General features: G+C 34.4%; 1 protein-coding gene across 3 annotated transcripts; it reads left to right on the forward strand.

Moving 5' to 3' along the window:
* Window positions 1-15,077: 15,077 nt before the first annotated feature.
* SLC25A12 (solute carrier family 25 member 12) lies at window positions 15,078-120,012 on the forward strand. 3 transcript variants are annotated; one of them, XM_074303129.1, is made up of 19 exons: window positions 15,340-15,369; window positions 16,388-16,441; window positions 31,302-31,444; window positions 41,635-41,750; window positions 47,193-47,296; window positions 50,913-51,052; window positions 56,894-57,040; window positions 60,099-60,237; window positions 61,525-61,618; window positions 63,403-63,487; window positions 88,890-88,971; window positions 90,310-90,468; window positions 95,047-95,099; window positions 95,386-95,466; window positions 110,749-110,889; window positions 113,916-114,054; window positions 117,007-117,165; window positions 117,264-117,354; window positions 118,897-120,012. In XM_074303129.1, the coding sequence occupies exons 5-19, from the start codon at window positions 47,245-47,247 to the stop codon at window positions 119,093-119,095; spliced, it is 1,761 nt and encodes a 586-aa protein (XP_074159230.1). In that variant the 5' UTR covers window positions 15,340-15,369; window positions 16,388-16,441; window positions 31,302-31,444; window positions 41,635-41,750; window positions 47,193-47,244; the 3' UTR covers window positions 119,096-120,012. The 3 variants fall into 3 exon arrangements, with proteins under 3 accessions (XP_074159228.1, XP_074159230.1, XP_074159229.1); XM_074303127.1 differs by lacking the exon at window positions 47,193-47,296 and having other exon boundaries at window positions 15,078-15,369; XM_074303128.1 differs by lacking the exon at window positions 47,193-47,296 and having other exon boundaries at window positions 15,369-15,418.
* The last annotated feature ends 10,982 nt before the right edge of the window (window positions 120,013-130,994 follow it).

Consider the following 130,994-nt stretch of genomic DNA (forward strand, 5'->3'; position numbering starts at 1 on the left):
AGTAAAATGTTGAAAAAAAAATATAAAAATAGGTAGTCATTTAGTATATACTTTACAAAATGTATACATTAAATATTGAATATATATCATTTCTTAACATCACACAGTTGTTCATTATCTTCTTATGCCACAGCAGGACATTATTTTGCAATTAGGTAAAATCCTTGCTATATAACCAAATATAGAGAAGTTTATGGATTTCTTGTCTTTCTTATGAGTCCTGGAAATCTTCTCTTTTTCCATCTCTTTTCCCTTGGTTTTCACTGAGGGGCAGGAGGATTTAGTAAATTATAAGCCTATTTCAAATTCTATGAATGAAAAAAAAAACTATAGAAAATAAAGATAAGGAACAGGTGAAAAGTAGATGATTACATATTAAGTAGACTTAAAGGAATCCATAGTAGAATATTCACTGAACGAACTCCTGTACTCTTAGCATGATTAATAATGTTTATATTATAAATAAAGCCACTAGTAAAAGACAAACTTAATTCTAAACCCTCCTGCCACCATGGAATAAAGGAAAAACCTCAGAAATAGTCATTAGTCTTTCTTACCTTCTTTGAAATACTAGAAGATAAAGGCTTTATTTTTGTTTTTGTTTTTTTGCAGATACATTAAGTATGATTTGTCCTATAACTAGCAGGATTCTTAAGATTAAGTATATTATGTACTAATGCAACCACTTAATTAGACTGTTTTATGTAATTGTTTTCAGCATATATACATAGTGCAAATGGGAATTATTTGAATGAGTAAATTAAAAATATTTTTGAGTGCTTATTGTCTGCTAAGTCTGCTTGGATATTTGTCACAAAATAATTTCCTTCTAAACAAAATATATCAATAAAAATAAAAATAATTCAGCAAAATAAACCTACTGAATTAGCTTTAAACTACACTGAGATTTTTGAAACACCCTATATATTTCATTAGAACTTTAACTTCTTGTCATTCAGGGGTTTCAGACTCTTTGCAACCCCATATAAGATTTTCTTGTCAATGATATTGGAGTGGTTTACAATTTCCTTTTCTAGCTCATTATACAGATGAAGAAACAAAGAAAACAGGGTTAGGGTTAAGTCTAGGGTCACACAGCTAATAAGTTTCTGAGGCCAGATCTGAATTCCCATCTTCCTGGCTCCAGACTCAGTACTCTATCCACTTCTTCATATAGTTACCCCTAGAATCATAACTAGATTTGACACTATTCAAAATTGTGAAATACAGAGTTTATCTCTGTTATCCCAAACTTGTTCTCTTCTACATTTTATTCTGACATTTTTACTGCCTACTCCACCCACATAGAAAGCTGGTATTGGCTATGATACAAATTTCTTACACTTGGTGCACAAATAACAAATAGAGCCACCAGAGCCCTCTTCTGGGTCTACTATTTAATGTTTTCTTTAACAATAGAAAATGGAGTTAGAGAGTGGTGTGTGATAAGTGAAAAGAGTCCTGCATTTGGAGTCAGAAGATCTGGATTCAAAGCCTGGCTCAGTCACAAAGTGTCTTGTGAACTTGGATTCATCATAGTCCTCTGGTCCTCACCTAGATAATGAGGGACTTGAAGTATATGACATCAGAGGTACCTTCTATCTCTAAAACAATGTTCTTATGATACACATGTCAGAATTTACACACATTGTAATCCTTTAATAAATGATTGTTGACTGATAAAATTGTAAGTTTACATAAAAAAAGAAATCACTGACACAATCTTACAAAAGATTAACAAGCATCTTTAAGGCAGTTTTCCTTGCCTATGCTCAGAGAACACATATCTGTAAGTTGTAACTGGGGGGGGGGGGGCAACACACAAACTCTATTTTTTTTTTAATTTTTTATTTTATTTTATAATTATAACATTTTTTGACAGTACATATGCATGGGTAATTTTTTACAACATTATCCCTTGCACTTACTTCTATTCAGATTTTTTCCCTTCCTCCCCCAACCCCCTCCCCCAGATGGCAAGCAGTCTTATATATGTTAAATATATTACAGTATAATTTAGATACAATGTATGTGTGTAGAACCGAATTTTTTGTTGCACAGGAAGAATTGGATTCAGAAGGTAAAAATAACAGTTTACATTCATTTCCCAGTGTTCCTTTTCTGGATGTAGCTGGTTCTGTCCATCATTAATCAATTGGAATTGGATTAGATCTTCTCTATGTTGAAGAAATCCACTTCCATCAGCATACATCCTCGTACAGTATCATTGTTGAAGTGTATAATGATCTTCTGGTTCTGCTCGTTTCACTCAGCATCAGTTGATGTAAGTCTCTCCAAGCCTCTCTGTATTTCTCCTGTTGGTCATTTCTTATAGAACAATAATATTCCATAACATTCATATACCATAGTTTACCCAACCATTCTCCAATTGATGGACAACCATTCATCTTCCAGCTTCTAGCCACTATGAAAAGGGCTGCCACAAACATTTTGGCACATACAGGACCCTTTCCCTTCTCTAATAGTTCCTTGGGGTATAAGCCCAGTAGTAGTATGGCTGGGTCAAAGGGTATGCACATTTTGATAACTTTTTGGGCATAATTCCAGATTGCTCTCCAGAATGGTTGGATTCTTTCACAACTCCACCAACAATGCATCAGTGTCCCAGTTTTCCCACAGCCCCTCCAACATTCATCGTTATTTGTTCCTGTCATCTTAGCCAATCTGACAGGTGTGTAATGATACCTCAGAGATGTCTTAATTTGCATTTCTCTGATCAATAGTGATTTGGAACACTCTTTCATATGAGTGGAAATAGTTTTAATTTCATCATCTGAAAATTGTCTGTTCATATCCTTTGACCATTTATCAATTGGAGAATGGCTTGATTTCTTATAAATTAAAGTCAATTCTCTGTATATTTTGGAGATGAGGCCTTTATCAGAACCTTTAACTGTAAAAATTTTTTCCCAATTTGTTACTTCCCTTCTAATCTTGTTTGCATTAGTTTTGTTTGTGCAGAAACTTTTTAATTTGAACACACAAACTCTAAAGGCAAGGACACAGTCTTTGTGCCTGAGGAGCTCATATTAAGGGAGAAAACATATAAATGACTATGCATATACAAAATATACAGTATCCATATACTGTATCCCAGAGGGAAGAAATTAGAATAGACTGAGAAAGGTGAAGAATGCTGTTGAACAGAACATATTTTACAATTTAATCTGTGTTATTAATGTTTTCTCCATCATTTTCTTAAGTTTGGATAATTTAAAAAGCACAAATAAATGAAACCCTGAGTGTAGCATTTGTGAATTTCCAAAGTATAAATTCTCACCCAGAAAATTTAACAATTGGATCTGAAGAACTAGGTCAAACTGATTCCAACATACCTCCGAAGGTATACACTGTAGTAAAGATTTGAACTGGAACTTAAATAAAGTGAGGGAAATTAGGAGGAAAATCATTTCAGACACAGGAGCCAGCTAGTGAAAAATCACTTGAGTCAGGAGATGGGATTTTGTGTAAAGAAAAGAATGTTGGCCAATGTAGCTAGATTGAAGAGTGCTCAAAGGGGATTTTTAAGTTTAAGAAAGGGGCAGCCAGGTGCTGAAGTGAATAGGGCACGGGTCCTGGAATCAGGAAGACCTGAGTTCATCCAGCTTTAGGCACTTACTAGCTATGTGACCTTGAGTAAAAGGCATTTAAACCAATTGCCTCCCCAAAAATGAATAAAATAATATTTAAGAAGGCTGGAAAGATGGAAAAGGGAAAGACTATAAAGAGCTTAAAAAGACAAATCGAAGATTTTAGCTATGATTTTGGAAATAATAGGGAGCCATTAGAACTTATTGAGCTAGGGTGTGGAGGAGGTGATAGACATGATCAGATCTATGCTTTAGGAAAATTACTTTCAGTAATTGAATGGATGATAGACAAAAGATTGAAGGCAGGGAAACCAATTAGGAGGCTATTGCAATAATCCAGAGGAGAAATAAGTAGAGTTAGTACTAGAATGGTGACTGAGTGAGGGTGGGAACATGTATCAAAGTTGCCATGAAGGTTAAAACAATAAGATTTCAAAAGTTTAAAAATGTGAGATAATAGTAAGTGAGGCATTACAAAAGACAGAGCTTGGGAGCCTGAACAACTGAAAAGATGGTGCACCTTTTGGTTGTCATAGGCATATTGTTGTGAGGCCAACACCAGTTGTCCTGATATGTATCTTGCTACTGGATCCAGATGGCTCCAGAGGAGAAAGTGAGGTTTGGTGACTTTGCACAGCCCACTCTCACTTAACTTCAGTTCACTTGCAAGTCAGGGAATCACCTCCCTAATGTCACAATCCTTTTTGAGAAGGAAGGCAAACAACAACAATAAGACAAGTTGATCAGAGAAAAGAATTTTGGGAGAATGATAATGAGTTTTGTTTTGACTATAGCTTGAGAGAGATTGTGGCTAGATATACAAATTTGAGAATCATTTGCATAGAAATGATAGTTGAACACATGGGAGTTGGATCATCAAGTAAGATTATTGTTATTGGGGTTCTGTCATGTCCAACTCTTCATGACCCCATTTATGGTTTTGTTGGCAGAGATACTGGAATGGTTTTCTTCCCATTTTATAAATGAATACACTAAGGTAAACAGGGTTAAGTGACCTAGGTCATAGAAAGAAAAAGAGAAAAAGCCCAGGGACAGAGACTTTAAGGAAGACTTGGATGAAGATTATGCCAGAACAACAAAGAAGGACTGATTAGACATGTGGGAAGAGAAATACGAGAAAACAGTTTTATAAAAACCTAGAAAGGACATAATATCAGAGAGGAGAAGGTATTCAACAATGACAAAGTTTGCAAAGAGATCAAGAAGCTTTTTGAGGAGCCAGAAAAGGCTGTGAGATTTGGTGGGGGGGAAATATTTTCTATTCATCCTCTTCTCTCTTCTGACATTTGTACCACCTTCTTGTGGTTCTCATCACTCACACCTGTACTATTGTAATTACCCACTAGTTGGTCTCTCTGTCTCAAGTCCCTCTCCATTCTAGCTCATCCTCCATTCAGAAGATCAAATTTATCTTCTAAAGCCCAGCTCTGATTATGTCACCCAAATTCTTTTATTGATAATATTTAAATTTTTTCCAATTATGTGTGAAAATAATTTTAACATTTATTTTTAAAATTTTTGAGTTCTCCCTCACCCTTTCTCTCTCCCTGAACTAGTAAACAATTTCATAGAAGTTATACATGTGTAGTCATGTAAAACATTTCCATATTAGTCATAGTGAAAGAAAACACTGACCCAAAAAACAAAAAACAAAAACAAAAATCCAACCACAAAAGGAACAAAAAATAGAATGATTTAGTCTGCATTCAGACTTCATCAGTTCTTTCTCTAGAAGTGGATAGCATTTTTCAGCAAGTTCTCTAGAACTGTCTTGGATCATTGAGTTTGATCAGAGAAACCAAATCTTTCACATGGATCCTCATTACAACCTTGCTGCTTCTGTGCTCAATGACCTCCCAGTTCTTCTCTTTCCATCTGTTATCATGTTATCTTGGGATTCCCCCCCCAAAAAAAACTTCCCTTGTCACATCTTATAGCTCATGGTATTCTATCACAATCATATGCCATAACTTGTTCAGCTTTTCCTCCATTGATGAGTATCTCCTCAATTTCTAATTCTTTACCATAAAAAGAGTTAATAAAATAGTTTTTCTGCCATTACCTCTGCCCCCTTTAAAAAATATCGTTGGGATATAGAATCAGTAGTCATATTGCTAAATCAAAGGGTATGCACAGTTTGGTTGTCCTTTGGGCATCTCCAGAGGGGATGAGTCACTTTTCCTTTATCAATAACATATCATTTGAATACCTACTGTATGTTCCAGGTAAGTACCAACTGTTCCAGATGTGATTATGTCTATACAAAAGCAAGCAAACTTGATCCTAGATTTAGAATAATAGGTAATATAGTTATCATGTATTTTACTGTGGCTGCTGCTTATTCTAATCACCTTCCAAATAGATTCAAGCCCAAAATTTAGACGTCTTAGAAAATCTTTTTTATTTCTCATATAGTCTCTTTTAACTAGATTTATAACTCTGTTAAATAATAGCTAGGAACTTTGAACCAAATACTAAATGAGCAAATCCTGTGTACATCTATGTACTTATGTCTGTGAGTATATAGCTCCAGAATTTATGAAGTATTTATCACGCTAAAATCTATAAAATATACAAGAAGAGTAAGACATGATTCTTGTTGAAAAGGTAATTATAATCTAGCTGGAAAGAAGATACATATGTGAAAACATTGGTGAATGAGATATACGTAATTAATTACTAAATAAAATGTTGGTAAAGAAAGAAAAATGTGAAATACTATTTGACACAATTAATTTCCTTCAAATATTCTTTCTGTGCCAAGGTCAGATGGCATTATTGAAATCATGATAAATGATTTTGACAGCTTGGATTGGGAATATGGGGGCATGGAATCTGGTTAGTTCTTTTGTATAGTGCTGTATATGCTTTTGAAATGACTACTCAGATCTATTTTAAATCATATACTTTTTATGGGACTGCCCAAAAATACAGCATGTTTTGTAAACTAATTTGAATTGAAAAAACATATAAAGCACAGCAAAAAGTTGTTTACTCCAAATTAGTAAGAATAATGTATGTTGGGAATTTTTGCTAATATGGCAGGTGTCTAAATGAGTGAATTAAAACCAAAAGGTCATTTAAAAAATGAAATAAAATAAAATTTCCACCCTGCACCAAACCCAAGAATAGCTCCTCTTCAAATTAGATAATTAGTACTCAAACAGGCTATTATTATTTAGGTCTGTATGCTCATTGGATTTACTTCTTACAAGATGAGATGCAGAATAGTTTTCTAAACTAGTAAAACCAAAAAGAAAAAAAGCATTTTTTTAAAATAACCAAAGTAACTGTGTAAGACTAGAAGATAAAGGGGAAACAAGCTTGTTAAGAAAAGGAGCTAGGGATAAGAAGAAACACCATTTTGGAATTATCTATTTTATGACTATATTTTTTTTGTTTTGTTTTTTAAAACAGTATTTTATTTTTCCAAATATATGTAAGAATAGTTTTAAACATTCATCTTTGCAAAACCTTGTGTTCCAAAATTTTCTTCCTCTCTCCTCCCCACCTCCCTCCCCAGAAAGCAGTCAATATAGATTAACTTTTCTAAGCATATTTTCATATAACTGATTATAATTTTACATTAGTATAATAATAATATCATGTCTGGCTCTTACTGCCTGAAAGCCAGATACTTTAGATTTCTCCTATTGACAAGAATTCTCTATACCTTTAGGGAACAGATGAGTGGTGGATCTCTGCCATTGGCTCAATCCCTCATAGATTGTGTTCTTCAAGAATTCCAATTCCATTTAACCAGTTAATAATCAGGTTAACTTTTACAGAGGAATGTTCATTTCAAAGATAAAAGAAAAGCAATCATACAAACATTCCAGTGAAAATCTAAGCACAAAACCCTCTGTACATCCTTAGTCTTTGGGGAGGGAAAAGGAATTAGAATACTAGCTTAATTTAGCTCTTACATAACATGAGTTCCATCAAGTTTCAATCCAAAATTCCTTGTGTACCCAGATCTTGCTTTCTCAGGGCTTATTTATTGGATTCTGGCAGCAACTTCTGGGCTTGGAATTCTGCCTCCAAAATCGCTATGGTTTGATCTTCAGGGTCATAGATTCCTCTTCATACACCTAGAACAAAAAGACAAATGAAGATAAAACCCCCAAGCCAGTTTCTTCAGACTATAGGACTTAAAGGAAAGAGAGAAAGAAAAAGGAAGGGAAGGATTCATACATGGTACCTAAGCTTTGGGAGACGACCTTCATCTCTGGAAAGAGTAAGATTGTCTTACTCAGGTAGTTCAAAGATGTAATCAGTTCTGGTTAAACACTTAGAAGAGGCTGCTTCCACTCAGATGGTAGGAAAATCCAAAATGTCTTCTTCTAGAAGTAGGTTCTTGGAATCTCCCCCACATGGATACTTCCATTTTAAGTGATCTAAACTAGTAAAAATCAAGAAGGAAAAAAAGCATTAAAAAAAATCAACAAAGTAACTGTGTGAGGCTAGAAGATATAGGGGAAACAAGCTTGTTAAGAAAAGGAGCTAGGGATAAGAAGAAACACCATTTTGGAATTATCTATTTTATGACTATATTTTTTTTGTTTTGTTTTTTAAAACAGTATTTTATTTTTCCAAATATATGTAAGAATAGTTTTAAACATTCATCTTTGCAAAACCTTGTGTTCCAAAATTTTCTTCCTCTCTCCTCCCCACCTCCCTCCCCAGAAAGCAGTCAATATAGATTAACTTTTCTAAGCATATTTTCATATAACTGATTATAATTTTACATTAGTATAATAATAATATCATGTCTGGCTCTTACTGCCTGAAAGCCAGATACTTTAGATTTCTCCTATTGACAAGAATTCTCTATACCTTTAGGGAACAGATGAGTGGTGGATCTCTGCCATTGGCTCAATCCCTCATAGATTGTGTTCTTCAAGAATTCCAATTCCATTTAACCAGTTAATAATCAGGTTAACTTTTACAGAGGAATGTTCATTTCAAAGATAAAAGAAAAGCAATCATACAAACATTCCAGTGAAAATCTAAGCACAAAACCCTCTGTACATCCTTAGTCTTTGGGGAGGGAAAAGGAATTAGAATACTAGCTTAATTTAGCTCTTACATAACATGAGTTCCATCAAGTTTCAATCCAAAATTCCTTGTGTACCCAGATCTTGCTTTCTCAGGGCTTATTTATTGGATTCTGGCAGCAACTTCTGGGCTTGGAATTCTGCCTCCAAAATCGCTATGGTTTGATCTTCAGGGTCATAGATTCCTCTTCATACACCTAGAACAAAAAGACAAATGAAGATAAAACCCCCAAGCCAGTTTCTTCAGACTATAGGACTTAAAGGAAAGAGAGAAAGAAAAAGGAAGGGAAGGATTCATACATGGTACCTAAGCTTTGGGAGACGACCTTCATCTCTGGAAAGAGTAAGATTGTCTTACTCAGGTAGTTCAAAGATGTAATCAGTTCTGGTTAAACACTTAGAAGAGGCTGCTTCCACTCAGATGGTAGGAAAATCCAAAATGTCTTCTTCTAGAAGTAGGTTCTTGGAATCTCCCCCACATGGATACTTCCATTTTAAGTGATCTAAACTAGTAAAAATCAAGAAGGAAAAAAAGCATTAAAAAAAATCAACAAAGTAACTGTGTGAGGCTAGAAGATATAGGGGAAACAAGCTTGTTAAGAAAAGGAGTTAGGGGTAAGAGAAAACAATATTTTGAAATTGTCTATTTTCTGACCATATTTTTTTTGTTTTGTTTTTAGAAATAGTATTTTATTGGTTAATGCATCAAAGGCCAGTTACATTTGTTTATGGGGAAACCATTTTTTTTTTTAGTCTAAAAGTCTTTGGGCAGCTGGGGGAAAGTTATGTTTTCAATATGAAATTATATAAATACTTTGATGATCTAGGCTAGAGTAGTTACTTGCAGGGAGATTATCAGGGATAGATTGAGTTTTCTTGCCATAGAACAGAAATTTCTATTTTTGCTTCTAATTTTATGAATTTATAGAATATCTGTTTTGGAGTGGAAAGAGGGGATAAAGTACTGATGCAATCAAATGAATTTGATTTTGGAATAGTGGACTTTGATGATTTCAGAGAAAGAAGAGGCAGGTTTCCATTATCTAAACTTTAAAAGAGGAAATTGAGCCAAATATGATAAAAGATTTTCAAGAATATTTAATTGCATTGGGAAATGAAATTCTGAAAACAAATAAAAATAGTTTTGATGAGGTGAAAAAGTTTGAGCTGCTTAAACAGATTGTATGGATGTGTAAGGATTTGATTAGATAAGATTTTTAAAATAACATTTATACTTGGTAGAAAAAATGAAAACTAAGGATGATTACAAAAGAATAGCATGGCCCAATAGTGATGATTTAAGAAACTTTAGAGCTCACAATAGATCACAATTGGTGGTGAATGCTAAGGCTAATAAAAAGGGCTGTTTAGTTCTGTTGGGGAGTAAAATGGAATTAAAAGAAGGAAAATGTCTATGTCTCAGAATAGATGAGTCAATGACAATGGGGAACAAGAACTTTTCAGCTGTCTAATTTTGTGTTTTCTGTAGAAAAGAGCAATATCTTCAGATTGGGGAGAAGAGAACAAAAAAAATGGCTAACAGGAAATTGAAACTCAGGATAAGTGAGGAGATGGTAGAAGAGAACTTAACTGATTTCTGTGAGTTAAGGTCACTACATCCTAGGGTTCTGAAAGAACTGGGGGAATGTGATTGCTGAATCGTTTTCTATGGTCTTTGAAAAATCTTAGATAGGAAGAATGGTGCTGTAACACTAGATATGGGCAACTATTCCAATTTTTAGAAAAAGAGTTTTTAGACCACATTCTATAGAAATCAGTGACCTTGAATTTGATTACAAAAAAAAAATAACATTATTTTAAAATGTTTTATTGACATATTATTTTTATATTGCCTTCATTTCCAAATATATCCAAAATTGAAAGACCCAGTCCTTATAACAAATAATTTAAAAGGAGGGGAGGGCAAATAGTTCAGCACAACTAGCTAACACAATGGAATCTGACAGTACATAAAGCAATACATAATCATATCCATCTCTGCAAAAAAAGGGACAATTGTACATATTCAAAATATATTCTTAAAGACTTGGCTTAAAAGAAATTGTGATTTAGAAAAAAGAAATGGTAATCATTCCATTTTTTGGCAGGTATTCTAGATCCTCTCATCTAGTTTAATCTAGATTATAAGAAAGCATTTTACAAAGTCTCTCCATATTGGATCCATATCCTTATGGGATCCAATGGATCAATGTGGGCTAGATTGAATGACAAGACTCTAAGAATAGTCTTATATCAACCTGAAAGGAAACCTATAGTAAAAATAATCCAGGGATTGTGTCCTTGAATTTGTATTTAGCATATTTTCATCAGTGATTTAGATGAAGGTATAGATGATTATCAGATTTTTAGGTGCTATTAGTAGAGCTATGACTGTTGCAGTTATTCTGTAAAGCATTTTGGAACTATACCCCAGATAGCTAGATGGTTTGCTGGACAGAGCATCAGCCTTGGACTTAGGAGGACCTGAATTCAAATTCTACCTTAGATATTTAATACTTAATAGCTGGGTAATCCAGAGCATTAAACAAGCAGCTGGCAGAATGGGGAGGGGCCTTCTGCCATTCTTACTTGGAACTACCCTTCTTTCTCTCTTGTGTCTATTCTTTCTTGCTCTTAAGATCAGGCTCACAATCTAGGATTCATCCTGAGATCCTCACTATCTCTCACCTCTCGTATTCATTTTGTTGCCATGGCCTGTCGATTTCACCTTAAACATCTTTCATATATGTTCCTTCCTTTCCTCTGACACTGCTACCACTCTGGTACAGGCCTGGACTATTACAGAAATTGTTGTTGTTGTTGTTTGTCCTTCTTTCTCCAAGAGAACCATGACATCAGGGAGATGATGCCTTGTCATGCAAGTGAATTTATATTTAAGTGATGGAGTGCAAGGTCACCTTCCTCATTTCCCCTCCAGAATCTTCTTGGTCCAGTGGCATGATATAGATCAAGATGACAGAAGATGGCCAGGATGAAATGTAAGGCTTTGGCCTTTTTAAGCTAAGGTCTGCAATGAGTCTCAGTTTGACTGAGGCTGCATCTATTCAGTGATTAAGGCTAAGAAGCAATTGACATAAAGAATCTCCTCTTTCACCAAATTAAAAAATCTAAATAAATGAACAAACAAATGAATGAATGAATGAGTCTGGGAGAGGAAGACCCTCTGGTTTTTTTGCCAAAACAGAAATGACTGCTATTTGTTTTCAATCTGAATCAATCAGGACTTCCAAAGACTGTATGCAGGCTTAGCCTAGAACCTATTGGTGGCCAATTATAATCAGATTGGTTTTGGTATAAATCCTGGTCCTTATTAAAGAAATCTAGCCAGTAAACCCCAAGATATCTTGACAGGTGAAAAAGAGGGAGGAAAATGCTTTTAAGAGCATTTGTAGGTAAGAGTATAATACCCTATGTGGACAGAGGAGGAAGGAGAGAAGGAAGGAAGGAAGAAAGGAAAGAAGAAAGAAAAGAAAGGAAGGAAAGAAGGAAGAAAGGAATCTTCCAACTGATCAATTCCAGGCTATCTTTCCCTTCAGAGGTTGTTTGTTCTTCTTTCTTGAAGAGGACCATGGTGGGTCAGCCTGCCACAAGTCTCCCCATTGCAATCCATCATCCATTCAACTTAATAGTATTTTTTCCCCAAATCACATGTAAAGATAATTTTCAACATTCATTTTTGTAATATTTTGAATTAAAAAAATTTCTGCCTTCTTCACTACTCACCAATAATTCTCTATTCATTTTCTAAAAGCACTGGTTTGATTCACCCTACCCCCAACCTCCATATGCTCCTCACTCAGTAAATTCCAATCACTCCCCTTTGCTTCTAGGATCAAATACAAATTGTGTTTGACCTTTTCATAGTCCTTTACAACTCAGCCCTCTTATTACTTTATAGTTTTCTTATACTTGAATCCCTAATAGGGATTCTTCAATCTAAAGACACTTCTATCCTGGCTATTCCAAGACCAAAATATTCTAATCTCTAAACTCCAGGAATTAACTCTGTCTTTCATGTCTGGAATGCTCTCCCTTCTCCACCGTGACTACTGATCTCCCTGGCTTCCTTTAAATCCCAACTAAAATCCCACCTTCTATAAGAATCTTTTTCAATCTTCCTTAATTCCCATGCCTTCCCTCTGTTAATTATTTCTAATTTACCTTCTATATAATTTGCTTCATATATATTTGTTTGCATGTTGTCACAGTGCCTGACACTTAGTTTAATAAATATTTATTGATTCTTTGATTGATAGTAATTATGAGAGGCAGAATTTGAACTCCAGTCTTTGGGTTCCATATTCTCTACCTTGAATTATCTTAATAGAGGCATAGTGTCAAGTTTAAGGGAGTTGACTGTTCCATTGTCCCTGGTCAGATCACATCTATAATACAGACTTCAGTTACTGACACAGATCATGAATATTTTAACAATATCACTAATATTGTTGAGTTAGACAATTTCCAGAGAAGGAGGTCCAATATAGTGAGAGCACTGGAGGCCATGATATATGAAAATTAGTTGAAAAAACTTAGCAATCTTTGGTCTAGAGAATTATAGCAAAATAACTAACATATATGCAGTGCTTTAAAGTTTACAGAAATACACATTCTCTCACTTGGACCTCACAACAACTCCATTAGTTTTATTGTATTCATTTTACAAATGAAGAAAATGAAGAGCAGAGAGATAAAATCATTTGCCCACAGTTCCACAGCTGGCAAGAATCTGAGGCCTGAGAAATGAAGTTTGAAGACAGATACTTGGTCCCAGAAGACAGAACTGGGAGTAATGAATACAAGTTACAGAGAGGCAGATTTTAATTCAAGATAAAGAAAACTTTCTAATAGTTTGAGCTTTCCAAAAGTAGGATAACTTCAGAAGGCAAGAGAGTTCCTTTTCATTAGAGATTTTCTAGTAGAGTCTGGATGGCTGTCAGGCATCTTGTAGATAATATAGAGTATATTTCTATTTATGAGTAGTTGGACCACATGACCTGTGATTTTTCTTTCCACTTTGTACTTTTTTGATTTCATAAAGTTTCAGTAACCTTTATTTATTTATTTAAAACTAAATACAAAATAAGAAAAAAAAAACCAAAAGCAAAAGAGAAAGAAAAAGAAAAAAAACTAAACTAAAATCTAAAGATTTTCATGTGCCCAGCAGAATACTCAAGAAGATTCTAAATATGTAACAATAAATTTCCATTTCAAGAAAGCATATATTGAGGACTGTCCATCCTTTCTTTGCTTTCTTGTAGATTATTTTTTGCTATTCACTTTTTACTTTATTCTTTCCCCTGCCTTTCATCTTCCCCATCTCCCCCAATGAGGCTATAGTTAAGCATGACTGTATTTATATATAACACACATACACATGCATACATATATATTCACACATATGCACATCTATGTGCACATACATACAACTACATGCAAACATACCCACATATAGACACACATATATACATACTCATTTATGCATACAAAGACATGCATCTAAAACAATATTAATATAATTGAGATATAATGTATTTTTTCTATTGATTCAGTTTTTTGTTTGACTTTGAGATCAATGATTACTAGCCTACTTTTTTCTCTTTCTTTTTTTCCCCCTGAGTCTGGGGTTAAGTGACTTGCTCAGGGTCACACAGCTAGGAAGGGTTAAGTGTCTGAGGTCAGATTTGAACTCGGGGCCTCCGGAATTCAGGGCTGGTGCTCTATCCACTGCTCCTATTTTTTTTTTTTTCTAAAAAGTTCTACTCCTGCTCCTTGTTTGTATTGCAGTAACCATTAGACAATTAAAGGCATATATCAACTATCATACAGTCAGAGTGTGGTAGAAGTAGTCAAGGAGGGAGGAATTAAAGTCTTTCCAAACTACAAAAAGACAACGAAAAGTTTAATTTAATAAAAATCGGGGAGCTGAAATTGAAGGGGAATATACATTTCTCTTTACTAAGTTGTATGGGAAATGGAGTTTGAAGTTACTTCGGTCCTGGACACAGTCTGAGTCCTGGACAGGTGGGAAGGAGGAGGAATATTATAATAACAACAGGTTCAAAAGTTTACTGGATTTTCACAGCCCTACTTCAGTCAGAAAAAATATTCATCAAATCTTTTTATCTTGCTTTCAAATCCTTCCTAATGTAAACAATGTGGAATATTTATCATCAGTATAATTTGTCATTTTTATTTATTGTGTTATTGTTGGCAATAATAAGAGATGATTATTTGTAACAACCTTTGGAGATCTGTCCCAAAGTCGGGAAAAAACGAATTCAGAAGTTGGAGCCCAAGAGTAGTCGGAGACAGTGTGCAAAACCACACCCACTAAGAGGCCCAAGGAGAACCGAGGTTTTCTCCTCGGTGGTGGAGGCGGCCTCTGGGCCTTTAAGCAGCAAACTCAGTTCAGCCATAGCACGCGACCCTCTGGCTCCGGCTTCTCTGATTTAAGCACTCCTCTCTTAACCTAGAGACCCCACACCTGGACAGTCCCCATTCCAGGGGCATTCAAGCCCTAGTCCTCCCAGGGCTCATTTGCATAGGGGCGCGCGCGCCTAGGGCCAGGGAGGCGACGCGCGCGCACCCTGACAGCTCTACTCGCTGGCTCGTTCACTCGCTCGCTCCCGGCTTCCGAGCACAGCATGGCGGTCAAGGTGACTCCAACTATCTGCTGCTGCTTATGGCATAGGAAACATTACCGGGGTTTTTTATTTTTTTAATTTCTTCTCTTTTCGCATCTCCCTTTTTGCTTTGCTCTCCGATAAACGCATTTCGGGTCTCCAGCTCCGGCGTCAGAGGGGGAAGCTGTGCATGGGCTGGGAAGAGAAGATGCCTGCTTGGGGGAGGGGAAGGAAGAGGAACAGGGAGTTTGAGGGTCTTGTGTGGACCGTGAATCCGGTTCGACCACCTTGTCAAGGAGGTGGATTCGGGGGTATACACCCATGATCCAGGGGTTGTATTGTGGCGGAAAGAGGGTGGGAGGAAGTTGCATGTCAGGCCAAGGTGGTGGTGGAGGGGAGAGACTAGCAGTGGGGGAAGGGAAGGCAAGGAATATTTTGTGATTAGGGGCCTCGGTGCAGTAATCTGGGACTTTTAGTGCAGTGCTCTGGGGTCAACGTAGGCATTACCCAGGCTTTTGAGAATATTGCAATAGTCTTAATTGGAGTAGAAAGAAGACTTCATTTTTTATTTCATTTCACCGGCATCATGTTTTAAGCAGGATCGTTCTCCACTAGAAAGGTTGCTAGGCCATGAGTTTAACTTGGACATTTTGACTTTCTTGTTACTGATCCCTTCCTATCCTCTTGGTGTGGAGGTGGGCATTTGCTACTGGTTTGCTAGCAAAATAGAAAAAAAAAAAACAAACCTACTTAATATTTAGTGCCTTCTTTCTCTGTTACAGAAACACTATGTATATGTTCAGTTTGCAGCTTCCTTCAGCTTTTCACGCTACTGCCTCTTTCTGCCCTTCAGGTCACTGTCTTCCCTTGTGACAGCTGTAATCTACAGCTGGTATCTTTTTATTTTGTTTCAAATTTAAACTAAATACACTTATTTAGGAGATAAGCCATTGATTGTCTGAAGTGAACTCTTATCTGTTTAGATTGTAGTAAAATTCTCTAGTGAAGCATTAACCAGTCTTTTTTTTTTTTTTTTCTTTTGGCCTTACAGGTGCAGACAACCAAGCGAGGGGATCCTCATGAGTTAAGAAACATATTCCTACAGGTAAACTTGTTTATGCATCATCATTTTAATTAGAATTCACATGGTTAGACCTTAACTTTCAAAAATGGCTTATTATTTTTCAAAACAGAGCTGAATAATACATCCCATGGTTCTTTTTCTCAGACATACTAGAGAAATTTCATTAAACATGTTCTACAATTTGTTTTCAGATGTATTGCCTATGGGAAGGAAAGTAAAAGAATTTCTAATTCTCCCCCTCCCCAGAAAAAAGTTACCACTTCATGTAGTTATAGAATTTGCTTGTTTTCATTCTGTTAAAAGAATAATTAATAAATTGCAGTACCTGAAATTCTTTCTCCCTTAAAAATTGTAGTCTTCTTGAGGATAAATTATCCTTGCTAAATATATAAATGAGAAATGCAGCTTGTTACTAAAATGATAACTTGTAATTCTTTTTTGTTTACTCTGATTCATTGCTATTTGATTGTCCTTTTAAAAACATTTTGTTATTGTTATCTTTGTATCAAAATGTACCTTTGTAGAATTCTTTGCAGGACCTCCCACAATATCTTAACAAAACTTGAAGTCTATTCAGACTTCAGGTCTAATGACCTTGGCTCTGACCTTTTTTTCCACTTAGGAGGTGTACATGTGATATGTGGCATGTATGTGTGTGTTACTTTCCTTTCTTATGTTTTTGAAGTTTGATGTACAAAAAGGTGTTCTTTAAAGTGAGATAAGCTCGTTTTCATTTTTGTTTCTTCAGCATTTAGCATGTCTGCTTCTGGCACATAGTAGGTATTTGTGTAGCGCTTGGTAAATGAATGTTGAATGATGGTAAGAGCTTTCTCTAAGTTGTGATCCTTAGAGGTTGCAATGGGAGTTAAGAAATCAGAGTTCTTGTCCAGCTTTCGCCAACTCTATGACCTTAGGCAAGACATTTAACTTTCTGTTTGTCAGTAAAATGAAGTGGTTTCTTTCAATTCTGTAGATATGTGATAATTTAACAGCAATAATAAGTTCAGCAATATCTTACACTTAGAAAATGTGACTAAAAATTGGAAACATAGATTGCTCATGATGTGTAAGCATATACTGTAGGCTAATTTAAATACATTTATGTATTAAAATTGAGATTTGATAAACTGAGGTTAAATAAACAAGACAATTCTGCCTACATTTTAGAAACATCTGATAATATATGTAACTTCCAACTAAACAACAGTAATGTCAATGATTGCAACAGCAGTGTTATTAAGACTTTATTTCTGGTTTTAAAATCTTAGTTCATAATAAATATTCTTAGAACTAATAAACATTTTTCAACCATCCACAGTTGGTCACATCATTATATTTGTTTGAAAGATGAAATTATCAGATATTTTATAGACCTTTGTATATTTGAGAAATCAACTGAATCCTTTCTCATTAATAGGGACTTTTCTCTCCCTTTTTATGTTACTTTTATCAACATTAAATTGAATATTTTAGATACAGTATTCTAGCACCTTAATATGCTTTAGGTCACAACTAGCCTGGGTTCAGGAAGACTATTATTCCTGAGTTCAGATCTGGCCACTTATTGGCTATGTGACTCTGAGCAAGTCACTTAACCTGTTTCCCTCAGTTTCCCCATTTATAAAATGAGCTGAAGAAAGCAATAGCAAGATATTTCCAGTATCTTTGCCAAGAAAACACCAAATGGGATGAGAGTCAGACCCAATTGAACAGCATGATCATAATTAAAGATATCTTTTCAGATTAAAACTTTTTAGTAGACAATTGCTGGTTTGTGCCTGTGAAGAACATTTTCCACAATGACAAAATTTCAGATCTGGACGTTCTTTCTTTCTCATCTCACCAAAAAATAGTAAAGTCAGGTAGAATTCATTTAGTTACTATTTGGCTGAAACATTCTTAGAAGCCAGATTCTCTGACTAAAAGATCATAGCATAGGAAATTTTAGAATATTTATTAGAAATGCCTTGAGGACAGTTACAAAGTAACTTGTCAATAAGTGAAAAAATAAAAAATACTTGCTCAGTGTGTTATTTTGTACCCTTTTTGCACCTAAAGATGAATCAGTGTGGTAGGACAGGATGTGGTTAGAATCAAATCATGGAATCACATATTTTGAGCTGGAAAGAACATTCAAGGTCATCTAGACCAACTCTTTATTTTATTGTACCCCAAACCAAGGTCTAGAGAGGCTAAATAATTTGCTTGGTGACAGGAAGTAAGTTGCAGAAACAGAAACAGAAGTGTCCTAAAACTCTAAATCTAGAAGTCTTTCTATTATAGGATGTGAGTTTTTAACTAATTCTTGAGGAATTGTAGTTGTGTGTAAGCCAAGTGGAAGGCACAGAATTGATTGGAGAGGACAACAAACAGATTGATTTGAGTAGGGAATAACTGTATTGTTCTGAGATAACCTAGATCAGATTATGAAGGTGTGGGATCGGGGGTTTGTTGGGAAAATGCAAAGGTGATTCTTCTTACAAAAGCTATCATAAAACCCCAGATATCAAAAGATTTAACATAAATAGTGTTGCATTGTATAGTAGCCTTGAATACTTGGCTAAGTGCTTAATTTATAGGAAAACAAAGAGCAATTGTAGATTCTTAAACAGGAGGTAAAGAAAACAGAATTTATGGAAAGCTGTTCCTAACAACTGTTGTGTATATGCTAGATCAAAATGGGAAGAACTTGGAGGAAAGAATGACCAACTACCAGACTCTCCTTTAGAATTATGCAGATAAGAGGCAACACAAATCTGGAAAAGGTCTGTCTTTGGAGATGGAAAGAGAGTGATAAACCCTGAGGAATTAAAAAGTTTCCTGCTAAAACTACTTCACGAATTCTTAAAGGCCATAGATTCCCTTTTTCTATAGTGAAAAGTGCACTGACCTAGCAAGCTGGAGACTTGGGCTCCACTTAGGACTTTATAATTGACTGATTTGCTGTATGAACTTGAGCAAATAACTTGAACTTCAAGACTCAGTTTTCTCATCTGTAAGAGGAGAAATGTGGATTAGATAATATGTAAGGTACATTCCTAGTTTAACATTCTTTGGTTCTTAAAATTTTATGGAACTCAGTATCTGGATTGATAGTGAGAAGGCATAAGATGAAAAAGAAATAAATGAAAAGTGACAATAAAGCTTTAAATGCAGGACTTTCAAGAAGATGAGAGAACAAGGAGTATTTCTGAAGCAGTGGAAAGAACATTAGTTCTAAAGTTAGAAGACCTGGGTTGAGTACCCAGTTGCTACTAATGAAGAATTTGATTTTGGACAAATCAAGTCAAATGTATTATCTTCATTTTCTTCATTTTTAAAATGTGTTGCCTGCTTCTTGGGATTTTTATTAGAAGATCACTTTTTAAACCTCAAAGTATCACACAAATGTGAACTGTTATCATTAGTTTCTTTTTAACATTTAAGTTGCAATTGTCAGATGTATTCCTCAGATCATGGAAATATGAAACTGAGGGAGTAAAATTGGAGGTATAGGTTTGTTGTAGGTGACAGTTGAACCTGTAAAATCTAAAGGAGAGAGTACAGAATGAGAAGAATTGAAGATCAAGATCTAGGCTTCAGGTGATTACTAGAGTTAAAGAAGTAAGACAGAATTGATGACATGAAGAATAGGATTTTCAGGACAGAGGGGAATATAGAAAGTATCAAATAGATTTTTCCTGTTATATACTGTCTTGATTTTTGAGAGTATTCTTGGTAAAGGAGTAGGTTTAGAATTACATGGTTAATTTTATGCAGAATAAAATCTTAATTTAAAATTTTAAACAATTTTACTGAAAGCTCTTATTTGAACTATTTTACTTAATTTTGTATCACATCTGCCTAAATTCTTGCAAAAATAAGATGTCATATTTTATTTGGATAGGTAAGCATTAGTTTTTCAAGATTATCAATGCATGTTGTCAGTGAAATTGTATAAAATGTTCTTAAAAGGCAGCTGTGGGAGAGTAGTAAGTATGCTGATGGGAAATCATGAGATCGGAGTTCTATTCCTGTTTCTGTCACTAAACAGCAAGCTGTGTGACTTCAGGTAAATCATTTGATCTCTCTTGAGTTTTGCTTTTCTTGTCTGTGAGACTTGATAACATCTGGGTTCCCTTTCATTTTGATTGTGAATTGTTAATTAAAATACCATACCAATATGAAATAGTATACAATAATACTTATTCATATTATTACAGTGCTTGTCACAAAAATCCCACAATATTGGGAAAATATTATTTTCCCCATTTTATAGTTTTTTAAAAAGCTCTATAATATTTTTAGAATTTGTGTATTATGTATGCCAGTAGCTAATTTCATTGATTAACAAGTTTGTTTTTTTTTTTTTTTTGAGGACAAAGAAAATTATTAGCAACTCTTCCCCACTTTTTCCTTTTTTGTGAAAGCAGTATATAGTAATTTAACAGTATGTGCCATAAAGTGGACAATACAAAATGAATGAATAAATTAATGAAAGTGTTGTTGTGGTTTGTCCTTTGATCTGGAAGAAGACCATGACATCAGGGAGGTGATACCATGACATGCAAGTGAATTGTATTTAAGTGAGGGAGGACTGTGCAAGGTCACACTTTCCCCTCTAGAATTATCTGGGTGCAGTGGCCAGATATGGATCCTGGTGACTGAATGAAATGGGAGACCTTGGTCTTTTTAAGGTAAATCTTCAACAAGTCTCAGTTTGAGTGAAGCCACACCCATCCAGTGATTAAGGTTAGGTAGTAATTGAGGCAAAGAATCTCCTCTTTTACCTTGTCAAAAAAAAAAAAAAAAAAATCTAAATAAATTAATAAATCTGGGAGGAGAAGACCTTCAGGGTTTATGGCCAAAGTAGAAATAATTGCTATTTACATTCAATCTGAGTCTATCAGGATCAAAACTATGACCAAATAAGACAAGCAGCATTTATTAAGTGCCTGCTATGTTCTGGGCACTCAGCTTGGTGCTGGGAATTGAAATGCAAGCATAAAATAGTCCCTGTCCATAAGGAGGATACGATCTATTTAGGGACATAGTAAGTACACATAAAACTAAATGTAGAATACATACTGAATTTAATATTAGATATGAAATAGAAGCTGGAGCAAAGATCAGGAAAAGCCTCATGTAGGAAGTAGCTTTTGAGTAGAGCTTTAAAGATAAAGATTCTAAGAAGCAAAGGTAAGGAGGGAGTGCATTCTAGGCCTGGAGAAAGACTGGGCAAAAATAGAGATGAAAGATGAAATGAATGAATCTTTAGAATAGCAAATAGATAAGGTTGTTTAGAGATATAAGTTTCCTTCTGGATTTTATTTGTATGGAACAAGGTTTTTATATAATAGTCCTGGTTTATTGTGTATGTCTGTACATGTATCCATGTATGTGTGTGTATGTGTGTATGTGTGTGTGTGTTTGCATAGATACATATGATTTATGTGTGAAACTAGTAATATTAGTACATGTGAGGATCTTTTTATAATTTTAAAAATTCTGCTAATATGAATTGTCTTTCTTGATCAGTATGGCTAAAGAGATTTAGCATTTGCTGCTTCTTGTTAGTGTGTGTGTATATATATATATATATATATATATATATATATATATATATATATATATTTTTTTTTTTTTACAGTGTAACATGTTTTCATGTTACAAAGAAACCAGAAGATTGAAACAGGATGACCTACCTATTATAGCCTTAGAAAAGTTTTGTAGGTCTGCTTTGCTTATAACTGGTTGTGAAAAGAGCATGTCATGCTATTAAAGGGCGTACATTCCTGCCTAAATTTGGCTTCTGTTGGAAATAGAGTCCAAGAAAGGGGAAAGACCATCAGGAGGGAATAGCTTTGTGTGTTCAATTCCTGACTCTGTACGTGCTGTACCTATTTTTAGTGTCTGGTCATGTATATACGTTGCTTTATATGAAATGCATAGCAGTTATATATTTTGTTACCACACCTTATTGACATTTTCATTATTTTGCTGATGAATTCGAAATAATGTTAAGAAGCAAATGTTACATAAATTCTCAGGTGAAACAAAGTCATGCAATAGTTTGTACTCATATTACAGTTGCACACTGGAAAGACAGGGAAGTTTACCTAGGCCAGTTAGAACTGGTCTCCCTGGTGAGCTGAATGGTAATAGATGCCAAACCCAAGAAAAGTTTTTTTTTTGTTTGTTTTTGTTTTTGGTTTTGAAGACAAAGAGAAATATTAGAACAACTCTTCCCTCTTATTTAGTAAGCCCAATGAGAAGAGACTACCAGCCAGATACAGAGAGTTATTGGATATCTTGCCCATTAATGTGTTTTAACTCTTACATTGGTTTGGTACTGTAGAGCTTTCAGATTGCTTTCTCTTATGTTATCTCATTTGATCCTGACAGCTCTGTTGGGTAAGCAGAATTATAGTAACCCCAATTTCAGATGAGAAATAGGACCAGAGGAATTAAGTACTTTGCACAGCATCATAGCTTCTTGGGGATAGTGACTTAATGTCCATTCCTCTATACATTAGACAAGTTGCCTTTAGGTGAATGAGAGAAATGTAATTTTTACACTATATACCTTATGTTTCCAGTGATGAGATCTTTTCTTTAGAAGTGTTAAGAAATATTAATCTTTGGGAGCATTTAAAAATTTTTTTCCTAGAAGTATTGTTTTTGAATATATGGTTATGCTTATTGTATGAATATTTTTAAAGAAAGTTCTTTCCTTAGGCATATTAGAAAACATGAAGGAACACCTCAATCATAACTATATGTTCCAGATTTGAATTCTTTTCCTTAGGCATTTACAGGTATAAAGCTTCCATGAATTTTGGCTCCTACAAATTCAAATTATTTGGATTTTCATTTGTTTCTTTTACAGAAGTGATTTAAGGTTATAGATTGACTCTGTTAGGTTCAGTCTCTAAGCTTAGCTTGTGATAATTGTTTTATAAATCCCAGGGTCATTTAAGACTAGACTCAATCACTGATAAAATTAGGCAGTTTGCCAAGTCAGCTTACTTGGGTAATCAAGGTCTTGATGTATTGGATTGTGGCCAAATATCATGACCTCATTGGAACTGGAAGTAACTTGATCTAATCACCACAATTTGCATGTGATGCCTTTTTTTTTTTTTTTTTTTTTTTTTTTTACAAGCAACTACTTTGACTTAATATACCAATACAATCTATCTTAAGGAAATCAGTCTAATTTTCAAGCTTCAAAATATGAGAGTTTTTTTTTTGTTACCTATACTGTTGCATCTTTTTTTTTTTAAATTCTGAATTGTTTATCAGAGTATGTACACTTTTGCTTGAAAAATAATTGAGTTGCATTCGAAAAGTTTGACCAAGAAATAGCCTCTCTACTATTTTTATACTAGTGCTGCCTTCACACTGGGATTGTCTTTCACTTGTCCTTGACTTGGTGCCCATCTAGGATTCCTAGCTGTTAAGAAGGCATCTTTGAAATAGCAAGTGGGATTGACTTTGAAATTAAAGTACATTTAAGTTTGCATTAATTGTTTCCATAATCATTTGGCTTCCTTATCTCTTCAGTCTTTAGAAGCTGGTTGGAATCAAACTGGAGATTATTACACTAATGCTAAATCATTTGCATACTATTGAATTATTGAAACTCCTTTTTGGCATTGGGGAGGCAGGTCCTCAGACATTTTTTCTTATCTTTTGTTATCCCATTCCATTTGAAATATTTAAATCATTTTGATTCACCTCAGGTAAAGTTAGTGAAAGAATCCAGATGTTTATTTAACGTTAAACTACGTTCTATTTCCTAGTAAAAAATTTATATTGGCATTATAAAATATATTCATAGTGGGAATAGAGTCATATTGGAGGCATGAAAGGTATTTTAGTTTACATCCCATTCATATACCATAACTTATTCATCCATTTTCTAACTGATGGGCATCTACTCAGTTTCTGCAAACATTATATATATATATATATATATACATATATATATATATATATATGTTATTTCCCCTCTTTTATGATCTCTTTGGGATTCTAACCCAGTGGTGAGATTACTAGGTTAAAGGGTTTGCACAATTTTATAACCTTTTGGATTTAGTTCCAAATTATTCTCCAGAATGGTTGAATCATTTCACAACTCCATCAACAATATGTGTCCCAGTTTTTCAACATTCCATCCAATATTTATCAATATCTTTTCCTGTCACTTTAGCCAATCTGAGTGATGTGACATGGTACCTCAGAGTTGTCTTAATTTGCATTTCTCTAATCAATAGTGATTTAGAGCATTTTCTCATATGATTACAAATGGCTTTAATTTCTGAAAATTATATGTTCATGTATTTTGACCACTTATCAATTGGGGTATGACTTGCATTTTTATAAATTTGAGTCAGTTTTCTGTGTAATTAAGAAATGAGGCCTTTATCAGAAACACAGGTTGTAAAAATTGTTTCCCAGCTTTCTGCTTCCCCTCTAATCTAATCTTGGCTCCATTGGTTTTGTTTTTACAAAAACTTTTTAATTCAATGTTAACCAAATTATCCATTTTGCATTTCATAATATTCTCTAGTCCTTTGGCTATAAATTCCTTTCTTCTCCTAAGATCTGACCTGTAGCTTGCTCTTCTAATTTGTTTATTGTATTACCCTTAATGTCTAAATCATGAATGCATTTCAACCTTATCTTGATATAGGGTTGTTCAATGCATAGTTTTTGCCATACTATTTTCCATTTTTCTCATTCTTATCAAATAGTGAGTTCTTATCCCAGAAGCTGGAGTCTTTGGGTTTATCAAGCACTAGATTACTATAATCACAATGATTTCTTAATCTTAAATCTTAAAAGGCCAAAATCTAATGGCCCTTTCTCAACTTGAGTCTCTTTTCATTTCCCTTCTGATTTCTACCTGCTGATTATTCTTCAGTCTCCTTTGCTATATCTTCACTTAGGTTAGGCCTTTTCCTGTTTCCCAAGGCCTTGTTTTAAATTCCATCTTAACTCTTTTCCCCTTTACCCTGTCCAGATTGATGTTTTCATCAGCTCTTATGGGTTTAATTATCACTTCTATGTAAATGATTCCCAGCTCTGTTTATCCATCTCTCATCTCTTTAACTGAGCTCCAGTTCTCCATATCTAAGTATATCTTGGACATCTCTTGATCTAAACATGTTCAAAATTGAACTCATCTTTCCCTCTATATCTTTGCCTCTTCTCAATTTTCCCATTAGTGTTGTAGACATCGTCTTTGCAATCTTAGTGTCATTTTCAAATCTTTTCCCTCTCAACCCACATATCTAATTTGTTACCAAATTTGTCATTTCTGCCTTTACAACCTCTTTCTTAATTTTTCTCACTAATCCTACAGCCTATACTCTGGTATCCTTATTACCTCTTGCCTGGATTATTGCAGAAACAATCTAAGTGGTCCTTACAATTTTTGCTCCAAGACTCCTCTTTCTCTCTAATTGAAAAACAAACATTGGAGATCCTCTTCTAGATCTTCCATTTAGGGAGGGTCCCAAGGCAGCCACTTATAATTGCCCACCTGTCTGTATCTCTCTGTACTTTATCATGCTCCAGTGATAAATATCTACCTCTTCTTTCTTTCTCTGCCATCTTTTTAACTCTTGTCTTCCTCCATTAGATTGTATGATCCTTGAGGACTGGGATTGTTTTTCTTTCTCTGCATCTGTAGCACTTAGCTCAGTGTCTGGCACAAAATAGATTTTTTTTTTTTTTAGAATATAATCTTTAACATTTTTTATAAATAATTTATCTGTTACAAAGACAGTTTGCCCATCTAAGTCACAAAATCATCAACTCAAGATATCCAGTGAAGTCTTATTAATAAAAGAGGTAAAAATTGATTTATCAGTCTTCATTAAGAATGGCAGATGAAGCTGAAAAAACAAGGCCCCATTTTTTAAAAAATAGTTTTTATTTACCAGATATATGCATGGGTAATTTTAAGGCCCCATTTTAAAAACAAAATCTATCAAATGCAAGCACTTTGGTTCTTCCCTCTAATTATTTGGGATTGTGATATTTCTTCCCATCTACAACATCCAAAGCCCTCAAAACCAAGGCTACAAACTGGACTCTTAAAAAAGTGTGAATATTGATGTTTGAAATCCAGTCTTTTAATGTTCAAGCAAATTGATCAACAACTATGAGCCTTATTTTTCTTATATGTAAAATATGTAAATGAATCTTGTCCCACTTTACTCGTGGGTTCACTGTGATATTAAAAATCTGAAATGTTTGTAAATATCAGCTATGATTTTTATTTAAGGACCATATATGTATGTCCCAATATATACATGGATTTTTCAGCTCTGAATATACTAGTCTTAGACTGCTATTCTTTAGACAAAATGAATTTGCCAAGTAATTGCCTTTAATTTAATGAGTTAATTAGTTAACTGCCTCATCTAGAAGTCAAGCACAATAGTTCTTGTCAATGAGAAGACTTTTTAACCCCTCTGAGCTATATCTAGGACTGTTGATACTTTATCTTTCTGTTAAAATCAAATTAAAATAGATTGGGTTAGGAAGAAACACTTAAGGAAGAAAGAAAAAAGGGGGAAAAACCCAAGGAAAGTGATTCTCTTTAGCATCATTTGTAACTCTTGGCACAAGTTGGACCTGGTTTCATTAATGAGCAACAATGAAAGCAATTGTTTTCTTGGTTGTTAGCTGTGGCCTTGGTAGCTTGTGGAAATGCAGTCTCACTTCTTGGCAGTGTTCAGGTCACTGTTTCTTTGACTCCAGAAATTATGATGTGCTGTTTCTGAAAAAAGTGCAATATGCTTCTACCCTCCCCCTGTGTATGTTGGCCACTATGTTAGCAATCAAACTGATAAATTAGAAGAAAGATACCCTCTGGTGAATCCGATAGATTCTTAGCCTGTGAATGGTAAGTGAGTAGAATTTTGACCACAGCTAAAAGTAAAAAAACAAAAAACAAAAAAATATAACCAGCAGGAATCAAGATAGCTTCTTTCATCATTCTAATTTTGAGTACCTTCTGTGGTTATGATATCCTTTTTTGAACAATGGTATTAAATTTAGCAAATATTAAGAGTATACTCTATGTAAGACACCAGGACGGCAAAGAAGAAATAATCCCCCATTCCTAGAGCTCTCAAGGAACACATTGTCTATATAGATATACAAATAAACAGAATGTCATGAGGGAGAGTTTTAGAAAAAGTACTTTCAGAATACTTGAGTATAGAGAATACTTTCTTTTTTTTTTTTTATTATATATATATATATATATATATATATATATATTTTATAATATTATCCCTTGTATTCATTTTTCCAAATTACCCCCCCTCCCTCTATTCCCTCCCCCCGATGACAGGCAATACCATACATTTTACATGTGTTACAATATAGTCTAGGTACAATACATGTGTGTGAATATCATTTTCTTGTTGCACAATAAACATTAGAATCCGAAGGTACATGCAACCTGGGCAGACAGATATTAGTGCTAACAATTTTCATTCCCCTCCCAGTGTTTCTTCTCTGGGTGTAGCTACCTCTGTCCATCATTGATCAACTGGAAGTGAGTTGGATCTTCTTTATGTTGAAGATTTCCCACTTCCATCAGAATACATCCTCATACAGTATTGTTGTTGAAGTGTACAGTGATCTTCTGGTTCTGCTCATTTCACTCAGCATCAATTGATTTAAGTTAGAGAATACTTTCAATCGAAAAGGTCAAGAATTTCATAGAGGAAATGGTACCCAAACTCGCCAGAAGGAGAATTTTAGAGTTTTAGGAAGGTGAGTGTTTTCTAGCCTTGTATCCCAGTGAGACTACATAAGGGAAAATGTATACAGTCTGATCAGAATATAAGAGTATATATGATGGTGAGTAATAAAGTTGGAGAGATAGTGGAGATTAAATTGTGAAGGATTTTAAATGCTCATGTGAAAATGCTTACTTTGGGACAATTATAAATATAAAAATATATATATTATTTTGTCCTATGAAGGATAGGGAATCAGTGATGGGGGTTTTTTTTGAGCCTGGAAAGCTTTGGGATTTTCTTGGTAAAGATACTGAAGTGGTTTGCCATTTCCTTTTCCAGCTCATTTTACAAATGAGAAACTGAGGCAAATAGGATTAAGTGACTTGCTCAAGATCAAACAGCTAATGCTAGTAAGTATCTGAGGCTGGATTTGAATTTAGGTCTTACTGACTTCATTCCTAGAGCTCTATCTACTGTGCCATCTAGCTGCTTGTTTGTTAGGATAGTCATTTCAGTATCTATGTGGATGATGGATTGGAAAGGAAAAGACCTTGAGAAACAAAGTAAGAGGTTATTACAATAGTTCAATGAATAAAATTTAAATATTATATTTGATAAAGTCCTTAGTTTAAGAGATATTTAATCCAACAAACATCAATTAGTACTTACTTCGTGGTAGAAACTATTCTGAGGGGTAGGCTGATTGAGGCTATCAAATTCAAATGTTGTCTTTACAATTCTTTAAATATGTGGCCAGGAGTGACCCCCTTAGTTTTTTAAACCTCAGTTTACAAGTAAGATAATAGTAACATTAGTAACCGCTTCACAGGATTATTGTTGTAAAGCATCCATGAGATTATAAATGTAAATTCTTTTGACACTTTGAAAATGTGATAAAGATGTCTATTGATATAGCTAAAAGCAGTTGTTAATAGAGATGAGAAGCAGGACCCATTTTATTTATTTGTTTATTTATTTATTTTTTTCATCTTTGGAAGACCCTTTTTCTTTTTTTAAATTAATTTTATAATTATAAAATATTTTTTGACAGTACATATGCATGAGTAATTTTTTTTTAATAACATTATCCCTTGTATTCATTTTTCCAAATTTTCCCCTTCCTCCCTCTACTCCCTCCCCTAGATGACAGGTAATCCCATACATATTACATGTGTTACAGTATAACCTAGATACAATATATGTGTGTAAATCCCATTTTCTTGTTGCACGTTAAGAATTGGATTCCGAAGGTATAAGTAACCTGGGTAGATACAGTAGTACTAACAGTTTACATTCAATTCCCAGTGTTCCTTCTCTGGGTGTCAGTGTTTCTGAACAGGACCTATTTTAAATGGGGAGCTTAGATAACATTTAAGATTATTCAGTCAACAAACATTTGTTAACACTTACTATATATACTACAAAATAATATATTATACTTCAGGGAAATAGGAAATGCAAAGCCAAGGCAGAGTCCCTGTTTCAAGTCTATAAGAAAATAACTCTAAACTTCCCAAGCTGAGTTTAAACCTTTTTTAGTGGAGAGGTGGGAACCACTGAGAACTTTTTCTGAGTAGGATAATGACATATTCAAAAATACATGTTAAGATTGGTGTACAAAGATTGATTCAAGATTGATAGTAATAATTTAGAGGAAATGGAGATAATAAATGTAGACTTAATAAGATATGCCAATAAATGTTTAATAAACAAGTCAATGAAAAAGTTTAATCTATGTTATTAACATATTTTCCTTTGTTAAATCTAAACAATCAACAAAATAATAAGTCAATCCCTGATTTGTAGTGTGTGCTTATTTCTGAGGTGTGAATGCTCACACTGAAAATCTAATCTCTTTAGCCAATTTGAACTGACTTCAGCACATCCCTGGCTGTGCTGTGAAGGGAAGTAAAGGAGATCATATGGTAGCTTTATGGGATAGCTAAGTTGAGAAGGATTTTGTTTGATTTTTAAGATAAAAGCATGTTTAAGCATATTATAAACAGAAGGGAAGGGGTCAATGGAGAAAGAGAGTGGAAGTGCTAGAGAGAATAATGATTGATTAAGTAGTATTCTTGAAGCAAGAGGGGCTTTGATCAAGGTCTTGGAGGTATTCCTCTTGGCAAGAAGGAGAGGGTCTCTTCTTTCTCTAAAGCAGAGGAGAAAGTAGGTAAAGATATTTTGAGGTAATGAATTGGGTAGTTGAGAATTAAGCTACTTTTGAAGGCTTTATTTAGTTTGAACTGTGAAATTAATGACATCTTTGAATACTTGCTATGCTGTGGGATTATGAAGTTTAGAACTCTTTGAATGGGTATATTCTGCAGAATTACAGTTTATTAATTTTACCTAGAAGAAAGGATTAACATTTTATTGAGAATGAAAGTTAACCTTTTTCATAAAAATACACAGAGAACATTATTATTTGATATTAACTTCTTTTCTATGGCATTTTCAGGTACTTAATTTGAAAAGTCATTTTAAAAACAGATTTCAACAATCAAGCCTTATTTTATCAACATATAAGTGGACTATGATTATTTTATTTGTTGGCATTGCCAGATTTAGCAATAAGAATGTCTAGAATGAATTTGTCTACTTAAGATTAATTTCAGTCAAAGGGGCAAATATTCATTTAATAAAAGATTTCCCACAGAGCATAGGTTTTGGTTACATTGGTCATCCTTATAAATAAAATCCTTGATATAATTTTCAAGAAATTTCTTAGAAAAGTATCTTTTCTAATTTTTTGTCACATGCTGGAAATTGGAACCAGTAAAAAAAAAAAATTGTACTTCCTTAAGCAAGAATTTCCATTATGACTTGTTTTTTTACTTCTTTTATGGGTAAGAAAGTCTCTGAAAATTAGAAGATCTTTTATCTTCTCACTTTGAGGTTCTGGACACCATCTTTGCTGTCCTTGTATCTTTTGTACTCTGAAATCTCTTGTCTTTCTGACATTCTTAAATCAGTCAGCTGAATATTCCCTCTTTCCTTTCACACAAAAAGAAAAGATCTGTTGACGTTCCTTCATTTCTCTACTAAATTTTGATTTATTATTTCATGGGTTTGATAGTTATAAAGAAACATGTTATTCTTATCCTTATAACCTTTGTTTCTTTTCTCCATAGTATGCGAGTACTGAGGTTGATGGAGAGCATTACATGACCCCAGAGGATTTTGTCCAGCGTTATCTTGGATTATATACTGATACACATTATAATCCATGGACTGTGCAGCTCTTGGCAGGAGTAGCTGATCAAACCAAGGATGGGTGAGAATTGAAACAGTTTTTGAAAGAAAAGATATTGTTTGAACAATTTTTTAAAAGACAAATTTATACCCACCTAGAACTTTTAAATAAAATATAACTATTAATAAAAAATACTTTTGTTTACTCCTGGTAGAAATTATGCCATAAGAATTATAAATTTTTGTATATATATATTTTAGGATTATATATAAAATTAAAGATGTGTAAATATAATCACAAGGGCTATAGCACAGAGAGGGGATACTGATTTTCGTTTACTTTTATGTATACAAGGATGAGCCCTAAATAAGTAAAATATCTGTGAATCAATCACATATATATTTTTCATGATTACAAGAGAGAAAATATATTGTTAATACTGAAGGTTGTGAGGTAGCATTTGATATATTAAAATATATAGAAGTTAAAGTAGAAATGTATAGCTTTTTACATGAGAAAATACAGTAGAAATGCATATATATATATATAATTAGTGGGGTACTTTTAAATCAGTTATAGTATATTCACAATTTTATGAATGATTATATCAACTAAAGTTACTATGACCCATTCATAAAGAAATTGGACAGTCCAAGACAGACCTATGAGAATTAATTAAATCAAATACAGACTCTACCTTAAATTCTTTTAAAGGACCTTATTGAGGTAACTTCTGGAGCATTTGCTGTTAATTGCTGGTTGTTGTTTTTTTTTAAGCTGTTCTCCACGTCCAGTCTGTACAATATCCATATCTTTTCATATACTTCCTTTTGACCTCTTTAGCTCCAATGTGGTTTCACTTATTTTTCAGAGCTTTCTGGGCTTAGTCCTGGAAGAAAGAACTCTTGATACAATCAAGTAGAGCCAAAAGTTAAGTTGTTAAAAGAGAGCAGGTCACAAATATTATCAGAGGAGTGGGTATTGCCTGAAGAAGAGGTTTTTAAAAATAGGATACTATTCACCTTTTTAAAAGGTAGATTTCATTTATTTCAAATTGAAAGCCTCTTAACTCTCATATTTCTTTTGGTTGCAGATCTGACCCATAGGAATACTTCAATGTTTCAAATTGTAAAATGGTGTAGGAATATATAAATTATTTCTAAAACTGAAGAGAATGAAATTTCTAGTATTATTAATATGAAAAGAGGTTTGGTTTTTTTTTTGGTCACCTAGAGTATTTTTTTTAAAAATGTAGGCTTCTTTTTTTGAGTTGTTTATAACTCACGTGTAATTTGAGATAATTCAAACACAGAATGGCAAAATATGACTTTTAGGATTTGTTTACACATATTACTTAATCTTCTTTGATCACATAATTTACTGTTTCAATATTTATAGTTAATGAAGAAATAAATAATTATTTGATTTTTAAAAGTATTTGGAGTTTTGTTTATTAACATTTAGTTTAGTGCTTTTTTAACATAAGGCAACTGAAATCAAGGGGTAGGTTACTCTTAGTTACTTCTGATTTCTGCCAGCTGATTACAACTATCCCCAAAAGATCCAAGAAATGAAACCTACTTTAGAAAATGAAGGGTCAAATTTTATTTGATAATTCACTTTGATTTGGGTTAGAGATCAATGCAGTTCTTTTTGATACTTCACATTTTCAAATTGGATTATGGTTCTTAAAATTTGCAGCAGTGACATGATTTATTAGCATTATTTAATAATAGTCACTACTTTTCCCTGAAACAGTTTATTTATAATCTGTTCATAGTTGAATTTTTTAGTCTTTTGAGCATTTAATCATAATGGAACCATATGTTTTGACAGTGTTTCTTGATTAATCTTTATATCCAGAGGTGGAGAAAAATCACAGTACTTCATTTCATATTGAAATATTTCATATTGATATTATCTCTTTTGGATACTCCCCTCTCCTTCTTCCATTTTCTTCACTTTGCATATGAGGAGATAACTTTTCTTTTATTTTTCAATGATAGAGGAATTGATAGTATATTTCATTGAGTACATTTACCCAAACACAAGGTGTTTCTTAATTTCATTTTAGTGTTAGTGAAAAAAAAGTTCCACAAATAATTCTTCTACATAGCATTTCATAATTATATTTGTATTCATAAGGGACCAGAAATGTCTTAAGTTTTTGAATGAGTAGGGATGTAATAGTTTAGATAAATTAGTTCAGGACTTCCCTGTACCATGTGCACATCTTTATTATACTTATTTTCTTGTATTCTAATACCAGCAATTCCCCAATTTCACCTCTTGAATAGGCAGAAAGTAAAAGGATATTGTATGGATATCTGCTATTTGCAACATTATATAAAAGAACAGTTGGGTATGTCTAAGATTTGTTATCTAAAAGAGGAAGCAATTAGCTAAATCTGACTCTTCCTTAGTTTTAACTAAATCTTTGAAGTCTTTCTTGTAAATTAAAAGTAAAATTATTTTATACTTCATATGCAGTATCCAAGAGACTATTATTGTACGATTTAGATTTGAAATCTAAAATGTTTGGAGAGTTGCTTGTTTCAAGCTGTAACTAAAAGAATTGTAAGTTCCATATTTGTCCCTACTCAGAATTTCATGTGAAGGTTCTATTCTCTCTCATAAAGCAGAAGAGTCTAAGTTCTTCCCATTTTCAGAAATTTATTTTCATCAGTTTTTAGAATGTAAATAGCAAATGTGTATGTGTGTGTATGTATTTGCCCCTTCCCCTTTCTCATAACAACTGTAAAGTTTATCAGTTTTTTAGGGAGTCAATAAGTTGAACTAGGGGGATAGTGAATGTCTTAATTGTGTGAGCTTAGTTCTGCCAGATGTGTAAGTTTGTAGATTATAGATCAGTTAGATTCCTGCCAGTAGTATCAGAAGAACATCCATAAGAAGCTAAAGGGGGAAAAGGAATTTAAGGAAAACTATCCTAAGAATGTGTTTCTACTTTCACGAGCAGACTGCTTTTCTGTTCTCTTTTTAAAAATGATTAACATTATAACAAAGTATAAAATATGTATGGAATCAGAGGTGCAAAAAGGCAAGTTAGAATTGTGAAGTGAATTGTGAAGTCACAAATGCTTCTGTGCATCATTTGTTGACTTTGCTCCTTAAATCTTATTGATGTCTTTTGTTTATATGTAATAATCATTTTCAGATATTTTTTCTTAATAATAATTATAGTAATCATCATAATGACAGGTAAATTTTATATAACACTTATTGTATGCTAAGCACTGAGCTAAGCACTTTACATTTATTTCATTTGATCCTCACAACAATGCTGAGCAGTTGGATGCTTTTTATTATCCCTAATTTATAGATCAGGAAATTGAGGCAAATAGAAGTCACCCAGGGTTACACAGTTAGTGTGTGAATGAGTCCTCACTTATAATAAAAAAAACCCTTTAAGGGTCTAGTAATCATTCTGTAAAAGTATGTATGTAGCATTTTGTAGTCATAATGTCCCTTACCCCTTCCCTCACTATCAATGTAAGGTTTGTGTTTTTCTTTCTTCTCTCAGGCCAAGATAGGTCATTATACTTACTTAGCATTAAGCTTCATTTTATCTTTTTTTTTTTTTTTTTGGTCCACATTTTATAGTTGCTGTACATATTATTCTCGTTCTACTTCACTTTGTATCAGTTCATACATTTCTTCCCATGTTACCCTGAATTCCTTAAATTTCTCAAAATACAATGTTTTATGAAATTTGTGAACTAAAATTTGTTCAGTCATACCTTAGTTAATGCTTTTTGCCCCTTTTGTTTCTAGATATGATTAATAGTGGGATCTCTGGGTCAACATCATGAACATTTTTTATACTCTAATTTAAAATTGTTTTGAGAACAATTAGATCCATTTGGAGTTTTACCAATAGTATATTAATGTGTCTTATCTTCCCTCAGCATCGCTAGTACTGAATATTTCCATTTTTAATCATTTTTTGCCAGCTTATTGAGTATAAGGTGAAATCTTTGTTTTTAATTTGAGATTTGAGATTTGGAGCAAACTTTCATTTGGTTATAGTTTGCATTTTTAAAAACTGTTCATATATTTAATTATTTACTATCTAGGGGAATTCTCTAGTTTTTTAATTGAACATCCTAAGTATCAAAAGTCATGTGAGTGTTGAGATTTTCCAACATCTTTGTTATGATCCTTTTACAATACATATTTGAATCATTGTAGTTTTCCCTTCTGGATATAGATATTCTTAATACTGGGATATAGAATTCTTAGTACTAGTACTAGTACTAAAAATAATATTTATATAATACTTTCAGATTAGCAAAGTGCTTTATATAAATGTTATCTTATTTGATCATCACATAAACCTTCCTTTATCCCTGTCTTCCAGAAGAGGAAATTAAGGCTGATAGAGGTAAAACAAAAGGTAAAACAAAGAATAACAAAACCAGCAATTTTTTTGAGACTACAATTAAACTCAGGATTTCTTAATTCCAGATCATGCATTCTATTCATTATGCCACCTATATTTTTGGATGTTTTAATTGGAAAAATGTAGCTCTTTCAAAGATACCTAAGACATTAGTTTTAATCAGTTTTAATTAGTCACCCAATCTCTAATTATAAATGAACAACTTATTTAATCTTTGCTGTATTTACTGCCACTTTTAGTCTGTCAAAATGGTTGTTCTAAGTACTATGATTGGCAGAGTTGAAGATTGAGGCTTGTGTTTATTTACATTGCCATATGACCAGTGAAGAAAATAAAATTCAGAGCAATCCTAGGAAAGATAGAGCAAAGATGGCTGAACAGCAGTGTCTGACTACCAAGTAGTTTTTGGACAGGGCAACAATATATGAAATATAGAGTCTAAGGATCCATGCTCAAATCTCAGCTCTGCTGCTTTGTTCCTATGTGACTTTGGGTAAATAACATAATCTTTATAGTTCTCAGTTTTACCATCTGTAAAATGTGATGGTTGGATTAGATAGCCTTTAAGGTCCTATTCTTTTTCTATGTCATGTGTGTGTGTGTATATATATATATATATATATATATATATATATATATATATATATATATATATATACACAATAGAGAAATACAATAACTATTGACAGGCCCAGTTGTTAAAAGGATAGATGAGATGAAATTAGAAGAATTAAATAAGTCATAATAAACTGCTTAATATCTTTCCTGTTATTTATTAGGGATCTAGGCAAAAAAATTAACTTGTGGAGACATTATTTTCAAGGCGCTAAGTACTATCATCAGGGTGAGAAATGATTGGAAAATATGCTTTGAATTTATATAATGCAGTTACTATTATCATCAATACCTAATTGTCTTAATTTTTAATATCTCAAATATCATTATTATTGGTCTCTTGAATTGTTTTGCATTTGGTGAAGGAGATTAGTAGGCAATTATTAAGTAATTATTTTAGGAGGTTAAAAATAAATAATTTTAGTTCATTCAATAGATTATATTGAATGTGGAGCAAAAATAAATGATTTTTGACTATTTAACATTACAACTATATTTGATCCTGTCTCAGCTGGGTTTTTTGTTGTTGTTGTTTCTTTTTATGACCTTTCCATTTCCCTCATTAATGAAGACTGCAGAATATTTCAGGAATACATGATTATCCAGTCATGGTAGGACATAAAAGCAAAAAATCAATATCTACAAAGGAAGGCGACAAAAGAAGAGGCACTATATAAAGAGAGGAAAATTGTATTATAGAGAAGGTAAGGAATGGAAATTAAGATGGTGCAGGTGAGGTAAGAACAAGTATTAAAAACAGATTGATAAGATTGGAAAAATAGATTGATAAGAGGATATTATGAGAAGGAATAAACAATGATCCATGATCAAGAAGCAGTGTTATGTGTGGGAATCAGATAGGTAAGGATGTATATAAGGATTAAGCTTAACAAAATGCATTAATTTTTTTCTCTCCCAGAAATCAAGTCCTCTAGTTTCATGTCTAACTTTTAGGTTAGTGTTCTTATAGCCTATATATAATAAATATTTCCTATAAAAATTTTCTTTCCTTGAAATCTACCTCTGAAAAAATAGTAGTAATATAAAGTAGCAATAATACAGAGAATTGAATTTTGGACAGAATAGTATCCTCTACTACTATATAAGCTTGTTGTTTTCCTATGAATTAAAAAAAAAAAAATCCCATAATCTAGCTGGAACTTGAAAAGCAGTGATTATTACAGGAACCTAGCTGACACAGTGGATAGAGTGCTAGACCTGGAGTCGGGTAGTTTTTATTTGGCCATTTTAGTCATGTCCAACTCTTCGTGATTGCATTTGGATTTTTCTTGGCAAAGTTATTGGAGTGTTTTGTCTTTTCCTACTTAAGCTTATTTTATAGATCAGGAAACTGAAGCAAACAAGGTAAAGGGATTTGCTAAGGGTCACAGTAAATAAGTTCCCCAGTGTCACAGTGTCTGAGCTGGATTTGAACTCAAGTCTTTCTGATTACAGACATGATGCTCTATTGACTGTGCCATATAGCTTCCCAGTTAGGTAGGGAGTCAGGTAGACCAGAGTTCAATTCCAGCCTTAGATACTTCCTATTTGCATGATCATGAGCAAGTCGCTTCTGTTTGTCTTAGTTTACTCAACTATAAAATAAGGATAACAGCATTTATTTCACAGGGTTCTGAGAAAATAAATGAGATAATTGTAAAATTATTAGCACAGTACCTGGAACATAGTAAGCATTATATAATGCTTCCTACTATTTACCTACTCCTACCTTTTCCTGTTATTTAATATCTTTTCTTTTTGCAGGTGATATTTTTAGAATGCAGTAGGGCTGTTAAAATGGAATCTAAGTAAAGAACAGGTTTTTCATTTCTGACAATTTGGCCTTGTGAATTTTACCTATTTGAGTATGTCTCTCTTTCCAAGCGTAGCCTAACTTCTGCTTTTTCATTCTGTGATTCTTGTAGATGGATTATCTATAAATTATATATACCCACCACATTCAAACTTCCCCTTTTTCACTTCAGATCTCAAAGATACCAATATATGGCTCAGTTTTCATTCTTTCTCCCTCATTCTTTGTGACCCACTTACTACATTTCAGGTTGTATTTGTCCTAAGTAATGTTCTTTATATTACATCATACATATTAGTCTTCTTTGACCATAATTTACATCCTATTAAGATCTTCATATTTAAAGATTCTCATCTATAGTTTCACAGGGAGAATCTGGAGCTGAGCTTTTGATGCAATAGAGTTTGGGATCATTAAAAGCACTGAGTACAAGCATGTGAAAGTCAGCTCAATCTTATTCCCAGTTCTGGGTCCAACTTATTGCCTATCTGCAGAGCCAAGTAAAAATATATGTATTCACAAACTAATGTACTTTGTTTTCTCTCTGAGAACACTTAGATTGATATTTCACATTACTGTTCTCTAAGGAGAGTTTATAATATTCTGGGACTTCATGACATTAATTTTTTTTTACCTCCAAATAGAATTTAACCATCAGTAAAATATTTCTTTTGACCTTATGTAGCTCATTTTCTGTGATACTAGAAAAGACCTTGGGCCAATGTCTGTCTCTCTCACTGTCTCTCTGTCTCTTTTAGCATTTTCTTAATGTCAATAATGTTTTTGCTTTAATCTCATTTCTCATGACTGATATGTGTGTATATACTTGGTTGTATATCTTTTTGCCTTATTAGCCTGCTTTTTGTTCTGTTAAGTCAAATGCTTTCTTATAATTAGTTAGTGCAGTGGGATCTTATATATTTTTAATTTTATCAATTGTATGATTGAAAAGATGTTAAGTATCATCTGTGGAAGCTGCCCATTGCCTTTTTGTCAAGCATACATTTCACAAATTCAGACTATTCTCAACAATGTCATAAAGATGTAGTAAGTACTGTATAAATATGGAGATGAATGTTTTTTGATACAATGTGGAGATTTCTTTTGCTTGTTTAAGTACATTTGATATAAGGATTTTGTTTTTCTTTTATTTGAGGGGGGGGGTAGAATCAGCAAAGTGAAAAAAAAAAGACAAGAAAAAAGGTCATTGAACAACATTTTAAAAATGCACAAAAGAAAAGAAAGATCAGTAAAAGATGCAGACAAGCAGGATAGCTTTGATTATAATGTTGATTTTATCATATGTTTTGAAAAAAAAGCAATCTGTACATAATACAGATTTGCAACTTCATGGGCAATCCTCTTTTTCTTTTCTACTTTGTATAAGGAAATTTTTTTTTAGCATTTAGTTTAAAAATAAAAAATAAACAAACAAATCCAACATCAAAAAGAGAAAGGCATATCAGTAGGTAGTTAACTGATGTTTCTTCAGTTAGTCATCTTTATTATCCCCTCAGTAAAAACACCATCTTTGATCTTTCAGTCTTTTAAAATTATTCCTTCTTTGGAAGATCTTGAGAATCACTGTAAGAGTTCAAAAAGTTATTTCCTAAATAGTAGGAAATGTGATTAGTAGATATGAAATGTTTTAAAAAACTATTTTGTCTGTATCACAGTAGGTAGTTATACCTATAACTGATTTTATTAAATGGTGTTATAACTTGTGAGGCAAAGTGATCTTGGCATGTAATTTTTAATCTCTCTTGCATCTTTTTGTTTTAAAAACACATGTGCACATGTACTACAAATTTGATTTTGAATTCATTAAAACATTGTTTTTTTAAGATTTTCTGGATGATGGTAATTATATTAATGAAGGCAATAAACTGTAATAGAAAGAACATTCATGAGGTTTGGCATCAAAGGATCTAGTTTTGGATCCTGACTCTATCATTTACATTTATATTTATTTACATTTATGACCTTGAACAAATAATTTAAACTTTCTGCCCCCTCTTCTCCCAATTTCCTCATATATAATGATGATATGATAATGAGATAATGAGATGGTTGGATTAGATAATCTCTGAGACTCCAGTTTTATAAAGTTATGTAGATTCATTTGTCCCATTAGATCAATCTGTCACCATGGGATAGACCTAGGATTCATTTCAGATGCATTCATATATTGTAGACATACTTTAACTAAAAAAGCCTTTGCTCTTTTTGATAAAGGTGGGAGTGAAGTGGTGGGGAGGAGGGAAAGGTATATTGGTGTAAGCAATTTATGGTATAAAAACTTCTTCCATTAATAAAAATTAGCACATAGTACACAGCAAATATTTTGTGAGTATTTTTTTTAGGATTCTATCTTGTAATATGGCCAAACTGATTCTTTACTTGAAGATTGGGGTGTTTTAATCCTAGCCTCTGAAAGGGTTTTTAATTACTTAACAAAAAATTAGACAATTTGGTGAAGAATGTAAAAGAAGTGGGTTATTCTCATTAATTTATGAAGCAACACTTTCTGAGCAAACACTATAAAAGCACTGTATAATATTTCTGTTATATAACAGAATAGATTATATTGCATCTATGTTATAGATACAATTGAGCCACTGTATTTTAACTTCTTGATTTTTTTTTTTTTTTAATTTGAATTGGGTTTGGAATTAATATGGAATATAAAACTTCAAAGTACTTTTCAAAATATATATATACTAACTTATAGAATTTTTTGTTTCTATATTCCCATGACTTCCTTTTCCTTACTCTCCCCACCCATGGTAATTCTTTGAATTATAATATTCATTTTATATTTTAATTGGGAAATTTTCCTAGATAGGGGTTATAGCTAATTCAGTGTTCACATTATGTTGGGAGGAAGAGAGACATTTGTTTATTATTATTATTATTTTTAGTTTTTTTGTTTTGTTTTTTATTATTTTATTATTATTATTTAATTTCTAAAGGGAACACTTAAAATTGCCTTTATTTTCTCTTCTTCAAGAAATTTTTTTCTTTTATTTGGGCAGAGATTTTTCCTAAGCAGTTTATTTTATATAGTTATCAAAAAATATTGATGACTCATAGTCCATGTCAAATTTTGGACATTGCTAGCAAATATTATACGATATGTCTTCTAAGAGATGATAATTGAAGAAGAAGAAATAATCATACCAATAAAGGTTCAGACTCAACATGTGGAGTATATTATGTATATTATTACTATAATGCCTCTTCTTAGGAATCTCAAGTATATGAGTGTCTATTAGACCATTGCAGCAAGCTCGTAGGGAGATATTTTATGTGCCTTATCAGTTCAACGAATGTAGTTTCAAAGCAGTTGTTCCCCAACCATAAGCATTGCTGCCCTTACTAAGCCTCTAGAAACCTGACAATTTTTTTTATATTTTATTTTAGGTTGATCTCCTATCAAGAGTTTTTGGCATTTGAGTCTGTTTTGTGTGCCCCAGATGCTATGTTCGTAGTAGCTTTCCAATTGTTTGACAAGAGTGGAAGTGGAGAGGTGACATTTGGTAAGGATATTTCAAGACAAAAAAAAAAAAGAAAGAAAGAAAGAAAGAAAGAAAGAAAATGAAAGGAAAGAGAAGAGGAAGAGGGAGGCTGGGGCGGGGGAGAGAGAAAGAGAGAGAGAGAGAGAGAAAAGAGAGGGAAAATGTCTCTTAAGAACTAGGCAATGAGGTTGGTCCAGTCTTAATGTCTAACATTCAACAGTAGATATAGATTGCTGTGATTTAGGACCTTAGTCATTAAGTACAGTGCTAATTTCCTAAAAGGATTTATACAGATAAAATAGAAAATATGTTTTCTTTTCTTCAAAGTATTAGACTGTTGCAAAAGATTAAGGAATCCAGGAATATAATTACTTTAGCTCATTGAATCACTGAAACTCTCACATTCCTAAACTAGGTGCTACAAAATTTTCTTGTTCTGGGCCAGCCTGGGCAAAATTCTTTATGAAATAGAGCATGAACTGCATGGAGTAATCCTCTCCATTCTTTAAGGGATTTCTGATTAAGAAGTTCAGGAGTTTTCTGTACTATCACTAGAGAATTGTTATCTTAGTATTTGGAAAGAGAAGGATTGAGTATAGAGTAAGGGAGTAAGTTTAGGTGTAATTAGATCTCTGCATACCCCAATTTTAGTTTTTTGTCTTAAAAGTAAGACAAAAAAAATTATTATTTTATTAAATAATATTATTCTGTGTTAGATACAGAAATTGATTTTTAATTCCCTTATTAGGAGTACTTGGTTTTCAGGATGCAAGCTAGGATAATTCTTGTAACAATGTTTCAGCATTTGAAAAATTTTAATATTTGTATAGTTACAAAGATTGGCATATGTATAGTATAAAGAGTAGCTTTTTTTTCTCCTGATGGACTGTGAAGTATGGTACCTCAGTGGTTTCATGCAACAGAATAAAACTATTCAATAAAGATAAATGTATTTATTTTCTTGAATTTGTAGCCCCTTATTTGTCATGTCTTTGGCATCATTTTCTAAAATGATAATGAGGCCATTCCTGAGCCACATATGTAAAATATTCATTTTGGTACTTTGTCAATTAAAAAAAAAAATCAATTCACTTTCCTCATGCAAAGCACAACGTTAAATTGGTTCTGGAGGTTTACTATCAGCATAAGAATGGTGAGAAAACATAGATAACTTCAGAGAATGTCTCTGAGACTGTTTGATGAGTCTATAATTATACATTTTGCCTTGTCCCTAAATGTTCTTTCTCTTAAGCCAGTTGGATTTTATGTAAAAAGATGTTTCCTGATAAATAAATATGGAAATAATTAAGATCAATAATCTGAGAACATTCCATGCTCTTAGAGACACATTTTTTTTCTTTTTCTTTGTAGCAGTCTCTGACCTGTCTCATGAAAAATATTAACTTGCTTTAGGAACACTTTTTCCCCCCTGCAATTTGTAAAAAGCACAAACAAAAAAAGTCTCTGTCCACTGTCCATTCAGCCTTAAACTTGCAGGCATTAATAATGTTGCATTTTACTCTTCTCCTCTGTAGGTGTCACATAAAATCATGTGTTCCAGCAAGCCTGGAACAATAGAGCCTCAAAAGTAGTGAGAACAATACTTGAGAATTATCGAGTTGAGCCTCTCTTTAAAGCATGTGCCTCATGTTTAGGTATTAGATTCCTGACAACCTGTGCAAAGTTGTCTTCGTTTACTCTTTCCATCTTGCCATTGTGGTTCTTTGTTTCTTTTGCCTCCCATCTTATTGATTCAACCTTCCATTTGAAAAACAAAGCACTTGAGTTTGTTGATCCCAGCAGGCTCTTAACACAGGTCCAAGAAATTGCCATAGCTCAAATGATTAGATTTGTAACTAGTGGAGGAAAAAACTGAGCAGTTTTTTGATGCCAATTTAGTTTCACAAATATTTATTTAGTAGTTACTAATTGTGAGGTACCATTTTAGGGGCTTGTGATTTATGACTGCAATTCTAGCATCTTCCCGCAAAGGCCTTATTTTAAAATTTAATACATCCCCTCAAACTATAATATGGCACAGTATGCCTAGCTATTCTTTTCTGTGCTTCTAATTTTAACAGAGTAAGATTTAAAGGTAAGGATTAAAATTAAATTGAATCCAAATGTAGTATCTATACTTCCTGGCAGAGAGAGAAAGCACTTAACATTTTGGATTACTTAGAGCCTACTGTTACCTCTATGGCATCCTAATTCCCTCTTCATTTTTAGGTTTTATAATTGTGGAATGGGAGGTTCCTAGGGAATACAAAATGTAGATAGTTTATCTTGCTATATTGTGACTCTGGTTTGAATACAGTTATTTGATCTTACTGACCAATATTTGATATCTTTGAGTAATACCATTTCCTAGGTTTATGTAGTGTTTCCCTGCTTTATACTACACAAATTATTTTTGATGATTTTTAAGTTCACAAAAATTTCAGCTTAAAAGCTTAATAAATAAAGTAGGATAAGAGAGCATTTTAAATTTAATACCTTGATGCAATGTCATTCTTAGCATAAATTCAAAGTTTAATATTACAAATTGATATTTTCATTGAGGTGGCAACAAGCTTTCTGAGAACTGATTAACTATAATGTTCAGTATTACACAGTTAATATGCAATAGGATAATTTAGATTGCTAGTTCTCAAAGTGTGATCTTTGTATTCTCAGGGGTCCCAGAGATTTTTTCAGGAGGTTTGTGAAGCCAAAACTATTTTAATAATATTAAGTCATTTACATTTCTAATATGTTAGACATTAATAGACATAACCTACATAAAAGCTTTTTAGGAAGGAGGGTTGTCCTCAATGATTTTTTAACTGAGACCAAAACATTTGAGAACTGATTTAGATATTTGTTGGTACTTGGTAGTAATGAGATTTTTCAGCTACATTTCACATTTATTTTATTGAAATAAGAGTGGGTAGACAGTTATTAAACACCTATTATGGGCTAGTTACTGTGATAAATGCTAAGGATACAAAGAAAGGAGGTAAAAGATAGTATTGTGCTTATCTATCATACTTATGTTTAGATTTAAAGAAATTCTAAACCCAACTGATTTCTACCACAATTCACACAGTCACTTTTATAAATTGGCACTTGCTCTTATTTCTCTCTCTCTCCTCTCATCTCTCTCTATTTATAGAAGAGATAGAAGGTATAACTCAGGAATTGAGAGGGAGAAGGAAGAGTTGAATAGAATAGGAGAAACTCTTTGGTCCTTAGTATCTTACCTTGATAAGGATTGCATTACATAAATGTATTTGAGCAATTGATTTTTCATCTATATGTATTCTTTAAAAAATAAGATTTGCCTTCATGCATTTATCTAATTGTACGTGTAAGATACATGTATTTTGGCTGGTATACAAATAAACAGTTGTGTTTATATATATGTTACATAGAGGTGGCTAAACTGTACTAGCTTCTTATAGCCTTTGTTCTCATTTGATTTATCCTGCTTTTGAGCCAAATTTTTGAATTATTATGAAAAAAAATGCACAACACAATCCATACTTTTTCACTGCCCACTTATTGGGATCTAACTCTGTATAATACTTGGAGGGGTATGCTTGCATTGCTAGAGGTGCTCACCTTTGGGGGAGAGGCCTTACAAAGAAGTTTTTGTAGTCTATTTCTGACTATTTTCTAGAGTAGCATAAGACTGCATAGGCTTCTTAAGTGTGAATGTGATGTGTGAATGTGGTCATGACTTTATTGTTTCTCCTTGATATGTTCCTTCAGCAAAACTTTTAACATTGTAAGCTGTGGATAACTGCTTGATGGCTTTTATAACTTCTGTCCTTCTAATAGCCTGAGCGCTTGCCCACTGAATTTGCTAGGAATGCATGACAGTTTCTTGTAGTATAACTCATATCAAAACTATCTACTTCTACTCAATAGAATTTATTGATATGCTATGGCTTAGCACTTATGCTATATGGTGCAATAGTTATCAATAATGGATTTAGCCAAAATGTGTATTATCTCAACAGTGAAGCATTCATAACTGAAATCCTACCTATTTACTAATAAGATGAATGCAAGACATTTTGAAAGTACTACATTCCCTCTATAAATTCTCATCCACAGAAAATATTTCAATTACAAAGAGGTAGAGATTTTATACAGGAAATTTTTGGAGAATTTTAGTTATTTGAAAATATCCTTTTTTGTGAGAAATGATCTCTTTTGAAGAAAACATCTTCTCCCCTGAGAGTAGTGCTCTCTAGAAAGAGGGGTTCCACTTGGTTGATCATGATGTGGTTTTAAGGTACAATAGGTTAAAATACAATTTTGAGTTTTCTTTTTTACTTCTGTCTGGATAGAAAATTTTGCCTGTTTTTCCCATTGGGAAGACCTGAGTGAAACAGATTAGGCAGGTAGCTAGTATATCCATAAAGGGTCTGATAGGATGCAGGATACTATCTTATAACACAGCAGTTAAACCTCTATTGAGTAAAAACCAGAAATTCTTACCTGGAAGAATATATAGTTCTGAGAGGAATTAAGTAAACTTAATAAATGGGAGAAAAGGCATATGATGGAATATCTTTTGAAACACCAGCTGAGCATACCTATGACACCATTCAAGGAGATTTATAGAATTTCTTCTTGGTGGCCTTCAGCCATTCCTGAGTGGGTCAAATATAATCTCAAAGCTTGGTTTTGTCACAGCTTGAAATTTGAGCTAAAGGGGAAATCTGGTATTGTTTTTTTCTAATGGTGTTTTATGATAAAACACATGTATTTGTTGAAGCATCTGTTTCTACAATGACAGATGTTGTTTAAATGAAGTATCATATATTATTCCAGAGGCAAAATGGCACATAGATTGGTTAGCATTTCAGAATACTTTGCTGTCATTGACAAATCCTCACATCATTTTCTCCTTAAGGTAGGTAATGGGCAATGTCATTTCTGCTTCCCTCACCCATGGAGACACAGAAGGTTGCAGTAATCTGTTTTAGCTGAACTCAGGTATCTGGTTTCCCAGGCTAGTGCTGTCTTTTTGCCTATATAAATTATAGATTTTTTTCCCTCTTAGCCTCTTTTTCCTCAACCATTAAATTCCTGAAAAATCTAGGTTCCATAAGTCTCACCATTTCTTTTTTTCTAGTTGTATCTAAGATATTCAATATATTCTTATATCTATGGAAGTTCTCAAGCGGCCTTTTTAAAATGCTCAAGGTGGAACTCAGCTACTCAAATATATACATATATACACAAGTGTATGTGTATGTGTGTGTGTATATATATATATATATATATATATAATTTTTTTTTTCTGAAAGTAAAAAAAAAAAACCAAAACTGTTTGGTCTTCAGCCTATAATTTGGAAGCCATGACTCCTGGGCTGGAATTCTTGAAATAAGTATGACCTTGGACATCTCGTTCTTTGGGCTGATGGTAGGTGGGTTGTGTCACAGGGCTGATGGCTTGTATACCTACAGGAGGAGTTCTCTGGCCACAGCGTTGGTACAGCAGCTCCTTCCAGGCTCATTCATGGAGCAGGCATGGTGGCAGTCTTGGAGAAGAGTGCCAGCCCCGGTCAGAGGTAATTTTGTACTGCAGAAAGATGAACAAGATTAGTAAGAGGCTCCTGTAAGCAAAAAGGGGTGGGCTGAGGGTGGATGATATGGGGAATAGCAGCTTGGGCTGATGGGGGAAATTGGAAACCACCATTTAAACACATTTACATCATATATGCTATAATATACTTTATCATATAATCAAATTTTGCATTAGTCATATGTGACTAACACAGCTCAAATCACTAATGCTCTGCCTGTGGAAATTTTTTCCAAAACACAGTTTACCTAGCCTCGTCCCCTTTCCCCTCCTGCCAAATCAATGTGCTGCCTCTTATACCATCAGAAAGAGCATTATTCTATCTCATTATTGTATTTGACTTGATTGTCCAAATCAAAGGAAATTGTAAATAGTATTTCTTAAGCCAAATTCTGCAGGAAGTAAGAGCTTTGTTTATTGATAGTTTTGTGTTAGAAAGTTTTAGCTTTTCTCTTTCCTGCTTATTTATGTTGATTCCTGCTCCTATTAATAGTCAGTTTATTATTAAACAAACAAAAAACCAACCCACTACTTCAGCCCATGATCTTAATGATTTAATCATGGGATGTTGATCATCATATCACTTATGTTCAGAACAGAACTATAGCCACTTAAAAAAGCACTATAGGTAGTAACTCTTATTTGCCCCTGGAAAAACAGGATTTTTTCTTGGAAAATCTTGCTGTGCTCTTTTAGTTAGTTGCATTGGGTGTATTTGAGATTATTGGTGTTCCCTTTCATGTCACACAGGACCTAATAAAACTGGATAAGATAAGAAGAAAGCCAGCTGTTTGAGATAATGCATCACAGGAGTGTAATCTAGTCAAGAAAAGAAAGTGGGGAGAGAAACACACCCACACATACACACACACACTCGAGAGCTGCCTCCTGTGAATTACTCCCTAATTCTGGAACCTTTGTATGGTTTTTATAAGAGGATCCTGGTAATGGTTAAGTGATGAATAAGAGTTGGACTTTTGAGTCACCAATCAGATAACTGATTCACAAGCCATTAATTAATTCTGTAGTATAACTTAATTCACCTTATATCATATATTAGGGAAATCTGTAGTAGGGAAAAATCCGTTAGAAAAAAGGGAAAATTGCTAAAGTAGGTAAAACGCAAGTAGGTAAAAAATTGTCAGTCAGCCCCCACAACAATAATTGAATACCATGAGCAGATCAAAGATAACAATTTAAAAGATGTTTTAGATAGTTGACAGACCATATTCTGATGAGCATATTAAAACCTTATACGGATCACTTAAATCTTTAAGTTGTTTTTGGAGAAAATTTTCTAGCAATTGCTGAAGGGTTTGTTAAAAAAATATAGATAGATAGATAGGTAGATATAGAAATATATTTCTAATTACCTAGCCCTTTCTAATTAGCTTTCTCCTGCCAACAATTTTAAAATCTCTATTAAAGTTGAAATTCTTATAAATTTTCTTTTGAGGAAGGGAATAAATAAAATTTGTTTTATTGGATCATTTGAATTTCTTGAATTGATAGCTTTCTGTATCCATGACTGCCAACTTACTTATTACTCTTTAATATCTAGTTTCTCCTTTAAGAGTTTGAAATATTGTAGTTTCATATAAAAGAAAGAATGCTTTATTCCACAGTTCAATGGAAATTAAATATAGGTAGCAAATATATACTTTTAAAACCAGTAACTGAAGTTAATGGAAATTGCTTCTTTAAATATTCCCCCTTCAAATTCTTCGGCTATAATTCATCTTAATATTTTGTGTAATCATTTAAGAGCAGTCCTTTTTTGTTCCCCATCAATTCCTTCATATTCTTTACACCAGAACATTTGTTTTCAGGCATCAAAATGAATTAATCATGAGAATGGAACTAACTCATTTGGAAGTTCCACTGGCCCTAATAGTTTTTGTTTTGGTCTGCTAAAATATTTCTAAAATATCTCATGGTTTGCAAGAGGTTTTAAAATTTTATTTAACTTAATTAGTTGAGTTTTGACATGCTTTGAAGTAGAAATTTAATAGATTTCTAGATTTAAGGAAAATCTTTTTATGTTAGAGATCAGGGTACTAAGTTATTCTTGGGTATAGATTTTGCTTTTGGAGATAGCAATCCTATTCATGATCAGCAGAATGAAAATTCATGTGATTTTAGATTTTAGAAATTTTAGAATTTTAGATTTAGATTGTAGAAATCAAAATCTTGCAAACTATCAAGGCAAGAAATGAATGCTGCATTTCAGAAGATAAGAGAGAGAAAAAAATCCCATATCCCCTATAACATCTAATGCTTTCTTCTAATCTTGATAATTTCTGTAACTTATTAAGTTGTAAATAGTATTTCTTATTAAGTCAATACCAAGAGGATTTCCAACTCAGCATTCTACTAGTAACTCTTCTGCTTTAATTAGGAAAGAGGAAGTATTCAGGGTATACATTGAAGGCAGTCTGTTCAGCCATTAGAAACCTGAAAATCATCTTAGTCAAGTCAGCAGAGGTTATTGGGGGGAGTCAAAAACAGTACAAGTTGGCTGAGGAAATAAAATAGGCCTGTATTTGATGATACTTTACTACAATAGGTAGTTATTGGTGGTACCAGTCTTTCACAATAAAACTGACTTAAATTTGGAAATAATTTTGGTTCTTAAAATGTCAGTAAAACAGGCTTCCTGCTTTCTAAGCCTTGTTAATGATTGCTTTTTTGGGGGCATTAGTTTCTAAATTTGGATACCCCGTCTATTCTCATTAAAGTATCTGTCAATTGTGAATTGACTTTTATTACAAATGTTGAACTGTGTAAGAAAGTTAAATGACATTTTTTAGTGCATGAAGACAGGCCATCAGAGTAGACGTAAGGATTTTCGTTGTGCAGTACACAGCTTGACTGGTTCCTGTCTAAGAGTAACTGTTCTGTGTTTAGTCCTTCTTTATTTAAAAGTGAATCACTAATTTCACTTATCTTAAAACATTTTAATAATTGAGACTAATAATCATGGCTTTTTATGGGAGTTTTGAAGCTTTGTGTCAAGGCCATTTTTTTTTTTTTTTTTTTTTTTTTTGACAATATCAGAAGCTTTTAATAAGGTGCTTGCTGCTGAGCTAATGATATGCTTTTGGTGGCATTCCTTATACCTATCTTCAATAGATATATTCAGGCTAGTGTGAATGTAATAATCAAGCCTCAATCAAACCATACTTAGTATGACAAATATTGCATTATACTGTAATTTAGGTATTCATGCCTCTGATAAAGGGCTTAATTCGACTCCTTGAGGAACGGGGAAAACACTATTGATTTTATACCTGAATGCAAAGTAGCAGCCATTTACTGTGCAAGATATAAATCTCTTCCTAATTAAAATTAAATCAAGAGAAATTAAGAATCTTGTGGCCTTACATGTAATAGTACACAATCTTAAGTGTAAAATTATATTCTGTAGCAATTGTGTTTCTGTGCATGTTTCTGAGAGGACAAAAATAAGTTTGCAGTTAATCTTAATAGAAGCGGATGATATTGATTTTTAAAACTTCTCTTGATTTTCTTCTGTAGGAACATTATGGTGGATTTCATTGTTTATCCTCAATGTAATTGACTTTTTTTTTTTCCCTCCCAAGAAAATGTCAAAGAAATTTTTGGACAGACAATTATTCATCATCATATACCCTTTAACTGGGACTGTGAATTTATTCGCCTGCATTTTGGTCATAATAGAAAGAAACATCTTACTTACTCAGAATTTACTCAGTTCCTCCAGGTAAGCTATTTCTTTTTAATAAGTAAAGTCAATAGAATATTTCTTATGCTGAACTAAGATCATTCCAACTCTCACTTTCATAATATAATAAAAAAATGCATATTCAAGCACAGTTTTTAGATTTTGCTTTTGTTTTATTTTTTTCTTGTTCTCACTTTCCTAACCATTATGTCATCTGTAAACCCAGCTGGTTTATTTTCCTCTTTTTCTCTCAAATTTGAGAGTGTTTTTTAATTGAAAAGATCAAAACTCAAAGTGTTATTTCTATGTCTGCTACTATTGTTAAAAAAAAAAATCAAATGAGGGACACTGTAATATAATGGCTAGAGTGAATTGGAGTCAGAAGATTTGGTTTAAAGTCCTAGTTCAGATACTTATTAGGTGTATGACCATGGATAAGTTAATTACTTTATCTGACCCAGTTTGTGCTGTGTAAAGTGGAGATAATCATACTTACTAAACTTGCCTTATATTGAGGAAAGCACGTTGTAAACTTTAAACAGCCATGTAAATAATGTTGTTAATAATATTAACATGAATAAATATCAGTGAAAATACTTTTTAAAAATGAAGACACTAAATTTACCTTCTGATTCTATGACATCAGGGCAGTTCTCTTTAATGATTTCCTGAAAAATAATGTCTAGACTCTTTTTTTCATTATGGTTTTCAGGAAGTCCAATAATCCTTAAATTGTCTCTCCTAGATCTATTTTTCAGATCAGTTGTTTCCCCAAGTAGGTATTCTACATTTTCTTCTATTTTTTTCTGTTTTGCTTGATTGATTCTTGATATCTCATTCAGTCATTCATTTCCATTTGTTCAGTTCTAATTTTTAGTGAGTTATTTTCTTCATTTACTCTTTTTAGTTCTTTTTGTATTTGTCTAGTTGAATTTTTAAATGAGTTGTTTTGTTCTGTGGATTTTTTTTTCCATTTCACAAATTCTGTTTTTCAGGAAGTTGTTTTATTTTTCCATTTTGTCAATTCTATTTTTTAAGGAGTTACATGCTTCCATCTCACTAAGTCTATTTTGTAATGAATTTTCTTCATATAATTTCTGGGTTTTCTTTTCCAAACCCTCTTGTAAAGTTCATATTTTCTTTCCCCATTTTTCTTCTAGCTTTCTTTTAAGATCTTTTATAATTTCTTCTAGGAGAGCCTTGTATGCTGGAAATCAGGTTATATTACCTTTTGGGGTTTCATCTGGAGACAATCTGCTTTTAGTCTCCTCAGGATTTAAAATTTGTTCTTCTCTTTCAATATAAAAACTATCTATGGCCAGAGTTCTTTTTGCTTTTTTACTCATTTAAAAAAACAAAGTTGAGATCTGCTTTTAGGGCAAGGGAGGTTATCTAAGCTTCTTCTACAAGTGGCAGCGGCACCAGCACCATTGACTGACTTCATGTGATTAGTGGGCATGTCTAGGTCTCCTGGAATTCTGGTGTTTCAGGGTTCACTATTTACCTTTTGTTTGTGTTGGATGTTTTATAACTTCTCTGCTGATCTACTGATGAGTAGCCAACATTGCTGTAGATTCCTTCCCATAGGTGAAGGAGCCCCCACTGCCCCAGGTCTGTGCTGCCTGGACTCTGAGTCTGTGCTTGAACTGATTGAGCTTGCTATACCTCCTTCCATGCTCAAATGAAACAGACCTTTTCTGGTGATCTTTGAAGTTTTCTTCTGCTGGTAATTTGTTGCACTCCCAATATTCATGGATTCTGCCAGTCTAGAATTAATTCAGAGGCTGGATATGCTAATTAGCCTGAGGGTCATGGGAGAAGGTCAGAAAGAAACGTGTGTCTTCTCCACCATCTTGGCTCCACCCCTTTCTTTTTCTATCAAAGACAGTAAATTTAAAAAAAAGATATTTGTCTATGTGTGTGGGGAGAGAGGGCATAATATTGTTCTATTCTCTTATTGATCTTGATTTCTCCAAGGATAAAGTCTTTGTTGTCTATTGTCATTTATTTCCTTTAGTGAAAAATTATGAATGTTTGAAACTATCTTTGCATTGTATGTTGAAAAATAAAAAGGTATTGTTATTATTATTTTTAAAATAGAAAAATTATGTTTTGGGTAGTTGGGAGTTTTTTGTTTTGTTTGCTTTTTGTTTTTTCCCCAATTAATCTATTCTAAACAGAGATGTCAACACAAAACCTTCAATACTATGGAGTGTAGCCTGAGCTAGATTAAAATGTAATTTTTAAATAGTTAAAAAATAAACAAAATACTAGAGAACACAGATACTTTTTTTTATTATTATTATAGCTTTTTATTTACAAGATATGTGCATGGGTAATTTTTCAGCATTGACCCTTGCAAAACCTTCTGTTCCAACTTTTCCCCTCCTTCTCCCCACTCTCTCTCCCAGATGGCAGGTAAACCAATACATGTTAAATATGTTAAAGTATAGAACACAGATAATATTTATATATAGTTTTCTAAATTAATATATAGCCCCTAAGGATCTTTACATATGGTTTAGTGGTCTTCCTGAATATTTGAGTTTGATACCATTGTCTCAGACAATGATATAGGTAATTATTGCTTTAGAAATGACAGGCACAGCTAGGTGGTACAATATATAGAATGACAGGCCTAAAATCAGAAAGACCATGTCATCAGCTATGTGACTGTAGTAAATTCCCTTAATTTCTCTGAGGTTTTCTGTTGCTACCAGTGCTTTTGCTAAAGCATAGATATTTGTAAAAACCTGGAAAGGTGTTGAAATTAACTAATTTAGCAAGGAATCTGGAGGAGGAAGTAGGCATATGATGTCACAGTCGGTAAGTAAGCTAATTGATCTATGAGATAGTAAGACACCTGCTGTTGTCAGTAATCCTGACAAGTGGACTATCCCCTCTTGCCCCTTTGACATTGTTGCCTTTAACTAACTAATAAAAAAAGAGCTATCTCAGCTTCTGAGCTAATGTTTCTAAGTTGGCCCTTGTACCGCAGAAATGACCTTGTTGACATCAGGAAGCCAAATGAAATCTCTATAATAAGATTTGTAGTAAGAAAATAAACTTGTGGGAAGTCTGATTACCTGTATATTATTGATGTATTGTCTTCCTACTTAGCTGTGTTTGTCCTTGGGGAGAGGTCTTGAGGTATAATAGATAGTAAAAGGATTGGGCTATGATATATGACCTTGGAAGCATTTTCTCTTGGGTGTACATGTGTTAAAGAGGTTGGGATACTGGCAATAAGAGGTTGTGGATCTTGATACAACACTAAGGCCAAACTTCATCCCAGAGAAGCATCTTCCTGTCCTCTTTCATCACCATTACTACCATCACCACTTGGTACCATCAAAAGCTGCCTATAACAGAAATTCTATTTTCTCATGCTTTTAATTTCCTCTTCTCCACCATTACTTTGAACTCCCAGTACTGATTTCAGTGTTAGTAAGTCTATCTTCTCTCTTCCAATCTGTTTCCTCAACAAAGGAGGTAGACAAATCCCTTAGAGTCTATTACCATTTGTTCAAACCTATCCCTTTTCTCCTTCTTGCAGATTTGAAAGTGGAGCATTTTTCTTTTGTGAGGTTAAGTTTTGGGGCTGTATTATACTATAGTCTGATTCTTATCTTGTCACTAATGTAATCCTGCCACTCATTTCCCACTCTCTCCACCCTGCTGCCAACTTGATAGCTTTAATTGAAGAAATGGATCTGAACATTTTTGACCATTTAAAAACTTTTAAATATGATGTTTAATAAATTTACCCACATCCTAAGTCTTTGACATACTTGCCACTGACTATCTCATGAAGTCCTAAAGCATAAACAATGAGAATTGAGATGAGGGGAGAGAAGAATAAAAAAGGAGAGAAAAAGATAGAGTAGAAGGTATATATGACCAGAAATTGTTAAGTGTCACTCATACCCTCCTTATGTGATAGGTATGTATTTATTCTCGGCATTTCAAAGGTTTTACCTTTATTTGGAGCAAAGGAGGTGAAATTTTCTCCATCTCCTATCACTTCTTTCTGAGTTTTCCAAAATGTTCTCATAGCAAATATTTTACAAAATGTGTCATGTTGATGACTTTTGTTGTTATTGTTTCTTAATATAACTGCTCCATGAAATCTAGTTAAGCTAGATTAACTGATTAAAAAGCATCCATGCCTAAAGGTGTGTGTGATATTTTAAACCTGTGGTCTTCCACCTTTTAAAGATATGTCTTTTTCATTGCTCTGCTCTGAAATCAAGATTATTCATTTCAATTCATCTGAGTTCAGCTGCCTTTTAGTGTTATTCTATTTACATAATTGTAGTCATTGTATATATTTTCCCCTTGCTTCACAGCAAACATTTTCTTTCAACCATCCAATTGGACCAAGTGCCGACTAAGACTCCTTCATTTTCTAGAGGCTTTTGCGGGGGAAATGACTGGAGTAGAGTGGGGGAAGTGAAGACTGCAAATGCATGCAGGTGGTTTATTCCGTACTGTCATTTGCAGTGAGTCCATATGGCTTATTGTTTGGGTTTTCAGTTTCTTGTACTAAATGCTGTTTTGCAGATGACAAGCAAATCCAAACATGCCTTGATGTTGATTTTTTTTTTCCTCAGTCTTTATAAATAGATCAGATTTTTTTTTTTTTTAAAGGAATGTCTGGGGACAAATATCAGTATTCCAAACTATCACTCCTAATTTCATGCCTTGAGTAGCTAAGAAGATGGCAAATTTGGGGAATAACAGAAAGAAAATGAGAAATAAGTTGGTAATAAGAGTGAGATTTCTGTGAAGATCTACTTTTAGTATCTCCCTTCATTCAGAATTGATGGTGGTTGTTATTATTGTTAAGAATAGTGGTAATAGTATATATTCACTGGTTAACTCTAAGGTTTGCAAAATATTTTCAGTAACTATTGGCCTTGTATTTATAGAGAAATTATGAATGAAAAATACAATGTTGTTCCTTTATTTAGTGCAGTGCATTCAATTTAGATATTGGCCTTTATTTCTATGTAACTGCATGAAAACAACACCAATTGGCACTAGTATTCTATTGCCCTATTTTCTATGAATCATACTGTAAGTTGACAAGGGAGGAATCACCTAAGATTATGTTTTGCATGACACCCAGAGCATTATTAGTGATCAGATCTTTATTTGTAATAATACCACTGATTTGTTATAAAGTTTAACTACAGAAAAGTTCAGAACAAATTGCTGGCTATTATACTATTTATTGATTATGACTCGGGCAAAAACATTACAGCTAAATATGGGCAATGAAATTTTAAAGACAGTTTTCATGTCTGAGGTTCTAAAGATTAAAGTTGTTGGTTTTTCTCATTGAGTTCATTTGAAATATAAATTGAGAAATTATCTCTAACTCATTTAGTGAGAAGGAAAGAAGCTTTGATTGCAATATTTAGCATTGGAAAGCCACAAATGAACCTAAACCATTATTTCAAGAAGTACTTGTGGATGACAAGGATACTGCCGAACAGGAGAGAATAAATTACAACATAATTTCAAAGCTGTAATAAAGAGCTGAAAACATACTTAGTTTATTATCAATGCTGAATACTTTTTAAGTAAAATCTGAAGTTCTAATTTTTTCCTTTTCTATATTTCATTACTCTGATTCATCATTTCTCCTTTGGAATAATATGTAGAGCATTTTAAAAATATGTGGTACTTTTGCAAGAGAGCATGCCTCTTAGGAAGAAAAAAACCAAAAGCTTTGTTGTAAATACAGTGCTGTTCATTGTTCAGTTCTGTTGTCGGCTTGTATCTGGAAAAAAACTCCCTTTTCTCCTGCAACATATGCTAATGACATGTACTATAAGGCCAATTTAATGCTCTGTTTCTAATTATTTCTTATAGGAGCTGCAGCTGGAACATGCAAGACAAGCCTTTGCCCTGAAAGATAAAAGCAAAAGTGGAGTGATCACTGGGCTAGATTTCAGTGACATTATGGTTACTATTCGGTCTCACATGCTCACTCCTTTTGTGGAAGAAAACTTGGTTTCAGTAAGTAAAAAAGCAAGTACTTTGATTTTCTCAGGATGAAAATGTAGTTCAAGGAATTGTTTTCTCATTTACAGCCTTAATTTTTTGCCTTTATGCCAGGTATTCTGATAAATAGTCTAGTGTAATTTTCAAATGTAGGCTAGATCTGCTAAGCCCCTTAGGTCCAGATTTCCTGGAAATTAAGGATTATGTATGTAAAGGAGCCTTAAATAAAGGGTTATGTATTAATTTCATGGATATAAGGGGAAAACACTGATTTATGGAAGCATGTTGTTCCAATGTTGATAAACACTTCCTTTAATTAGTAAATAAGAAGATGAATTGCTAGAGCACCAGCCTTTTTGCTATTGGACTTTTCTATCTCTAGATTATAAACTCCTTAAAGGCTTACTGTGGTCAAGGTCTTATTCCTTATTACACATTTGCAAAGATAAATAAAATGCTGTTCCTTGTCCCAAAAATAATATATGAGTTCAAAGGATAGGGAAAGCTGGGGAAGAATAGAAGTAATATTGGGCATTGAAGGTGAGCCTTAAATGGTGTATAGAGTTGAAAACATGCCATGAACAAAGACTTCAGAGTGGGAAAGTTTGGGGGATAGTGTATAGTTCAATTTGATCTTAGTGTAGTAGAGTAGAGAAATATTGATGTCTTTTAAATAGTGAGTAATTGATAAGAGAAAAACATCAAAAATTGTTCTGGCAGCATTTTGAGAATGAATTAAAATGGGGAGAGATTGGCTAGTTAGGCTGTACATAAGAAGTAATAAGATAACATGAACTTTTAAAACTTTATTTCCTATTGCACCTACTGTTTGGGAGAAGCAAATATGGCTGTAGATTAGGGAGTCAAATTATTTTTCTTAGTGGACCATATTCCTTACTTCTTCCCTTCCTTTGACCACCTAGTTGAGACCCACATATGAAGTTCTATTTCCAATATTTGCTAGCAGGGACAGTGTGTCTTCTGTGCACCTTCATTTAGCCTCTGTGGTCACAGCAAAAGATATATTCAATTAGAAAAGCACTTTTATGTAAAGAGCTGTCTGGCATTGACCCATTTCTCTCACCTTTGTCCCTTCTTTCTATGTGCCATTTAACTATTGGTATGACAAAAATGGCACCCACTGCCTATCTATGGTCTAGACGTTGATCATTATTCTGTTAAACTACCAAGCCTGAAAAATAAGCCAGTTGAATTATTCATGGATCAAGTTTTCCCCAAGGCTGGTTTTAAATGCAAAACTAGATTTAGACCATTTTCACATAAATTGCAAGTAGCTGAACATGTTAGATTTTCAGGCACTTCCTCTGAAGTGACCCTCCCTCACTTGTCTATTTTCTTGTGCGTGCCTTATACATATGTGTACGTTTTTGATCACTGCTTGTTTTACATGGAGAGAGGCCAGTGAGCCCTTGTGTTGTTTCAGCTGAAGGTCATTATCTTTGCTTTACACTGGGGTAGAAAGATCAACTCCTGTTCTTTTTCTCCAGTGAATTTGAACAGGATACGTGTCACTTCTTACATATTCTGCACTATTCCCTTCTCTGTCCCTCAAAACAAAGAAAGGGGGGGGAGGGGAAGATCTGCAAGGCAAGGATTTGATTCTTTGGGGCAAAGAAAAACTTTCAATAAGCAGTTCATTTAAATTCTACCTTGGTTCCATCTCTTCAAGATCTAGAGATTGAAAGCTACTGGAATTTGTCACCCAATCCCCTTTGGATTTAAGTCATTCAAGTTCTCTTGGTATTTAACTGGTGCCTCAATTTAGTTGAAGATCTCGCCCAGTTTAGGTCCAGGTATATTTCTGGATAAAGTGGAAGACACTTGTGTAGCAGTTACCTGTGCTTCCCCCCCCCCCCCCCCAACAACCTCCCCCCTCCATTAATTTCTGGAATCAAAATAATCATCCTAATGCAGGCATCCCTTTGAATTTTTTGCTTTAAAAACAGTCAACTATGGTTTACGTCTATTTTGAAATTCCCACTCTCAGCCTTTCATAAATCTGAAGTGGGTTTATGTAGATAGATCTACAGAGGTGAAGTCATCTCCTTACCCAGCAAGAATAGTGAAGGTTTTTCTTTCTTTAAGTCCAGAGGGCATACTGTGGTTCTCTGTAGAGATGAGGTAGAAAATTGGCTGAGTATATCTCCCAGCCAATTTAAAAAATCCTAACTATACTTAACAGCATTATTAATGTACTTAGCAGGGAAAAGAGCAGTGAATTTGAAGTCAGAGGATCTGAGTTTGAATCCTGCCTCTGCTGAATCCTTACCTGTATGATCTGGAGCAGGCCACTTTAATCTCTCCTTGTCTGTGACATTAAGGGGCTTTTACTACAAGAGACACAAATAACAAAATAAGATATAGATAGGTGATATACATGAATTCTGAGCTAAAGAAGGATGGCTTTTGAGCTGAACCTCCATTGGTGGTTAGGATTATAAAAACAGAGTTTTCCCCTATTTCAGAGCAAGAGATTGTGAAATGTGTTTGTGTCTCTTCCAGTTCTAAATGTTTCAGGACCAAAATGTAGAATTAAGATGTTAAAATAAAATTATAGCAATAGTCTTTTTTTTTTAATGAGTAGGATAATATTGTTTAAAAAGCCTTGAAATCTTGAAAAATTTATTAATTCTAAGAGAAGCTACTTAAATTGTTTCCTGAAGGTCAACAGACTGGGGTTTAATTGCACTAGAGCAGACAAGTAATTCTGTAGGTAAGGACTAGCCAAGAAATGTTTAACAGAAATGATTTTCCCAGATTGTTAATTGTATTCACTAGTTCTAACCTTACAGGTGAACCATGAAGTCCAGCTGCTGAATGCTACTTTATTTATTTATTTATTTTAAAGTCTAAAATGCAACCTTCCTTATAAGGCAGGAGAACTCTCCCCACTTTTTTTTTTTTTTTTTTTAAAAGCATGATATGTTCTTTATACTTATGGACTGGGGCTTTTTTGGTAGAGTGATGAATGCTCTGGATCAATTTTAAGAAAAATCCAACTTGGGTGAAAATGCATTCTTTTTTTTCTCCCCCTATGTCATTTCATTTCTAGGCAGCCGGTGGAAGTATTGCCCACCAGGTTAGCTTCTCCTACTTCAATGCATTTAACTCTTTACTGAATAACATGGAACTTGTCCGTAAGATATACAGCACTCTAGCGGGCACAAGAAAAGATGTTGAAGTCACAAAAGGTAAGTTTTGTTGTTAATGTCTTTACAATTTCCATTTAGTCTTCCATGGAAAATGGTTTTAAGTTTATTATCCTAATGTTGGGCTTCAGAGTGATGTGAAGTGATGCTGCAAGAGCAAAATGTTTGGACTGGGGTGTCAGGTCTGTGGATGAAAAAACAGATTTGAAAGAGTGACATTAAGGTGGTGGGCAACAGTGACCCTATTTCCTTGTTTTATTGTTATTGTATCTTGGGAAGTTAGTTCTTTTTTAGTGAATTTTATTAGGCAAACTTAGATGAGTTTTCATCTTTGACTTTTGACACCAAATTTTAGCTTGATGTTGTTCACCTTTGATTATCCCTTATAACTTTTTTTTTTAACTTTTGTGGCAATTTAGTAATACACAAATTATTTTTTAATAGATGTTTGAGTCTTTTAACTCAACAGACACTTATTAACTATCTATTATGGGCTAGGCAATTGGAAAACCAACATGAAACAAATCGTTTTAGCTTCTGTGTAGTTTATATTCTCTTGGGGAGGAAGTTAGGGACATGACATATATATGATTCAATTTTCAATTATTCATTACTTTAATTTATTTATGGGCTATACATAAGGGACATAAAGACAAAAATGAAACAGCCCTTTCTCAGGGAATTTACATTCTGATGAGGTAATACAACTTGTACATAGATAAGTAAGAACAAAGTTATTTCATGGTGGAGGGAAGGGTACTAACAATAGTAGACTAGAATTACCTAGCTTGGGCCTTGAAAAAAACTAGGGATTCCAAGAAGAATCCATACACAGATACCTCTAATAACAAGTAGCAAGTGGTGGGAAGCAAAGGAGGTATCTAAAATTCTCTAGGAAGATTTGACTTGATTTTTATTTTTTTCCTCAGTTACATGTAAACAAAAATTTCAACATTAATTTTTAAAAATTTTGAATTCCATATTTTCTTTCCTCCTTCCCCTCACCCCTCTTTGAGGTGACCAGTAATTTGATAGATTGTAAATGTGCAGTCATGCAAAACATTTCACATTATCCATGTTACAAAAGAAAACACACCAAAAAAATAAGAATAATAAAGAAAGCAAAAAAAAAAAAAATACTTCAATCTGCATTCAAATTCCTTCAGTTCTAGGAATATTTGAGTTGGAAAAAAACATTTTTTACTGTGTATATTTGTGTGTAAATGATTAAATTCAAGTATAGTGCAGGTTGTTACTCTCAGTTTAAAGTAAGAGTTTGTTATGTGTTCTGCAAATATTTATTTTTTATTTATTTTTTCTCCCTCACAGAGGAATTTGCCCAAAGTGCGATAAGATATGGACAAGTTACACCTTTGGAAATTGATATTCTCTACCAACTTGCAGATCTATACAATGCTACTGGGTAATTATTCTAATGACAGAATATTTAGTTTATAAGGCAACAGTTTAAAAAAATCCATGTAGATGTTGGCTATATGTCTTATGTGAAAGTAAACCATGACCTGTAAAACTTGAGTGCAGGTGAGTTGGATTAAGGATTCAGTTATCTGTTTCTCTTAAATAGTTAAGTCATTGTTCAAATGTCCATAAAGGCAGAGAAAATCAGGAGCTCTGTTCTTTAAGATTGGGTCTTTTTTAAGATTTCACACATCCCTTGGGGACCAGGATATAGAAGTTGAGTTGGGACTTAATCTTCTGGGGTCTGTTCATGTGTTTTATGAATAAAAGGAAGAACATATTATTGATTTATCATCAGAAGATATTATAAATAATAAATCTATGGGAAGTTGACTCTTATTCAAAGAAGAGTCTTTTGTAATGAGTGGTCATGTGTTCTTTGATTCTCAAAATACCTATGAAATATCAACTTGTTTGGAGCTGGAGGCAGACAATATTTTACATGCAAAAGTAATCAAACTACAGTAATGTTGTGTGACTTATTAAGACTTGAAAAGATTTAAAAGTACAATATATTTAACCCCCAATAATATTATTAAAATATTCTAGCTTTTGAAAGTAGGACTCTCTTGCTCACATCTAATGGCTTTTTATCCACAATACTGCTACATATTTTAATTCTCATTGGAAGAGCCATTAAAATTAAGTCAGGTTAGAATCTTTTAGTAAGCCAGATTTTTCTTATTCCAAAGATAATCTAGTTAAGTTTATTTTTGGATATTCAATACAAGGAGTAGGTTCTAATGTTAGGGTCAATGGAATAACATGAATTCTCTTTTGAGATTTATATATACATGTAATCTGTTGTCTTAGAAGGACAGAATGGTCAGGGAAGAAGTGAGATGGTTGCTATTTATTTATTAGCATATATTGGAAAGAACCTTGATCTGGAACTTATGAAACTTGGATTTTAGTCTAAATTTTGTCATAATCTGTCATTATCTGGGCAAGCCTTTTAAAGATTTTGAATCTAAACTTTCTTAGTTATAAAATATATAAATAAATATATATAATAAACATAAACAAATTTTTTAAAGTCTTTTCCAAATCAGTAATTCTCCTTCTTCCTTTTCACTTCTATAAATGTAATTTATCTTTCTGCTCTGTGCATGGCAAGATCTCTGCAAACTTGTTTTTTATGGTTTTCATGTTTTAAGATATCTTGAGGACAACAAATGGCACTTCTCAAAATATGATTTGAGAGGGTCTTCTACAGCCTAACCTAACTACAGTACTATCTAACCTAATTAGAAACTTTGCCCTAATATTGACTTAGAAAATCACAAATTAACATTATCTATACTACATTATATTTTTTCTTTTAAATATTTCCCAATTTTTCCCCATTTTAATCTGGTTTAGACAACATTCAGAAATTTTGGATTACATGGACAAGGACCATAAATTCAACACTTCTTGGCAAAATAGACTCTTGCAATAATAATAGGCATACTTCAGTAACGATTTCATTTTGGTTTCTAACATAAATTCAACTTGATTCAGCAAACTGTGCTTAGTATATGCAGAATCTTGATAACTTATGATATACTTCATTGATTCCTTCTAAAGCAAAGCCCTTTATGATATAATTTTCCATTGTTTATGTTGTTTTATTTGTTTTTGTGCACTTTCTTTTAACTGTGGCAAGTGTAGTTTCTTTTTTTCTTTTTCAGTGGTTTATTTTTGTTTAATCTAACAATTATTTCTCTTCTATGTTCTCACCTGAAGGCGGTTGACTTTGGCAGATATTGAGAGAATAGCACCCTTGGCCGAAGGTGCCTTACCTTACAACCTGGCAGAACTTCAGAGGCAGGTAAGAGGAATCCCATAAATATAATGATTTTTTTTTTTTTTTAAATGCTGAAAGAGCAAGATAATAAGGGTATAAAGCTTCTGGATGTTTGTTGTGAAAATTAACATTCTGCTTCCCATAAAGAGACTTTCACTTTGTTCAAAGGATCAGTTTGTTTGTTTTTTTTAATTCCTTTTCTTCTTTTCCCCACCCACACATTCAGGAAAAGTTCTGATAAAGGGATTAGGCTTATGTTTTTGTTTTTTCCCCCTTAACTTATTAAAATAAGGAAAATACCAGCACAAACACACATAGAATCGATCTCTCTGAGATTAGCAATCTTTTTCTTTCAGCAGTCTAGTCATGTTTAAAGGTTAGTGTTATTAAGTTCACTTTGTATAATTAAGTTGACATTTATATGCTATTTAAAAAAAAAACACACAACGTAACCCAAAACATTACTGTGTGAAACAAGTCATTCAATGAGTGTGTTTTATGGCTGCTTGTGAGCAGTTATGTATATATACACATACATACATACATATACAGAAAACCAAATGACCTATATATTTATGAATTGTGGATACGATCTTGAACTATCATCAAATAATTTGAAACCTCCATATTTTTTCTATTTTAAAAAGGATTAATATAACATCTAATTCCTATAAATGTAACCTAATTCCAATCCTTTTCACAAATATTTACTTGAAGAGCTGAATTGAATTATTTGAATTTTAAAACCTCAGCTTTATATTGTAATTAATTCCTATCTACATTTCTTCTTTTTGTAGCTTGCTATGATAGGATATATTAAATTTTAAGATGGTAAGAGATGCCCAGAAAGTGAGGGCTTTGTTGTGAGATAGATGGTTATTATCTTCTTGATTATTTTCTAAATTAAGTAGAGATTCTCATAATGCCTATCAAAATGCTTTGGAATTTAATGTTGTCTCTAATGGGCTGGTGAAATCAAAAGAGTAAAGAAGAGAAAGTAGAAAAAAGATAAAATGGGACTTAATTGAGCAAAATACCTGTCCCTTATAAGAACAGAGAGTAGGGTTCTGCTCAGAAATTTTGGCCACAAATGAAAACTACCAACATAAATATTGTGTAGATTGAATATATTTAATTGTTTTTTGAAAACATAGATTTAAAAAAAAAATCTTAATGTTGCCCTTCCCCCACTGAGTCTCTTATCCATAGCACAATAGAGTTTTCTTGGAGGTCTGAGAAATATGTTGCAATTTCTGGCGCCTCAAGTCTAGATACCTCCTATCTCATTTGTATAGGAAAATTATGTAATTACTGTTCTTGGTGTGAACTGGCTTCTGAAGACAGGTTCAGAGATGAATTACCAGCATTTTCTGGCAACCTTGATGCTTACTAGCTGTTGGGAATCTCAACAAAAGGTCTAACCCTTTTGTAGAAGAGCCCTTTGAGGGTATCCAGTAAGAGATCTAAACAGTTGTTCCATTCTCCCCATCACTCAAATAGTACTGATGATCCTCACTATTTATTCTACCTATGTGCCATTTCCCTAGCATCAAAAAGATTGGGAAATTTATTTTGAAAAAGAGCCAATATCATTTTGATTTATGATATGATTTTAATTTTTTATTTTTTGCAACAAGTTACAAAAATAATTGGACATATCTGAGATCATATGAGCAGATTTGGAGTGAGTGTATATTGTTCCATAGAATTATAAGTGGGATTTTAATTTATGCTACAGTTATGGGAATGAATTTTAGAGCAGTATCAAGGGATTCCATCTTGAAGTGGACTTCTTTGCTATATCATATTACCTTGTATATACATTATTATGAAAAGAAGATTTTTAGGCATCTAAGAGTTCAGGAGAAGAGAAAGAAGAAATGGAGGGAGAAAGAAAGTATTTTATAAGAATTAAATCTTAGGAAAACAGATTATAGGGAAAGAGTTTCAGTTATTTGAAAATAATTCTTTTTGTTCTTTCCCCCCCTTTTTCCTTTTTTGTGTATTTAGTTATAATACTTATTAAAATTTTGGTTCCATATTCTCTCCTTTCTCATCCCTCCTTCACACATTGGGAAGGCAAGCAGTGTAGTATCAAGCATATATATGTAAAATATATTTCCATATTAGCCATGTTGCAAAAAACAAACAATAAAAAGGAAGAAACACACAAAAAATATGCTTCATTCTGTAATCAGAGTTCATCAGATCTCTCTCTGTAAGTGGATAGCATTTTTCATTCTGGGTCCTTTGGAATTGCCTTGAATTATTTAATTAATTAGGGTAGCTAAGTCTTTTACATTTGATCACAGTATTCCTGTTACTTTGTACAATGTTCTCTTGATTCTACTCACTTTACTTTGCTTCAGTTAATATGTCTTTCCATGATTTCTTTTAACATATTAGCATTCTATCACCGTCATTACCACAACTTTTTGACGCTATTCCTCAGTTGATGAGCATTTCATTTTCCAATGCTTTGTTACCACAAAAAGAGCTGCTAATTTTTTTTTTTTTTTTTTTTTTTAACAAATAGATCCATCCCCTTTGATCTTTTTCAGACACAGACCTAAGTAGTGGTATTTCTAGATCAAAGGGTATGTCCATTTTTTTATCCCTTTGGGCATGGTTCCAAATTGTTCTCCAGAATGGTTAAACCATTCACAATTCTACCAACAGTGCATTAGCATCCTGATTTTTCCCTCTTCCCTTCCATTATTTGTCATCTTTGTTTTCTGACATATTATTTAATTGATGGATGTATATAGTACCTTAGAATTGTTTTAATTTGCATTTTTCTGATAGTTTTGCAGAGCATTTTTTGCATGTAATAGTTTTGATTTCTTCTGAAAACTGCCTTTTCATATCCTTTGATTATTTATCCAAAGTCTATTGGAAATGTCTTGGATCACCACATTACTGAGAAGAGTTAAGTCTATCATAGTTGATCATCACATACTCTTGCTCTTATTTTGTGCAATATTTTCTTGCCCTCCCTTCTCTTATTCCTTTACTCTTCTACATCCCTGTTGGATAAAATAGATTTCTATATCCAATTGAGTGTGTGTGATATGTGTGCATGTTCTTTCCTCTTTGAACTAACTCAGAGGAGAGTATATACAAGCAATGCCTCTCCCCACCATTTTCCATTTCATTGTAAAAGCTCTACTTGCATGCCTTTTATATCATAATTTCCCTTACTCTTCCTTTCCCTTTCCCTTTCCCTTTCCTAGTATATTCCTCTTTTTGTCTATTTTTTTTAAAAGATTATCCCACTATAAATAACTTACTCTTCTGTCTTCTGTCTATAGAGTTCTTCTAATTGCTCTAATAATGATAAAGTCCTCAGGTGTTATATGTATTGTCTTTCCATATAGGACTACAAACAGTTTAGTCTTACTGAGTCTCTTATTTTTTTCTCTTTCAGGTCTATCTTTTTATGCTTCTTGTGAATGTTATGTTTGAAAGTCAAAATTTCTATTAATCTCTGATCTTTTTATCAAGAATGCTTAAAAGTCCTGTATTTCATTAAATATCTATTTTTTCCTTCTGAAATTCATACTTGTTTTTGCTGTTTCTTATTCTTATTTGTAATCCTTGCTCCTTTGCTTTCTGAAATATCATCTTTCAAATTTTCTGCTTCTTTGATATGATAACTGCCAAATCTTGTGTGATCCTCATAGTGGCTTCATGGTATTTAAATGATTTTTTCTTCAAGTAATTTTTCTTTAGCCTGGGAGCTATGGCTATAATATTTCTGGAAGTTTTTATTTTGGAATCTCTTTCAAGTGGTGATTGGTGGAGTCTTTTAATTTATCTTTTACTCTCTGATTCTTAGGTATTTTTGTAGTTTTCCTTTATACTTTTTTTGTTTACATATGATATGATATCTAGGCTTTTTAAAAAAAAAGTTATGGTTTTCAAGTAGTCCCATAATTCTTAAATTATTTCACTTTGATCCAGTTTTTAGAATAGTTGTTTTTGTGATAAGATATTTCTCATTTTTCCCACTTTTTCATTTTTTTACTTTATTTCATTCTTTCTTGATATCTCAGAGTCATTAGCTTTTTCTTGTTGTATTCTAATTTTTAAGGAATTATTATCTCCAGGGAGCTTTTGTACCTTTTCTTCCATTTGGCCAATTCATTTTCTTTTTAATACTTCTTCAGTATTTGTATGCACTAATGTTTGTTGCCTTTTCTTGAATTGCTCTCATTTCTTTAATCAATTTTTCCTCACCACTCTTATTTGAGTTTGAAAATCATTTTTTAGCCCTTCTAAGAATACTTATTGAACTTGTATAGATTTCACCCTTTTCTTTGAGGCTTTGCTTGTAACTGTTTGGATGTTGTTATTTTCATTTAGGTTTGTGTCTTGATCTTCCCTGTCACCATGATAATTTGTTGTTTTTTATCTCCTTTTTTGATTGTTTGCTTTTTTCTAGGCTATTTCTTCACTGTGAACTTTATATTAAAGATGTACCACCTTCTTGCTGTGAAGAACCTTAATGCCAAGTTTTGGGCTTTTTCGCATTGCTATTTTTGGTTCTACTTCTGAGGGTTTAGAACTCATTGTAGATTCTAAGCAAGTATGATCTGGGGTGAGGTGTGGACACTGCTTCTTTCTGACTAGAAATGATACTGTTCTTCAGGGTCCCTGTTCCCTTGGGACTGTTAAAGATATTGATACCCACAGCCCTTAATCCCTTGGGACTACAAGCATTTTTCTTTGCCTTGGAATTATGACCCATAACTGGTATGTTATTGCCATTTTCTGCACCCAGTGCAATCTCTCAAGAGACTTTTTTCCTGAAATGGTGAGTTCCTTGCTCATAAAGCTATCAAGTCAGGGATTAACATAGAGAAGATTAATTTGTTGTTCAGTTGTATCCAATCCTTTGTTACCCCATTTGGGATTTTCTTAGCAGACATAGTGGAATGGTTTGGCATTTTCTTCTCAAGCTCATTTTTCAGATAAGGAAACTGAAGCTAAGGAAACAGAGTTTAAGTCACTTGCTCAGGATCATACAGCTAGTAAGTGTCTGAGATCATATTTGAACTCAAGAAGATGAGTTTTCTTGACTCCAGGCTCAGCATTCAATGACTTATGGTGCCATCTAGCATCTAGATTACCCTTGAAGTCTATTTGAATTTGAGAATTTTGATTTTATGATGAAAAATTGAAAAATAGGAACAGGTTAAGGAAGCAGATTCCTGGTAAACTTGTAGGTCACTAGCTTATATAAGATACAGAGTTTGATAACTTAAACTACACTAAGGCTTTTGGGACACCCTGTATTTTTTTCTAATTCTCCCCCTCTCTGTCTCTATCTCTTTCTCTTTTATACACACACACACACACACACACACACACACACACACACACACACACACACACACACTCTCTCTCTCTCTCTCTCTCTCTCTCTCTCTCTCTCTCTCTCTCTCTCTCTCTCTCTCTCTCTATTCTTCCAGAAAAATATTTTGGGCTTATAGATCTAAAACTGGGTAAGGAATCTCAGACCACCTCTTCTCATACTTTTACCTGAAATTTTTCTCATTTCACCTCATTATATTACTTGAACTTTCACTAATTTCATGGAACAGACATTCTCTTTTCTTTGTGTTTAAGAAAATATATAAAAATGTAGAACCACCACCAATGCAGAGATCTTAACTTCATAGCCATATTATGAAGTTAACAGAGATTGTAGGATCTGTCAGTTCCTATCATACTAGAAAGTTTTTAAATATAGAACCATAAATGGATAGTAATTTTTGGCTGAAGAGTAGCTTCACTGAATTCATTGGGTCCTCACTGGATTGTCCATAAGTTTGATGAATTATTAAAGTATTTTTATTAAAGTTTGGTGAAGTATTAAAGTATTTTTACTCCTATTTATCCTCAATGTGCAAATTAATCTTTTGGTTCTGTTTTCTTTACTCTTCAATGCTTTATGCATATTCTCTTTTTAAAAGGCAAAAAAAAAAAAACACCTAGGGGTTGAGTAAGAATGAATATAAGAATGATAGACTTTTGCAGTAATATGGTATGGAAATGGCCAAGAAGTGTTGTATGGGCCCATTAGATAAGATAAACTGAAGCTTCCCCTATCTGAATTCTGCATCCCAAGAGTGGAGTTTTCTTAGGGAGAAGATGAGGATGATTGTCAGCATATGTAAAGCATGTGTGGAGATGGTGGGAAGTGGTATGGAGGCCTGTGTCTAGACTAGTAAAATGAAGACTTACCAACCAGAGTGTGATATCCCAAGGGTAGAGTACAAAGTTCAGCTAAGGGGAAAATAAACTTTGCATCTCATATTTTCTTTTCTTTCTCTAGCCACTAGATTATTTTTTATTGCATTTGATTGTACTATTTTTGAGCTAAGCAATTAGATCATCTTTTTCTGTATCTTCTATATTTTTAAGTTTAGTAGATAGCTTTTTTTTCTCACCACAGTTTTTATTTTATTTCTCCTCCACTTCTGACAAACTCCCTCTAATGATAAAGGAAAAAAGTTAGGCAAAAATGAATAACTTCAGTCAGAGAGGTCAGAGGAAAACCAGGAGAAAGTAGTATCCCCAAAACCTAGAAAAAAAGAAAGTATTGAGGAGATCAGTAGCAGTGATTATTTGAATATCAAAGAGAATGAAGATTGAGAAAAAGCCAATGAATTTGGCAATTAAGAAATCACTAGTAACTTTAGATAGAATAATATCAGTGAAATGATGAGGACAGAAGCCAGATTCTAAATGATTAAGAAGATATTGAGAGGAAAGGAAATGAAGGCACTTAAGGTAGATAGACTTTTTGAGTTTACCCACAAAGATAGAGAAGATATAGAGTGATAGTAGGAATGGAAGAATCAAATGAGAAGTTTTTCAGGATGAGGGAGTCATAGGAATATTTGTAGGCAGTAGGAAAGGAGCCAATTGATAGAGAAGAATTAAAAATAAGTGATAGACACAACTACTCTGAAGGACTTATGATGAAAAACCCTATTAATATCCAAAGAAGGCCCTGATTGTGTCTGAATACAGACTGAAGCATTCTATCTCTCTCTTTTTAAAAACTTAATATTACTTAAGGATTTTTCTTTAAATTAGGGTGGGAGATTTATGTTTTTTAAAACTTTTATGGAAATATTTTGCATAATTTCACAAGTGGTTTCTTAATTGTGGGTGGGAATAAAGGAGAAAACCTAGAACTCAAAAATTTTAGAAACAAATGTAAAAAATTTTGTTTTTAATGTAACTTGGGGGAAAATATTAAAGAAGTAAAACAAAATAAAAAAATCTCACACACAAAGAAAATAAGTGATAAGAGTATTGGAGGAGACAAAATATAATGGGAATTTTTGAGAAGATAGTGGGAGTTAGCTTGCTAAGTAAGGCATCTTGTGAGACAAGGGTAGAAATAATGATAAAAGCCATCTCAGTAACAGGAGATAAGGAAATGGGGAGAAGGGGTGAATGAGTAATTTTTTTTTCCTACAAAATAAAGACAAATTCTCAACTGAGAGGATAGGGATAGAGAGAAGGATGAGAAAGTTTGGAAGAGTCAAATGTACTGAACTCATTGAAGAAGGAAAGGGAGTGAATTGGGGATCTGTAGAGGACAGTTATCAGGATTTTGATTGGTAGTAGATATGAATGGCTTGTATCTCAAAGGAGGAGAGATTACTAAGGAATAGAGGAAGGGGGGAACGGACTAGGGGAATCAGTGAGTATTTCAATTTTCTTGCTCCAAGAAAGGAGAAATGAGTAAAAGTACAGCTTATACTTGAATATCTTATCCTTAGTAGTCCTCTGGAATTCTAATTGATTATTGTACTAAAAGCTTATCATATCTATATGCTATAATTAATTCACCTATTCCCTAATTTATGGGAACCCCCTCAGATTCCTATTCTTTGCCACATCAAAGAGAGCTGTAAATGTTTTTGTACATTCTTAGAGTTTATTTTGCTTAGAGCTAAACCTTCCCTTAATCTACCTTTCAATTCCTCCTCCCCTTTTCTCCTCTTTCCTTCCTATTTCACTGTTGAGTGAAAAGTATTTCTGGCCTTAACAGTATATGTATGTATTTTCTGTCTTTTGACCACTTCAGATAAGAATGACATTCAGGTGTCCTTAATTAATTAATCATGGTGTTCAGATAGTTTAATTCCCCCCCCCCCCCCTTTCCTCAAACTGCTTTCCAGGACAATTGCTTTTGTTATGTGATACCTTATATTTATGGTTTTTTTTTTCAGTCTTTTGACTTTGTTTTAATATTTTTTGTTGCCTCTTAAACTTGGATAATTCTGATTTTCAAGGATTTTATTGGTACCTCTTGTGCCAAATTGTTAATTCCCTTTCTGATTCTTTTTTCTACATCTCTCAGTTTCCTCCCAGGTTTTCCCTCAAGTGCTTTTATTCCTTTTATTAAACTCTTTATTTAAATAAAGTCTTGTTTTATCTCTTCCAAGAATTTTAGTTGAATTATAAGCGAAATTCTATATTTTTCTCTGAGCCATAGTTTGTAGATATTTTTCGATCTATTCTTATCTACATTGGTGCCTTGAGTATGCCTGTCATAATGACGCTCTTTTTTTGGTTGTTGTCCATTTTTCTAGCATATTTCTTGATTTTAGACTTGATATTAGTACTGGGCTATGCCATACTTATGAAGGGAAGATTTGAGTTTGTCTTTTTGTGCTTTGGCGGGGATGTTATGTTGCATAATTCTAGGATCTTAGGGATGAACTGAAAATATAAAAGTTTTCAGTACTCTTAAAGTGGTCTGATACAGGGCAGATCTGTGGTCTCATGGTCTGAGCTCTTCCAATTTCTAACCTGGGTTTAGGTCTGAGCAATAGTGGATCATTGTCTCTATTAGCCAGTTAGAAAGCTGTGTTGACTCAGAGTGGTAGAAATATAGACTCTTCTTTGATTTGGGATTTCTGCCTTTGTTATTCTTCTGAAGGCTGGGCTAGATACTGGAAGTGAGACCAAAATCTAATTTGGGGGAATGTGAGCCAAACTACCTCTGTGTACTTGTGAGCTTCCTCTTTTCAAAGTGTAGTTATATTGTCTTTGGTCTCTCTATCTGGAAACACCACTCCTCTTCATGGGTCCCTTTATCAGTCAGTCCTCAGTCTGTGACTTGTAACTGGGTAGTAGGCTGCAAAGCTACCAGTTCACAATTTTTCCTCCTCATCATAGAGCCCCATTAATTTAGATAACATATCAGCACATGGGGAGAGGTCACTGAGGAAAGCAGATGATTATACCTGTTCAAGTCTAACTTCATGATAGGTGGTGGTGTATTCTACTACTCAAGCTAATAAAATTGATTTTGTATTTCAGCTATTTTATGAGTAAAATAAATAGGCTTTTGTGGGCTGACCTACAAGTCTAATTAAGAGAGTTCTCCCTCTCCACCACCTCTGCAATATGTCCTCCAGGCCTAGAAATTTACTACAACAAGATAGCACAATTGTATTTCAAGATTTCCCTTTTCCTTCTTCTAAACCCACACACTATATACATTGGGAGAAGTCATTGTTTTTGGTTGTGAAATATATGGAGCAGTACTAGTAATATAACATGTTAAGTTACTCTTTAATTCCCATATTATTTTAAGGAAATAAAAATATACAAAATTGCACAAGATGTTTCTCTTCATCATTCAGGCAAAACACTTTTCCTTAGAAAAGAAATTAACTATGACTTTAGTTTTTCAATGAAACCCATGGAAGTAGTCTTGTTAATTTAAAAAAAAAAAAAAAACACCCAACCTTCTTGATTATAATTTATCTTTATGTAAAGATGAATGCTTCCTTTAGCTTACTTGCTGATAGTCATTTTTCTTCTTAATTCCAAGTATTTTCTTTAAGTCTGAGTGCTGAAAAATCTAGTGGTTAATGGGGATGACAGCTACAGTATCATTCTGTTTATGAATATTCATGAAATGAAACCTATAGCATTAATTATATTAATTTACATACTTGAATACAAGTGAACCATAAGCTATAGTGATAACTAGCTTTTTAAAAAACATATCTTAGTAACAATATATTGTACATTATCTTATAAGTGCTATTTAATAGGATGGAGGTGACATTTCTTTCAAAAAGCATTTGAGTATTTATAGCTAAAGACATTTTAAGCCAAGAATTAAAGCACAATGTAATTCTATGATTTGTGTAGGATTTTATAAAGCTTATGGAGAAGAGAAATGCTTCAAAAGGGGGAAAAAGAATGGTTGTAACTTAAAATGGGACTAATGAATGTAGGAATAGGCAAAATTTATAGTTATATAATTCTTGTTAGGATTTTTATTTTAAGTTTTTTTTTTTATTACAGTTTTTGCAGCTTAATTAAATATTTTCTGTACTGTAAAAAATACAGAATAAGAATTATATAGGGACAAGCTTCAATTTTATTTCAACAGTTTTGTGATTTTGGAGAAAATACATATTTGAAAAATCATTTGAATATTTAAATGTTTGAAAGATAGCATATCAGTTACATAATCAAGTAGCATTTGTAAATTTAAACTCTTTCTAACTAGTGTTTCTTGTGCCTGGTTTTGTAAATTTTATTAAGCCAAAGTGAACACTGATGGGCTGGTTTTTTTAAGTGACTAAACATTTAGTTTGGGCATTCACATCTGGATTTTTTGACTCTCAAAGGTAAATATGTAAAATCTTGGGTATGTATGCATGGATGTTGTCATCCCTTGCATGCCTCAATGGTATTAATTGCCTGTATTGATTCCATTTACAGGACATTTTTTTTTTTTTTAACTTACTGTGATTTCTTTTCCTTGTGTTACAGTACAGGTTGATTAGTATACACAGCTAAATGTAATAAGTTAACTGTAGTTCTAGGACTTCAAATCACAAACTACATGTGATCCAAAATATTTCTAAGTAAAGAGCTGATTCCTATCTTATGTGTACAGTCCATTTCTTGAATGGGGCAGTGTATTGATGAGGGAATCTGACCAGCTATATAGCTATAGATATAGAAATCAGTCAGTCAAACTATCTATCTATCTATCTACAGAGATACATATATCTATCTGTATGTCTGATCAGCAGATATATGCATATGCATACACACAGATACACACACATATATACATATATATAACAAAAATGTATCTTTAAAGATTAATAAAAACTAGTCATGAATTTTAAATTCCTAAAATGATATTTATTTTGAATGAGAACAAGATTATTTTGAGTAGATAAAATTCTTTAAAATATGGCACAAGAATTTTTGTGGCAGTGTTCAGTTACATCTGTAATTTTATCATTCTTTTCCTTTTACCTACCCACCACTCTACAGAACTGTTAGTCACTCAGTGCTGCTGTCTCTATTCCCCACTTTTCATCATGATTGCCAGTTATATTATTTTCTAACATCAACTCCTACTTCTAATATCATTCCTCTTCCTCAGACTCCTCCTCATGAGTTGTTCTTTTATAGCAGACACCCTTTATCCAAGATGGGCTATATCAAGTTAGATATTTAAATCCAAAGCTTTTAAAACATGTTCCTCATGTAACTTGTATTCTAATTTCAATTTAACAAGCATTTATTAAGTGTTATATCTGTGCAAGATTACTATACTGATTACAGAGGAAATTTTAAAAAATGAGATAAATGATCCTTATAGTAGTAATTACACATATAACTATTTTACAAAAGAGAACATGAAAGAGGTTCAGAGAAACTACTATACAAGGTTTTGAGGAAGGAAAAATGTCTGTGCATAATCAAGGACAGCTTCATGAAGAAGGTGGATCTTAAAGGATAGGATTAAAATTAAAATTTAGGTTGGGGCTTGAAGGATAGTTAAGATTTAAGTTGGTAGAGATGTAGGGTAAAGACATGGGCATATTATTTGTAGACAATGGAATGAGCCAAGGCATAGAGACAGAGAATAATAGTTATTATCTCATTTAATTCTCACAATAATCCCTTAAAAAAGGTGAATTTTACAGATGAGAAAATTAAGGTCGCTAGAGGTTAAATGATTTGCTCAGGATTACACAGCTAGTAAATATCTAAGGCTAGATTTGCACTTAGGTCTTCTGGGTCCAAGGTTATCAACATTCTAATCACTGGATCACCTCAAAGCATAGAACATTTTCAGAAAATAGTTGAAAGTCTAAATTGATTGATATATAGAGTATAAGTGTGAAATGAGGCTGTGACAGTAAATGATCTGATTCATAGCTGCTATCTTTCCTTCACTATTTCTTTGAGTATCCAGCTAATCTTAGGCTCTATGTTGCCTTTATAAATACATTTTACTTATATGATTACTGTGAAGGAAAAGATATTCTTCAAGATGCTGCCATTGGTATATATCTCAGGGAGACCCATGGTTTTACAGGTTTGACTGCTATGAAATACTTTTAGAGGAGTTGGAATTTTGTCCTGTTTTCAAGCTGCTTGTCCATAAGTACGCAAAGCTTTTTGACTACCATCTTTGGTGCATATTTAAATGAATTTGGTGAAATAAGATCTATTTTATGGAAATCTTTTGATCAACTTACCTTAGCATACCCATGGGACCACTTGCCTCTGTCTACCTGACACAATCAAAAATCAAAACAGTCCCTTAAATTAAAAAATTCAGAAGTCTCCTTTTAGAACCAGTAAAATTTCTTGCATATATATAGAATGGTTTGATGAATAGAGTATTAAATGAGAAATTAAAGTCCCTTTTTTTTCAGATTATATACTGATTACTCCTTAATAGAAGAAGTTCTATTATTGCTGTATCTATTGATTACTCCTTAATAGTAATATTGATTACTCACTATAATATTCACCAGAGTATAAGGACTTTATCTAAGGCAGTTAGGTAGTATAGTAGATAGAATACTGTGTCTGAAGTCAGGAATACCTGAATTCAAATCCAGCCTTAGATACATTTTAGGTATATGAATCTGGCCAAATCACTTAACCCCTGCTTGCCTCAGTTTCCTTAACTGTAAAATGGGATAATAATAGAAGCTACCTCCTAGGGTCCTTCTGAGGATCAAAAGATATAATAATTATAATTATAAAGATATAATAATTATAATTATAAAGCTAATGCTAAGGCACAGTGCCTAGCATATATATGTATATATGGAAATGTTCTGTTGTATTCAATTATTGTTCTGTTGTTTTCAATTATGTTCCACTCTTCATGATCTCTTACGGGGTTTTCTTCCCAAAAATATTAAAATGATTTGCCATTTCCTTCTCTAGCTCATTTTATAGTCTTTCTTAAGAACTTTAGAATTGATTGTATGCCATGAGAGGCATTGGTACAGGACTACACAGCATGATATGCCCTCTTCAGAACTCTATGAGCAAAGTAGTATTGAAGTAGCTCAGAAGAAACATGAGATGTACAGTTAAAGAGTCTACCCCAAATGTTCATATGGACAATTTATGTCCAACATGTGGCAGAGAATTCCAAATTTGTTTTATACTGATTAGCTACAGTTGAACACACTATAACTTGACTTTAATGTAGTGATGTCATTTTGATCCTTGAGATTGAAGGACAACAACCAACTCCAACAGCAGAAACTGTGGCTTTATTTCTTGTAGGTCCCATTATGCTTGTCCCAGTGTTAATTGTACAAAGTAACATAGCAAGATTCTGGGGAACTTGTAAGTAATTTAATATCTCAAAGAAGCTAAATCTTTAAACATTTATGTTATTATATTGTCACATAATTAACAAAAAATACTACATATAGACAGGATGACTTTTGATTGTGCAGTTCTTTGCTATCCTATAAACTAGAGATAGGCTTCTAGTAAAGCTTCAGTACAAATTTCTCCTCATAGTCTTTTTTTTTTTTTTAAGGAAGTCATTAGTGGCTTATTTTATTATAACAAATTTTGTTTTTGTTTTTATTGTTTTTGTTTTTGTATTTTTTTAAACAAGGAAGCATTCTGAAGTGGATGGAATCTTGGTCTTGGAGTCAAGAAGCTTTGAGTTCAAATCCTATCTCAGATATTAATTGTGTGAATAGGATCCATGGTTTTCTACCTTTGCCCTTCCTGGAACTGTCAAGGCTTAGCTCATACATTTCTTCTTTCTGAAGTCTTCTTTGATTTCTTCCCTCTACTCTGATTTGGAAATGTTATCATCTTCTGATCTTTTTACATCTCTTTTCATTATTTCCACATCTAAAAAATGAGGGAGTTGGATTCACTAATCTCTAAGGTTTCTTTTACCTCTAAATCAATGATTCCATGATTCTAAGTGTAATGGCTTATTTCTCTATAACGTTTAATCTATGTAATGTTTTATGACCAAAAGCTAATGGGTAGCCTGCTTAGGAAAGCATTTTCATTGTGAACATTATAATGTTGCCTTGATATGAAGAATTTTTTTAAAGACTTCTTTGATTCCTTCAGTTGATCTGTGATCTCCTCAAAGTAGGTACTTCTTTCAGTAGTAAAGACAATTAATTCCCTAACAAACTTTGTCCTATAAGACCCTTGTTCCTGCTCTGTAAATCATCAATATGAAGTACACAAAGTGCTGGAGGCCTTCATTTAGATATGCTAATATCATGTACATGCCATTGGGTCACTGAACAATTCAGTTGAAACAGAATTAAGTGACTTGTCTGGGGTCACACAGCTAGCAAATATCTGAAGGCAAATTTGAACTCAGGAAGATGAATGAGACTTCCTGGCTCCCAGTACCACCTGACTACCTCAACCATTGGATTATATAGAGTATCAGTTTCCTCTCTTTTATGGCAGGACTGGCCCACCTCATTTTCTGGTCTCTCTGATCTTTTTTTCTGACACTTCTGTGCTATAAATTGTTAATATTCTGCAGTCAGAAGATGCCCACCCTGCCCTGGTTCATCATCTTTTGGGTAATCAGCACTTTTAATTCTTCTAAGATTAATATTTCATAACTTTTACAGTATCAGTGGGAAAATATTAATTTAAAAATGAACCTTTGTTTTAGGGAGAAAGCAGATATGATTTGTTTCTCAAATTATATTCAGAGCTTTTCTAGTATGGCAGAACCAGTCAAAACATGTACCCCACTGGCATAGCCTTAAAGAATCATGGATTGTCTTCAAGCTACAATGAAGCATCAGAGCAGGGCTTTTCCATTTGATTATTCTTTTACTTCGAATTCATTCTTAGGTATAGCAGATATATCTTATTTTACCTCACCTGGGATATATTTGAAGTTTTAACTTTGTATATATTTTAATTATATATTTATAGGAAAAGTGATTACTCCCACTGGTGGTAGTGAGACTTTTATTTTTTGTAAAAATCACTATTTTTAAAAACCCATCTTAAGCATTCATTATTAGAGCTCATTGAATAAGACTATATTACACAAAAATTTATGATATGAAACTTATTTTAACTTAATTTATTTTTTTAATTATTAAAAAAAATCTACCCATCTCCCTCTTATTCTTCCCTGACACAGAAAAAGGAATAAGGGGGGAAATTCATTAATAAAAATATGCATAACCCTGCAAAGCAAATGTCCATATTGTTCATGTTCATAAGAGCATTTATTTTGATCTGCATCCTGAGACCACCATTTCTTTGCCAGGAGGTGGTTAATATTCTTCATCCTAAGTGGTGTGGAATTGTGATGGTTCTTTGTTTTGATCAGACTTCTTAAGTCTTTCAAGAATTGTTTGTTATTACAATACTATTATTGTTTAAATTGTTCTTTTGGGTCTTACTTTACTTTGTATGAGTTCATACTAGTCTTTCTGTGTTTCTATGGTTTTCCCCCTCCATTGTTATTTATAGCATAATAATATCCCATCACATTCTTTAATATGGAATTTGACATCTTTTCATGGACTACAATTGGTATTCTTCTTTTCAAGACTCATACTTTCATTATTCTATGTAGAGCATAAATTATGTATAATAATTTTGTGAGTTGTGACCAAAAGCTTCCATTATCTAAGTTGTTAGCCTCTCTGATCTTGCTTAAACAGTCTCCAGGCCCATACCAGAAACTTCTCCATCTTGGCAGTACTTGACAGAATTTATATTTTACTGATATAGACTTTGTGTGCCCAGGCTCACCAATAGGCTACAACAATCTCTTCAGATTTAACAGCTCTTTCCTTGCTGTCTGTAAGCATGCCAAAGTTTTTAAAAATCTTTAAACATTTAAAATAAAAACCTCTTTTAAAATTATTCACTTGATCCTACCATTCCCTTCAGCCCTCACACTATATCCTTCTTCCTTATTATAGTCAAATATCTAAAAAAAAGCAGTCTATACTCATTGTTTCTTTTTCCTCTTTTCTCACTTCTGAATCCCTTATGGTTTAACTTTCAGCCTAACCACTCAATTGAAATTGCTTTCTCTAAAGTTATGATTGATCTTTTATTTTCTTTATTTAATATTTTCCTCCAGTTAAATTCAGAACAAACAAAAAATTTTTTACATTTGTTTTTAAGTTTTTGAAGGTTTTCTCCTTTATCACCATCCACAATTAAGAAACCACTTGTGAAGTTATGCAAAATATTTCCATAGAAGTCAAGATGTGAAAAAAAAAACCATAAATCTCCTACCCTGACAAAAATAAAAACCCTCAAGAAAAATTAAATTAAAAGAGAGAGATGGAGAGAAAGAGAGAGAGAGACACACACACACATATACATACACAGCTAGAGAAAGAGAGACAGAAACACAGAGAGAATGCTTCTATCTATTCAAACAAAATCAATTCCTTCTTTGGGTATGGATAGGATTTTTCATAAATTCTTCAGAGTAGTTGTAGATGATTGTACTACTGAGAATAGCTAAGTCATTCACAGCTGGTCATTCAGGAATATTGCTCTTATTTTGTATACAGTACAATTCACTTTGCTTGATTTCATGGACAACTTTGCAAGTATTGATCTTTTGATTGCTAAATTCTGTGGCTTTCTCTCCCCCCCCCCCATTTATTTTTCCTGTCTTCTCTGCAGCATTACACTACTGACCATCTTTCTTTTGGGTAATCTCTCAACATACTTCTTATCTGTTCTCTCTTCACTGTCTTCATTTAGGTCTAAATCATTCCTTATCTAAAGTTATTTCAATGATCTTATCTTGGTTAAAACTTTACCTAACTATTGAAATAGTATTCCTAAAGCATAGGCCTGACTATGTAATCCCCCTTTTTGAGAGGTTCCTCTTACTCCCTTCTTAATTAAGATAAAGTACAAACTCCTCAGTTTGTTACTATAAAATCTCTAACAAAATGACCCTATCTCCCATTATAAAATATCCTCCTTTACCCATAGTAACATTTATTAGTGGAACCTCTTCTCACCAACAAAATGAAGACTCTTCCCTTTTCATCTTCTTTCAATCAGTTTCCCCACTCATTATCCACTTCCTCAAAGATGTTTCTCTTCCTGAGATCATAGAAATCACTTTCCCTTTTTTGTTAGTCCTCAATTTCAATCTGGGCAAATTTCCCTGTTTTATGTATTCCCCTCTTTTATGTATCCTCTCATTTTTCAATGTAGATCTATAAGAATATGTTGATTCACTCATAGGCAAGATGTTGCCAGCTTTTGTCCGTAGTGCCTCAGACTCTACTCTTCACTTTTCCTTCCATCTAATTTCTACTATCACCCCTGTCTCCTTGTGTACATTTAGAAAAATCTCTTGGTGATTTTTCTGCTTTCATTTTGGTGCTATTATTTTCCTTGGTTGCTGCATTTATTTATCCCTCCTGTATTTCTGTTGTCTGGGGTATTTGAGAAGCAAACAATCTCTTCAGTTTGAGTTTTCTTTGTAAGAATTTTTCAAATTCTTCTTTATTATCAAATGTCTCTTTTCTCATTTATGATTAAGTTCAGATTTTCTGGGAAAGTCATACTGGATTGCATTCAGTTTCATGTTCTTTGGAATATATTATTCCACTCCCTTTTGCATTTTCTAAGGGGTACAGAATAGTCTTGCATTATTTGAATTTATTTTCCTTTGTATTTGAAGATCTTTTCTTCTGCTTGTTTATAGACCTTTTTGTTTTTGAATTAAATTGTTAAATTTAAGCATTATGTGTCTTGGAATTTGCAGCCTTATGGGTTTTTTTTTTTAAACTTCTGGAAGTAAATTCTTTTGATTGGTGTTTATTTTATGTGTTCAGAAGTTCTGGGCAGCTTTCTGTATTATTTCTTGTGTAATGGTGATTACATTTTTTGGTCTTGTTTTCTTTTAGGAGAACTAGGACTCTTAGGTTATCAATATAGCATGCATACTAAGCATATTTTTCTTTTATTGTTATCATTATTATTATTATTTTTTTTTTTTTTTGCTTTTCTTTTCCATTGTCCTTTACTTCTGTGTAGTTGCATTTCCAATCCATTGTTCTCTTTTTTATTTTTTTTTACTAAGGCTTGCCACCAGAGATTCAAGTTTTTCTCTTCTGGGTTATTGTGCAAGCCATAAATTTTACTTTTGTACTTCTCATTTCTCTTTTGAACCATTCAAGAGTAGCATATTGTGGTTTCATGTTCTCACATTCCACTGGGTATTGGATTGTTTTCCTTTGTTTTGTAGTATTTGTTTATAAATGCCCAAATTTACTAGATCTGAAGACCAAAATTCCTTTTGTTAAGGTTTCCCCTGTTGGTTTATCTGCTTTTGTTCATAGTGGTTGATTTTTTTTCTACCTGAGATTTTTAGTGATGTCCATTCCTCTCTCTCCCCTTCACCCCCAGCCCACTACTCCTCTTCCTCATTTTTTTACTCCCTCTCCTTGGGGGCTAGATTGCAAAGCATCTTAGCTTTTTCCTGTACTGGGCAATGCATTGTTCATCAGCCTAGGTTTTTGCCTCATGTGACTTTTAGAAGGACTGAACTGGCTCCAGTTGAATACTGAGCTTTTCTTTCAGGTTTAATAGAGGTTGGGTAGATCCTCTCCTCCTATACACATATCACACACGTGACACATACACACACACACACACACACACAGTGACCTCACCCAGTCCTTTCCCCACCTCCTGAAGGGACATATTCCAGTGTTCTGTTATACTATTTATTCCTCAGTTATTTGCCTTTTTACTGGCAGATCAGAGTGTTGTAGCACTGGTATTATGGGACTGATTTCTGTTTGGGTCTTCAAAATCCTAGGAAGAGATGGAGAGAGAATGTGATGTGGTATTGAGGTCTATTTTGTGTCCCCCCCTTTCCCTCTGTTCCTCTTCTGTAGAGACCTTCGGAAGCACAGACCACTGCTAGCTGCCATTCATGGTGCTGACTATCCATTGCAGTTCTATATAGCCCAGCAAGCTTCTGCTCCTGAATCACTACCACACAGCTGTGTCTGTCTGCAGTCTGGAGCTAGGATCTTCAGGATATTGGAAAGAGAAAGTAGGGATTAGGATATGGTTTTATTGAAAGCTCTTTTGTCAGGTCTTTGGTCAGTTATTACAGCCATGCTGCTAGTAGTTTAGAAGACGAGGGAGTGGAGCCAAAGAGTCCAGGGTAGGTATAATTTTATGGCTGTTTTATTTTTAATATGCTTTTGGATTTCATGAATCCTAGATCTTGGAGACAGCTAAAGTTGCTTTATCTTTGACACTTAATTTCTGTTTTGAAGAGTTTTGAAAGATTTTGGGGATCTGAGAAAATGTCAAGTATTTCTCTCTGAAAACTCAGATTTATTTCATAAATAAACCTTTCTTTCACACATATTTCAGACAAAATTGCTTTCTCGCTATACACTATATATGACATTCTGTTTCTGCTTCTTTGTTTAGGCTATTCTAGGAATTCTTGCCTGCTTTTGCATTCTATAATACCTAAAAGGCTTCCCATAGTTTAGTTCAAGAACCTCTCCTTCAAAAGGTTTTCCTGATCCTTTCAGTTTCTAGTATTCCCTCCCACTAAAATTACTTTGTACTTTGAGAGTAGAGAGTTATCCTTAGAAGGATCTGAGTTCAAGTTTTGTCTGGCTATATGACTGGATTTAATCTCTTATTGTGGCATGGGTTGGTTATACTGGACTTGGAATCAGAAAAACTCATTTTCCTGAGTTCAAAGTCAGCCTATGACAGTAGTTTTGTGACCCTGGCAAATCACTTAACCTTGTTTGCCTCAGTTTCCTCATCTATAAAATGAACTGGAGAAAGAAATAGGAAACCATTCTAGTATCTTTGCCAAGAAAACCCCATCTGGGGACACAGTTCTACCATTGAGAAACGACTGACTGAAACTTCTGGGAAGTACTCTTAAGATTAGTTGCTGATCTGCATTGGTAGAAAAAGTTCTACCTGTTGTTTCCTTCAGGGAAAGGAAGGAGCAGAAAATAAGCATTTATTAAGCATTTACTATGTGCCAGGCACTATATTTGATTTTCACAATAACCCTGTGAGGTGGAGGCTTACCTACATTTCATAGTTGAAGAAACTGGGTCATTCAGAGATTAGGTGGTTTGCCCAGCATCACACAATTAGGGAGTAACAGACCAGATCTGAACTACTTTTCCTGATTCTGGGCCTAGCATTCTACTCACTGTACCACCTAGCTGACTACACTAATGAAATTACCGGTTTAAACAACAGTGACAACCAAAAAAGGCTCAGCTCAGTAGTGGCATATAGTAGACATTTAAAATCACTTGTTGAATGGATATTGAATGAGTTAATGAAAAGGAATTTGCATAGTACTTCAGTGGAAAAATCATATGATAATTAAATTTCATTTGACATTGACAAAATTAAAATATTGCTATTGGTACCTAATGTTGGTGGTGGGGAAATCTGTAAAATAAAAAGGCAGATATAAGACCTTTAGGAGCACTAGTGATCTCATTCAAATCTGGACATACTGTGACTGAATCAGGAACACAAAACAGTGTCCAAACAAACTACCATCTATAGGTCTCTTGTCTTGTTGCTAATTATTTTTTGTTTTTGAATATGAAATCTTAATTTCCCTTTTGCTCTCTTTCTCCTCTTTCTCTTGCTCCCTCTCCCCCTCCCTTTCCCTTCCCTCCCCTCCCCTTACATTCCTTCCCCTCCTCTCCCCTCCCTTCTCCTCTCCTTTCTCCTTTCTTTTCTTTTACTATTGGAGTTAAGTGACTTACCCTGGGTCACACAGCTAGTGTTAAATGTCTGAGGCTGGATTTGAATTCAGGTCCTTACTTCAGGGCCGATGTTCTATCCATGAGTCATTTAGCTTCTCCATTGTCCTTCTTTCATGTAGATGATTTGTGTTAAACATTAATAAAATTTCATAATCGATTTTTTTGTATGTTTTTAAGGATCATTAGAAATTTATGATCCTATGGAAGGCACCGACATCTTAGCCATCCACTTTTATAAACTTAGGGTCATTCCAAACTCCCTCCTCTTTATTCCTCATGGGATCAAGTTTCTGTTGTTTTTGTTGTTCCTATCTGTCTCCTCTTCATTCATATGACCAACACTCTAGTGATGTAGCTGCTAATTAATCTCCTTGCTTTAGTCTTTTCTCTCTCAAATAATTTTTCTGCATACTAGGCAACATAATTGTTCTCAAAGAGCAGGTCTGTCTATGTCAGTCCCTTGTTTAAAATCTTCAGTAGTATTCTATTGCCTCTAGGTTGAAATACTCCTGAGCTTTACATATGAGAACTTCTGCAATCTGGTTCCAACTTACCTTTCAAGATATATGGCTATCACTTTCTTCATATTACTCACCTCCAAGCACTCTGTGTTCCAGCCAAACTGGAAAGAATACTGGCTGTTTCTTGACTACCAACATTCCATCCCTTGCCTCTGTGTGCTTTGCCCAGGCTGCCCTAAAATACACATTCCCTTTTTGATTCCCTCACTTAGAATCTTTGTCTTCCTTCAAGAATCAGTTCAGGTGTCTGCCTCTGAAAGGCTTCCTCTGTTCTTACCACTTGTTACCTTCAGTCCTTCTGCATGTTAACTAAAGGTAATTATTTGTATTTTAGAGATAATTTCTCGCTGATAAGTTTCCTGTACTTATGGAGTCACAAGTCTGGTTTAAAAATAAAGTGTGCTTTGAGGGCCAGGTGACAATAGCATTTAAAAAACTGCGTACAGGGCATAGAGCACAGGCCCTGGAATCAGGAGGACCTGAGTTCAAATATGGTCGCAGATACTAGATGTGTAGCCCTTCATCATTTAACCAGATTGGCTCCAAAAATATAAAATAAAATAAAAACTACTTTCATCATATTTTTCTAAATGATCAATATGATCTGTATCCTGTTACATGAACATTTCACTTATCCAGAAATCATACTTCTTGGCAGCCTCAAACATTTCAGAGAGAATCAGAAAATAAGAATCATCTCCAAATTCTAGAAATAGTTGTTATAAAGTACATTTTAGGGGAAAGCTAGGTGGTGCAGTGGATAGAACACCAGCCCTGAATTCAGGAGGACCCGAGTTCAAATCTGGTCTCAGACACTTAAATTAACACTTCCTAGCTGTGTGACCCTGGGCAAGTCACTTAATCCCAGCCTCAGGGGAAAAAATAAAGAAATAAAGTACATTTTACTTCATAGGGGAGACTTTTCAGCCAGTTTGTTGTTTATTGACTCTTTATTGCACTTGTCTGACTTCTTAAATCCCAGCTGACTTGAAATAGAAAATATGATAGTGATAATAACAGTAATGATGATGATGATGATGAAAATAATAATAGTAATAATAACTGATATCTAGTGCTTTAAAGACTGCATAGCTCTTTTCTCATATTGTTTCATCACTGCCTCATAGTAGTTGGGTGAGGTAGGTTCTGTTGCAATTAAATCCTGTTTTCCAGGTGAATTTCAGATTCAGAGAGTTTAAGTGACAACCACTTGGCCCTATAACTAGTACATATGAGAATCAAGATTTGATTCCCAGGCTTCTTGGTTTTATTCACTATCTAATGCTACAGAGTCAACTAAGTGGCGCTATAGTATGCAGAGTTCTGTGCCAAGAGTTGGGGAAGATCTAAATTCAAATCCAACTTCAAAGACTTCCTAGCTGTGTAATACTGGACATGTCATATAGCCCCTGTTTGACTCAGTTTCCTTAACTGTAAAAATGGAGATACCAGCATTTATCCTAACAAGGTTGTTGTGAGGTTTAAATGACATAATAAAGGGCTTAGCGTAGACTCTGGCACATAGTAAGCATGAGTGAAATAAGGGATAAGTATCATCATCATTATCATCTTTATTATTAATTATTATTATTGCAAATCAATGAAGACAGAATTAGAAACAGTGGTGTGGAAAAATATTTGTATCAAATATCACCAATTTTGTCTCATATCCCAAATATATAGGAAATTGACAATTTATAATACCAAGTATCAGTCTTCTATAGATAAATGGTCAAAGAATGTGAATAAACAGTTTTCGAGAGAATTAAAAACTGTAAAAAAAAAAAAAAAAATGCTCCAAATTACTAATTCGGAGGAAAATGTACATTGAAACCACTCTGAGGTTTTCCCTCATACCATGCAAATTGGCAAAGATGAAAAAATATGGGAAGGGTTCATTTTAGACAGTGTTGTGGGAAGATGGGTATGCTGATACATTGTTGGTATGGCTCTTAAGTGATTCAGCTATTGTGTATCTCAGTTTGGAATTATGAAAGAAAATAACTACATTGTTTACAATCTCACTCCTGGGCATGCATCTCAAGAAAGTTGACTAAAAATAAGGATTACTAATATATATCAAAGTACTCATAGTAATAATACTCTTTGTAACAGCAGACTGAAAACAAATGTATTTCTACTGATTGAAGACTGGCCAAACAAAACCAAAATACTCTAAATCTGATATTTGAATGTGGTAGAAAAGAATTATGCAATAACATATGATGAAAAATTCAAAGAAACATGGGAAGATTATGAAAACTGAGGTATCTTGAAGTAAGCAGAGCCCAGAGAATAATATACAATGATGACGAAAATGAGATGAACTGATAATTAAAAGGAAGTTGAGTACTGAGTAATGGAAAAATCAATAAGGTTCTGGGGATCTCATGATCCCTGCTTCATGGCAGGGAGTAGGAGAGGAACTACTAGGACATCATATTGACTACACTGTCAGATTCTGGATTAGATGGTCTTCTTTGTTGCAAGGGTAGTGTTTATCTGGAGGAGCATCAATGAAGCTCACTTTAAATATATATGATATATGTATGTATGTATGTATGTATGTATGTATGTTAAGATATGGACTTCCTTTCCAAATTCCTGAATGCCAAATTAGGGGCCAGCCCTTAAAATAAAATAGTTTTGGAGCAAAAGGAAATTTTGCATCATACAAGGGATAATATTCTCATAAGACTTCAAGAGGTAGCACAAGCTAAAAATGTAAATTAGACTCAAGAAGGATTTTCATGAATTCATTATATGTAAATTTATAGTGGGTGTTTTTTTTTCTTAAAAATTATTTTAATTTTTAAAATTTACAAGCATTTATGACACTTGAAGATAAAAGAAAAACAAAAAACAATTCTTGTAACAACTATGCATAATCAAGACAAATAAGTTCTTACACTGGCTTTGTCTTAAATTAATATACAGTGGATAATTAAGGAAATTTATAGATGATGGAAAACCCAGCCCTTTAAAAATCCCAGAAAATGTCTCTTGGAGCCCCAAGTCATGTGCCATATTATAGTGCCTAGCATTATATAGGATTCATCAGTTGACCAGTATCTTACATTTTATGCTTTAAAAAGAAAAAAAAAAGATTTTTCATTTCTATTGTCTTCCATAACATAACTGACCTGGCATGTAATTTCTTATATTCTACTACTTACTTAAACTAGGCTTCCAAGAAACATGGAAATAAGGCAATAAATACAGAACCCAGGTTAGTTACTTACCCAAATGATGCCCAATGTAATTTTATTTTTTGATAATTTGTGTAAGAAATTGGGAAAGGAATAGGTTGGATTTTATTTTAAAGAAAGGTTTCTATTTTAAATTGTCAAAAATATTTTTAAAATCTTTATTCCTAAAATATTAAACTTCAGGGTTTTTTTTTTTTTTCATTTTTTATTTATATAGATTTTTTTCTATAAGATTAGGATAAATGCACTATTAACAGTTCTTAAAGTAATGAAAATCTGAGGAGTCATAAAGGAAATATCAAATTATGAAATACCCAAATTACTTGGTTTTCAATACAAGCAAACTACTATATTATGAAAGAATCTGAAAGATAAACATTTAAAATGTATATCACTATATCAACATGAAAAAATGGGGGGGGGAATATTTGTTTCAGAAATGAAGAAATGAGCTTTAATAAATACTTTGTTCACATGCCTTTTTTTCCCCTCTAATTTTATAAAAGCTGGCTCACAGCTGCTTTTATTTCCCACATGCTTTTCTAAATTTTTTACATTTTTTTTCTTCTCCCCCTTTTCCCAACAGCAATCTCCTGGGTTAGGCAGGTCTGTCTGGCTCCAGATCGCTGAGTCTGCTTATAGATTCACTTTGGGCTCAATTGCTGGAGGTGAGTGACATGTCTATGTGCTGTTTCAAGCCTGGGTTAATGTAACATTATCTCTTCAGAGCAGGGCAGATCACCAAAGGTGCAGTTCATTGTTCCGGCGGGCAAAGGCAGAAAGCTCTCTGAAATGTCCTTTATTTTTACCGATGATCAGAGGAATTGATCTAGCACTACTCTGGCATTTCTGGCTCCAAAAAGTCTTCAGGCCAAAACCTTGGTAATGACCTGGAGCTCCCAGATACAGTGCCCTGTTCACATGAATGATACAAAGTGGGGCCCATACTAAGATGGGAGCTTAAACTAAGAGAGAAATATCAAAGAATTAGAGGCATGCCCTAGAAGCTGCAGGAAATACTAGCTTTTTTCTGAAATAGTTTTTCTTCCTTTTTTCATCTTGGTTTGGATTGTGGTTTATTTATTTTTTAAAAATGCTGATTTCTGAGTTAGTTTTTAAAAATTAAATCTTCAACACAAAGATGGTTAAATAATCTGAGGAGCCTTTGAAATTAAAATTAAAATAATTAAAGTTTTTGTTTATATATATGATTTCTCTCCCCCCCCCCCGAAAAAAAACATGTCTGCAATAATGACTGATTTTCCTATTCCAGCTTTCAAAAAGATGATTCTGAATGTGGTTCTCCTCCTTCCAATAATCTAAAATATATTACTGTAAATTAAAGCAAGAAATTTATGCTAAACATTAGGGATTATCTTTAATTTCTTAACATTTGATGAATTACAACTTAAGTATGTCCTTGTTCATGTACAAATATGTTACATATGCAGAGAAGATTTTAACTTTACTTTTCTCCTTTTTCTTTGATGTTGTTTTCTTGATGTGGAATTCTACTTGCTGGGACTTCTACTTGTGACTACATCTAAATATAATCTGTGCTGAAGTGCTTCAGTAGATTAATTTTAAAGAATTATAGTGGTATATGTATGATTTTTAAAAGGCAAAATCAATATGATGTTTAAGTGTCTTGCAGAGCATGAAAGGAAAAGTGAAATGTTTTAAATAGCAATCTTATTATTATAGGAAACCTAGTGTTGATTATCTGATGCTGATTGATAATCCGTTCCTTAAATTAAATGCTTAAAATATCAAAGCTCATTCCTGGCAATTATCCCCTGAAGCAGCTTGTATAGAACTTGTATTTATGGATCCCAAAGGTAGCCTGTCATCCTTTGGCTAGATCTAGGAGGAAGAAAGTAACATGTTCTCTGCAAGAACAAATATCTTGGAGATTTTTCTGGTCCTTTTGCGATTGGATTATTTTCATCTTATTCTCTCTATTTAGTTGTGCTGTTCCTTTAGTCTAAAAATTGTTCTATTTGTAGCTGTGGGAGCCACTGCAGTATATCCCATAGACCTGGTAAAGACGCGTATGCAAAATCAGCGTGGCACTGGCTCTGTCGTGGGGGAGCTGATGTATAAAAACAGCTTTGACTGTTTTAAGAAAGTCTTACGTTATGAAGGCTTCTTTGGACTCTATAGAGGTAAGTAAATGAATTTTAGCTGCTCAAGTCAAATGATTGTAAAATCACTAGCAGCAGCATTTTACATCCTGGAAATCAATGAATGTCTAGTTCAACCTAAGCAGACTATTCCCATTTCTTTTTTCCTTCAATGTCTTTCTCTCTGTGTGGGTGTGTATGTGTATGTGTGTCTTAATAGCTTAAAAAAATAATAATAGCTAACATTAATACAGTGCCTACTATGTGCCAGGCACTGTGTTAAGTACTTTACAAATCTCATTTGATTCTCAGAATAACCCTGGGAGGTCGGTGCTATTATTATTCTTATTTTACAGTTGATTTTTTTCATCTTGTTCCCCCTCATTTTTTTCTTCTTAGCTGCTAGCAACATCATATAGGGAATGAAAATTTCCTTTTTTTTTTCTTCATGTTATTTATTTATCTTGAACTTTTAATCATATATTTGTGACAATAGTGTTCTGGGGGAATACTATGAATCTTTAAAAGGCCTAAGATAGCATCTTTTTAAAAAGGTATTTTCTTGAAGACTTAAAAAAGGAAAAATATTTTGCATTTTCACATCATAGAGGCTTAATTTTTGAAATCAAGTTTATCCTTTAGCCACTTGTTTCCATTCATCACCATTTTTTTTCTTTTGTTTTGTTTTGTAGAAAGATTTTTTCCTCCTCTATCCTGAGGGAGACATTTATATATTCTATTCAGTCTGTCATCTGAGGTTTAAACAACCCCTTTGGCTCCAAGTGTCATATCCTCTTTTTTCCCCTCCTGGGACTTCATTTTGATTTTATTTTATTTTCCGTTGCTTCTTGAGATTGGGAAAGTTGGAGCTTGAGGTCCTGTCGGTGGGGAGGCATCAGAGCAAACCACAGGTGAACAGAATCAAAGCTAGGAGATTTTATTTTTCACGGAAAACTTTCCCTCAGGTCCAGACTATAGTCCTGACTGAGTTCAGCATTCTCAGCATCAGAAGCAGCAGTCCAGCCTACATTCATTTTCCTTGGCTCTGCAGGAACTTGTTTCTCTTTTGGAGTGAGAATGACTTTCATGTAAATGTTTTCGCATTAGAATTTTGTGTTTCCTTCTGGAAGGAGATTAATTTTATAATCCCCTTGGGCGCCACTTGGGATTCTTTGAAAACATTCTCTGCCTGTTCAGGTCCTGGGTATTTAGATGGTTTACAGTACTTGTTTGTTTGCAGAAACATTTTAGTCAATCTCTAGCTTATTATTTGAGTGCCCTGTTGAACTACTTCCCTTCAGACCTTCTCACAGAAAAGATGCTCTTGGCCTTATTTGTGGTTTATGTTTAAACACATGAAGAAAAAATGCTTGTGTTGAAACTTGGTATGGTGAAAAGAACTTTATGTTTTGGAGTCCAAAGACCTACATAAGAGCTGGAGTTCTAGAAAATTTGTATTAGAGAGAATGAACATTGTCATCTATGCTTACAAGTTAAGAGAAAAGCATATCTTTCTGAAATAGGATGATATGTTTTGCATAACTAACTCTGAAGATTCTCATTCATACAAGACCCTGAACTCTGGGATTTTTAAATGTTTACCTTGTTAGAGAATTTAGCTAAATACAGAGTATTTACCCATCAAGAAAATAACAGCAGTGTGTTACAGGACTCTGTGTGTGTGTGTATGTGTGATTTCCCGTAGGTATTTTCATAATAATTACTTGTCTTCTTTCCTTTCCCACTGTTCTCTTTACCCTTTTCACATTTAACATTTGCCTTACTCCACCACAATAAACTTTTAGATTTCAGATAAGAATAAGAGGCTATGCTAAAGTCTCCCAAATCTATTTATTTATCCCTGATCTCACACCTGGACTTAAGACCCTTATCACTCACTCCTTTTGTTGACAGCTCTTAGATTTCCCATAAATATCTTAAATTCAACACATCCAATTTAAAATCCTTTCTCTTTCCCCTTAAACTTGCCCTTCCTTCAAACTTTGCTTTTTCTGTTGAGGTCACCACTGTCCCTATAGATGCGAAGGTAAATAATCTACCTCCCAGCATCTTTTGAATTTCTCTCCTTTTTACTTATACATTCTCTAGTGCAGGCTCTTATCAGCTCTCACCAGGACTATTCAATAACTTCTTAATTGGTCACTATTATTTGAGTGTCTTCCCTCTCCAGTCCATTCTCCATAACTGCAAAAGTAATATTAAAGCACAGATTTGTGTTATTTTCCTACTTTAGAATCTTATTACCTCTAGGTAATAAAATAAAATAAAAACTTTTTGGCTTCAGCTTCCTTTTTCATTCTTATTTCTCATTAAACCCTTTTGCTCATTCTTGTTCCAGCTAGACTGGTCTGTTTGTCATTTTCTAAATTCAGCTTTTCATCTTCCACCTCCATGCCTTTGTGTAGGCTGATTCTAACATTTAGAATGCTTCTAACTTCTGACTTTTAGAATCTTTAGCTTCCTTCATGGCTCAGCTCAATTGTCACCTCCAATATTTGAACCCAGGTCTTCCTGATTTCAAAATCTGCATTTATCCCATCACACCATACTTGCCTCTCTGTGTTACACATAATAGACACAATAATTATGGAATTGAACCAAAGAAACCAAGGTACTTAATACATTAATCTCTTTTCTAGTGAGCAATGTTTACTGGTGGCTACTTTGGGGAAGATGTCATAAAAATGGTCTTGGTTTGGAAAGCGAGCAATCTCTGGATGTGAGCTGATAAAATCAGCTCTTTTAGATGAGAGACTGCAGTATTAGGAAAAAGACAGTGTAAACTGTGTACACATATACACTGTGATTGTTGAGATTGTCATATATTACATAGAACTGGCCCATTATTCTGTCAGATAATTGACAAAATTGTTGACAGATTAGCCCAAGATTCTTTACGAGCAACAATGAGATAAGAGAATGACACAAATCAGTACTATATTAAAATTCTATGAGCCTTTATTTAGGCAAGTTGGACAACAAATGCATATGCTGACATGGCTGGAAGGGAGAGTTAGATTAAAAGTAATAGGTGCTGATAATCGTGAATGTTAGGAAGTTAAGACTGCCATCTACTGATTTAGTCTTTTAAATCAGTGTGCTCCATTAAGGGTAGGTGAAGATTATGCATTTGTCATTGATAATTCAGTTTGACTGACAGTAGCCTGTGTGCACCATTACTTGCTGGCTCCCAGCTCATGGAAAATCACTCAGCAGTGGCTTCAAAGTAGGCTTAAGATCAGTGGTGAGGGTGCAAATATATATGGTTCTTCTGTTCTTCCCACCCTCACCTCCAGCATGATTTAAAAGAGGGAGACCAGTTATTAGTAGTATCTTTGGAAATCCATGCAATAATTTGGATAAGCCACGTTTTTAGACAACTAAATCCTTTGAATATCTGCAGATGTTAAATTGGGGGTTTTCCTAGTTATCAGCCCACAAAAATTCAACTTCCCAACAATATAGTATTACTTGTCATTTTATTAATTTAAAATGATAATTAATTTTAAAATAATTAATAAATTAATTGATTTTGATAGATATATGAGTAAACAAATTTATTCATGTAGGAGATTAAAGGAATGCTATTTTTCTTTCTTTAATGTTTGGCTTCCTTTTAAATCATTTGATTTCATATCTTTTATTTATTTGTTATAATTAAGGAGAACCTTCTGGTTTAGTGGTATAATCATCCCCTTCTATCCTACAAAATGGGGAATTCCAATACACTATGGTCTTCTTAACAATAAACTTTCAGGTTTTTTTCAAAACTTGTGACTTTAGATTAAGAAAGAATCTCTCTTGATTTGTTTAGATATGGAGACTGATTGATATAATTTAATTTTTTATTGATGCTGGCTATATCTTAGGAATGGAGAGGTCCATATTTTTCATTCTCTATGTATTCCCCCCGCCCCCTGAGGCTGGGGTTAAGTGACTTGCCCAGGGTCACACAGCTAGGAAGTGTTAAGTGTCTCCTCCTGAATTCAAGGCTGGTGCTCTATCCACTTTGCCACCTAGCTGCCTCCTCTCTATGTATTTTTGAAGAGGTACTAGATGAGTAGACTTAGTATGTGAAGAAAAATAATAAACTCATGAAAATAGAAAATTCTTTTTTCCCTCTGAGGCAATTGGGGTTAAGTGACCATAGCTAAGAATTGTTAAATGTCTGAGACCAGATTTGAACTCAGGTCCTTCTGACTTCAGAGCTGGTTCTCTATCCATTGTGCCACCTAGCTGCCCCTGAAAATTCATTTTTGATACAAGCACTTTGTATATACCTATGAAAATTTATATTGTAATCTAGTATTATTATTTTAAAATTTGCTCAATAAATTATGTTAATAATAATAATAATAATATTATAAATAATATCATTTATTTCATTTGATACTCACAACAACTCTGTGGGGTAAGTTACTTTATTATCACAATTTTACACATGAAGAAGACTGAGGATAAGAGAGGTGAGGTGATTTATTCAGAGTCTTGTAGCTAATAAGCATCTGCAAGTCCAGGATTCCAGTCCCTGGGCCACTTAACTGTCTTCTTCTTCTGAAAAATTGATCTTGCTCCTTATGATCATCTTTGTTTATCTAGGTCTGGTGCCACAACTTATAGGGGTTGCTCCAGAAAAGGCCATTAAACTGACTGTAAGTAATATTTTTTCTTTTAAATTTGGAGTGATTCATTTCACTTTTTATCATTTGTTCAAATTTTATTAAGAAAAAAAGTAGGATTTGGGTTATTGAGATCAGCAAAGTCTTAAAAGGAAGCTTTGAAAAAATGTAAATTTATAAATAGGCACATACTGGTTTTGAATTATGACATACAATGTGCCCTTGATTGGAGAAGGAAAACAATTATATGTCTGTAGAAGGAAAAGGATATGGGAACTGCTGGGAAAAAAATTTCTGACTACTCTATCTTTTTAATCAGGTTAATGATTTTGTTCGAGACAAATTCACCCGAAGAGATGGCTCCATTCCGATATTAGCAGAAATCCTTGCTGGAGGTTGTGTAAGTGTTAATCATGGGCTTTTTACTCATTTGAAAAGAAATTTTTTTTTTCATAACATTTATTACTGAGAAAGAAATGTTCAGTTGATATTTTATCTGATCCCAGGTGAGACCAAGCAGTTTCTTCTTTTCCTGGACTGTCCTCTTGTGAAATAGCCTTTGGATTTTTTGAGCAGTCTGGTCAGCTTCAAGTGGCAATAAGTGGCAATTGGGAATTCTTATCAGCTCTTTCTTTTAGACTTTGTTGACAGTCTCACAGGGTTCTTTCCCCCACATCCCTTCTGAAGTTCTTGGTCTGAATCCCTGTAAATATTGTGGAATGGAAAGAAGAGAAACTTGGTTGGCTTGTGGTAGTATATTTATACTGACGAATTTAAAATCAATGTGAGGTGACTGATTAATTGGGCTATTATTATCTTTCAGGTAATGGGACTGAGAAACACATTGTGGTGTAATTTTCATTCCTTTTGGGGGAATAGATTCCTTTTAGGTTTTAGCTGCACTGAAGCTATTGACACCAATCTCAAACTCAATGATATAGTTTTGGCATTTACTTAAATTAGAAAGAGCAGGGCAGGGACCAGAATCTCTGTCCTCATCATTTTTGTGAGCATACTCTGGGGTTTAGACATAATCACAAAGGTAGATTTTCAGCTCAGCTAATTTTGCTTGTGGGATTGGCCCCACATTTGGTAACATTATGGTGTATTTAAGGCTAGTTTAGCCCATTTTGTCCCTGAGAACTCTAATAACTTCCAGTTGAGTTGGCTGACAGGCCAGAATAAACCCCTCTTCAGCTGGTTGTGGAACCTGAGGTGATGAGGTTGATGACCTCTGCAGTTTTTAATTCAAGGAAGATGCCCTGGAGGGCCAGAGAGAGAGACTGTTTCTGGTTCTCCCTGATTAGATTTGGCAGCATGGCACATACCTGAGTCCTCACCTGTCAGCAATATATGCTCTTATGGAAAAAGCAGCTGTGTGTATGTTGTGAGAAAGGAAAACTACCTTCACTGCCAAAAGCAGCTTCTTTTTCTGGAGGATAAGTAGTATGCACAGAATGCAACATGTACCCAAGTAGTTCCCAATTCTTGTTTCTTAGATCCTACACCCCTATCATGTTATATACTATCATGTTTTCTTTGCATCATTTTCCTCTATCCATCACTCCTTTCTCTATATTCTTCCTCTCTTTGATGATACTTCCCATCTAAGCACTCCAAAATCCACTTTATTGGGGTCATTAATGTGCTGCAGTGGATAGAGGTTAGAGCTAGGAAGAACTTGGATCAAAATTCATCAGAAATGCTTAATTCACATGTAAGCCTGGAAAGTCAATTAAAAGTCTCATGCTTTGATTTCCTCATCTTCAAAATGAGGGAGACTAAACTCAATGATCTCTCAATTCTCATTCAACTCTAAATATATGATCCTATATTCATTATTATTATTATTAATTTTTGCTGAGGCAATTGGGGTTAAATGACTTGCCCAGGGTCACATAGCTGGGAAGTGTTAAATGTCTGAGAGCAGATTTGAACTCAGGTCTTTCTGACTTCAAGGCTGATGTTCTACCCACTGCACCACCTAGCTGCCTCTTATATTCATTATTTATCTATTGTCCTATTAGCATGTGTGTCCTCTTGGATGTTGACCTGAAACTTCTTCTCTTTCTATACTCAAACTCATGAGCTTTCAGAATTAGGATGGATTAGAGAGCCCACTAAATCTCTCTTTGGACAGTTACTCCCCCAAATCTGTATATTCAGGCCTAATATCTCTTCTGAGATTCAGATTCATATTAATGACTGACTGAGAGAGCATACCTTAGATGTTCCAACAAAATCTCAAATTTAACTTATATAATATGGAAATCATTTTCTCTCTAAGCCAGAGATTCTTAATCTTTTTTTATGTCATGAACTGTGGCTCTTACCTGCCTTCATCACCTTATTTCATATTGTTCTTTTCCAAGAACTCTACTTTCCAGAGGAACTGGAATATTAGTTGTCTCCCACACTCGACATACCATCTCAACTGCCTTTTTGCATTCATACAAGACATCCTCATTGCCTGAAATGCACTTTTTCCTTTCTCTGCCTTGAAGAATCATGGGTCTTTCTGGGAAGTCTGAATTCATGTTCAGCCATCTCCGTGAATCTTCCCAGAATCTCTCCCAGCTATTAGTTATTTAACCTTCCTTAACTTGTATTATTGTTATTTAAGTCCTTATACCTCTCCCTTGAAGAATGGAAGCTTGTTGATATCAGGGGCAGTATGTTGTTGTTTTTTCTTACTTACTTCGCATGTTTGTTGGCTTGTGTTGTTGAATATGTGAGAGAACAATTTCATAATTTTAGAATATTGGTTTTGTTTTTAGTTTACAAGTTTTCTCTTCCTAGTTCAACATTAAGTAACTGTATAGTTAGATGGAAAATATATTGAGTTTGTCTATTAATATGTTTATGATTGGTGGGACAGATGATGATTTGAGTCCAGAATTAAAGAGGAGTTAAGAGGGCTGGATTGCCTTCACAAAAATTACAAAGCTCCTTTAAACATTCTCATACATCTTGCCAGAATCAAAGGTCTTTTTTTTTTTTTTTTTTTTTTTAATGCCAGCAATTGTATGATTGGGTGTGGACCATGGAATAATACCCTATCATCTTTGGAAAATTAAAAATGAGTGTCATACAGAGGGCAATGGAGAGGCATTGGTGTGTGTGAGCAGGTAGCATCACATAAGAAAAAAAGAATTTCAAAGAAAAGGATGTTGTCAGGACTATGAAGAAGTGAAAAAGAAGAATTTGGTTATGTGGTTAAATTGAGGGACAACAGGTCCCAATTCTCCATTGATATATTCTCAATGGTGGGAGAACAATGAAAACCTTCAGCACTTTGGGTGGCCCCTTGTGGCAAATTTTGGGATGACATGGACAAGACTTGCACAGGACAGACAGGCTTAGACAAGTTAAGCTACTTCTGAATTAAAATATTTGGAGAAAATGTGTGAGAAATATTTGGTTTGAGGGTGTCACTTCTATTGCTGCCATTTTAATTTTTAATTTTTTTTTTTACCTATTTTACAACAGGCAGGGTTTTTTCCTAGCTAAAAAAGAATGGAAGGAAAGACAAAGAAGAAAAAAAGAAAGAAAGAAAGAGGAGAGGGAGAGACAGAGACAGAGATAGAAAGGACAGAGAGAGAGATAGAGACAAAAAGGACAGTGAGAGAGAGATAAACAGAGACAGAGATAGAGATAGAGAGAGAGAGAGAGAGAGAGAGAGAGAGAGAGAGAGAGAGAGAGAGAGAGAGAGAGAGAGAGAGAGAGAGAGAGAGAGAGGAGGAGGAGGAGAAAAAGAAGGAGAGAAAGGGAGAGAGACATACACAGAGGAGGGGGTAAGGAAGAAAGAAAGAAAAAAGAAAAGGAAGAAAAGAAAGAAGGAAAGAATGATTTTCTACTTTGTGTTCCTAATTACTGTTCTGTTTACATTTGCGGAGTTTCTAAAGGTTTCAGTCCAGGTGACTAAGGCATTCAGATGAAATGAGAAACTGAGCCACAGGAATGAGGTGGTTAAAACCTAGCCAGCTTATTTTCTCATTAGTTGCCTTGTTCTTTATAGGATGTGTCTTTTCTTTAGGGAGCTTATTTAAAGATTGGGGCTTTAGCTAGGCTGGGCTGATAATCCCCTATGAAGCTTGGAGGGTGTTGAGGGTTATTTTGATGCTCTAAATCTCTTCTTTATGTCTGATTCATTTCTGGAAGACCTACTGTCCTTAGTAGTCTGGGACTGTTTGATTAAAAAATTGAATACTTCATCTATCTTAGATAACTATAAAGTTAGGTACAATTGCTATTCCTATTCTTACTACTTTCTGACCCTTTCTCTTTTCACCTTCCTTTCTCCTTACCCTCCTCAGATGTCTAATGTCCCAAGGCATATCCTACCCTTACTGCTCCCTCCCAAATTGAACTCATCAAGACCCAAGTTATAAAAAAGACGAATCAGGCTTAATACGTTATCTCTCTTAGGGGATTTGTACTTTAACTTGGAATAAAACTATTTGCCAGAGGAATGCTTTTTCACTTGTAGAATGTTCAGGCATGATTTGGATGGTGTGGAGAGATATCTCCCCCCCCCCACCCTTCTTCTACCCCTCCCCTCTTCAAAATCATCCCTCTGAGACTTCTTAGTCTCGGGTTTTAGTTGGTAAAGGTGTAGTTTTAAAAGTCCCTGGAGCTGTAGGGCTGAATGTTGTTGGCACAGTCAGCACCCTGCTTCGAAGGATCAAGGGCACATCATCTTCACAGTTAGAGAAAAATGCTGCCATTCTTCCCAAATAACCTAATTACAGTTTTTAAAATGTAGCTAATGCAAGTTAATCAGGAAGAGACGACCTAAGCTTTGGCATAGTGGAGATTGGCTCCTTGGGGAGTTGGTCTTTGCAGCAAGACAAGAGTTGGGACTGGGGCGGGTTGTGTGTAGGAGAGAGAATCTAAGGCCCTAACTCTGATCTCAGGGGAGGTAACTTTTATCATGTCTGTAAAAGTTGGGATAAGACTTTCCTCTCTTTCCTCCTGTCAGTGACTGGTTGTCAATACGGTTAGAATTTTTGCTTTCTTCAGCTCTAATTTCATCCAATAATAATGAATATTTTAGAAATTATTCTCTTTACATTCTTGGAAAAATGAAATAAGAAGAGACTTGTACTAAAGTGAGGCATAAGCAATTTCAAATACCCATGATTTCACAGGTGTGACTCTTCTCCCCATCACTGTGATTTGTAAGCCCTTTTCATCTTAAGTCTTAGTGTTTTCTGAGGTCCCAAAATTCACCCCTTGGTGAACAACTTTTTTTTTTTAATTAAACTAAGCTGGTTTTAGGGAAGAGAGGTTCACAGTTTTCTTTGTCTGTTCTCTGAGCTTTTTTTAACTTGGGTAAAACCTATATAGTATTTAAGAATTCAGATTCTCCTACATAGCATGATGGGTGGTTTGAGTAGTCAGTCAACAAACATTTAAGTAACACACACACACACACACACACACACACACACACACACACACACACACACGGGAATTGTGCCAGCCCTGACCTCGAGGAGTTCATTTTTTAATGTGGAAGACAGCATATAAATAATTGTACATACAAGATAAATAAAGTATAGGATTTTAGTGGTGGGCACAGTTAATTCATAAAGCTAGAATTGAAATTAATCACTCTCTGCCACGACTCTGAACACAAAAGAATAAATGTCTAATGCATTAATGGCTTGTTCCATTGAATCAGATGTCTGGCTCATTTTTGCATTCATTTTACTTTTTGTGTCTGATATAAGCCCACAGCTTATAGTTAAGGTCATTTGTTCAGGGGGGAGATTAGGAACAGCTTGACCTTCTTGACCTCCTCTTCCCCAGTAGAAAATCTTTGTTCCATGAGCCATGTCCAATCTGGGAAAAAAAAGAAGGAAGGTCCTCTTTATAAAGAGAACCATGAACAGTGATGATTGTTGATCTAAGCCCTGGAATATCACATACCTACTTAAAGAGATTTCACTTATTTTATTGTGAGGATTTGAAACAAGGTTCTTTAGAGCAGTTTTATTCATTTCACTGCGTTGCAAGAGAAAGATGCATATGCTCATATATGGGCTTCACATGCATGAACCTAGGCATACCAGCATAAATGTTTGTTTTTGGAGAGGCTCCTTTTCTCAAGGTTCATTGTTTGCTTGATTAGAACCTTTTTTGTGGTCAGAGGTATTTCCATTTGACAATATTTGATGAACCTCAGTTTCTTGGTGTGAAATACAAGAGGATTTGAAACAACCTTTAAACAAACATGAGTTTATTTTAAGAAAATTAATTTTGGGGGCAGCTAGGTGGCATGGTGGATAGAGCACTGGCCCTAAAGTCAGGAGGACCTGAGTTCAAATGTGGTCTCAGACACTTAACACTTCCAGTTGTGTGTTCCAGCTGGGCAAATCACTTAACCTCAATTGCCTCAGAAAAAAAAAAATTTAAAAATAGAATATAAGCAACATTGAATATAATAATGGAATGAGAGAATAATGGAAGACTATTAAAATTTTTTGAAATTTTTCAGAGTATTAAACTAATTTGTAAACATTAGCCATTAATTTAGCCATTGACATATATGACTTTTATAGTAACACCCTTAGGATTTTGAAGGCATGTTTGACTAAATTTATTTTTATATAACCTATAAACTAAAAGAGCTCTTTCTTAATATCGATTTTATGTAATTATGGTAGGTATATATAAATATAGCACTATCTAGGTAACCCATTGGATAGAAATTGGATCTGGAGTCAGGAAGACCTGAGCACAAATATGGTATTAGATAATTCCCTAACTATATGATCTGGCTGAATGATTTAAGTTCTGCCTTTCCATTTCCTCACCTGTAAAATGGGGTGAATACCTACCAGGGGTATTGTGAGGAGGAAAAAAAATTAAGAGAAAATATTTGTAAGGAACACTCTGTAAATCTTTCTTTTTTTCCCCCTGAAGCAATTGGGGTAAAATGACTTGCCCAGGGTCACACAGCCAGGAAGTGTTAAATGTCTGAGGTCAAATTTGAACTCAGGTCTTCCTAACTTCCTAACTGGTGCTCTCTCCATTGGGCCACCTAGCTGCCCCTCAGTCTGTAAATCTTAAAGTTTAAGTGCTTTTTATTACTATGTGACATATGCCCATATAACAGATATATAATAATAATAATGATAGTAATAATGATAGGTAACAGTTATATAACACTATTTTCTCAACAGCATGTGCTCACATAATTTTTCTGTTCATTTGGTAATTCTCACAATATAACAAATTTTCTCACTATTATCATATTTGTTATGGTCATGTGTTATCAGTTTGAGATGCCATTAAATGGGTGAACTTATTCTTTTTTTTTTTTTTTTTTTTTGAGGCTGGGGTTAAGTGACTTGTCCAGGGTCACACAGCTAGGAAGTGTTAAGTGTCTGAGACCAGATTTGAACTGGGGTCCTCCTGAATTCAAGGCTGGTGCTCTATCCACTGCGCCACCTAGCTGCTCCCTGGGTGAACTTATTCTATAAACGTTTTATCTGTTCTGACTGCTCCATCAACTGGCTATTTCCCTGTCTTTCTTCCTCTCCTTGGGTTTCCCTTTTCCCTCAAACAAAACAATATTGAAATTAAGCCAATTAATAGCCCTATGATTTTATCTAAGTGTTCCTCAATGTGGTAAACTTCATAGTTGTGTTATTTTAAGAAATTGCCATAGCCACCCAACCATCTTGATCAGCCATCAACATTGAGCCACAAAAAGATTACAAGTAACTCAGAGATTAAATGATAATTAGCATTTTTTAAGCAATAAAATATTTTAAATTAAGGCATATACTTTTAAAAATATATAAATATAATATTATTTCTTGATGGATTACGACAAAGCTTCTTAAACTGTGGGTTGTGACCCATGTGGGTTAGTGTAATTGAATGTGGGATTGTGAAATTATGACTTATTATCAGTAAACATTTAATTTGTATATCTATTTTATATGCTTGTATATTCAGGATCATGCAAAAAATTCTCAGGGGAAAAGGAGTCATGAGTACAAAACATTTAAGAAGCTTGTACTACTTTCACATCCATTGGGAACAAAAATATTTTGTGTGATTTACCTTATTGCATTATTGCAATATTCACTTTATTGGAGTAATCTGGAACTGAACCTGCATTATCTCTGAGGTATCTCTAAATTAGCACTGGTCCATCTGTATTTTCCTAGATATGTAGAGATTTAGAATACTAAATATATTTAGAGCTGGTAGAGTCCTTAGAAGTTAACCTGGTTCAATCCTTTCCCTTCATACATGAAGAAGCTTGCCATGCTATCAGAGAGAAAACCAATTCTAGAACCTAAATCTTAAATTCTAAAGTTCTTGGAGTTTGAAGAGACTTTGGAGATATATTCTGACTCCATTATTTTACAGATTATAATACATTTCCTACCTTTCAGATTTCTGGTGGCTTCTTCAGCCACCTTCCTGTTCTGCCTAGAGTAACTTCTACCCTGGTAAATGTTTCTCAATCATTATTTCAGGTAAAGTCCCAGCCACCCTTCACTTCTGATTCTCTGACCATCTCAATTCTTCTAAGCCTCACTAGCCACCTTGCTGTGCAGGGCAGTTAGCTCTTCCTCCTTGGTTCCCTAGTTTGGGAACTATTAACCATTATCAAATCAACTTGCACCTGGACCCGGTGGGTTAGTATATCCCTGTAATTTTCTTCCTCCAAATGCCTGTTCCTGGATCCTTGGCCCCCTCTCCTTTGTATATAATCACACCCCCCATTAGACTTTAAGCTCCTTGGGGGCAGAAACTGGCCTTGCTTTTTATATTTGTCTCCATAGTTTTTAGGGGTTTAATAAATACCTTTTTATCCATTCACCTACACCAACTGTAGCACTGAAGAGCCATCTTACTTTCTTTTCCTTTCAGATTATTAATATTATTTGTTTCACTACTTAAATAGAAGTGGCATAAAATTGTAGATATTGAACTCTGAGCTTCGGTATTGTAGAAGTAACTGGTTTAGTGGATACAATGTTGGACTCAGACTCTGAAGACCTGAGTGTGAATTCTATCTCAGGTGCTCACTAGCTTGTGACTGGCTTTGTTTAGAATTAGACAGTTGGACTTGGTGACTTCTAAAGTCCTTTCCAACTTTAAATCCATGAGGTAGCATAACTGGTAGAGTAATATGACGAATCCATCCTTAGACACACACTACCTGGGAGACTGTGGGCAAATCACTTAACATGTTTGTCTCATTTCCATATCTATAAAATAGGAATAATAATAATAGCACTTATCTTGAAGGGTTCTTATGAGGCCTGCATGAAATAATATTTATAAAGTGCTTAGCACATGGTAGATACTATATAAATGCTAGTTATTATTATTAATTTTGGGGTGGTTGTATCTGTTTGTGGAAAAGAGACAGACATCTCCTCTACCCCTTTCTCATTATACCCCTTCCCTCAAATAGTATGATTAAATGGAGTTTGTCTCAGCTACTAATTCTGTAGTTTTTATTGGTTTGAGTTAAAACTTTAAATATATGTATTTTGTGGCCAGTGTTGTACTGGGAGATAATGAGTAAATTATGCTCACCCCACTAAAAACTCATAAACTGCATGTTTTCCAGAAGAAGTGCAGTGACTTTGTGATGGAGGAGTTTGTTTTTACCTCTTGTTCTTTAAAAATAAAAATTAAAAAAAAACTGGATTGAGCATTTATATTCACATTTTTGTGGCTAGTGGGAAATAGCTCCAGTTCCGAAGGCTCAAAGAAGTTCAAAGTAGGAAGTAAACTGGGAACTGAGGGGAGGCAGGATCTGGCCACTCCTTTGTGGACTCTGCCTCTGGGGTGGAATCAAAAGGGCAAAGGTCAAATGTTGTGGGATCCTTTGTGTAGCCCCCTTCAGCCTCAGGCAGGTCAGGAGGGGTTTGGGCCTGGATCTCAATCTGCTGCCTTTTCTTCTCTAACCTTTGCTGTCAGATTTATTTGGTTTATTTTCTCATGGGGTTGGGGGTTGGGAGGGGGTAGTGGAGAGTTAGGAAAAGTCTTATTTTAAATGATGGGAGGTTAAATGGAAGCGTTAAATTTCTGTTGCATAGGAATAATCCCTATTCAAAATGAAATTTGTCAACTATTGAGTTCCCTTGTAATTGATTTAAGTGAAGAAATGACTTTATGTGGAAAATAAAAGGATAGAAATCAGCGTGAACAAAAGTGTTTGACCCACTTTCAGAAAAGAATCTGCTTTGTGTGAATGGGGTGCTCAGTAATGTCCTCCTCTCATGATGATAAAATAAAACAATTTGAAGCCCTTGAGCTATTTTTTTTGGGAGGAGAAGAAGCAAAAAAATCTCAAACTTTAACTGTAAGTAGCTTGTCATCTATTTTCTACCTCAGCACAGGCAAAAACAAACATAAATAAATAAATAAATACCTCCTTCACCCCCCCCAAACCCCATCAAAAACATCAGGCTTAGAGATTTCCTTTTGAGATTCCTGTAATCATAGTTTGTATTTTTGTGTTTTCTGTTTTGGTGTAACTTTTTTTTTTTTTTTTTTTGATCAAAGTCTAATACTTTTGATTCCATTGTCATAGAATCAGGAGTAGAGGGGTTCTCGGAGATTGGCCAGTCCAACTTTCTCATCTTCTAGAATGAATGAATGAATGAACTCTAAAGAAGTGATGTGAGCTGTCAAATCATAGACCAAGGGGCAAAACTCATTTTCAAACCTAAGTTCTAAGTCTCCAAAGTTGGTGGCTCTTCTCCGAGGTTTCCTGCTACCTTTCCTGTGTCCAGAACAAGTTCTGATAACAGAACAAGAAAGGCATAGGAATGCAATGGAATTTTATTGTACTTTTAAAAGAGAGACAAAACTGAAGAATATCCCTCCCCCTCAAAAAAAGGAAACAATATTGGGTATGGCAAAGTAAAAAGGAGGGGGGTCATCAACAATTTATCACAAAACCTATTTACCTACCTGTGTTTGAAGTTTTAGATCCATACTTAAATTAATTAAAATGAATTCCTCTGCCGTAAATTATTATTACTAATAGTTAATTAGGGACCTTTATTAAAATTGGTGTTATTATATAGTGTTTTATATTTTTGCTGCATTTTATATGCTAATGTATTTACATGTATTTCTTCACAACAGTTCTGTGAAGCAGGTTCTTGGGATATATTATTCCCATTTTATGGATTGAGGAAAATGAGTCTTCCAAAGCCTACAGCAATTAAATGCCCCATAGATAGTGTCAAAAATTATATATAAACTTAGGTCTTGTAAGACACAAGTGTTCAAACATGCAGGCTTCATATTGCTCCAGAATGGCTCTAAAACAGACATAATTGGAAAATGTTTAACAAAATAAATAAAAATACCATATGACTGACAATGTTAATTTGTGGTTTTCTAAGTCAATATGAAACCTGCAGGGATACCTTTCTTTTTTGAATTTGATACCATTGCTGAAACGGATTTAAGATTTCAATGCTTTTAGATATGTTATTAGGGTCTCTTAACTTGTCTAATAATCTGAACAGTGTGTCCACCTCATATTGTAAAGCTCAACATAAATTGAGATTTCATTTTAAAAAAACCCACAAAAGTAATGTAATTGTAGTGTGCTACACCAAATCTAGTAAAGCAGAACCTAAAGCTGTGAAACATAGCAGGGACTCAATAAATATCTTATGACTTACTGGTGTCTTGAAAAGAATATGTTTATATCTATCCATGCGAGTGCACACTGGTTGGATTTAGTATTATAAAACACCTGAGACATAATTGTATACATTATTGTTATTTGCTAAAAGATAGCATAGAGGAGAACCAACAATTAGGCCTTTTTTTTTTTTTTTTTTTTTTTAACAAAAAAAAGTAACCTTTGTAAATTATTTTATTTTGAAATTTATGGGATAAAGTGAGTATTACCATAATGTAATATAATAAAAAAGATAATTGCACATGAAATTGCAAATCTATTATTTACAACTTGCTTTTAAATATGTAACAAAGTTGAATTTCTGGGGTTTTTTTCCTCCAGTGCCTTTTGTTATCTCCCAAATCCATGCTCCTCTACCTGATGTTCAAGGCCATTAAAATGTTATCTTAATATCATTAATTTATACTCTTCAGACAATCTGGACTATCCTCTATTCCCTGAACACTCTGCTTTCTTGGCTTTTCTCTTTTTTTTTGCTTAAGCTATTCTTTATATATATTCATTTCATTCCTACAATAGACATTGTAGTTGTTTATGTACATGTCCTAAATTCTGTCCTTCCTCCAGTCTGTAAATTTCAAGGAGGCTGTGTCTTATCTAAATTTGATATCTTCCCCTTGGTGAAATGTTTATTGAATTGTATATCTCAAAATGTAATTTGGTGTGTTGCTTAAAAGAGTGGAAATATCCATTTAAAGGAGAGGGTGAGAGGGAACTAATTTGAAACTGGTCCCATTATGGGAATGAGAGTGGATCTATTCACTGGGGGATATTAGTTATTTGCCTAACAAGATATTCTTATTTTTAATTGATTAAAAACATAAACTAAGTTCCCATTTATTTAAATGTAATATCCCCACTTAAAGAACATTACCCAGGGGCTGACATTGTCTGGTAGTCCCAAATTTTCTGTATTATGATCAAAATATGTGGTTTTGCCATCTGTGGTTTTGCTCTACTTTAGAAAATGGAGAACATTTGGACCAAGATTCTCTTTGTTACCATTATTTTAAAGCATGACTTCAGGGAAGTCCATACACTTTTCCAATTGGTTTGGTCTTTAATACTCCATAAAGAGGAATTACTTGGATTATCATTTTAACATAATTTGTCACCCAGCAATCTCTTAAAAAAAATATGTTTGCTGAGACTGAAATATTGAAATGTTTCCTCCTGCTGGGCAACAGATTAAAAGAGGGAGAGACACACAGAGGAAAATCAAGATGCAAAACTGGGTCAAATCATTGTGTTGGGCCATTGTGCCAATGGCATTATGGGGGTGCGGAGCTGGGTTGTTGCATATGGCTCCAGTCTCAGGAGATGATGAGACTGAGCAGCAAAAACTTGTTGCCTCTCCCTGCTCTATAGACAAAGAAGGGATTACTGTCCTGGATCATAATGAGCAATAGGTTTCCCACGATGGGGAGAGGGCTCAGGATCCAGCCCCAACATTTTCATTTCCAAATAATTGGGATAAGCAATTTACACACAAGCCTGCGGAGAGAAGTTGTGATTTTTAGCCAGAGTAAAGCAAGGATATTCAACTGCAGATAGTCACTATTCTTTAGGGTGTTTTGTACATATTTTATTGCTTTAGGAAAAATAAAAGAAAACTTGGGCTCCTAAGTTTAAAAAAAAAAAAAATCACTGCCAGATTGTGTGCTCCTTCTGCTTGGTAGAAAGCACAGGAGAGGACCCGGGTCACTTCTAATGCAGTCTTAAAAAGGATGTTGCTTAGGCTTTTTTTTTCTGTACTCATCCCCCATTGAGGATGTCACTTGGATGCAAAATGTTGCTTAGTGAAAGGCCTCTTGCAGCAGGACAGGCCTTTGTGAACAGCTTACCATTATGGGATGGAAATGTGCAAAGAGGAATTTTCCTTCTCTGTGAGGGCTGAGGCAATTGAAACTTTTCACACACACACACACACACACACACACACACACACACACACACAGCACAGCACACACCATTGTAGAAACCTTAGGATGAGATGTTAGCACTCAAGTTAAACTTGTTTATGCTGTTCCTTCTCTTTTCTGATGCTTTGTAAATTTCAGATGCAAAACACTCATTTTCTCAATTGAGATCTCTGTCAGTCAGACTGCTAGAACATGTGTTGTTTTGGAGGGGAGGGGGTGGGTGTGAGCATAGACTCCTGGTGACTTACGCATTCTGTGTGTTCGCTGTGCTTTAGGAAGTCTAAGCCTCTCTTAAGTAAGTGGTGATCTGTCTCTGAGCTGTGTTCATGGTGTTAGATTTGAAACTTGAACATGAGTGGCTCATTGCCCCTCTGATGAGCCTTGAGGATGCCTGAGTTATATTGATTGCTCTCTACAAGGCTCAGAAATAAAAGCCAAGAAGGATTTTCAGAATGTTATATTAATATTTAGAGGGAGGCAAGAAACTGAACAATTAATTTGAAAAGCATTACATACCAGTGTATATTAGGTGCTGAGAATTCAAAGGATGAGCAGTATCTGTGTGTAACATCTGGTTGCATATAGATTATAGACTTAGAAGTAGAAGGGATGCCCCAGCTCACCTAATTCAATTCCCTCATTTTTATGGAGATTAGAGGGTAGGTAATGTGCCTGAATCACACCGGTAGCATTGTAAGGAGCGGTGTTGCCCTTTGGAGAACAAGGATTCTTGGTTTTGACTTTGTTCGACAAGTACTTAGTAGGTGCATCCCATAGGAGCTTCATAAAAGTGAATGAATGAAAATACTGGTTCTAGAAGTATAATGTACATAGTAACAGCAAGATTGTGCGATGATCACTTATGAAAGACTGGTTCTTCTCAGCAGTTCAGGATTCAAGGCAATCCCAATAACTTTGGGACAGAAAATACCATCTGCATCCAGAAAGAGAACTATGGAGACTGAATGTAAATCAACACATCTTATATTCACTTTTTCACCCTTTTTCTTGTTTTTTTTTTTTTGTTTGTTTTTCCTTTTGTGGTTTTCCCCTTTTGTTCTGATTTTTCTCTTCCAATATGATTCATAAAGAAATATGTATGCAAAAAATAAATGAGGGCAGCTAGGTGGCGCAGTGGATAGAGCACCAGCCCTGAAGTCAGGAGGACCCGAGTTCAAATGTGGCCTCAGACATTTAACACTTCCTAGCTGTGTGAGCCTGGGCACCTCACTTAACCCTAATTGCCTTGGGGGGGAGGGGCGGGAAATAAATGTACATGTGTCACCAGAAAAAAAAAAACCCAATAATTTATGTAAAAAAAAGAAAATTATGGTACTAAATGTGTAAGAATATCATTATAGATCTGGTCTTAGAATCAGAAGTCTTGGGCTTACATATCCTGTCAACCCATGTCATTTTTGCCATGTCATTTTACATTTCACAACTTCTCTGGACCCAAGTCTAGCTCCCATACATCTATGTCCCATGCATAACTTTAGGTTTTTAAGATGCCACAGACTGATTTTTGGGAAAAGATTTAGACTAGTAGAAGAGAATATGCTGAGGGAGATTACTTGTTTACCTGTCAAGATGTTCTTATTTATAATTGATTATAAACATAAACTCAGTTCCCATTTATTTAAAAGTAATGTAATGAACAAAACCCAAGGACTCTTCCATCTATCTCATTTTCATGTGTAAAGATCCTTGATTTTTCTTGGTTATCAGAAAAAGATAGTCAGGGACTGATCGAATTGGAAAAAAATCACAAAGAAAAAACCCAACTCACCAATTTTCACATTTCTAGACAAGGGAATGAAAAGGTCCAATATAACAAGAATTGGGCTAGAGCCAACCATGAAGATTAGCTCCTTAGGTCTGGGCTGGAGAGGCCAGCTGCAATCCAGCCCAGGTAAGGGAGAGCATCTTTTCAGGGTGTGGTATTGAGCACCGCCTGACATAAAGGCTAGCTGACTGTTCATGACAAACTGATCCCTTTAGCATCACTCCCCATTAAAGGAGTTTTTCATTTCTTTCCTTCCTTATCTTACAGGCTGGAGGCTCTCAGGTGATCTTTACTAATCCTCTGGAGATTGTGAAGATTCGATTGCAGGTGGCTGGGGAGATCACCACAGGTCCCAGAGTCAGTGCCCTGAATGTTCTTCGGGACCTAGGGATCTTTGGACTATACAAGGTAAGTAGTCTCCCTAAAGTGTTGAACTGACTCCACAGAGTTCCCACCTTAGTAGAGAAAGATGTGAGATCTAACTGTGCTGAACAAGAGCTTTTCACATTTAAAACAAACAAAACCATCCCCACGTTTTCCTGCCCTGTGGCCCCTGGAGGAGAAAAAACAAAAGGAAGAACACCTGACACTATAGTAGTGGCTATGGGATGTACAAACATTGTCTCTAGCCCCCACCTCCTGTCCCTGAGCTTTTGTGCCTCTCCCCAGGGAGACCTCTATTGCAGACCCACTGGCTTCAGCCACTCATCTTTTCATTTGGTGGGGTTTGTGAAAAGTTTCTCAGCTTTTCCTTTGTGCTTGTTTTGGAGTTCAAATTGTCTTACATTTATTTTGAATCTGTTATCTCTATTGTTATCTTCCCAGTGGGAGCCTTCTTTTGTCTTAATAATTTGACGATCAGGAAACAGTAGTAGAGTTTGGTAGGATTCAGATGTTTAAGAAGTTAAGTGGTGGGATTTGTCAATAATGAATTCCATTTAAAAAAAAAGCCCACACCGTACTGTACTTTAGCAAAATGCCAGTCAACAGATTCCTTCCCTGCAGGTATACTTACTCCCATCATTACAGATCAGATGAAATGGAGCAGAAGCTATTAGTTTTCTTAAACAAGGAAGTCTTTCTTCCTATTCCCTTCACTGGTACAAGGAGGTAAATTCTGTACCTACAGGCAGCTGTGCAACATCCTTCCAAAGCATCCTCTTGGAAGCGGATTTATTTATAAAGCTAACACTTTAGAATCATGTAAATTTGCTTTGGTAGTGACAGCTTTTATTAGGAATTCTATAGATTAGAGTTAGATTAGAGTCACACAGCTCTAATGTTGTCTGAAGAGTCCTGCTACCACAATTCCACGGCACAATGAGAGTGCCGATATTTGGGAGTTTAAAGCTAAGATTTTGGATTTCTTTTGTCCTTCATTATTCCTTCCCTCATTATACCCCTAGCTAAATATATTGATATTTTAAATCACTTCTCAATATAGTGCCTTAAGGAGACCTTACAATTTTCCCATGACTGACATTTGTCTTTTAAAAAAAAAAAATCAGAAAAAAAATTATGCATATAGAATTGACATCTGCTCTGGTAAAGATCAGACAGTTGGTAACTCATGGATAATTGATCATGTAGCTTGGAAAGGGACTCACTGAAGTTGGGGGCAGATTGTCTATGGGTAATTTTTAAGCTGGCAGCCAGAGCTGAAAAACCTTATTTTTGCCAAATAATCCCCATATTCATCTCTACTCCCCTCCTCAAATGAGGGGAATAGATAAGAGTCACTGTTTCTTGCCTCTGCTTTCCAACTTTGGCACCTCCCTGCAGTGAGAAGTCAGTGAACAGTACTCCCTATCCTTGGTAGTTATATTTTGCTATGGACTGACTTGGTTCTTTGTTAGCTCTCTCTCTCTTTAGCAAAGGGATACTCTGCTAATAATTTGTAAACAAAATCATGGCCTCAAGATTTCTCCTATGTCCCAATATTCCTCCTTCACCAGATGTAGCTACTTGATCCACTCAATCTACCAGCAGTGAGGCTGGTGGATAGGGCACTTTACTCGAAGTCTATATAAGGCATGAGTTTAGACCCCTTCTTCAGATATTTAATAGCTGTGTCAAACTGGGCAAGTAATTTAACCTTTCTGTGACCAGTTTCTTCATCTATAAAATGAAACTAGATGGCTGCTAAGGTCCATTCTAGCTCTATATCTATAATCCTATGATGTTATGAAATGGTACTAATCTTTTTTTTAGATAGTATTTTTCCTAATTATATGTGAAGGCAATTTTTAGCATTCATTTTTATAAGATTTTGAGCTTCAAATTTTTCTCCATCTCTGCCCTCCCCTTTTCCTAAAATGATTAGTAATCTAATATAGGTTATATATGAAAATGTGTTAATCTTAAAAAGAATAGTCAGTGACAGAAGCACCAATAGCTCCTTAGTTTATAGTGGTTCCATTTATCTAGTGACAGTAGAAGGTATTGACTAAGGCTTAGGGAATCTTAGGAATGTTGTTTTTTTTTTTTTTTCTTCACCAGGAAGTATTTATTAGTACTTTCTTTTAAAAGTCTTTTTATTTATCTTATTCATTATTTCCCAATTACATGGAAAATTTTTTAATAATCATTTTTTAAAAATTATAGCTTTTTATCCACAGAACATATGTATGGGTAATTTTTACAACATTGTCCCTTGCACTCACTTCTGTTCCAACTTTTCCCTTCCCTCCCTCCACTCCCTCCCCTAGATGGCAGGTAGTCTCATACATGTTAAAGTATATCTTAAATACAATATATGGATACATATTTATACAGTTCTCTTGTTGCACAAGAAAAATTGCATTCAGAAGGTAAAAATAACTTGGGAAGAAAAACAAAAATACAAGTAGTCCACAAATAATCATTTTTTATACATTTGAGTTTCAAATTCTCTTTTTTTCCTCTTGCCCCTTTCCCCTATGAGAAGGCAAACACTTTGATTTCACTTTTGTGGGTGGGGTCATGCAAAACATATTTTTCCATATTAGCCATGTTGTAAATGAAAACCCAAACCAAATAAAATATTAAAAATAAAGAAAGCTGAAAAATCATGCTTTTATCTGCATTCAGAGTGCATTGGTTCTGTTTCAGGACCGGGATAGCATTTTTCATCCTGAGTTCTTTGCAGTTGTTTTGGATCACTGTCAGGGTAGCTAAGTTTTTTTTTACAATTGATCATCCTTACAATATGTTGTTACTCTGTACTGTGCTTTCCTAGTTAAGATAAGTTGTCTTACTGTGGATGTGTACTCTTCCTCATAGCCCTCATCTTTAATGACTACCCTCCCTTCCTCCCCCCCTTTCCTATCCCCCTGCCATACCCCTAAAGAACTATTGAAGTTGTAACTGGCTCTTTTTTCCCACTTGGGTAACTTGCTAGCTTAATTCTCCCTGTTTATACAACTGGTGTGCACTGTTTTCTCTGTATGTGACAGGGTGCCAAAGCGTGTTTCCTCCGAGACATTCCCTTCTCTGCCATCTATTTTCCTGTTTATGCTCACTGCAAACTTCTCCTAGCTGATGAAAATGGACGGGTTGGAGGCTTAAATCTCCTGGCAGCTGGAGCTATCGCAGGTAACAGTAACTTTTTTAATCAAAAAAGTTTTTTATTTCTTCTCTGCCCTTGGAAATGTAGAATCTATTGGTACCTGTTCCCTTTATAGAGTCAGAATTATTGTTTGTAGATGACTTCGTTTAAATATGATCACCAGTCTCCTTTGTGGGATATACTTTAATTCTGATGAGAGCTAATTACATTTGCATAATGTGGATAAACAGCTTAATGCCGCTTAGCAACTTGTAGCCAAATTAGATCTGCCCATCTAAATTGGGCTTTCATCATTTACATGTTTCAGAAGCTTCTACCCTACTGTAAATCTGGGGTGAGGCAAACCAGGAATTTAGAAGGTAATTGGGGCTGAGGAGGGGTAGGATGGGTTCTGGAGGGGGAAGATGGTTATCTAATTATAAATCAGTTACCAAGAAAGGTTCCAGTTTAAAAAGTGTTTTTAGTCATCAGAATAAGAATCTTTTTTCTTCTCACTTCAGCTTATAACTTCATAGTTTTCTATGAGGTTTCATATTTGATTTGGCACGATAAGTAAAACAAGATTTCCTAGTGAGTTGTCAGTAGTGGTATAGGAGAATGGGTCATACAGTCCAAATGACTTAACATTTACTTGCATGTCAGTAAGCATAGAGATACAGCAGGATATGGCAAATAGAGAATCAGTCTCAAAGTCAAGGAGACAAAGATTCAAGTCCCACTTTTGAGGCATACTGGCTGAAACACATCAGTACTCTAGGAAATTCTCTAAAATTTCAATTTGCAGAGAAGGAACAAACCTACATTATTGGGAGATTTTGCCTTTGGGCATTCCCTATACCAATGAAATCCTAGGTCTAGTCTCTATCCCTGTTCAGTAAATATAATTCTCTCTTCCACTTCTCAACTTTCTTCATTATGGTTTTGATATATCTTGAGTTGCAAAAAAGAGATTAAATGGGAATTTTGGGGAGTTTTGAGGAAGTTGCAGATGACATATGAAGGCCCACAGATAACATAGAAAATGTTTAGAAACTCTGAAGTGCATTAAAAATATGTATAGTGTTGCATAATATTAGCATATTTTATCTCTTAATATCATAATAATTCAGACTTCTCTGCTATGAAAGAAAGGCCAAAATTTTTTACATGGATTTTCGGGGAGAGAGAGCATCTCTAATAGTTCCCCACCTCCACCCTGTGCTATAAAAGGGATACATGTATAAGGGGGAAAAGAGGAGGGAAGAACATGACCTTGTATGATTGTATCTCCAACCTCAAAAAACATGACCTGCCAGGTTTGTCTAGGGTCCAGATGCTGCTTTCATAGAAAATGTTCTCTGGCAATATGACTGCTAGGTGGAGCAGGACAGTCTGGAGATCCCTCTCTTCCCAATTTTAGGTACCTAGGGGCTTCTTTGGGTCCTTTCAGGCAGGCAAGGGCCTTTTTTTTTTTTTTTTTTTTTTAAATAAGATAGATGCCCACGGCTTGTGACTGAGAAACTCCTTCCAAGTTTGGTTACCACCAGAGCTGCAGGAAGACATTACCATGTTTCAGCAAATCATTTGGTTTATTCTGCCTCTTATCTTTATTAAAGTGGACAGTTGAAAGCCTGAGAGTTTATTTGCTTTGTATTTGGTATGGTGTGCTGGCCTGGCTCCTCTCTGAAGCTCACTCGTTCTGACTCAGGTCTCCCCGTTTTAAATTGGGGTCAGCACTTCCATGCCAAGTTTCCTTCATGCAATTTCCAAATCAACAACAAAAAGCAGCAAGAGATGAACTATCCAAGCCCAGTCAGGCATTTTGCCTTAGGTTGAGCTGTGGTTGGTTTCTTTTTCAGTTGGGAGAGCCAAGTAAATAAACCAACCCTAACTTATATGGTTTTGAAAATGTCATTTCCATGAAATGCTGTCAGTCCCAACTTCTCACTCACAGCAATTTGATATGAATTTTCAAAATTAGAAGTGAATATTTCTAATTTTTCCCCATACATAGTTGAAGTCTATGTGGCCACTGAGGAAAATACAGAATTCTGTACTAAGGAAAGTTATTTGCCCCGAGTTATAGTTAAACCCAGTACAAGAATGGGGTGGTATTTGCTTTTCTCTGTAACATGCCTACCCTTCTAACTCAGGTAGGTCTTTCAGGAGTATTCTGGTCAGATTGATTTTTTAAAAATTATTTTTGTTCCTTTGTTCTCTGTTTTTGCTTTTATAAGCGTACTATGTGTTTGTGAAATCATTTTCTGGATCCTGCTGATCGGTCTCAGTGTGACCCCAGGAATCTCAAACACAATAAATGATATGCCCTTTAAACAGCTAGCTGTCCTGTTTCTGTTAAACTAGTGGTTTGTCCTCCTCTTTGGTCTGCTTTACTAGCCTTCACTTCAGAAACCAATGGGGGTCATCTCCTACTTTTATGTTGTACCATGCTGCAGGTGGGCCATTCTAATTATTAATATTCACAGAGCAAGGTGAGTTTGACAAGTTAGCTAAGAACACCATAAGTTGGTGTCAGATGTATTTAACAGTTCATTAAATACATGCCATCATCTTACCTTTTTTTATTACCCATGAAAATATTTGCATCTTATTTGAGAAGAAAAGGGGAAGTATTTAAAATGATTGATAATGCAACTCAAGGGGGAACTTTAGAAAGAATTGTTCCGTTTATATCAATCACAGTATAATTTTTCGTACGTTCTTTTGACTCAAACAATGTAGAATTATTTTCATTCTTGTCACAAAATATGACATTCCTGACCTAGGAGAAACACTGAAAGATTTTGCTCTGACCCTTGAAGCGGCTAACGGTTGTTTTGTGTTGTGTTTTGTTTTTTTCCATTAGCACCCAAGTGCCTGTTTAAGAAAGTTTAAGCTTCTCACAAGGGTTAAAGTTGGTAGTTATATTGTTAGAGATGAGAAGTATTTCTCTCTTACAGGATACTTTGGGTGAATTAAATGTGGTTTTCTCCTGAAAGGTGTGCCTGCTGCTTCTTTGGTAACCCCTGCTGATGTCATCAAGACAAGGCTGCAAGTGGCAGCCCGTGCTGGTCAGACAACATACAGTGGCGTTATTGACTGTTTCAGAAAGATACTGAGAGAAGAAGGCCCGTCAGCATTCTGGAAAGGAACTGCAGGTAGGAGCCAATTTAAAGTAGAACACTTCCTTCATTGCTTTGCAAGATCCACCCTTGGCTGCTAAATCCAGCTAACCTGCTTCCTTCTCTTTCCACAGCCCGAGTGTTCCGATCTTCTCCCCAGTTTGGGGTTACATTGGTCACCTATGAACTTCTACAGAGATGGTTCTATGTTGATTTTGGAGGCCTGTAAGTGCTGGTGTGAATTTTCTTTTATAAAGAGAAAGCCTCTGAGCCATACTAAGTTTTTAAGGCTATTAAAGAGCAGGTAGAAAAAAGACTTTCTGGGATGCATACTTATAAACCAGTGGTATTGAGACACTAAGGAGATGAAATGACATATCTTGTCAATTGTTTTGGAGAGAACAGAGGGAGGTAACAAAGTGCTATCTGGAAATATCTGCATTTTAACAGAATGTTGTATTTTCCATCCTTCATAGCTCCAGTAATCACTTTATCCTTTCACTCAATAATATATACTTTTCTATTTCAAAGCAGAGATACATATATATATATATATATATATATATATATATATATATCATTACTGTAGGTCAGAATAGAGTACATGTAATTTTTTTTTGTATTGATAGTGAAAAGATTGAGAATATCCCATTGTAAATAATTTGTTTCAGTTCGATTATTGGTAAAGGGAGTGATGGTAGAGATAGGTAAGGTTTCTAGTGGTTTAGGATAGAGAACTAAATCTGGAGTGAGGAAGATTAGAGTTCCAATCTAGTTCTCAGACACTTATTAACTGTGTGACCTGGGCACCTTATTTAACCACTGTTCACCTCAGTGGTATGTGTCCAATATATTGTTATATGGTAATTGGATCCATTTTATGGATCAAGAGAAATATGATTTTGTCAGTTCATCTAGGAAGGGAAAGTACAATGGAAGGAGTATTACTTGGAGGACCTGGGTTGAAATCCTACCTTGGCCACTTCTACTCGATGTTACTTAATTTTCCTGGGTCTTAATTTTCTCATTTTATAGCTGAGGAGGGCTTCATAGCTTCCATGATCCCTTTTAGACTTAGATTTCTGATTATTTTGAGGGTGGAGGCAAGTTCCACAAAAGGTGAGTTAATTTATAGTAGTGGTTCTATAGGGTAGAAAATTGGTTCCCAGTATCTATGAAGAATTACCTTCCAGATAAATCTGTGTAGGAGGCTAAATTACAAAATAAGGAGGTTGGTGAATGGTGAATCAGTGAACAGAAAGGGATATTCTCCAGTCTGGATATTGTTTTTCTGCACTTGAAGACTTTTTCTGTCTAATGAACCTTTCAAAGTTTCCCAGATTTAAAATATTATGTCTTTTTCCTGGACCATGTAGCAGAAAGACAAATTCTTGGTATCTAGGTCTCCCCTTCTCATTGTTTCTTACCCATCAGAAATCTTGATCATGATGCCCTTGTCCTCTGCCATGCGCTCCAGTTTCCAAGATGACAAGTTTAATCTTATCACACTCTAAATCGATGCTTTCCTCTTTGGGAAGGCCTTTTTTGCCCCCTGCACTCTTGTTTTAGCAGCAGTCTATTTATAAGCCCCTTTATAGGGTATATAACTTCACTAGGGGACTTTCCTTAGAGATGACACTTTCTGGCCTTGCCCATGCATCTTGGGGAAGTACTTTCTTTGGGACCTGCATGCTGCAGACTTAGTGCAACTGTTATTCTCTAAATAAAGCTGTTTTTTGACCACATTTGTTTTCTTTCTGCCAATAGCAAGCCTTCGGGCTCGGAACCTACGCCCAAATCCCGCATCGCAGACCTTCCTCCTGCCAACCCTGATCACATCGGTGGATACAGACTGGCAACGGCCACTTTTGCGGGCATCGAAAACAAATTTGGCCTCTATCTCCCCAAATTTAAATCTCCTGTTGTTGCTGTAGTTCAGCCAAAGGTGGCAGTGGCACCACAGTGATGAGACTCAGCGTGGCCAAAGGTTGTGATGGAGAAAGGCGTAGGAGAGCAAGCAGCACTGTAATTTATCCAGTCAGCTGCATGGTTCTAGCTGAACTGAGAATTTAAACCAGTTCTTTCTATATGATATATACATATATTTGTTTATAAAGTAATCATTTGCACAGAAAAACAACCACAAAAGAGTTTCAAGCTTAAGTCTTGTGTTGAAATGGTTTTTTCTCCCCCTAACCCTGGCATGAATTAGCGCCCTAGACTCTGCGTGACACAGCTTGCATTTAGTGACTGTACATATTGTACATCTTTGTACAGAGACATCTTGGCATCTTCATCCACCAAGTGACATTTATAGAAGGAAAAAGCAGTTGTGAGTGGCTGGAAATGTACAGAATGTTTTGAAAGTGTTTTATGAAGAATCATGACAATAAAAAATGTATTAAAATTAAATTAATTCTTTTAATGGTGATAAGGCAATAAAGCATCAATATATGAGGTACTGAATTCATGATAATGAGTTTTCCATTCTGGAATAAAACAGAGTATTAAGGCAGAAGGAAAGCTGTCGGTGACATGCCTGAGTAGCACTGGAAAAAAAGATGCATGCCAGCGGTTGCTTGAGGACTAGCATAATGACTTCTGTGTGTCAGTTGTTTTTTTTAACCTGTGTTTAACATGTCCCCTTTCTATCATGACTTACAGTATAATCCTCTTCAGTCAGTAGGTCCCTTCTTGGATAGCCCTTCTTGTGCCAGGTTTTTTTCTGGCAGCCTTGCCTTATTCTGATACAGCAGGGGTGAGGCTCCACCTTTTGGAGTAGTAAAGGCTGCCTTGGCAACGGACTGGAAGCTTTGAAGCTGTACCTTAATTTGCCTCCAAATGGACATGATTCCAATCAAAAATAAACTGCGCAACAAAATATATGTTTGTACTTGGATCTTCCTTAGTAGATAAAATATGAAGTGCTTTCTGGTCTGCTTTAATCCCCAAAACTGGCATGTGGACTCGTCCTCAGCATGCCATTATAGAGAACGCACGTATTTTCCTGTGTTTTAAAACAAAATCCCAAACATGTAAACAGGTGGCTTGGTGGGTGTCTTTAAGGATTTTGTTAAGGTGTTTTTCTTTTGGGGCTCTTATTAGCTAGAAACTCACTTGACAAAAATTCAAGGATTGGGTTATATATAAATATGCTATTTGTCAGTCACATCTCCCACTGGGAATAGGACAGATTTGACCTGCAGTTAGTTTCAGTTTGCTTCATCACATGGATATGGGGAAATTCCATTGCTGCCACTGATGAGTTAATAGTGACTGGCAGTCAGGGCTAGGTGTCTATATACAAACATCTCCAAAGAGTAATCTTGTAGGTACACCAAACCACCCAGTATGCTGAACTAGTGGAGAGGTGGGGGAAGGGGCAGGGATGCTTGAGACACAGCTGACAGCTTTTCCACAGTCAATTTGGTATTTTAGGCCACAAGTTCTCAAAATATTTGCTCTGTCAACAGTTGTTATTTCCAAATGGCTACAGGCCTTCTTGATTAGGTTGGAGGAAACATGTTTAATGGCTGAAACTACTTTGAAGAAAAACCATAGATTAGAGGAGGAGTAAAAAAGAAGAGAATTTCTTCAAGTTGCCAGAGTTCCCTGCTTGAACACAATATGCTGTGAAGACGGACTTCAGAGATATGAAACTTAGCTGCAAAACATGCTATGGAGACATCAATCCCCTTTTTTCTTCCCTCTGTCACCAGGTTCTGCTGAGTGTCAGGACAGTGCTGACTATGTTAGGACAGTCGGTACTCCTGAGTCATACCAGGTGATCACTTTGATTTGATTTTGAAAATCATAAACTTTCAAGAGATAAGTGCCAGGGTCTACACACAAACTCAGTCTGGCAGAGTTGTGACTACTAAAGTGTATGTAGAAAGCCCTGAACCCTAGGACTTGGATAGCCCTACCTATTATCTCCAGAGGAGATAGGAAGTTGTATAATAGGGTGGAAGTTGTCTTTTGTGGTAGCCACAACCCTCAATTCCAACTAGTGGTTCTAAGAAGTATCAACGGTGAATTCATGAGTGTAACCCAGGACTCACCTGTTTAGAAACCACAGAAACCTAGATTTGAATGAGCAAATGTGTTTGAAGCACCATTAAAAAAATGAACACTTCATTTTGCAAAATGTGTCTTAAAAAGGTTTATGGAGCTGGAGAGTTGCAAATTTAAAGGTTAATTAAGACTCTGAGCTCTGTCTTTGCTTTATTGAGTCATCTTATTAATGTCTTTATGCACATGATGTTATGGTATAACAAGCACTTTCCTTACACTAGAATTAAAGTAGGTAGTGCAAATGGGGAAAGTCCCAGAAAGGTTAATTAATTTGCCTGTGGCCACATAGACTGTGGGCTGTAGTGCTGGTCTTTTGGCTCCAAATTCAATGCCCTTTCTACTATAGAATACTACCTTCCATAAAAACCATAATTCTTGGCTTCAAGGGAAAGGCCAGAGTGTCTGAGATATAAGGATCTTAGTGTAGAGCAGTGGTCCTCAAACTGTTTAAACAGGGGGCCAGTTCACTGTCCCTCAGACAGTGGGAGGGCCAGACTACAGTAAAAACAAAAGCTCACACTCAGTCTCTGCCCCTCAGCCCATTTGCCATAACCCTGGCAGGCCGTAGTTTGAGAACCCCTGGTGTAGAGGCTTGAACAGGCCAAGGCTGAAGTTTCAATATGGGGTAGGAAAGCAAAGTCCTTATCTATTAATTCAGTCTTTTGCTAATTCTAGAGAATTGCAAGAATATGAACAGATTTTAAACACAATTCCACATTCCATGTATACATAATACTTAGAAGCTGCATCCCCTGACCTTGTGAAAAGTATTCACTTGTTCTGGAAGATGTGAGCTTGTTAAGCATTAATTACTCTAAAGGCTTTTTTTTTTTTTTTTTTTTTTTTTTTAAGGAAAAGTGCAAAAGGCCATCACTGGCATAAATGCTGAACAAGAAACTAGTGCATTTCAAAGGAGACAAGATATTCATTTTACAATGAAAGGATGAGAGGGTCTGCCTTTTCTGAATTTCTTGCTGTCAACTTGAGCATCTCAGATTGAAAATGTGGCCAGCATCCATTAATCACAGTGACCTCTGAAGTACTGTCCAAACTATTGTATCACAAGTTGGAAATTAATGGGCCACTAGTTAGGCTTTGGAAATCTTTTACATTAGAGGAAGTCTGTTGTAACAATGGACATAATAAAAGCTTAGGAATGAAATTAAAAAGTGTAGTTTGGATGAATCAGAAAGCTCTGCCACTAGAGATCAAAGAAAGGCAAAACAGAGCATCCATATGAGATGAAGCTCATCCTTTACAGCAAACAGCTCCAGACTTATAGAGTCCCAGTCTGTCTTTATTAAGTAATGTGCAAGGCACTGAGAATACAAAGATAAAATGAAAAATCTCCATCTTCCTTCAAGGACCTTGTAGTATATTGGGAAGATACAAAGGATAAGTTAATGTAGGGTGAGCTTAATTAGTTTTTTTTTAATTATAAAATAACACATATAGACATTCATAGAAAACAAAACAAAAAGGGGATTGTATGTTTAATGGTGACCTTTAGTTACACAGAATTTATTTTAAAAGAAGTTATGCAGGATAACTCAAGGAAGGAAGAAGCCAAAACTAACACTGAGGGGATCAGGAAAGACTTCCACGAGACCTAGCAAGTAAGCTGAGCTTTGAAAGAAACTAAAGATTGTAGAGGTGGAGCTGTGTAGGGTATGCACCTCTGCCAGGGAGGATTAGTTCTGCATAGGCCTACATGGGAGGTGGAGTGCCAAGTTAGGGCAACTTCAAATTAGCCATTTAGCTGGAACTTGCTATTTGCCTTAAGCCTGGAGAGATAGGAAGAAGCCAGACTGAAGGGAGAATGGCAAAATGTGAATTGCCAACCTAAGGATTTTGTACTTTATCCCAGAGACAACAAGAAGCCACTGGAATTTTTAAAGCAGCCCAATATGGAACCTATTTAATTACTAACTGGGAGTTCAGGGGTTTGTTAAGCAACACTTGAACATTAAATATCAACTACACATTTTGTTCTGATGATTGGGTGGATGGTGTCAATAAACTGTCACTAAACCGCTCAGTGTGTGACCTAGTGCAAATTATTTAACCTGTCTGGCCCTCAGTTTATTTATCTGTTTAAATGAGGTGATTAAACTAAACAACCTTTATGATTCCTTCTGATTCTAACACCATATCATTTTTTGTCATTATAGGAACATGATATATGACATTTAATTCAAGAGCAGTAAGTTACATATTGGTCTAACAAAAACAAAACAGCAAAACTGATATTAAAATGAATCAATTTTAGGACAAATTGTTCAGTTCAATGTCCAACTCTTCGTGACCCTGTAGCCCATATCACTGTGGGGTTTTCTTGGCAAACATTCTGGGGTGGTTAGCCATTTCCTTCTCCAGTGGATTAAGGCAAACAAGTTAAGTGACTTGTCCAAAGTCACACAAGTGTCTGAAGCCATATTTTAACTCAGGTCTTCTGACTCTATTCTAGCTGAGTCTAGCACTCTATATTCCCTGAGTCATTTAGTGGCTTCTTTACAATCTACTCTACACATTCCTAAAGCGAAGGGTATGCCAGAGCCAGCTTAACCTATGAGCCCAGTGCAAAATTTTCAACATGAGCATTTGTACTTTGGAAGTGAGAAAAATATGGATTTGTTAATAAGGACTTGGTTTATTGTTTTGTTGATTAGACTTCAGAAACTGAAGGAGAGAGTCATAATAATTCATATTAAAATTTTAAAGTGTCATGTTTTCAGAAAGTTTAGTTGATAAATATTTGCCAGCATACCCTACATACAAACCATACAGGGTCACGAAAAAAGCCTAGTTTGAGTAAAAGCTGTTTCATATTTTGAGTTAGTAAGTAACAAAGAAATCAACCTGATATTTCAGTTTTAACTGAAGCAATACTATGATTTTGAAAAAGTTTGCAAAAAAAAAAAAAAAAAAAGCCTAATAATTGGCTGTTCTGAAGCCATTCTAGCTTAAAAACTGCATAATGAAAATCAACACATTTGAAGTCCAATTGATCTTAAAGTGATTCAGGGGAAAGTTTGACTTAGTTAGCAAGCATATTCTCAACACCAAAATTTAGTCAGCTGTGCCCCTCATTTTGTCCAATATGTTGTCAAAAAGACTACAATCTGGATAACTGTTAAACCTCTTTTTGGCTCTGGTCAGAAACCTGGGAAGCTTTTCCAAAATAAAAGACTTGCTAACAGTTTCTTGCATGAGAAAAAACTTTGAAAAATGTAACACTCTCCACAAAGAAAACAGATTCTTTTGGGAGTAACACTGTGATTGAAAGAACAGCTTAAAAGATTGCTGGCGGATGCAGTTATCTTTTCAAAAGGGGGATAATGGACACATGTGCTGGATTACCTTTATTTTTGTGAAACCCACTCTTCACTGAAACCCAAAGCTCCCCCAGATATGTAAAACTGGCACTAAGAAAACAGATTTCTTATTTACTTCATTTGCTCAGTGGAAGAAGCATTGGATTTTAAGTTAACTGATCTAACTAGGTTCGAATCCTGAAACGCAACTTAACAAGTCCACCTCTTTGGGCCTCAGTTTATCTGTGAAATGAGAGGAGTACAAGATTTCAAAATTCCCTTCCAGGTCTAAGGAATGTGAAATAAAAAATTCCATTAGCGCTTTTCTCTACAGTCCCATGATTATTAGGAAAGTCAGGGTCTTTCCTTCCCTCAAACCCCCCACTCCCTTTTTTTCCCTCTAGGCAAGCCAGAATATAGGGAAAAAAAATATCCTAAGGGAATCTCATGACACCTTTATAAGAGAAGAGGTTTCTCAATGAAGCCTTGGTATTGCCCAGGACACAGGCCTAAACTCTTGAACTTCTGGGGCTAAGATAAAGTGAAAAGAAATTGTTTTTTTCCTAGCATTGGAGCAGGATTCTAGCATTTTTTTATATTTAGAAAATGTCAAAATGTTGATGGACTGAAGATATAAACATTCAATGATAAAAGTCAAGAAAAGGCCCCAAAAGAAAGGGAGGAGAGGGAAAAGCCAAGATGATACGCTTTACATTAGATTTTCATTCAAGGCCTTCCTTCAAATAGTTAAGGTTGCTGGGGGATGGGAGTGGATGTTATGGCCTAGTTATGGCCTATCAGTATTAGAACAAAATGGAGAGAATGAGCCAATGTAGTTTCATAACATGGAACAAAAAGGATCATCCTAAATTCTCCTTTTCTTCAGTTCCTCCCTCTAAGAGTTTTTAAATCCTTTTCTTCAACACTTTCACATGAAAAGGTTGGTTGAACTTTATAAAGGACTGAAATGTGTTTTGTGGAATGATCAGTGAATAGCTTCAGTGATTTTTTGGATTTTATAAAAGACATCAACCTTTTCCTCTAAATGTACTTTGATCACAAAAGAAGTAAAAATCCTTGACCCTGAAAAAAAATCCCATTTATTAAAGTGATCATCATTCCTCCCAGTCCTTTTCTAAATGGAAGGGCAGAATGCCTCACTCTAGTCCCAGTGAATGTAAAGTTGGTCTTTGTTGCTTTAAAAATCTTGACATTGATTATGGTAGTTAGGCAGCAGAGTAGATATAGTTTTAGGCCTGAATTAGGAAGATATATCTTCCTGAGTTCAAAATCTGGCCCCAGACACTCATCAACTGTATGACCCAGACCAAGGTACTGTTTCCCTCCTTCTTCTGTAAAATGAGCTGGAGAAGGAATGGCAAATCACTCTTAACATCTTTGCCAAAAAAACCACAAAAAAACAACCACAAATGGGGTCAGATTAGACTGAAAACAACTAAACAATTCTCATCTAATTTCACAGCAGTGTTTTGTAATTTACAAAATGCTATATTTTCTCATCAGATCTTTGCAACAACCCAGAAATAGCTAACATTATCACCCTCATTTTTACAAAAATGGAAACTGAGGGATTAAATAAAGCCTCATGTGTAACTGCTAGTGTCTGGTGTTGGGATTCAAATTTAGGCCTTCTGCCGTGCTGCCTCAATGGTAGTCTATCCTGCTTCTCTCTCCAATTCCAAAAGTATCACATGACTCATTTATTTTTTTAGATGAGAGGACTCCAGGTAATGTTATATCAAGGATTTTATCACATCTCTTAGAGATAACTGAAAAGGCGAAATGTCACAAAATCAGAATTAGTAATTGCTGTTGCTTCATTCCCTTCTCCTTCCTAACATCATCACTGGCATAATTAATATTTTAGAAAGTGCTTTAAGATTTATAAGGAACTTTCCTCACAGCACCTTTGTGAGCCTGATATTGTTAAGTGTTAATGCTTTATAAACTGAGCAAACAGGTTTAAATCGTAATTTCACAAATGTCACATAGTTTGTATCAGACAAGATTTAAGTCTAGCATTCTTTTCCTTTTCAACACAATAACTCATACTTAAAAATGGTATCTCACACATTACACCATATGTGTATACACACACACACACACACAGATGTAAGTTTACAAAACACATTTCTCACAATCATTTTGGGGAGGGGATGGGGCAGGAAATAAGAAATACAAATACTAAAACCTCTAATCCTACTTTCAATAAAGTGACAGGCAAAGAGAAATTAGGTAAATTGTCCAACATTTCAGTGGCAGAACCAGGACTTGAAAGTGGCTCTTCTGACTCCAAAGTGAGTGCTCTTTCCACCTTGCCAGGTTCACCTAGGTTCAACCTCCACTTGGAGGTTCCTTATCATTGAAAATGAGAATACGTTATCCAAAAGAAAGAGAATGGTAGATAAGAAGGGATAACATTGTATATTATGAAGACAAGAAAATCCAAGAACTAGGTTTGGAAAGTGTGACAGAATTTTTGGATGAAGGTCAAAAAAAAGGAGAAAAAAAGAGGAATTTTGTCACTGCAGCATTTTACAGACCACAAAAAGAGGAACAACTGAATAATTTGGGAAACAGATCATAAATCAGGGATGGGGCCTAATAGAAGTGATGAGGATCTTTAATAATCCAGACAACGGAGCTCTCCTTTTGCCACAACAAGAGTATCTATTCTCTGACCTACCTTAGTCATTGATAATTATGTCCTTCAAAAGATGAAGAATCCAACAAGGGGTAATTCTATTCTCAATTTGATGTTCATTAATAGCTAAGAGCTGGATGCTAGGATGGAAATGATGGAGTGACCACTCCATCCTTTAGTTTATGCTGGAAGGTATTAAAAATGCAGGTACAGCTTAATACACACTCTAGATTTTGGGAAAACAGATTTCAAAGGGTTCAGGAAAAAGACAGATGAGATCCCATGGACTAAACTGCTTTAGAAGAAGTGTCTACAGAATAGTGTTAGGAGAAAAAAAGATTTTAAAACATTGTTTTTAAAATAATGGGATACAAAGAACGCTAATCAGCTTAGAATTTTTTAAAATAGTTTTTATTTACCAGATATATGCATGGGTAATTTTACAACATTGACAATTGCCAAACCTTTTGTTCTAATTTTTCCCCTCCTTCTCCCCCTCCTTCCCCCCCTGGCAGGTTGACCAATACATGTTAAATATGTTAAAGTATAAATTAAATACAATATATGTATACATGTCCAAACAGTTGTTTCTCAGCTCAGAGTTTTAAAAAAGTATTCTAAGGATGGAATAAAGACATAACAGAGACTAAGTATGAGTATGACATGATTTTGCAAAAATAAAGTCAGAAATGCTAACACTCAGAATGGTTTGAAGTTTAAAGAAGGAATAAAAATTAAGGATAACAAAAAGTGCTTTTTTTGTAAAAAGCTCTTACAGGAAAAAAAAAAAAAAAAAGACTGATCAAAGAGGAGATTTTTGCTCCAAGTGGATGGGATAAAAAAGTAAGAAAGGAAACAGGCATTTATTAAGTACTTATGTGCCTTGCAAGTACCATAGTAAATACATATACATGTTATGCATATTTTATACATGTTATGCATATTTTATACATGTTAACTAATTTGATCCTCACAACAACGTCAGGAGATAGGTATTATTATTACCCCCAATAGTAAATATCTGAAGTCACATTTGAATTCAGGTCTTCCTGACTTCAGGTCTGGTGCTTTCTCCATTGAAACACCAGCCACCTGCAATGCCTCAATAATAACTGACAAGATAGAGATAGTCAATTCCTATTTTGTTTGTTTTTTTCAGCCAAGAGTGACTTTTGCATTGGAAAATGTAAAGGGCTAGAACTGAGCAATGCACTTGGATAATGAAGCACGTGAGACTAATTGCCAATTGGACAGTTCCCTATTAACTTGTTTGAAGGTTGACCCTCCCCAGCTGTTCTGTGCTGACTTGATTGGTGGGACAAAGAGGGGGAAGTGACAGTGACATGTGTGAGAGGAGTAGGAGAAGGAAGAGGAATTGAGATGCAGATGCTGAGTCAGTCTCTCCGGGGCCTTTGAGGGAGGAAGGTGTGTGTGAGGTTGCTAGGCCAAAGCCCCTGACCTTGACCATAAAAGATCAAGAATAAAGACGTTTAGTGATCATGACTCCCAGCTGATTTCTGGGAAGACAGAGTTCTAGCAGGAAAAGACAGTACAAAAACAACAGAGGATTACCCAATATAATTAACGAGTTGATAAGGTAGCAAGAACTTTACCATCCAAAGCCACCTAGCCAGGAAGAACTATATCCTCAGGTCCTGAAAGAACTGGCAGATATGACCATGGAGCCACAATTGCTGATATTTGAAAAATTACAAACAAAAACTATTTAAGAAAAAAAAATTCCTATTGGATAAGAACTTTCAGGAAAGCTAAAAAACAGTCTGGAAGAAATTAGGTTTAAACCATAATATTGTGCTATATTCCACAATAAGTTCAAAATGGATATGCATCGATGATCAATTCTGATGGACATGGCCCTCTCCAACAATGAGATGAACCAAATCAGTTCCAATAGAGCAGTAATGAACTGAACCAGTTACACCCAGCAAAAGAACTCTGGGAGTTGACTATGAACCACTACATAGAATTCCCAATCCCTTTAATTTTGTCCACTTGCATTTTAGACTTCCTTCACAGGCTAATTGTATACTATTTCAAAGTCTTTAAACATATTTAACATGTATTGGTCAACCTGCCATCTGAGGGGGGAAGGGAAGGAGGGGAAAAATTAGAACAAAAAGTTTGGCAATTGTCAATGTTGTAAAATCACCCATGCATATATCTGGTAAATAACAACTATTAAAATAAATTTTTAAAAAATGGATATGCATCTTGTGTATCTATTTATCAAAAAGATAATACCACAAAAATTACAAGAAGCAGATCAAACACATTTCACAGCCCAGATAGGAAATGTATTTTTAACCAAACAAAGGATAATTATCAAAGATTACAAGGCAATTACAAAAGGTAAAGCAGATAACTTTGGTTATAACATTGAAAAGCATCTTCACAAACAAAATTAATGTGAGGATAAAAAGGAAGTAAATGAATGAGGAAAAAAAATTTTCTATCAAATTTCTCTGATAAGAGTTTGGTAAATTGTCCAACATTTCAGCGGCAGAACCAAGACTTGAAAATGGATCTTCTAATTTCAAAGTCAGATACCAGATACATAGAAAGCTAACAGAAATGTATAAGTCCCCAAAATATTTCACAGTAACTAACTGGTCAAAGAATATGAACAAGTAATTAATTCTTGAATGAACTGAAAACTATTAACAATCATATGAAATTCCAAATTACTAAGAAGAGAAAAAAAAAATCAAAAAAATCTTTTTTACTTTGCATCTAACAAACTGTGAAAGATTTTAGAAAAAGACAACAACAATTAATGTTGGAGGGGCTGTGGAAATAGATATATTAATATATTATTGGGAAGCTGTGAATTAGTATAACCTTTTTGAGAAGCCATTTGTAATCATGCAAAGAAAGTAACTAAAATGTCCATATTATCTGACTCAAGAGATTCCATTATTAGGCATATATCTCAAAGGAGATTAAACACTAAGTCATTTATACCAGCACTATTTACAGTAGCAAAGAAATGGAAGCAAAATATATGTCTCTTTAGTGGACATGACTAGATAGTGTTACATTAATATAATGGAAAAATTTCATACTGTAAAAAATGATGACTTCAATAAATACAGCAAAGCAAAGAACATGTACTGATAGAAACTGAAGTAAATAGAGCCAAGGGGGAGGGGGGGAAACACATGACTACAACAATATTAATGAAAAGAACCACTACCACAAAACAATAAAAAATAAATGTTACAAAATTACAAAGAACCTGCTGAATCTCAAAGAAGATATATGATAAGATACCTGTCCCCAATTCCTTTAAAGAGTAAGTAATCTACAAGTGTAGAATATTGCATATATTTTTGAAATTTTTAAACATAATGATCAGTTTTGCTAATTTAAAAAATCTTTGTCTTGTCATATGGGGCAGCTCTCTGGGAAGGATACAAAGAGTATTTGTTAACAATGTAAACACAAAATATATTAATAAAATTTATTTTAAAAGATTATGGAAACTAGGACAGATGCAATACTAGAAAGGGCAATTATCTCAACTTTAAAAAAAACTAGGAGAGCCATTTACAAACTATAAGCCAATGAGCTTGACTGACTCCTAGGGAAATTCTAGAATGAATCATTAAAGAAATGGTTTGTGAACATCTAGATAGGTAGTAGAAATTACAAAGTAGTTACAAAGAGACAGAATGGTTATCATCAACAATAAATCATGCCAAAAAAAAAAAAAAGTCATGACTTAATTTCTTTTTATGGCAGGACTCCTAAACTAGTAAATGAAGAGAATGTTGTAGATATAGTTTACTTAG

Source organism: Sminthopsis crassicaudata, chromosome 3 (assembly GCF_048593235.1).
Source record: "Sminthopsis crassicaudata isolate SCR6 chromosome 3, ASM4859323v1, whole genome shotgun sequence".
Lineage (NCBI taxonomy): Eukaryota > Metazoa > Chordata > Mammalia > Dasyuromorphia > Dasyuridae > Sminthopsis > Sminthopsis crassicaudata.

Bases quoted from the DNA above. Each gene is read 5' to 3' on its own strand.
- SLC25A12 (XM_074303127.1), top strand. The intron at 60,238-61,524 runs GTAAGTTTTGTT...TCTCCCTCACAG, and splicing joins AGATGTTGAAGTCACAAAAG to AGGAATTTGCCCAAAGTGCG. The intron at 95,467-110,748 runs GTAAGTGTTAAT...CTTATCTTACAG, and splicing joins AAATCCTTGCTGGAGGTTGT to GCTGGAGGCTCTCAGGTGAT.